This window comes from Aquarana catesbeiana, linkage group LG02 (genome assembly GCF_042186555.1).
Source record: "Aquarana catesbeiana isolate 2022-GZ linkage group LG02, ASM4218655v1, whole genome shotgun sequence".
NCBI lineage: Eukaryota > Metazoa > Chordata > Amphibia > Anura > Ranidae > Aquarana > Aquarana catesbeiana.
Window position 1 is genome coordinate 26,194,755 of NC_133325.1, and position 142,128 is coordinate 26,336,882.

Here is a 142,128-nt window from a genome sequence, read left to right on the forward strand (position 1 = left end):
CCAGAGATAAAACGATAATTCTCCCGCTCTACAAGACTCTGGTCCGCCCGCACCTGGAATATGCTGTCCAGTTCTGGGCACCAGTCCTCAGGAGGGACGTACTGGAAATGGAGCGAGTACAAAGAAGGGCAACAAAGCTAATAAAGGGTTTGGAGGATCTTAGTTATGAGGAAAGGTTGCGAGCACTGAACTTATTCTCTCTGGAGAAGAGACGCTTGAGAGGGGATATGATTTCAATTTACAAATACTGTACTGGTGACCCCACAATAGGGATAAAACTTTTTCGCAGAAGAGAGTTTAATAAGACTTGGGGCCACTCATTACAATTAGAAGAAAAGAGGTTTAACCTTAAACTACGTAGAGGGTTCTTTACTGTAAGAGCGGCAAGGATGTGGAATTCCCTTCCACAGGCGGTGGTCTCAGCGGGGAGCATTGATAGCTTCAAGAAACTATTAGATAATCACCTGAATGACCGCAATATACAGGGATATGTAATGTAATACTGACACATAATCATTCACATAGGTTGGACTTGATGGACTTGTGTCTTTTTTCAACCTCACCTACTATGTAACTATGTAACTTGCATATTAGCCTTTAAAATTAGCACTTTTGATTTTTCCCATAGACTTTAACAGTGTTCGCACAAATTTTTTGCCTGTTCGCATGTTCTGCCGCGAACCGAACCGGGGGGTGTTCGGCTCATCCCTATTCATAACAAATGATCCGAAAAACGAAAAAAAAAAATGGAAACAAAAACAAATTTTTCGACAGTGCACGTGTCTACTTGGTCACTTGAAGATACATGCAAAGGAGGTGACTGCTCTCCATTCTTGAGAAAAATTGGCTCTTTATTTCATAAAATCCACATCAGAACCCAGATGGACACGATACACGAGGACAAGAATAACATGGTTAACGCGTTTCTCAAACAAATTTGCTTCGTTATAACCATTGATGAGGCGGCACTGATATGCGAGACTTATTCCCGATAGAAAGAGGAATTCTTCAAGCTCGCCCCTCTCCCCCCCAACACACCTCATAATACGGTGTGCGGACTTCGCTTATTCCTTGACAATTAGAACTTAAAACCCGACTCCAGGCACAAGAAAAAAAAAAAGTCTCGGGGGATGCAGAAGACACAGAGGGGTTGAGTTACTAAAATAGGAGATTGCAAAATCTGGTGCAGCTGTGCATGTTAAGCAATCAGTTTCTAACTTCAGCTTCTTCCATTAACCTTCAGTCATATTTTCATCTTTCCATCTATTAAATCTTCTGCCCTCGTTTTTGTTGTTTTAACTTTGGATAGTAAAACATTTATTTTTTCTGCCAGTAAATCCCTTATACAGCCCACTTCCTGTCTCTTATCTGGTCATTAGCCTAGGCTTATGACTTCATGCACAGCTCTCTCTATCTCACTCTCGTGAGAGTTTACCAGGAGGGGAGGGGGGATGCGTCATAAGAGGGCCAATGAGAGCTGCAGGGCTGGAGGTGTTCCTCTGTGTGTCTGTGTAAATCCAGGAAGTGAACAGCCAGCAGCTTCCGCTGCCCACAGTTAAAATGGTTGTAACCAGACTCAGTGGAGGGAGATTTCTGCAGCATATTTGGCAAGTACGGAATGACAGTGTATATAAAATAATATGTAAAGTGGTTGGAGGGAAGCTTCAGAATGGCAAAGATGTTTTTTTAAATTACAAGTTATGTGAGCAGACTGCAGTTCCTCTTTAGGCTTTGACAAAAAACCTGGAAGCCGATTGGCTCCCATGCACAGCGGCAGCAGATTTTGCACTCTCCAGTTTTAGTAAATCCCCCCCCCCCCGTATTACTTACCGAACTCCCCGGCCGGCTCCGACACTCCTCTCACCCTGCACTGTATGTGGGTGAGGCTGAAGTACAGCGGAATGTAGGTTACAGAGGAACATTGGCATTGATAGTAGTTAGGCCCTCCATGCACACCGGGTGTTGGGTCCTGGTGCATGGGGGGGCTCCGGCATTTAGCTGTGGGCACAAGCTCCCCGTTGAGCCCAGCTGCTGCCTGTCCAAATCAATGCCGGTCTGACAGCTGTTGCAGCTGAATGGTGCACCTATCTGTACATTTAGGGCAGTGTATGCCCGGAGAGGTCCAAATTCCGGGCATTCCTTCCTGGGCGCATCACGCCCTAAACATTTGTACAGCTGAGTGGGAGAAGACTCTCATAGTGTTTGACAAGCTGCTGACAGCAGGACAAGACACTTGTGCCCTCCACCCGCAGCTAAACGCCATCGCCCCCATGTGCCAGGGCTAAATGCCCAGTGTGCCTGGGGCCTCACTATAACAATGGGATATCGCCAGCTCTTAATATTTCTTTACCGAAGGTGACGGTCACTGCCCTGCAAACCAACGTTCTCTTATGGCAACCTACCCATTTAGATTCCTTGGAAATGAAAGTGACCCCCAAATATAATTCTTTATACTCTACCAACTACATTCACACTTTTTGAAACTCAGAGACTTAACCAGTTCAGGTCCGTCCCATAGCCGTTTTTCTGCTACAGGGCGGCACCTGTGGTCCGGCTCTACCAGGTAGGGGGCGTGCATCCGCTGATGATCGACGATAGCCATAACGGCGGTCTGTCTATGTAAACAAGGCAGATCGCCGTTCTGTCAGTAGGGAAGGCGTGGATCCTGTGTTCCTGCAAAGCAGAGACTACGATCCATGTCTTCCCTTAGTAAAAGCACCTCCCCCACAGTTTAGAAAAACACTGGTTAGGCACACATTTAACCCTTTGATCGCCCGCTGATGTTTAACCACTTCCCAGCCAGTGTCATTAGTACAGTGACAGTGTATATTTTAAGCACTGATCACTGTACTAGTGTCCCTGGTCCCCAAAAAAGTGTCAGTGTCCAAATTTGTCTTCCGAAATATCGCAGTCCTGCTATAAGTCGCTGATCACCACCATTGCTAGTAAAAAAGAAATAAATAAATGAATATCTCATAGTTTGTAGATGCTATAACATTTGTGCAAACCAATCAATATTCACTTATTGGGTTTTTTTTTTTACCACAAAACATGTAGCAGAATACATATTGGCCTAAATTGATGAAGAAACTGACCCAAATAAAATTTGTCCAATTTTTTTCCCCACAAATGGAGCTTTCTTTTGGTTGTAATTTGATCACCTCTGCGGTATCTAGTTTTTGCGATATAAACAAAGAAAGATTGAATGAATAAGTATGTATGTATTTTTTTCTTTTACTTTCTGCTATAAAACATATCCAATGAAAAAAAAATTGAAAAAAAATTGAAAAAAAAATTTTCTTCATCAATTTAGGCCAATGTGTATTCTGCTACATATATTTGGTGGTAAAATAAAACCCCAATAAGCGTTTATATTGATTGTTTTTCTCAAACGTTACAGACTATGCAATATTTTTATTTCTTTTTTATTTTACAGAGAGACACTCACTACTTTACATTGTAGCAAAGTGTCATTTCTTCAGTGTTGCCACATGAAAAGATAGAAGAAAATATTTACAAAAATGTGAGGGGTGTACTTACTTTTGTGAGTAGCCAGCAGTTACCGTAAAACTCCCGCTGCATGCTAGCGATCGGGAGCTTTTCCGATCATGTGACCGCTGTGACAGCCAATCACAGAGGTCACATGACCCAAATGCCCACCTCCGGGCATTTAAAACCCTTAAAGGACCGGTAGGCGACTGGCAGGAAGGGGTTAACATGTATCCTGCAATCTGTATCTCTGTCAAATCTTTTAAAAACTAAAAATAAACAAAACAAAAAAATAAAAAATAAAAAAAAATGTGGAAACAACCGATTTACATTAATTGTTTTAATTACAAAGCAAGAACTAGGTAGGTGGTGAATAGAGGAGAAATGGAGGGGGATTGGGGGAGCCTGTACGTTTAGTACAGAGAGTGGGGGAGGGGAGAGTGGGCTGGGTAAGCGAATAAGGGGTGTGCGGGAACTAGGGAATCCCAAACTGTACAACCAAAACCTCCTTTGCACCCACACGGATCCTTGAAAGTGCACTGAAGGCGTAAACTGGGAGGGGTCATCTTTAAAGCCTGTATATGAAAAAAATAAAAATAATGAGAATTCAATTCATCACAAAAGAAAAACAGTAAATTTTATCCACAAGTGATATTTTTTTAGAAAAAAAAACTTTTTTTTAAGGAATATCCTGAATCCTCCATTTCAGTCAGTAGATGGCGCTCTCCTCAGTGCTTCTGTTTGAAATTTACAATTCTAGAAGTGAATGAGTCAGAGCACGAGGGGCCCCCAGCTCCGGCCTTCAGAGGGCCCCCCAGCGTGCAAGGGCCACCCTCCAGCCCCAACCTCCAGAGGGCCCCCCAGCCCCAGCGTGCAAGGGGCACCCCCCCACCTACAGAGCGCAAGGGCCCCCGTCCCAATCTACAGAGTGCAAGGCCCCCCCCAGAGCGCAAGGGCTCCCACCCCAATCTACAGAGTGCAAGAGCCCCCCCCAGAACGCAAGGGCCCCCGCCCCACCTCCAGAACAATGATTCCAGAAAAGGGGAGTTTAGGTAAAAATAAGACCTAAGACTATTACATGAAGGAAGGATGGGCCCCCCATGTCCTCACTGCTGTACACCGCTCAGTCTGGGGACTTCCACAGACTGGAGTGGTGATCAGGCGATAGTCGGGCTGTACCCCTGTGTGATGACATCATAAGATTTCCGGTCCCCAGCCCCGCCCACTCTCCCGGGCTGCTTACCTGCAGGTTTCTGCATAAGGATCGGGGTCGCTGGCAATTATTTGCTGTGGTTGGGCGGTGAGAGAGGGCAGATGGGGCACCTTCTCCCAGTGCGTTGGGTTACTGAGCTCCACTAGCTCTATGCTGCAGAGACACAAAGAGAAACGTATGACTGAGGAATGCACCGTAACCATGGAGACCGCGGTGACACCGGAATCCATCAATAGACAAATACACAGAGAACACTCACACAGCTCAACTGTTATACCTGTCAGAGGCCGACACCCCAAAGACCCCGCTGTCCCTGCTCTGCGGTGGAGACCGACTACATTTTCCTATAGATAATGTGCCACTGCCCCGCCTCCTGCCCCCTCCAGACTACAGGCAAGGCCCACACTGAGCCCACGCCTTTCTGTGCCACTGCCCCGCCTCCTGCCCTCTCCAGACTACAGGCAAGGCCCACACTGAGCCCCCACCTAACTGTGTCACTGTCCCGCCTCCTGCCCCCTCCACACTACAGGCAAAGCCCACACTGAGCCCCTCCTTCCTGTGCCACTGCCCCACCTCCTGCCCCCTCCACACTACAGGCTAAGCCCACACTGAGCCCCTCCTTCCTGTGCCACTGCCCGCCTCCTGCCACCTTCACACTACAGACAAGGCCCACACTGAGCCCACGCCTACCTGTGTCACTGCCCCGCCTCCTGCCCCCTCCACACTACAGGCAAAGCCCACACTGAGCCCCTTCTTCCTGTGCCACTGCCCCGCCTCCTGCCCCCTCCACACTACAGGCAAAGCCCACACTGAGCCCCTCCTTCCTGTGTCACTGCCCCGCCTTCTGCCCCCTCCAGACTACAGGCAAGGCCCACACTGAGCCCACGCCTACCTGTGTCACTGCCCCGCCTCCTGCCCCCTCCACACTACAGGCAAAGCCCACACTGAGCCCCTTCTTCCTGTGCCACTGCCCCGCCTCCTGCCCCCTCCAGACTACAGGCAAGTCCCACACTGAGCCCCTCCTTCCTGTGCCACTGCCCCACCACCTGCCCCCTCCAGACTACAGGCAAGTCCCACACTGAGCCCCTCCTTCCTGTGCCACTGCCCCACCTCCTGCCCCCTCCAGACTACAGGCAAGTCCCACACTGAGCCCCTCCTTCCTGTGCCACTGCCCCACCACCTGCCCCCTCCAGACTACAGGCAAGGCCCACACTGAGCCCCCGCCTACTTGTGCCACCAAAAGAAATCTCTGTGGGGAAAAAAAGACATTTTATTTTGGTACAGCGTCGCACGGCCGCGCAATTGTCAGTTAAAGTGCCGTATGGCAAAAAATGGCCTGGTCACGAAGGGGGTAAAACCTTCCGGAGCTGAAGTGGTTGAAGTGGGTGTAAACCCTTAGCTTTTTAAAGCACAGATTTTTGGACGTCCGGTAAGGAGTTTGGCGTGTCTCAGCTGAGGCGATTGACTTGGTGTAATTTTTCGATGGGTATTAATAGGAAATGCGCAGCGAACGTATTCTAAGAGATGAGTGTAAAGGAAGATTGGATTCAGAGGAAGAAGGAAGTTGATGGACAGACGATGCCTGAGCTTCGGTTATACAGAGACATTACTGAACTTGTTATACTGGAGTTTGTTCACTTTTATCATTAAAAACAATAACCTGATAGCAGTTTTAAAAAGGTAAGTTCACCTTTTCACAAAAAAAAAGATAAAATGAGAAGGTGAGTGGACTCCAAATATCCCGGCCACCCCTTTGGACCCCACTGCATATAAGAGACGTGATGCCCCGGTGTGGTGTTATGTACCCCATAATACTCAGCTCCAGACTGAGGCTCCATCATTATGCCTGCAATGGAAAGTCAATCCAATAAGTATTACAGCGCTGCCCTAATATAAACTCATAGAACATAGTTCTAGGCTCCTATACAGTTCAGAAAGTCCAAAAAATATCATCTGTGTTCAAACAAATGGTGGCAAAGTGCTCGGTGCTTATTCCATGTAAATAGGTGACTTCTGTGCTCACAGACGTGACTCCTTCCCTATGACCCCCCCCACTCACCAACATTCGGGGTACAGTGAGGGGAAAAAAAGAAGGTTTTGTATGATTTTGTACGTTTGTCCACTGACAAAGAAATGATCAGTCTATCATTTTAATGGTCGATTTATTTTATCAGAGAGAAACAGAATAACAAAAATATCCAGGAAAAACGCATTTCAAAAAAGTTATGAATTGATTTGCATTTAAATGAGTGAAATAAGTATTTTACCCCCAATCAGCAAGATTTCTGGCTCCAAGGTGTCTTCTATACAGGTAACAAGCTGAAATTAGAAGCACTCTCTTAAAGGGAGTTCTCCTAATCTCAGCTTGTTACCTGTATAGAAGACACCTGTCCACAGAAGCAATCAGTCAGATTCCAATCTCTCCACCATGGCCAAGACCAAAGATCTGTCCAAGGATGTCAGGGACAAGATTGTAGACCTACACAAGGCTGGAATAGGCTACAAGACCATCGCCAACCAGCTTGGTGAGAGGGTGACAACAGTTGGTGCGATTATTCACAAATGGAATAAAACACAAAATAACTGTCAATCTCTCTCGGTCTGGGGCTCCATACAAGATCTCACCTGGTGGAGGTTCAATGATCATGAGAACGGTGAAGAATCAGCCCAGAACTACATGGGAGAAACTTGTCAATGATCTCAGCTGGGACCATAGTCACCAAGAAAACAATCGGTAACACACTACACCGTGAAGGACTGAAATTCTGCAGTGCCCGCAATGTCCTCCTGCCTAGGAAGGCACATGTACAGGTCCGTCTGAAGTTTGCTAATGAACATCTGAATGATTCAGAGGAGAACTGGGGGAAAGTGTTGTGGTCAGATGAGACCCAAATTCAGCTCTTTGACATCAACTCAACTTGCCGTGTTTGGAGAAGGAGGAATGCTACCTATGACCCCAAGAACACCATCCCCCACCGACATACATGGAGGTGGAAACATTATGCTTTGGGGGTGTTTTTTGCTAAGGGGACAGGACAACTTCACTGCATCAAAGGGACGATGGAGGAGGCCATGTACCGTCAAATCTTGGGCGAGAACCTCCTTCCCTAAGCCAGGGCATTGAAAATGGGTAGTGGATGGGTATTTCAGCATGACAATAACCCAAAACACACAGCCAAGGCAACAAAGGAGTGGCTCAAGAAGAAGTACATTAAGGTCCCGGAGTGGCCTAGCCAGTCTCCAGACCTTCATCCTATAGAAAATATGTGGAGGGAGCTGAAGGTTTGAGTTACCAAACAGCCTGGAAACCTTAATGACTTGGAGAGGATCTGCAAAGAGGAGTGTGGGAATAGGAGAGGAGAAGAGAGTGTGAGAATAGAAGGGGAGAAGAGAGTGTGAGAACAGAAGGGGAGAAGAGAGAGTGTGAGAATAGAAGGGGAGAAGAGAGAGTGTGAGAATAGAAGGGGAGAAGAGAAAGTGTGAGAATAGAAGGGGAGAAGAGAAAGTGTGAGAATAGAAGGGGAGAAGAGAAAGTGTGAGAATAGAAGGGGAGAAGAGAGAGTGTGAGAATAGAAGGGGAGAAGAGAAAGTGTGAGAATAGAAGGGGAGAAGAGAGAGTGTGAGAATAGAAGGGGAGAAGAGAAAGTGTGAGAATAGAAGGGGAGAAGAGAAAGTGTGAGAATAGAAGGGGAGAAGAGAAAGTGTGAGAATAGAAGGGGAGAAGAGAAAGTGTGAGAATAGAAGGGGAGAAGAGAGACAGAGAGAGAGAGAGAGACCGTGAAATCGTGAAAACAATATAATCCAAATTCAAGTGATCCGATTCACCACCATAAGAGTACAGAGGTAACAACACCCGGTGTGATATATAATTGAGGCAGCCGGTATCCTCTAACCACAGGAGGAAGGATATGGCAGGTTCAATGGCAGCTCAGTAGATGGAGTGGAAGGATATATTCCCATCAAGGAGATGTAATAGAAAAAGACATCCACAGTGTAAGTCCGTATAATACCGTTTAAAAAAAAATAAATAAAAAAAAGGGTTATTACTGCACTGAAGAGGCAGATGGGGGGGGTGTATACCTTGTTGGGGGGGGAGGGGCTAGTTGGAGACTGCCCTCTGCCTCCTCATCTGTCCGTCCGGTGGAGTTGGATTGCTGCCTTTTATCCTGCCAGAGAGAAAAAACACAGGAACAAAAACGTTACTTCTCCTTCTACAACACAATCCCAGATCCCTCGCCCCCGATACAACACAACACCGGATCCCTCGCCCCCGATACAACACAACACCAGATCCCTCGCCCCCGATACAACACAACACCGGATCCCTCGCCCCCGATACAACAAAACACCGGATCCCTCGCCCCCGATACAACACAACACCAGATCCCTCGCCCCCGATACAACACAACACCGGATCCCTCGCCCCCGATACAACACAACACCGGATCCCTCGCCCCCGATACAACACAACACCAGATCCCTCGCCCCCGATACAACACAACACCGGATCCCTCGCCCCCGATACAACACAACACCAGATCCCTCACCCCCGATACAACACAACACCAGATCCCTCGCCCCCGATACAACACAACACCAGATCCCTCGCCCCCGATACAACACACCACCGGATCCCTCGCCCCCGATACAACACAACACCAGATCCCTCGCCCCCGATACAACACAACACCAGATCCCTCGCCCCCGATACAACACAACACCGGATCCCTCGCCCCCGATACAACACAACACCAGATCCCTCACCCCCGATACAACACAACACCAGATCCCTCGCCCCCGATACAACACAACACCAGATCCCTCGCCCCCGATACAACACACCACCGGATCCCTCGCCCCCGATACAACACAACACCGGATCCCTCGCCCCCGATACAACACAACACCAGATCCCTCGCCCCCGATACAACACACCACCGGATCCCTCGCCCCCGATACAACACAACACTGGATCCCTCGCCCCCGATACAACACAACACCAGATCCCTCGCCCCCGATACAACACAACACCGGATCCCTCGCCCCCGATACAACACACCACCAGATCCCTCGCCCCCGATACAACACAACACCAGATCCCTCGCCCCCGATACAACACAAAACCGGATCCCTCACATCCGATACAACACAACACCGGATCCCTCGTCCCCGATACAACACAACACCAGATCCCTCGCCCCCGATACAACACACCACCGGATCCCTCGCCCCCGATACAACACACCACCAGATCCCTCGCCCCCTCTACAACACAACAACGGATCCCTCGCCCCTGATACAATGCAACACCGGATACCTCCACCCCGATACAACACGACACCGGATCCCTCGCCCCCAATACAACACAACACCGGATCCCTCGCCCCCGATACAACACAACACCAGATCCCTCGCCCCCGATACAACACAACACCGGATCCCTCGCCCCCGATACAACACACCACCAGATCCCTCGCCCCCGATACAACACAACACCGGATCCCTAACCCCCGATACAACACAACACCGGATCCCTCGCCCCCGATACAACACAACACCGGATCCCTCGCCCCCGATACAATACACCACCAGATCCCTCGCCCCCGATACAACACACCACCAGATCCCTCACCCCCGATACAACACAACACCGGATCCCTCGCCCCCGATACAACACAACACCGGATCCCTCGCCCCCGATACAACACAACACCAGATCCCTCGCCCCCGATACAACACAACACCAGATCCCTCGCCCCCGATACAACACACCACCAGATCCCTCGCCCCCGATACAACACAACACCGGATCCCTCACCCCCGATACAACACAACACCGGATCCCTCACCCCCGATACAACACAACACCAGATCCCTCGCCCCCGATACAACACAACACCGGATCCCTCACCCCCGATACAACACAACACCGGATCCCTCGCCCCCGATACAACACAACACCGGATCCCTCCACCCCGATACAACACAACACCGGATACCTCGCCCCCGATACAACACAACACCAGATCCCTCTCCCCCGATACAACACAACACCAGATCCCTCGCCCCCGATACAACACAACACCAGATCCCTCGCCCCCGATACAACACAACACCAGATCCCTCGCCCCCGATACAACACAACACCGGATCCCTCGCCCCCGATACAACACAACACCGGATCCCTCGCCCCCGATACAACACAACACCAGATCCCTCGCCCCCGATACAACACAACACCAGATCCCTCGCCCCCGATACAACACAACACCGGATCCCTCGCCCCCGATACAACACAACACCAGATCCCTCGCCCCCGATACAACACACCACCGGATCCCTCGCCCCAGATACAACACACCACCAGATCCCTCACCCCCGATACAACACAACACCAGATCCCTCGCCCCCGATACAACACAACACCGGATCCCTCGCCCCCGATACAACACACCACCAGATCCCTCGCCCCCGATACAACACAACACCGGATCCCTCACCCCCGATACAACACAACACCGGATCCCTCACCCCCGATACAACACAACACCGGATCCCTCACCCCCGATACAACACAACACCAGATCCCTCGCCCCCGATACAACACAACACCGGATCCCTTGCCCCCGATACAACACAACACCAGATCCCTCGCCCCCGATACAACACAACACCGGATCCCTCGCCCCCGATACAACACAACACCAGATCCCTCGCCCCCGATACAACACAACACCAGATCCCTCGCCCCCGATACAACACAACACCGGATCCCTCGCCCCCGATACAACACAACACCAGATCCCTCGCCCACGATACAACACAACACCAGATCCCTCGCCCCCGATACAACACACCACCGGATCCCTCGCCCCCGATACAACACAACACCGGATCCCTCACCCCCGATACAACACAACACCGGATCCCTCACCCCCGATACAACACAACACCGGATCCCTCGCCCCCGATACAACACAACACCAGATCCCTCGCCCCCGATACAACACAACACCGGATCCCTCCACCCCGATACAACACAACACCGGATCCCTCGCCCCCGATACAACACAACACCAGATCCCTCGCCCCGATACAATGCAACACCGGATCCCTCCACCCCGATACAACACAACACCAGATCCCTCGCCCCCTCTACAACACAACACCGGATCCCTCGCCCCGATACAACACAACACCAGATCCCTCGCCCCCGATACAACACAACACCGGATCCCTCACCCCCGATACAACACAACACCGGATCCCTCGCCCCCGATACAACACAACACCGGATCCCTCCACCCCGATACAACACAACACCAGATCCCTCGCCCCCGATACAACACAACACCGGATCCCTCCACCCCGATACAACACAACACCAGATCCCTCGCCCCCGATACAACACCGGATCCCTCACCCCCGATACAACACAACACCGGATCCCTCGCCCCCGATACAACACAACACCGGATCCCTCGCCCCCTCTACAACACAACACCGGATCCCTCGCCCCCTCTACAACACAACACCTCATCCCTCGCCCCTGATACAATGCAACACCGGATCCCTCCACCCCGATACAACACGACACCGGATCCCTCACCCCCGATACAACACAACACCGGATCCCTCGCCCCCGATACAACACGACACCGGATCCCTCACCCCCGATACAACACAACACCGGATCCCTCACCCCCGATACAACACAACACCGGATCCCTCGCCCCCGATACAACACAACACCGGATCCCTCACCCCCGATACAACACAACACCGGATCCCTCGCCCCCGATACAACACAACACCAGATCCCTCGCCCCCGATACAACACACCACCGGATCCCTCGCCCCCGATACAACACAACACCAGATCCCTCGCCCCCGATACAACACACCACCAGATCCCTCGCCCCCGATACAACACAACACCAGATCCCTCGCCCCCGATACAACACAACACCAGATCCCTCACCCACGATACAACACAACACCGGATCCCTCGCCCCCGATACAACACAACACCGGATCCCTCACCCCCGATACAACACAACACCGGATCCCTCGCCCCCGATACAACACAACACCAGATCCCTCGCCCCCGATACAACACACCACCGGATCCCTCGCCCCCGATACAACACAACACCAGATCCCTCGCCCCCGATACAACACACCACCAGATCCCTCGCCCCCGATACAACACAACACCGGATCCCTCGCCCCCGATACAACACAACACCAGATCCCTCGCCCCCTCTACAACACAACAACGGATCCCTCGCCCCCGATACAACACAACACCTCATCCCTCGCCCCCGATACAATGCAATACCGGATCCCTCCACCCCGATACAACACGACACCGGATCCCTCCACCCCGATACAACACGACACCAGATCCCTCGCCCCCGATACAACACCGGATCCCTCACCCCCGATACAACACTGGATCCCTCACCCCCGATACAACGCAATATCGGATCCCTTGCCCCCCATACAACGCAACACCTCATCCCTCGCCCCCGATACAACACAACACCGGATCCCTCGCCCCTGATGTGACACAACACCGGATCCCTCGCCCCCGATACAACACGACACCGGATCCCTCGCCCCCGATACAATACACCACCAGATCCCTCGCCCCCGATACAACACACCACCAGATCCCTCACCCCCGATACAACACGACACCGGATCCCTCGCCCCCAATACAACACGACACCGGATCCCTCACCCCAATACAACACGACACTGGATCCCTCGCCCCCGATACAACACGACACCGGATCCCTCGCCCCGATACAATACGACACCGGATCCCTCACCCCCGATACAACACAACACCGGATCCCTCGCCCCCGATACAACACGACACCGGATCCCTCACCCCCTCTACAACACCGGATCCCTCGCCCCTGATACAACACGACACCGGATCCCTCGCCCCCGATACAACACCTCATCCCTCACCCCCTCTGAACACCTTTGGGATGAATTAGAGCGGAGACTGCGAGCCAGACCTTCTTGTCCAACATCAGTGCCTGACCTCACAAATGCTCTTCTGCTTGATTCCGAGCTCGCGTGGCACTTTAAGGTGTAGAAATGTCTCTATTCTCCTCCTAATAATTGAACTCTACTTTTGGTTTAACACTACTCCTATGTAGAGGTATTAAGATGTCAAAATATAAGATAGAAATAAGGATGAAGTGAAGCTGAAAAACCCGGTGTTATACCCTCTGACTTATAGGGTCAAGCCCTAGGCCAGAAAGATTTATGTAGTGGTGTTACTCTCCTTGGAAAAAGTGATAAACTCGGATTTCAAACCAGCTCAAAAATCAAAGGATTTGGTGTAAGGTGTGTTGCACCCCCTGCCTGTCACAAAGCTAGTGGATGTGTGCAAATGGTGCAATTTAATGTTCCTAGTAATATAAAATTGTGCGATAAACTAAAAAATAAACTAAAAATAAAAATGTACGCCAAAAATCACAAATAAAATGAGTGTGTTACACCCTCTGGTGGGTGTCAAAGTGATGGATTGCACCCATACAATAATCATGCAAACAATTTTATGTTCCTAGTGATATATATAATTGTGTGATGGACTAGAAAATAAAAATGTACGCCAAAAACCACAAATTGAATAGATGTGTTACCCCCTCTGGTGGGTGTCAAAGTGATGAGTCGCACCCATACAATAATAATGCAGCAAACATATAATGAAACAAAGAATAATGATAAACTAGAAGTGTTACACCCTCTGGGAATAGAGGATGTTTAAAGAAAAACACTTTTTGCAAACAAAGTAATAGGTGTGTTTGATCCTCTGTATCAGACTTCAAACCATAAACATATAACCACAAATGTAAATAGTGAATATTCCATAATAAACAGTTAGATATTGAATATAAAATATTGAATATGAAAAAAATGTGGAAAAATAGTTCAACTGTTTTAAAAGTGACTTTGTGCTTCAAACTGTGTTGAGTGACTGTTCAGGTTTAGTGCTGATTATTTTCTCTCAGGTGACAATAGTGCCAGGTGACTTTTCCGTGCTGGTAATCTATGGCACTCACCAGATAGCATTACCCTCCAGGGGTATTAGACATTCACCATTTTAGCCACTGTGTAGCTCTCTGGAGCGTGCTGGATGGTCTGCACATCAGAAAACTGGCTTTCTCCCAAGTTGTCACATGCAGGAGAGAGGAATGCCCATAGCTTGATATTGTTATAGAAAAACCTTGATTTTTAATATAGGTATATAGATATATACTCACATTGAGTCAGTAATTTACATGCAGCATTGAAATAGAATAAAATGGAGCCGGCGGTGTATACAAACGACCGCCGCTCCGACCGGAAGCGATGCAAAGACGTACGGTACCGCCCTACGCGTTTTGTCATCTGGAGCGTCCATCTTGCTACACCTACAGTCTATTTATAGGGTGTAGTGTCCCTATGACGCTCGCGCTAGAAAAAAAACCTCTCGGCGGCCATTTTGGGATAGATTTTGTAGACCGAAGCCCGCTAGAACCCAAATATTGTATCTTTACATAGAAAAGAATACAGCTGCTATTTTCGGGTAGATTTTACAGACCGAAGTCCGCTGAAAAATGATGTGTTATTGCAAATTCAAATAATTCATGTAGTACTCTGTTGCAATGTATATGATATACGCTGACACCTTATCTGGCATACGAAAAATGGCCGTGAATGGCCCTAGATTGCAAGCCAGAAATGAAATATGATGTCAGTGTCAGTAAATTGATATATAATTGCGCCATGGTATACGGGACACTACATGCTATAACCAAATATATCTGTACCAAACAATGTCAATTTATCCATAAAAAACTAAAAAAAACATATGATAGAAATAACCCTGTACATCTGTACTGACCAGATATTTGGGTAACCACAGATAAGGAAAATAATTTTTGGTAAATATATCATTTACATAAACAAACTGACATTGACAAGCTCCCAACATAAAAGAGCATATATGTGTATGTAGGTGTGTGTGGGGGGGAAAGCAACTGGAATTGCATATCAGAAAGATTAGTAAAAATAGTAATTTATTAAAAATTTGTTAAATTTTTATTTTTAATTATTATTTATTAAAATGTAATTATTGTCCCCAGTGTGCATATATAAGTGCCCACCCCATGTTCATGTACACATACCCCCCTGTCTGGTCAGTACAGATGTACAGGGTTATTTCTATCATATGTTTTTTTTATTTTTTTATGGATAAATTGACATTGTTTGGTACAGATATATTTGGTTATAGCATGTAGTGTCCCGTATACCATGGCGCAATTATATATTAATTTACTGACACTGACATCATATTTCATTTCTGGCTTGCAATCTAGGGCCATTCACAGCCATTTTTCGTATGCCAGATAAGGTGTCAGCGTATATCATATACATTGCAACAGAGTACTACATGAATTATTTGAATCTGCAATAACACATCATTTTTCAGGGGACTTCGGTCTGTAAAATCTACCCGAAAATGGCAGCTGTATTCTATTCTATGTAAAGATACAATATTTGGGTTCCAGCGGGCTTCGGTCTACAAAGTCTATCCACCGAGAGGTTATTTTCTAGCGCGAGCATCATAGGGACACTACACCCTATAAATAGACTGGAGGTGCAGCAAGATAGATGCTCCAGATGACGAAACGCGTAGGGCGGTACCGTACGTCTTTGCATCACTTCCGGTCGGAGCGGCGGTCGTTTGTATACACCGCCGGCTCCATTTTATTCTATTTCAATGCTGCATGTAAATTACTGACTCAATGTGAGTATATAGCTATATACCTATATTAAAAATCAAGGTTTTTCTATAACAATATCAAGCTATGGGCATTCCTCTCTCCTGCATGTGACAACTTGGGAGAAAGCCAGTTTTCTGATGTGCAGACCATCCAGCACGCTCCAGAGAGCTACACAGTGGCTAAAATGGTGAATGTCTAATACCCCTGGAGGGTAATGCTATCTGGTGAGTGCCATAGATTACCAGCACGGAAAAGTCACCTGGCACTATTGTCACCTGAGAGAAAATAATCAGCACTAAACCTGAACAGTCACTCAACACAGTTTGAAGCACAAAGTCACTTTTAAAACAGTTGGACTATTTTTCCACTTTTTTAATATTTTTTTCATATTCAATATTTTATATTCAATATCTAACTGTTTATTATGGAATATTCACTATTTACATTTGTGGTTATATGTTTATGGTTTGAATTCTGATACAGAGGATCAAACACTCTTATTACTTTGTTTGCAAAAAGTGTTTTTCTTTAAACATCCTCTATTCCCAGAGGGTGTAACACTTCTAGTTTATCATTATTCTTTGTTTCATTATATGTTTGCTGCATGATTATTGTATGGCTGCGACTCATCACTTTGACACCCACCAGAGGGGGTAACACATCTATTCAATTTGTGGTTTTTGGCGTACATTTTTATTTTCTAGTCCATCACACAATTATATATATCACTAGGAACATAAAATTGTTTGCTGCATGATTATTGTATGGGTGCAATCCATCACTTTGACACCCACCAGAGGGTGTAACACACTCATTTTATTTGTGATTTTTGGCATACATTTTTATTTTTAGTTTATTTTTTAGTTTATCGCACAATTTTATATTACTAGGAACATTAAATTGCACCATTTGCACACATCCACTAGCTTTGTGACAGGCAGGGGGTGCAACACACCTTACACCAAATCCTTTGATTTTTGAGCTGGTTTCTGGCCTAGGGCTTGACCCTATAAGTCAGAGGGTATAACACCGGGTTTTTCAGCTTCACTTCATCCTTATTTCTATCTTATATTTTGACATCTTAATACCTCTACATAGGAGTAGTGTTAAACCAAAAGTAGAGTTCAATTATTAGGAGGAGAATAGAGACATTTCTACACCTTACCATTCATTTTATATACTCCACCAAGGTGGTAGTATTATGTAGAGGCAGCAATTCTCCTTTCCACATCTCTTTATATATCTCTTTTCATTTTTTATAACTGGGGCATCCATTTACTGGACCTCACCACTGGGGCCACTTCCTTGTGCTTGATAGATATCGTAGCGCAGGGTCAACCACTATTTCTCATGCGTGGCACTTTGTGCGTCGGAATTGTGTACACGCGATCGGAATTTCCGACAACGGACTTTGTTGTCGGAAAGTTTTGGGTCCTGCTCTCAAACTTTGTGTGTCGGAAATGCCGATGGAAACTGTCCGATGGAGCCCACACACGATCGGAATGTCCGACAACAAGCTCCGATCGCACATTTTCCGTCGGAAAGTCCGACCGTTTGTACATGGCATAAGAATCATTCCCTAGGACACTCTTAACCCCTTGATCGCCCCCTAGTGTTTAACCCCTTCCCTGCCAGTGTCGTTTATACAGTAATCAGCGCATTTTTATAGCACTGATCGCTGTATAAATGGCAATGGTCCCAAAATAGTGTCAAAAGTGTCCGACGTGTCCGCCATAATGTCGCAGTCATGATAAAAATCGCTGACTGCCGCCATTACTAGTAAAAAAAAAAAAAAGAAAAAGAAAAATGCTATAAATCTATCCCCTATTTTGTAGACACTATAACTTTTGGGCAAACCAATCAATATACGCTTATTGCGATTTTGTTTACCAAAAATATGTAGAAGAATACATATCGGCCTAAACTGAGGAAAAAATGTGTTTTTTTTTAATATATTTTTTCAGGATACTTATATAGCACAAAGTAAAAAATATTGCCTTTTTTTCAAAATTGTCGTTATTTTTATTTTTTTTGTTTATAGCGCAAAAAATAAAAACCACAGAGGTGATCAAATACCACCAAAAGAAAGCTCTATTTGTGGGGGGAAAAAAAAAGATGTCAATTTTGTTTGGGTACAACGTCACACGACCGCGCAATTGTCAGCTAAAGCGACGCAGTGCCGAATCACAAAAAAAAACGCTCTGGGCAGGAAGGGGGGTAAAATCTTCTGGGGCTGAAGTGGTTAATTTGCACTAAATCTCAGGATTCTTCATTGTGTCCAATCAGAATCTATAAGGCCAGGGTCCATTATCAATTTCATTTACCATTCCCACATCTCCCAATAGATCCTTATGTGTTTTATGTATGTTGTTTTTAAAATCCTTACCATCCATTGCAGGCAGAGGACACACACCCAGCAGCATCCACTGCAGCTCAGGACGAGGCATCCACTGCAGCTCAGGACGACGCAGGCTATACATATGACACCCAAAACGACATGATAGAGAAAGATCACAAACGCACAATAAAGTAAAATGTTGTCACAGTCTCTTGGGGTGACTTTGTAAATTTTAAACAGCCAGATACTTCCTAGAATGAGAAGAAAAATATTGGATCTGATCACATCTTTCATAAATGGAAACGTTTGTCCTGTACAATGAGATTCTACACTAAAACACAGACAGCAAAAAACATAGAAGACCAATACTAAGATAGATTTTTTAGCTTCCACATTTCTACATTTCTAACACAATGGTAGAAAGTCTTTTCACCTTCTCATTACATGTTCAATTCTTTTCCTGGCATTGGCACTGCCCCAAACCCACCTCTGTATACCCGCTACTAAGATCTTCTCCTCCTCTGTATACCCCACATGGTACAGAGCTCCCTGCTGGGTGACACCTCTATAATAATGCAGTGATTGTGACTCTGGTGTCACCTCACTGCCACATAATCCATCCCGGAGCTTCATGTCTGCTCATGTCGGGACTCGCAATCAACACATCTTACATTTACATGGCACTTCCAATTGGGATCCATTCTAAAAGAAAGGAATATTCTAAAGATGACAAGACCCGCACACAGAAGCAGGATATGTGATATTAAAGTGGAGTTCTACCCAAAAATGGAACTTCTACTTGTTGGAATCCCCTCCCCCCCTCCGGTGTCACATTTGGCACCTTTCAGGGGGGAGGAGGGAGCAGATATCTGTATAATATACAGTTATTTGCTCCCACTTCCTGGCATAGATCACCGCGGTGATTGCAGTGACCCGAGACACTTCCAGGGCCTACTCTGTCCTCCCCCGCTGTCTTCTGGGAGACACACGGGTCCGAGAAGACAGCAGGGACCAGTGAGGACGCGCAGCGCGACTCGCGCATGCGCAGTAGGGAACCAGGAAGTGAACCTGCAAGGCTTCACTTCCTGATTCCCACACTGAAGATGGCGGCGGCAGCACCCGAGAGCCGACGGACAGATTGGTTTCAGCTGCCGACATGGCGGGCGTCCTGGACAGGTAAGTGTCCTTATATTAAAGGTCAGCAGCTGCAGAATTTGTAGCTGCTGACTTTTAATATTTTTTTTTTCCGGCAGAACTCCGCTTTAACTAATTAGGAACATTTTACAGTTTATAAAAAAAAAAAATGAAATTCTCACTACCTGTCACTTAAAAAATGTTCAAGTCCATAATAATAAAAGTCCCAACTCATAGTCTATTTTTCTAAACAAGTTTTAAGGGAGATTTTCATTTGCAAATACACTATATTGTCAAAAGTATTGGGACATCTGCCTTTACACACACATGAACTTTATTGCCATCCCAGTCTTAGGCCGGAGGGTTCAATATTGAGTTAGTCCACCCTTTACAGCTATAACAGCTTCAACTCTTCTGGGAAGGCTGTCCACAAGGTTTAGGAGTGTCTATGGGAATGTTTGACCATTCTTCCAGAAGAGCATTTCTGAGGTCAGGCACTGATGTGGACGAGAAGGCCTGGCTTGCCACTCTAATTCATCCCAAAGGTGTTCTATGGGGTTGAGGTCAGGACTCAGCCCAACCCCTGAAAAACAACCCCACACCACAATCCCCTCTCCACCAAAGGATTTGGACCAGTGCACAAATCAAGGTCCATAAAGACATGGATAACGGCACCGATAGTAAACCACGTGTTGGCACGCAGACACCATGTCAGTGATGCTGCGGGAGGCGTGGCACCGATGCGGCACAGCCGAGCCCATCCCCACCCCAATAGGAAATGGGGAAGGGCAGCCGGGCGCATCGCAGTTCCTGGAAGGGCCTGGTATGGAATTTAGGGGGACTGTCATGAAAAACGTCCTGTTAGCACAACTGTCAGAGCCGGTGGGCGTGTGCGGGGGCGCGTTAGCGCGAACGAACACATACGGAGGCACGCTAGCACGAACGAGTGTACGCAGGTACGTGGGGGTACGAGCGAGCACGTACGATCGGTACTCAGGCGCGCACGGACGTACGAGGTGACAGTGTTTGGCGCCAATGGACTTATTTAAAGGGATATTACACTTTTATTGTTTCACTTTAAGCATCATTAAAATCACTGCTCCCGAAAAAACGGCCGTTTTTAAAACTTCTTTTTGCATTGATCCATGTCCCCTGGGGCAGGACCCAGGTCCCCAAACACTTTTTATGACAATAACTTGCATATAAGCCTTTAAAATTAGCACTTTTGATTTCTCCGATAGACTTTTAAAGGGTGTTCCGCGGCTTTCGAATTTGCCGCGAACACCCCAAATTGTTCACTGTTCGGCGAACTGGCGAAAAGCCGATGTTCGGGTCGAGCCCATCCCTACTGATGAATGAATGAATGTACTGTCACTGCTGGTCATGGTCACTGATGATGAATGAATGTTTTTGTAAGTGTTTGGAAAATTAAAGTTGGCCAGTCTGGATGAAGTCCAGGGCCACATTTTTGTCCCAGTCCAGCCCTGACTGGAGCCGCAAGAAAGTGCAGGACCCACTTACTGTATGGATTTAATTACACCTAATTACATGTCTGCTATTGAAAATTGCTATGGCCCATATTCATCACTCAACTGCAGAGCAAATATATCTTGGTGGATTTTTCTTGTATTCTGTTTTTCTTTTTGGGCACAAAAAGCTGTTGTGACAGAACCAAGGAGGACATCTGACAATTTATCAGCCATTCAGAACTCTGCAGGTAGTGAAATGTGATTTGAAGGGTACATTGCAGATCCCAACCCAGTGCTGCCTCAATAATCAGGTCCTCAAGGATTTCAGCTCTGCCAAGAAAGTGGCTAGAATTTGTGTTCAACTCTCACGGAAGTGCCACAAATGTATCACCTATTACAAATCATAGGAAAGGTTGGTATAGGGGAAAAACAAGAATATGTAAAAATAGGCAACTTGGATGTCCACTGAGGCCAGAAAATCTCCGTGTTGTAGGGAGGCCACCACTCAACTGATTTACTGTCATTAGAAATGATTGTGTGTGGGCAAAAATCACTGAGATCTTTGAGGTCCAGGAGGAGGAAGACAATTCCATCTCACTTGGCTACTGTGAATAAAAACCCCGGTACCGTTACTGAGCAGGTCTAGTACCAGAACTCCCTGCCCGTCAAACCTCTGTACCATCTTCAACTGAGATAGACGCACATCAACTCTAAACCTTTCGCTGCCAGAGCCGTTTTTGCGGGTTTTTTTTGCACACATGTTTAAAAAATAATTTTAGGTCTGAAGATTACACAAAACCCCAAACATGATATATTTTCTGAAATCAGACACCCTAGAGAATAAAATAGCGGTACTTCCAATTTATTACGCCACACGATATTACCGCAAAGGTCTAGGAAACGCAACATTTCAGTAAAAAACACACTAACATGAATTTTAGGGCAAACAAACGCAATACTTTACCCACATTTTTGGTAAAATATAAAAGACGAGGTTACACCAAGTAAATAGATACCCAACATGCTAAACCTTTTTTTTTTTTTTTTGCACCCATAAAATGGCGTCAAATTTTCAGTTCTTGTATTATATGTTTACAGGGTGGAAGACACCCATTCCCTTGGTGACCTGCCAGACCCTACACATTATAACGACCATATACTCAGCTTTAGATCTCTGAGTCAATCAATACTTTGGCATTTCTTTTCAGAGTTATTATCATTCTTTGGCTCCAGATTCTTAATTTTTATTTTTAGATAACAGGCTATTAATATTTTTGTCTCTGTTTTTCCACCTTTTTGACATTTTGAGCTGTTCAGCTCTTTTTTTCTAATTCCTTTTGGCTCGCCCAGCCCATTGGATGGGAAGCCCTGTCAATATTGGTCTTTCTTCCCCAGGGGTTGCGATGCGCCCAGCTCCTCCTCCCTGCCCGTCTCCACTTGGAGATGTGGGGCGGGGCTGGACCTTGGCGTCATGCCAGCACGCCGCACGCACGACGTCCAGTGACGACGGTTTGTTGTGCTAATGCTTTTTCCATCTCGTGTGGCGTGGGGGATGGGATGAACTCCTGCTGAGGTTCTTGTACCTTAGGCGGGGGGGGTTCTTGCTCCGTCCCAACACACGGCCATCGCGATTACGCATGATGATGGTGTGGACACGCCCCAGGTCAGGGACACACCACTGGGACGAGTTGGCAGTGCACTCCACACATTCCAACATGAGGAGAGGTTCCATGGGTCCAGCCACACTTCAGGTAACCAGGTTGGTCCTATCCTTGGACCAAAACCACACACGTTCACACACATTGCGATCCCTATTTTAGGATCACACTCACTCCATACACACATTTATACACCTTAATATTTTACACCTTCACTAGTGTATTGGCAACACTTTGGTATTTATTTGTTTCTTCATTACCCAATCATTCCTTGGCAAAATATGTTTTTCCAAGTGTAATCATCGGTATAACTTTCATATATTTCCTTCACATTCACACACATTCAGTGTGGGCACTTACACCAGGAATTTCCTAACACCATTTTTTCCTAATTTTATTTTTAGTCCATTGCCAATTCCCATCACCCACTTATTCCTATTTTACTTTTTTTTTAGAACCTGAAGTGTGTCCCATATGTGCATACCTCACACTCTGACATGTGTCCCATATGTGCATACCTCACACTCTGACCTGTGTCCCATATGTGCATACCTCACACTCTGACATGTGTCCCATATGTGCATACCTCACACTCTGACATGTGTCCCATATGTGCATACCTCACACTCTGACCTGTGTCCCATATGTGCATACCTCCCACTCTGACATGTGTCCCATATGTGCATACCTCACACTCTGACGTGTGTCCCATATGTGCATACCTCACACTCTGACATGTGTCCCATATGTGCATACCTCACACTCTGACATGTGTCCCATATGTGCATACCTCACACTCTGACATGTGTCCTATATGTGCATACCTCACACTCTGACGTGTGTCCCATATGTGCATACCTCACACTCTGACATGTGTCCTATGTGTGCATACCTCACACTCTGACATGTGTCCTATGTGTGCATACCTCACACTCTGACATGTGTCCTATATGTGCATACCTCACACTCTGACATGTGTCCTATGTGTGCATACCTCACACTCTGACATGTGTCCTATATGTGCATACCTCACACTCTGACGTGTGTCCCATATGTGCATACCTCACACTCTGACATGTGTCCCATATGTGCATACCTCACACTCTGACATGTGTCCTATATGTGCATACCTCACACTCTGACATGTGTCCCATATGTGCATACCTCTCACACTGACATGTGTCCCATATGTGCATACCTCACACTCTGACATGTGTCCTATATGTGCATACCTCACACTCTGACATGTGTCCCATATGTGCATACCTCGCACTCTGACATGTGTCCCATATGTGCATACCTCACACTCTGACGTGTGTCCCATATGTGCATACCTCACACTCTGACCTGTTGCTGTGGCTGTTCGTTTCTCCTCTTGGCCACCCCCTCCCGGGTCCTCCTTATGTGTTGGAGAGTCCATGATTGTGGGAGAGGGGGGTTCGTCCCCGTCTCAACCCCGGGGGAGACAACGCATTCGGGACCACCACCACAACCCAATTTAGGGACTACTGGGCTACATACTTGGGCTTTGCCATAGGTAATGTATAAATGCTCTAATCCTGCTCTCTTCTTGAAAGCATGACATATTAGCAGAGACTTGATTGACCTATTTTATTCTCTAGCCATTACTTATGCATCCTACTCCTGATTGGTTTTAAACGCCATGAAACGCGTCAAGTCTACACTCAGGGATGCCAAGTCAAGCTTGCCTTAAATTCATAAATTTCATCAACTGTTTTTATGTCTACATTTATTAGGATAACACTCCGAGGTTTGCCGATGTCAGCCGAACTGTCCTCGGGCCTTTCCGTGCATTTCCGAACGACGACGATCGGCTCCGGCGCCCCCCCACCTCAGGCCACAAGCGGCACTGCACACCGCTTTGGCCTGAATCCTGCTAGTTTCGCAAGACAACACTCGCAAACCGAGTTAGGATTTTTAGAAATCATTCAAAGTCCCAATACCCATTCTCTATTTTTCTTCTATTTACAGGGATGGAGGCATGTTTATGTTGCGGTTGGGTCAAAACAGGTCACTTCTTGTATTGTAGTATCAGTTTAGTGTTATGGAGGAGGTCTTGTGTTAGAATTATTGCTCTTTTTTTTTATCACATAGGGGACAAACAGTCCCCTATGTGATGAATTTTTGGTGACAGGTTCTCTTTATTGAGATATGCAGGGTCTAAAAGACCCCCAATGTCTCCCCTGCATTCCACTGAATGCAAATCGCATTGCAAAACATTCTTGCTCTGCAAAACGAGCCGGGGGCACTGAGAAGGTGACCCAGAAGTGACGTCAGAGACGTCGCTTTCCGGGTCACTGCAAGAAGGGGAGGAGAGCGGACGTGTGTCCCTTCTTCTCCCTCCCCTCTACACGCCAACACCCGCCATGACTGTCCCGGGCCCGCCGATGGGCAAACGGAGCCCGGTAAGCATGGTGGGAGTGCGCGAGCGGGAGGGGGGCGCCAGTACCAGGGGTGTGTGAGAGAACTCGGGCGAAGGCGGCACCGCCTGAACGCTTTTACCTGACCGGCAGGAGTCTGACTGTTTGATTCACACACAATCCCGGTGTCTGCAGCCACTGGATTGTGTGTAATACACCCCGCCGTTACGACGTATGGACCTGGCGGCGAAAGGTTTAATGGCATCCGTAGGGTTCAATATTGAGTTGGCCCGCCCTTTGCAGCCATAACAGTTCCAACTTTTCTGGGAAGGCCGTCCACAAGCTTTAGGAGTGTGTCTATGGGAATGTTTTTTGTCTGTTCATCAGTAGCACATTTCTGAGGTCAGGCACTGATGTTGGATGAGAAGGCCTGGTTCGCAGTCTCCGCTCTAATTCATCCCAAAAGTGTTCTATCGGGTTGAGGTCAGGACTCTGTGCAGGCCAGTCAAGTTTCTCCACCCCAAACTCCCTCATCCATGTCTTTATGGACCTTGCTTTGTGCACTGGTGAGCAGTCATATTGGATCAGGAAGGGGCCGTCCCCAAACTGTTCCCACAAAGTTGGGAGAATGAAATTGTCCAAAATGTCTTGGTATGCTGATGCCTTAGGAGTTCCTTTCACTGGAACTAAGAGGCCAAACCCAACCCCTGAAAAACAACCCCCCACCATAATCCCCCCTCCACCAAATGATTTGGGCAGTGCAAATTTTAGATGCAGCTTTTCACACATTGGGGAACCTCTGCCCATCTTTACTTCTGAGATAATCTGACTCTCTAATATGCTCTTTTCATACCCAGTCATGTTACTGACCTGATGCCAATTAACCTAATTAGTTCCAGTTCTTCCTGATTAATACCAATTACTTTGTCAGATTTTTGTTGCCCAGTTCCAACTTTTTTGAGACGTGTTGCTGCCATAAATTTTAAATTTACCTTATTAAAATTCTACATTTTCTCAGTTTAAACATTTCATATGTTTTTTTTTTCCATACTATGTGAAAACAAAGTGAACATTAAAATCAATGTAATCTGCAGAGAATATTACAATGTTGTACCCATTTGAATTGCACAGCGATTAAAAATAATTCTACGTGAACCTGCATTTGTGATTGTAATGTGTTTTGAGATGACGGGCAGAATCCCAGTGATTGTGCTGCCATCCCAAAATACAAAGGTGTGAATGGAGCCTTAAGGGCCGTGTGTCTGGCAGCCGGTCCGACAGAAGCCGGGATGACTGAAAAAGGTCTGCCCATTGGCATCTGATCAGCGCTTAAAGCCAATGGCTGAGAGTGCTGACCTGTGTATTCTGGTGAGGGGGCCGTCCCCCCGTCACACCACAAAAGATCAGCGGGGGGAGATCGCTGTACTAACATGGGATTGTTAGTAAATCAATCTCCTCACCAGCAAAAAAAAAAAAAAAGATTGTGTACTTAAAGCTCAACTCAGCTAAATTTGTGAGAAATCTCTCCAAATAGACACAGGGGGAAAAAAATACATTTTAGTAGAGTGGGAAGGATTACACCGCGTCTTCCTGTTCTGGTGGAAAACTCACAGGGACAGAAAGTGATAAAAAAATCATAAAAAACAGAGAATTTTTAGTTCTTCCCGACTCTATCCAAGACTAAAAAAACAGCTTAAGTTAGGCTTTAATGGGAAGTATAAGTTATGTAAATGATTTGGGGATTTGGAAGACTGGCACCTTCTGTACGTACAGTGGGGAAAAAAAAGTATTTAGTCACCACCAATTGTGCAAGTTCTCCCACTTAAAAAGATGAGAGAGGCCTGTAATTGTCATCATAGGTATACCTCAACTATGAGAGACAAAATGTGGAAACAAATCCAGACAATCACATTCTCTGATTTTTGAAAGAATTTATTTGCAAATTATGGTGGAAAACAAGTATTTTGTCAATATCAAAAGTTCATCTCAATACTTTGTTATATATCCTTTGTTGGCAATGACAGAGGTCAAACATTTTCTGTAAGTCTTCACAAGGTTGTCACACACTGTTGCTGGTATGTTGGCCCATTCCTCCATGCAGATCTCCTCTAGAGCAGTGATGTTTTGGGGCTGTCGCTGGACTTTCAACTCCCTCCAAAGGTTCTCTGGGGTTGAGATCTGGAGACTGGCTAGGCCACTCCAGGACCTTGAAATGCTTCTTACGAAGCCACTCCTTCGTTGCCCGGGCGGTGTGTTTGGGGTCATTGTCATGCTGAAAGACCCAGACATGTTTCATCTTCAATGCCCTTGCTGATGGGAGGAGGTTTGCACTCAAAATCTCATGATACATGGCCCCATTCATTCTTTCATGTACACGGATCAGTCGTCCTGTTCCCTTTGCAGAGAAACAGCCCCAAAGCATGATGTTGCCACCCCCATGCTTCACAGTAGGTATGGTGTTCTTTGGTTGCAACTCAGCATTCTCTCTCCTCCAAACATGATGAGTTGTGTTTCTACCAAACAGTTCTACTTTGGTTTCATCTGACCATATGACATTCTCCCAATCCTCTTCTGGATCATCCAAATGCTCTCTAGCAAATCTCAGACGGGCCTGAACATGTACTGGCTTAAGCAGGGGGACACGTCTGGCACTGCAGGATCTGAGTCCCTGGCGGCGTAGTGTGTTACTGATGGTAGCCTTTGCTACGTTGGTCCCAGCTCTCTGCAGGTCATTCACTAGGTCCCCCTGTGTGGTTCTGGGATTTTCGCTCACTGTTCTTGTGATCATTTTGACCCCACAGGGTGAGATCTTGCGTGGAGCCCCAGATCGAGGGAGATTATCAGTGGTCTTGTATGTCTTCCATTTTCTAATTATTGCTCCCACAGTTGATTTCTTCACACCAAGCTGCTTGCCTATTGCAGATTCAGTCTTCCCAGCCTGGTGGAGGTCTACAATTTTGTTTCTGGTGTCCTTCGACAGCTCTTTGGTCTTCACCATAGTGGAGTTTGTAGTGTGACTGTTTGAGGTTGTGGACAGGTGTCTTTTATACTGATAACAAGTTCAAACAGGTGCCATTAATACAGGTAATGAGTGGAGGACAGAGGAGCCTCTTAAAGAAGAAGATACAGGTCTGTGAGAGCCAGCAATCTTGCTTGTTTGTAGGAGACCAAATACTTATTTTCCACAATAATTTGCAAATAAATTCTTTGAAAAATCAGACAATGTGATTGTTTGGATTTGTTTCCACATTTTGTCTCTCATAGTTGAGGTATACCTATGATGACAATTACAGGCCTCTCTCATCTTTTTAAGTGGGAGAACTTGCACAACTGGTGGCTGACTAAATACTTTTTTGCCCCACTGTATAGTTATAAATCTCCATCTCTGTGATATAGTGCAATATATTTGTCATACACATACCTGCAACAAACAAGCCAACATTAATTATGTTTATAATTTCCCTTATTATAACTTGATGTTTGAATTCAAGTGCACGAATAATAATGTCCAGGCAAAAAAGTGCCCCAGCCAATATAATCAATTTTGGGATATTCGGCTCCATGGGGCACCGGTCAAAATTTAAAGCCCCTGTTGGCAAGAAAGAATACATTAATCACACACACTGTATTAGAAAACTAGCAATATAATTACTTATTTGTAATTGGAAACAAATGAAATATTGCAATTACCTATTATTATCATGGCTGTGCCGAGTGATGAAAATATAGCGACATAGAATCTATCTAAACCTGAAATTGTATGAAATGGCTTGTTAATTGTGAACAGTTATACCACAAAGATAAAAAATGATAAGCAAAATAATAACAGCATCATAATAATCATCAGCAAAACCAGCAATAATTTGGATAACTAATAAAAGTAATTAGCTTATTTAAACCATCATTGTTATTTGTATAGTGTTTCCCAACTAGAAATGATGCACAGTCATAGTCCTTCCCGCTTTCCTGAGGGTCACTTCCATGCTTTTCTTGTTTCTCACCCCAGCGATCTGATCACTTAGGGTGAGGATCTGGAGCCCATTCAGTTGTATTCTGTTAGAATACTGATTAAATTGTCCTGTTTCTGCTTGGTCGTGGCTGCTCATCTGGTAGCCAGTGGGCTGCATGTGGCCCCCAGGACCTTGTTTTGCGGTCCATGAAGAGGACTAGGTAGTCATGCCCTTGTACTGTGCAGAATGAGCGGTCAGACTTCTAGTTCTGTCCTGCTTGTGGGGGGTGCAGTGTAGTGCGGTGGCAGTAAACGTCCGATTGCAGAGAACAGAACTTGTATTAATGCAGTCCAGTAATTCACAACAAAGCCGGCAGGAAGGCACCCCCACCAGGAACACTCATGGCAATATCAGCAATGTGTAGCAGAGCAGATCTAGATGTGCCATAAGCATCTGTCTTGAGTCGTGGAATGCGGCCTCACCGGTCCAAGCCCAAGTGGGGAGGTCTCCAGAAGGATGGTGTATCCCTATCCTCTCCCTACTCAACTGGAACCTCTCCCTGTCACTAATCACTTTCCCTGTCAGATGGGTGACCTGTCCCTACACTACCCACATGTGAAATGCATGCCAAGCCTGGGAGCCAGGGCCTTAAATAGGCTCTGCCTGACCCAAGATGGCTGCTAGAATTACATGGGCCGGCAGCATCCAATCGAATAGCTTACCCAGTGAACCAGGAAACCATAGAGGAACCATGTTCTTCTTGACTTTCTCCCCTCCTGCAATGCTGGTGTGGTTGATCACGACCTGCGGTGGAGAAAGTAGACAGCACTTGCGTACATTATTGTTGGGTAAACTGTTCGGGCCGAGCAAAAGTTTGACCCGAGCACACAGTCAATATGTTGTTAAGGAGCAGGGCCAGGAAGCCAGCCCCTGAGTCCTTAACAACGAATAAGTCATCAGCTGTCAGTGGGTTTTTCCGCTAACAGCTGAAAAAAAAAAAAAAAATTATCGGCAATACAAAATCATAAAAAAAAGGAGTGGGAACCTTGACGCCAATTTTTATTTTTTTTTAAAAAGGCGTGGGGTCCCCCCCAAAATCCATACCATACCGTTATCCTAGCATGCAGCCTGGCAGGTCAGAAAATGGGGGAGAAGCGAGCGCCCCACCTCCTGAACCATACCAGGCCCCATGCCCTCAACATGGGGGGGTGGGTGCTCTGCTTCCCCCCACCCCAAAGCACCTTGTCCCCATGTTGATGAGAACAAGGGCCCCTTTCCCACAACCCTGGCCGGTGGTTGTGGGGGTCCGAAAGGGCAGGGGGCTTATCAGAATTTGGAAACCCCCTTAAACAAGGCAGATCCCAGCCCCCCTTATGTGAATGAGTACCCCTAGAAAACTGTCAAAAATAAATCTCTTGCTTGGTATATAGTGCTTGAAGGGATTCATCCACACACACATTTTTTGGTCTTGGATGAAAACTTCTCTAAATCGCTGGGAAAAGGAATTGATTAGGGGCGTATTTTGTACAATTTGTTGTGGTTGGGATGATCTCGGGGAGGGCACTGTGAATTGTCATTGAAGTGGAAAAAACACATAATCATGACATGACAGCGGAATATATGGGCATGTGTTGGATGGGGTTGGTGGACCAATATGCATGGACTTCTTTCTTTTTTGTAAGCCCCATATTGAACGTAAGGCCCAAAAACAATTTAAATTTGTCCAGTGTTAGATGTCGCCACTGGAACATGCGGGCGTAGGAAGAATTGGGGTTGACAGAAATAAATTGGGATGCATACAGATTAGTTTGATCCACCATAGTCTGCAGCAAATCTTGTTGGAGAAATAAACAAATAATAAAATTTAAGATAAGTTTGTAGTGTTGGGCTGCACACCTGGCTGTGCGGTGAAAGGGGGGATGATAGCGGATCCTGAGTTGGCAGGCAACCATAAGGGGTTTGCCAGGGCATCGGGAAGGTAGGACTGGGGCTGGATTCTTTGGGTTGGGCGTGTATTTCCAGTACTTGTACTGGGCTCCTCTTCCTGGGTTCTGGCGCTGCTGGTGGTGGGCAGATCTCTGGCCTGTGTGGCAGTATAGATGGTGGGCCTGATGGCGGTACTGGTACCGATGGTGGTACTGGTAGCCTGTGTGGCGGTACCGATGGCGGTGGGCCTGTGACAGATGGGCTGATTGACGGATGGGCTGATTGGTTCTCTGCCTATCTATCCTGGTTACACAGCGTTCCTTCAGTGTCACCTCTAACTCTGTCTCCTCCTCTCCTTTCCCCCTTTCTGTGGGGGTCCCCCAAGGCTCTGTTCTTGGACCCCTTCTCTTCTCTATCTACACCTCCTCCCTTGGTCACTTGATAACCGCCTACGGCTTCCAATACCACTTATATGCTGATGACACCCAAATCCATCTGTCTACTCCTCACCTCACTCCTTCAGTCTCCTCTCACATTACTAACTTACTAACTGACATATCAGCATGGATGTCGCACCACTTCCTTCAACTAAATCTCTCTAAAACTGAGCTATTAATATTCCCCCCTGCCCGTGCCCCCCTCCATGACTTTCCCATCAAAATCAACAATTCAACCATCAGTCCCTCCCCTCATGCCAGGGTACTCGGTGTAATCCTAGACTCTGACTTGTCATTTCAGCCTCAAATCCAATCGTTGTCAAAAGTTTGTAGAATTCACCTCCGTAACATCTCTAAAATTCGCCCCTTTTTAACAAATGAAACCACCAAGCTCCTCATTCACTTCCTTGTTAGCTCTCACCTTGACTATTGCAACTTCCTTCTCATTGGCCTGCCTCTCCATAGGCCCCTCCCCTCTTCAGTCTATCATGAATGCTGCTGCCAGACTTATCCACCTTACCAACCGCTCAGTGTCTGCCAACCCTCTCCTCCAATCCCTACACTGACCACCACCCCTCTCCTCCAATCCCTACACTGACCACCACCCCTCTCCTCCAATCCCTACATTGACCACCACCCCTCTCCTCCAATCCCTACATTGACCACCACCCCTCTCCTCCAATCCCTACACTGACCACCACCCCTCTCCTCCAATCCCTACATTGGCTCCCAATCACCCAGCAAATTAAATTCAAAATACTAACCACAACATACAAAGCCATTCACAACTCTGCCCCGAGCTACATCACCAATCTTATCTCCAAATATCACAGAAATTGTCCTCTCCGCTCTTCTCAAGACCTCCTACTCTCAAGCTCTCCTGTCTCCTCCTCTCATGCTCGTCTCCAGGATTTCTCCAGAGCCTCCCCCATCCTCTGGAACTCGCTATGTCCACCTGTCCGGCTGTCCCCTACTCTTGCTACCTTCAGGCGATCCCTGAAAACTCATCTCTTCAGGGAAGCCTATCACGTCTCTAACTAATTTTTTACCACTTCCATCAGCTCATTCCCCACAGTTACAACCTTTCGTACCCTGTGGGGAATGAGCTGATGCCCCACCCTATTAGATTGTAAGCTCCTCTGAGCAGGGCCCTCTTAATCCTCTTGTATTTTATTGTATTATAACTGTATTGTCTCCCTTCTAGGGGTGCAACCCTCCGCGGATCGACACACCCGTGATCCGCGGAGCACTCTGCGGCCTCAGCTATAGGAAAGGCCGCGGCTTCGGCCTAGCTCCGGAGCGGTGGCCATCTTGGTACACCCGGAAGCGGCCGCTGTCTCGACAGGAAGTGACGTTCTGTCGCCGCCATCTTGCTACACCCCACACTTCTGCACAGTACAATAATGATAGAGTGAGAAGGGTGCAAGCGGACATCTTGTTACACCCACCGGAGTTTTAGATTTAAAAGCTATTTTCAACACAAAACCGAGCTTATATGCACAAATACTGTATTTATGCATATAAGCTCGGTTTTGTGTTGAAAATAGCTTTTAAATCTAAAACTCCGGTGGGTGTAACAAGATTTGTGTGTTTTTTTTTGTTTTTTTTTTTGCTGATCCGAAAATGATCCGATCCATGACTCTGATCCGAGGATCGATCCGATCCGTGAGATTTTTGATCCGTTGCACCCCTACTCCCTTCTATATTGTAAAGCGCTGCGTAAACTGTTGGCGCTATATAAATCCTGTATAATAATAATAATAATTGACGGGTGGGCTGATTGGCTGGGCTGTGTGACAGGTCCTCTTTATTGGGGGGGGCTGTGTTGTGCGCAGTAAAACCGTAAAAGACAAGACACTGATCTTACTGATCCCTGCTCTCTCCTCACACGATCGGGTCATATGTTGTCTCGAATGAATAGCCTGGTTCTGAGTGCCCAAAATATGACAACTCCCTATTTCATTCAATAATGGGAAAGAAACCTGGGCTATAATTTTACATCAGAGCAAATAAAAAGGGAGATGGGAGCGACACACCATACTTCAATAAGTTCTCATATACAGGAGATGTCTTAAAAGTTCCTGACAAGATGGTATCGTACACCGACTCGATTGGCTCAGATATATCCATCGGCGGAAAATGACACTAAGAGCCCTTTCACACTGCCAGCGCCTGAAAAATGATGGTAAAGCGGCGCTTTACCGGCGTTTTTTGAGCACTAGCGGGGTGCTTTTAACCCCTGCTAGTGGCCGAATAAAGGGTTAAAAGCGCCCACAAATCGCCGCTGCAAAGGCGCTTTGCAGGCGCTTCCTATTGATTTCAATGGGAAGGGGCACTTTAGGAGCGGTGTATTCACCGCTCCTAAAGCGCTGAAAAGAAGCTGCTTGCAGGACTTTTTTTGCCAGCTCAGTGTAAGGAGGAGGTGGGGGGGGGGTTTTTATTTATTTTTTGTTTCTTTTTTCCTTCTCTGGGAGGCACAGTGGAGAGATGATTGATGTCATTAATGGAAGAGGATAAGTTATAATAGTAAATTAGGCACGGGATGGGCAACACGTAATGGAATCACATAAAGAAGGGTCGATTGAAATGAAAGGTGGAGAGGTATAAAAATGAAATAGTAGGGTGAGATTATATTGAATTAAAACACTAAACATAATAGGACACAAAAATAGTAATTCAAAATTATACACTTTTTTTATTTTTATTTATTTACTTTTTTTGTATTGTTGGGTGTTTGACACACGTAATAGGGCGCTGCAAAGCCCCCTTCTTAATTATACTTTGAATAAAGTTTTGCACAAATTGAGTTTTGGTTATGGGTAGATAAGTGGGCGGGCTTTTTCCTTTTTTTCCTTTCTCTCTTCTGAAGAGGACATGATCAAGGACCCGGTGTGTTTTCTCGGGGTGGAGGGGTTAGTGGGGTGTATGTTAATGAAAAGATTTATATAGATATTTTTGTGCAATGCGTATTTCTATGTTGTATGTTGGAATTTGTCTTAATAAAGATTAAAAAAAAAAAAAAAATTTTGCCACGGGGGCGTTTGCAGGCGCGGAGTTTGCCACCTCCCTGAAATGAGTTTTTGCAGGTTGGGTTGTCTGTGAATGATATGGGTAAAGATGGCCTCAGCTCCTGTTCTCCACCTGTAGAGAATTCCTCAGATTTTACCCTTTTCAGGGCTGAATCGTAGAGACCTCTACAAGTAGGCCCCGAAAAGGGTGAAAATCATCTGAAGTGTTTTCTACAGGCGGAGAACAGGAACTGAGGCCATCTTTACCCATCTGATTCACATTTATGCAACAGGGAGTCGATGGGGGTTATTTATGAAAGGCAAATCCACTTTGCACTACAAGTGCAAAGTGCACTTGAAATAGCACTGAAAGTGCACTTGGAAGTGCATTCGCTGTAAATCTAAGGGGTAGATCTGAAATGAGGAGAAGCTCTGCTGATTTTATTATCCAATCATGTGCAAGCTAAAATGCTGTTTTTTATTTTCCTTGCATGTCCCCCTCGGATCTACAGCGACTGCACTTCCAAGTGCACTTTCAGTGCAATTTCAAGTGCACTTTGCACTTGTAGTGGAAAGTGGATTTGCCTTTTGTAAAAAAACTCCCAGTGTCTGTGCACAGATGGCCACCATTTTGTTGAAGTCTACATAATTTAAGTATTCACAGTTCAAACTAGGGATGTGTGTGAACCTTTTTTATAAAAAAAAGTAAAATCCTTTTACTATACAGCACAGCATATCCTATAAATGAAATAAAACAGCTGCACTAAAGCTACTTTCACATTGAGCCGCCCGGCCATTAGTGCTAAAGTGTGCTCTTCTTTGTGGCATTTTTAGCGCATTTTTAGCTTTTCGGCTGCTAGTGGGGGCAGTTCAAAGCGCTTTTCATTGCAATGGGCAGGGCATTTTGGGAGCGCTAAATACATCGCTCCCAACTGCTGCTTGCAGGACTTTTCGCACCACCTCAGTGTGAAAAGACACTGGAATGAATGGGAGGCGGTTTTCAGGCGCTTGGCAGAGGCTATTTCTGCCGCTGTCCTGGAATCCACCGTTGACGACCTCTGCGGAGTGACCCCCACTTCCGCACTGGACAGCTCCCCCTCGGAGCATGAGGAATCTTGGTGATCGTCTGGAGTCCGGAGTGTCGAGGATACGCTGCCCGTAGAAGGCCCCGGCTGTTCACTGCCTCTCCTGCACCTCTGCCCCTCAGGACTGGCATGCCCGGCCATTGCTGTATGACTCCTCTTCACCCGCCCGCTGGTGGGAGGGGCTCTGCTGCTCTTACCTGTAGTGGAATTCTTTTGATTTTACCCGGATTTGGGGATGATGGGGCCTCCAGCCGCTCTGCCAAACTGGCCGTCACCTGTATAGCAACTCCTCCCACGCTGAGCTGCCACTCCCGTTGCGACCCCCGCCTGGGAGGTGACCACACTCTCGTGATTCTTCTCGACGGGACGGTGTAGGGCTGTGTCCCTGTCCCGCAGAACTCCACCACCTCCGACATGGATTTCTCCCAGTGCCCGCACCGGAGCTAGCCTGAGGAGGCTTAGCCGGCTGGGCTGGAGGGTCCGAGTCTGGGCTCCCTGAGTGGCGCTGAGCTCTGAGGGGCTAAAGCGCTCTGGGGGCTTGCCCACCGAGCATGTCTCACCTGCGTACCGGCTGAAGCTGTGGAAGATGTCCCCAGCATGGCTGCGATCTGACTCTGCAGCCAATAGGTCCCCACTGACTCGGCCATAGAGCGGAGCTGCTTTGCCAGATGCCGGGATTCAGACACGACAGAACCGCAGAGGAATGCTTCGCCTTCTTGTGCCCTACCCCGGATGTCCGGTTCCCCTTGTCTCCCTCACTCCTAGCTTTTGAAGTTCCTCCCCCACGCTGGCTGCCCAATCCCCTGCAGCCCCAAGTTGCCTGACAACATATTTTAACCCTGACTTGCCCAGCTTCACTGCGCTCCTCTTCAGGCTAGCCCTACACTAATTTTTAACTTTATTTTTTGCTTCGGGCTATACTGTAGTGTTGATTCTTCACAAAAAACATCATAGGCAGAATCTATCAGGACTAAGGATGAACTTTGGGTTTGAGTTGAACATGAGTTTGACCTGAACCCAGCACGTTCACAATTAGATGAACTAGCTTTCGCCATGCATATGCTCATCAATGTCTTGGACCAGGCGGGGACTGCAGTCATGTGAAAATCCAATATTAAGGCAGTTCCCCGACTAAGATGGTCCATCACACTGTGTGCAGTAAAAGTGCAGCATTCGTCTGAGAAATGGATGTCCCATGTCACCACACACTGCGCCTTCATGTAAGTTGTATTAGGAGGGATACTGCTGAGCCTTTGCCCTCTCCACCAGTCCTGTTATCTCACTCCTAGTAACAGAATCGGGCCCCACCATGCACAAAGTACAAACCTCATACCTGCACTTGTTAACTCCTATAAACTGAAAACCTTCTGTAAAAAAAAATAGTTACTGTATTTATCGGCGTATAACATGCGCCGGCGTATAACACGCACCCCAAGTTTAGGAGGGAATTTTAAGGAAAAAACTTTTAGGAGGGAAGTTTAAGGAAAAAAAAACTTACATTTAAATGCCCATCAATGCAGCCTTATCGTGTCCATCTGCAGCCTTGTCAGTGTCATTGCAGCCTTTTCAGTGTCAGTGCAGCCTTGCCCCAGTGTCCATTGCAGCCTTGTCAGTGCAGCTTTGCCCCAGTGCAGCCTTGTCAGTGCAGCTTTGCCCCAGTGCAGGCTTGTCAGTGCAGCTTTGCCCCAGTGCAGCCTTGTCAGTGCAGCCTTGTCAGTGCAGCCTTGCCCCAGTGGTCAGTGCAGCCTTGCCCCAGTGTCCATTACATGCTTGAACAGATCACCGCCGACATACACAAAGCGTGTCGTTTAAATATAGCACCGCGGAGTTCGGAGGGACTTGGCAGGGCTGTACGAGCGCCGCCGAGATCACAGTGACTGGGCGGAGCCGAGATACACATAGCCGAGTGTACTCGGCTCTTCTCGTTGCCGCTCCCAGTCACACCCAGTCCCGCCCTATGATGGACATAACACAGGTCCAATGGCGGTACTGGGCGTGACTGTGAGCGGCGCCGAGAAGAGCCGAGTACACTCGGCTATATGTATCTCGGCTCCGCCCAGTCACTGTGAACTCGGCGGCACTCGTTCAGCTCCGCCGAGTCCCTCCAAACTCCGCGGCCACATATTTAAAACTACACGCTATGTGAATGTCGGCGGCGATCTTTCCGATAGATCCCAATTAGCAGGGATCGGCGTATAACACGCACCCACGATTTTCCCCTGATTTTAAGGGGAAAAAAGTGCGTGTTATACGCCGATAAATACGGTAGTTTTCTTTTGGCATTATCCAAAAACTTGTGGCAAAAACATGTAGTCTTCAAAAGACTCACCATGCCTCCTAAAAAATACCTCGGGGTGTGTAACACAAATGTGAATGAAGATGTAACATAAATGTAACAGTTAAAAAAAAAAAGAAAAAAAAAAAGTAGTAGTTATTTTGCAATGCACTCACATAAGACACAGAACAGACAATCACACGTGTTGGTGTCCTGTGTAGGCACCCCCTTTGCTTTGTCCTAGGGTTGCTATACAGTTGCTTCAAAAATGCATTCAAGAAAATCAGTTATTGTTTTAAAAACATTCTGCTGAATATAGTTACATAGTTAGAATGACACAAGTCCATCTAGTTTATCCATTTGAAAAAAAAATAAAAAATAGAAGACCTCTTTATACCCAATCCTCTACCCACAGTTATTTCAGAGCAGGGCTGGATTTAGCCTTCCTAATGTGGGGTGCAGTAAAGAATGTTTGGGAGGGGGGGGGCAGAGGATAGGAGGTCAGCAGGGCAGTGTACAGAGGCTCGGCAGGGTAGAGGATAGGGTAATCAGTTTGTAGGGCAGTGTACAGGGGGTCAGCAGGGCAGTGTACAGAGGATCAGCAGGGTAGAGGATAGGGTCAGCAGTTTGTAGGGCAGTGTACCGGGGGGTCAGCAGGGCAGTGTACAGAGGATCAGCAGGGCAGTGTACAGAGGATCAGCAGGGTAGAGGATAGGGTCAGCAGTTTGTAGGGCAGTGTACCGGGGGGTCAGCAGGGCAGTGTACAGAGGATCAGCAGGGCAGTGTACAGAGGATCAGCAGGGTAGAGGATAGGGTCAGCAGTTTGTAGGGCAGTGTACCGGGGGGTCAGCAGGGCAGTGTACAGAGGATCAGCAGGGCAGTGTACAGAGGATCAGCAGGGTAGAGGATAGGGTCAGCAGTTTGTAGGGCAGTGTACAGGAGGTCAGCAGGGCAGTGTACAGAGGGTCGGCAGGGTAGAGGATAGGGTCAGCAGTTTGTAGGGCAGTGTACCGGGGGGTCAGCAGGGCAGTGTACAGAGGGTCGGCAGGGTAGAGGATAGGGTCAGCAGTTTGTAGGGCAGTGTACCGGGGGGTCAGCAGGGCAGTGTACAGAGGATCAGCAGGGTAGAGGATAGGGTCAGCAGTTTGTAGGGCAGTGTACCGGGGGGTCAGCAGGGCAGTGTACAGAGGGTCGGCAGGGTAGAGGATAGGGTCAGCAGTTTGTAGGGCAGTGTACCGGGGGGTCAGCAGGGCAGTGTACAGAGGATCAGCAGGGTAGAGGATAGGGTCAGCAGTTTGTAGGGCAGTGTACCGGGGGGTTCAGCAGGGCAGTGTATAGGGGGTCGGCAGGGCAGTGTACAGGGGGTCAGCAGGGTAGAAGATCTTGTCAGCAGTTTGTAGGGCAGTGTACAGGGGGTCAGCAGGGTAGAAGATCTTGTCAGCAGTTTGTAGGGCAGTGTACAGGGGGTCAGTAGGGCAAAGGATGGAAAGTCAGCAGGGTCTTGTACAGGAATTGGTAGGGCAGTGTACAGGGGATCAGTAGGGCAGATAACTAGGGTTAGCAGAGCCAAGGACAGGGGTCACTACTGGCAGGGCAGACAATGGGGTCATCATTGGCAGGGAGGAGGACTTAGATTTGTTATATTACTAATTTTGTTTCATTGATTTGTTTTGTTTATTTTCTAACAAATTCCAATTTATCAGGACAATTTGAATTCAGATCAGTCGAAAAAAGATCAACTGATTCAAATTCCGTGTGAAGATTAGCCGGTTGTTAAGGAGCAGGTCGGGAAGCCGCCTAAATCTGTCACTGCCCTAGGATGTGATGTCATGTTTTCTGTTTGTCAGATTATATCAACAAATCAATTAATATATCAGAATGACTTACAGGTCTTGACTGCATCGGCAGGCATCGTTTTCTGAAAAAAAAATAGTATTTATGATAAAATAAAATAGTCATACTGTATATGTTATACTTTAAAGTAGAACACTTTTTTATTCCATTTTTTCCCATCTGTGTCTGGTTGGTGGGATTTCCCTTCATTTCCTGTCCTATAGTCAAAACAGGAAGGAAATCCCTACAATTCAAAGGAGATGTCTTGGGGCCACCAGGTCACCAGAACTAGTATTCTCCTCACTGGAGGTACCTTGGATTACGAGCAGAATTCGTTCCAGAACAATGCTTGCAATCCAAAGCACTTGTATATTAAAGCGAGTTTCCCCATAGGAAATAATGGAAACTCGGATAATCCGTTCCAGTGGCACTGCTAGTGTATGCAGTACCGCATCTAACCAGAGGTGGGGGGTGCGCCAGAGACATTCGGAAACACTCGGAGCCGCTCGGATGCATTTGGAGAGGCTCGGAGACACTCGGGAACGGAATGTTTTTAAACTGCTCTGAGTGTCACCGGCGCCCCCGCACCTCTGGCCAAAGGCAGTACTGCACACCCCAGAGGCTTGAATCCTGATAATTTTGCAAGACAACACTCGCAAACCGAGTCAGGATTTTAAAAAAAATAGCTCGTATTGCGAAACTCTCGTAAACCGCGTTACTCGCAATCCGAGGTATTACTGCATTACTTTTCTGGGGATAACTCAAAATGTGGGATTTTCTTTTAGTTTCACTTCCAATGATAATGGTAAACAGGACAAATAGAAGGGTTGAATCTCCCCAACAGAGGCAGAGGTAGCAAAAGTGTAGAAAAAGATTTGCCTTTAGCTCTACTTTAAGTCTGGGTTCACGTTGATGTGAATTCGATGCGGGTTTCTCCACATCTAATTTGCATGACAGGAGACTCTCTATGGAGCCGGTTCACACACCCCCCCGGGGGGGGGCTGTGCTCCGAATTGCAGAAGGGTCCTGTGCATCTTCTGGCTTGTTTCAGGTGATAATTCAGCCAAAGATTTGGATCCGATTCACTCCTGAAATGGCGAACAGAGACGCACCGGACCCCCTGCTGTGAGCCGCGGCGGCAGCTAGTGTGAACCCAACCTAACAGTTTCCAGAGATACTCTCTCTTCTCAGTGGAAAAAAGTATTCATACACTTAGATTTAACAAAATACAAAAAACATTTTTGAATGGAAGAAGAAATGATAGATTATCTGGAGAGAAAAGAGACTGTCGTCACCGGGGGAAACGGCATGTATCTCCCCCGTTGTCTGCTACTTGTCATCCTACCACCATGTGGTACCACGTTCCTACCTTCCTACAGCCGGCTTTGTTCCAGGTTTAGGACGTAGAAGGCTCGGGTCACACCTATGTGTGGGAATTGCAGTGAAAACACGCTGCTGGGTGAAAATGTGTGGGGGGGCTGCCATTGATTTAGAATGCAGACAACCCAACCTGCAAAAACGCATTTCAGGGAGGTGACGCGCCTGCGCCACACCCCCCCCCCCCCCATTAAAGTTTGCAGTTTTTGACATACCTAGGCATTCTCTTATTTTTCTTTTCTTTACTAGTAAATGTTTTGTGAATGAGTTCTGTCTGCTTCAGAGAGAAGGGAGAGTGCAAAACTGGAAGTGCTGGAACATGGAAACTTCAAGTTAAATTTACAATAAAATGTATCATGTCATATTATCTTCTCCTGCCATATCCCCAGCACTCAGCTCTTCACAGAGGAATCTGCTAGGACTGCCATTGTAACATCAAATATTAGAAATCTACTGAAAACTTCTATTTGAAATATACATTAGCAAACAGTGGCATAGCTTGGGGTGTAGAACATGAAGAACAGTCAGCCTCGGGTACAGCAAACTGGGGGTGCTCTAAAATCACATTCCAATTCACCTGCATATATACAAGCAGCCCCCAGTGGCAGGAAGGGAGAAGTGCATGTCTAGAGGGAAGCCAGGGACGCTGTCCATTTTATAACACTGGGAAGGGAAGCGGCAGCGTGTCACCATCTCAGGAACATTCCGCCGCTCGGGCATGCTCTGTCTTTCTGGGTGATTGGCTCAGCCGGGAGATCGTCCGGTGCTCGCGGGCAGGGCCACTGATAAGGCAGTACAGCCAGTCCTCCTGTACTGGGCCCAGACCCCATCAGTTCAAAAGGGGGGCCCGGGCACCCGCTGGGCAGGAGGTCTGACTGTATTGTCTTCTTGCAGGCACTGATCCTTTTCTGCTCTCCCTGCAGCGCTGACAGCCTTTTCTCTTCTTTCCCCCTCCGGCTGCACTGCAGGGGGATTGGTTCTAGCACATGTGCCACTTTCATCTGGTCTGCCCCCCCGTGTGCCCCTTTCCCCCCCACAGAGCTGCTGGCTTCCCTCCTCTCCTCTCCCGCCGGAAGCTGCTGCAGGCACCCAGGAGTGTTTCAGGATGGAGAGCGGAGTAAGGGGTTGGTAAATATGTCATTTACTTAAATAGAAAAAGAAAAAACTGCGCTAAGAATAGATACACACACAAAACACAATAAAATGATTGGATGGACCAGTCCCAAAAGCAGCAATTAGATGTGAGATGTACACAAATGTAATGGGAAAGAGAATAATTGCGCTAATTGCAGTCCATATAGCCAGTAGCAGGGCGTAGCAGTTCAAGTATTTGTATATACAGTGGAACCTTGGATTGCGAGCATAATCCGTTCAAGGGGGAAGCTCGTAATCCAAAGTACTCGCATAACAAAGCGAGTTTCCCCATTGAAGTCAATGGAAAATAATGAAAATAATTTGTTCTGCATTGACTTCAATGGGATGCAATACTGCATGTGGCCAGAGGCGGGGGGGGGGGCGCCGGAGAGCCTCGGAAAAGGCCGAAAAGGCCCGAGGACAGTTCGGCTGACCTCGGCAAAGCTCGGAAATACTCTGTTCACTAGCCTTTCCGAGGTTTGCCGAGGTCAGCCGAACTGTCCTCGGGCCTTTCCGTGCATTTCCGATTGGCGCTGTTCGGCTTTGGCGCCCCCTACCTCAGGCCAAAAGCGGTACTGCACACCACTTTTGGCCTGAATCCTGCTCATTTTGCGAGACAACACTTGAGTTAGGATTTTTAGAAATACAGTGCTCGTATTGTGAAACGCTCGTTAACCGCGTTACTCGCAATCCGAGGTTCCACTGTAGATAAAAACTTCAACAAAAGGCACCACACTGGTATGATGACAGATGAGTGTCCCACCATTAAATAAAAAACATGCTTACCAGATAGCAAGCAAATTTAGGCAGATGACTTTAGCCCAGGCCAGCCCTTTGCTTTCCACGGTCAGAGCTCTGCATACAGGTTGATACGAACCCTCAATTGGATATTATAGATCCGTGGCTCAGTAGATGATATGACAATCAGCCCAAAAAAGAAAGAAAGGCTATAGACCATAGCGTGATATTGTATGATACACGGAACACCCCAGTGATGATTAGACACAGACAAGTGAACCGCCACCTTACAGAGATCACGCTTACCAGACAGCCCACAGAGATAAACATATGGCTTTAACCCAGCCCAGGCCTTTAATTCCACAGCAGATCCCAAATTGCTAGGAGATGATAGATTCTCGGACAGTGATATATGATCCGTAACTCCGTAGGTGATAAATAAATAATCAGCCCCCAAAAAAAGGATAAAGCAGACCATAGTGTAATACTGTCTAAACCCGGTTTAACCACTTGCCGACTGGGCCATTGCCGAAAGACGGCAACAGCATGGTCGGCTAGTTCTGGGTGGACGGCCATGGACGTCATTCCAGAATGATGCTCCCGCGCGCCCCCTGGGGCGCGCACTCGGGAACATCCGTGACCGCCGGGTCCTGAGGACCCGGCGCATCACGGATTACGGTAAATAGCCGCTGATCGCGGCCGTTTACCACGTGATCGTTACGTCAAATGACGGAGCGATCACATGTAAACAAACCAGCATCACGTCATGACGCTGGTTCCTCCCTCCCCTCTCTGTACCGATCGGTACAGTGCGGAGGGAGAGGGGAAGAGATGGCAGCGCTGTGGGCTGGATGTTTAGTGCCCACAGCGCTGTTCAATATACATAATGGCATCACTGTACAATACTCTGTATCACTGTGCAATACTCTGCATCACTGTACAATACTCTGCATCACTGTGCAATACTCTGCAACACTGTGCAATACTCTGCATCACTGTACAATACTCTGCATCACTGTGCAATACTCTGCATCACTGTACAATACTCTGCATCACTGTGCAATACTCTGCATCACTGTACAATACTCTGCATCACTGTACAATACTCTGCATCACTGTGCAATACTCTGCATCACTGTACAATACTCTGCATCACTGTGCAATACTCTGCATCACTGTACAATACTCTGCATCACTGTGCAATACTCTGCATCACTGTGCAATACTCTGCATCACTGTACAATACTCTGCATCACTGTGCAATACTCTGCATCACTGTACAATACTCTGCATCACTGTGCAATACTCTGCATCACTGTACAATACTCTGCATCACTGTGCAATACTCTGCATCACTGTACAATACTCTGCATCACTGTACAATACTCTGCATCACTGTGCAATACTCTGCATCACTGTACAATACTCTGCATCACTGTGCAATACTCTGCATCACTGTACAATACTCTGCATCACTGTACAATACTCTGCATCACTGTGCAATACTCTGCATCACTGTGCAATACTCTGCATCACTGTACAATACTCTGCATCACTGTGCTATACTCTGCAACACTGCAAAACTCTGCCAATACTCGCCAATACTCTGCCAATACTCACCAATACTCTGCCAATACTCTGCCAATACTCTGCCAATACTCTGCCAATACTCACCAATACTAGCCAATACTCTGCATCACTGCGCTATACTCTGCAAAACTCTGCCAATACTCACCAATACTAGCCAATACTCTGCATCACTGCGCTATACTCTGCAACACTGTGCAATACTCTGCCAATACTCTGCCAATACTCGCCAATACTCTGCCAATACTCTGCCAATACTCGCCAATACTCTGCCAATACTCTGCCAATACTCGCCAATACTCTGCCAATACTCTGCCAATACTCGCCAATACTCTGCCAATACTCTGCCAATACTCTGCCAATACTCTGCCAATACTCGCCAATACTCTGCCAATACTCTGCCAATACTCTGCCAATACTCGCCAATACTCTGCCAATACTCGCCAATACTCTGCCAATACTCGCCAATACTCGCCAATACTCGCCAATACTCTGCCAATACTCTGCCAATACTCGCCAATACTCTGCCAATACTCGCCAATACTCTGCCAATACTCGCCAATACTCTGCCAATACTCGCCAATACTCTGCCAATACTCTGCCAATACTCGCCAATACTCTGCCAATACTCTGCCAATACTCGCCAATACTCTGCCAATACTCTGCCAATACTCGCCAATACTCTGCCAATACTCGCCAATACTCTGCCAATACTCTGCCAATACTCGCCAATACTCTGCCAATACTCTGCCAATACTCTGCCAATACTCTGCCAATACTCTGCCAATACTCGCCAATACTCGCCAATACTCGCCAATACTCGCCAATACTCTGCCAATACTTCGCCAATACTCGCCAATACTCGCCAATACTAGCCAATACTCGCCAATACTCTGCCAATACTCTGCGATAAATTTTAACAGAAACAAGGAATTTTTTTTTTTTTTTTAATCGAATTTTCAGTCTTTTTTGATTTATAGCGCAAAAAATAAAAAACCCAGCAGTGATTAAATACCACCAAAAGAAAGCTCTATTTGTGGGAAAAAAAGGACATAAATTTCATAGGGGTGCAGTGTTGTATGACTGAGTAATTGTCATTCAAAGTGTGAGAGCACCGAAAGCTGAAAATTGGTCTGGTTAGGAAGGGGGTTTAAGTGCCCAGTTGTCAAGTGGTTAATGAATCAATTTAAAAGTTTACACTTACATTTAAATGTGTATAAAATTGCATTAACCACTTCAGCCCCGGAAGGTGTTACCCCCTTCCTGACCAGAGCACTTTTTACAATTTGGCACTGCGTCGCTTTAACTGCTAATTGCGCGGTCATGCAATGCTGTACCCAAACAAAATTTGCGTCCTTTTCTTCCAACAAATAGAGCTTTCTTTTGATGGTATTTGATCACCTCTGCGGTTTTTATTTTTTGCGCTATAAATGGAAAAAGACCGAATATTTTGAAAAAAAATGATATTTTCTACTTTTTGTTATAAAAAAAATCCAAGTGGGGGCGTGGCCGAGCGCATGAGGAAGTAGGACGTTCCCCTCTGGCGCTCCCGCACATGCCGGACAATCCGAAGCTCTCAGCACTTCCCAGCACCAGCAATAAGGTCTGTTATGGGGAGGAGAGGCGGGGGAGACAGGCATCATACCCCCGATCCACATCTTGAAGGGGATATTGATCGTTTCTTCACCCGTTTGGGGCAAAATCACTCCGGCCCCCCCCAAGATGGCGCCGGCCCGGAACTCAGGCACACATGCGGCCTCACAGGGAGCTGTGTCTCAGCGCTCCACTCCCCACATGAAGACCAGGCAGCGTCCTCTGTCCCCCCCTGACTCAGAGACCGGCTCGGTCCGCTCTGCATGTCATTCCCCAGACTCTCGCAGATCCTATGGTGGATGGCACATGGAGACATACATTAAAGCACTCCCAACTAGACATGATTTTGAGGCCCGTGTACAGCGACTGGAGCGCTCATACAAGCAAGAGATTTCAGAACTGCGCAGGGATGTCACTAATAGGATTGCGGAAGTGGACCATAATATGGAGGAGACTACGTCCACACTGCAAACACACAAAACCATTCTACATGAGCACACTCTGCAGATCCAGCAATTGATGTACCATCAAGATGACCAAGAAAACAGGGCCAGACGTAACAACATACGCATACGCGGTCTCCCAGAATCTGTTGAAACCAAAGACCTAGCCCCTGCAGTCATTGCCACGTTTAACGAACTGCTCCAGAAAGACAAAGATGCCCCTTTGGTACTTGATCGTGTCCACAGAGCCCTCGGCCCTAAGAATCCTAACTTGGAACACCCCAGAGATGTTATTTGCAGGGTGCACTTCTATGCGATTAAAGATGCCATTATGGAAGCCGCACGTTCACAAAATGCTATACTCTTCAATGGCACCCCGATCTCTTTGCTTCCGGACATCTCTAAAATGACCCTGGACATGAGACGTGCTCTAAAACCCCTTACAGGTGCCCTCCAAGTGACACAAATTAAATACCGCTGGGGCTTTCCCTTTAACTTGTTCGCATCCCCATGAGGGGAAATCCGTGACATTCCGCACGCTAGGGGATCTCCCCAAGTTCCTCGGGACTTTTGAGCTGCCACAGATCTCCATCCCCGACTGGCCACTTCATGCAGCCACTCCTGGTTTCAAAGCTGCACCAGGATGGCAGAAGCAAACGAAGAAGAACAAACGATCCAAACCGGACTTCTCCACAGCGACGGAGGGATGACCCTTTATTTTTGATACTTGATCATAATTTTCTTTACAGGCCCTAGGCTGGTGAAGACATCCCTGTCTAGACCTTCATCTGGACACTATACTACTGATCCATTTTCTTTCTTATTTTTTTTTCATTACAGGTTTCATGTTATAGTTTTAAAATATCTCATTTAGATGTATGACTTTCTGTGGTATAGGAAACATTCCTAAGATTGACCATTGTTCCCTCCACTTGTCTCATCCCAACCCTCCCCTCCCCCCTACCCCCTTTTAGACCAGAACTGTTTATGTTTCGATACTGGGTAAGAAGCTCTGTACGCTGTTCGAGTTCTAGTGTATCTTGGGAGGATTTATTCCCCCCGAGTATTACATATAGTTATTTATCACTCGTCCAGCAATTCGGAGCCCTAAGCTATTATGTTCATAGTTATATAAAACCTTTTTTCTCTATTGTCGCCCCGCGTGTGCGGGCTCCTCTGTGCATTGACCGCGAACCCCCCACTTAGGATCTTCAGCGCCCATAGCGGTCTTAGCTGATATGTTGTTCACAACACAATTAGTGAGGCTGTTTAGGCCTCGATTTCCTATCTCTACTTTTGTGTTCCTTCTCTCATCACTTTTCTTACTATCCTTCTCTCATTCCACCACTAGATGTCCTTCTTCTCCCCTCTTCTTCTCCTCCATGCGTTCCTTTGAGACAGGGAGCCTCCCTTCTGATTATTTTTATCCACCATTTAAATTCGCTTTTGTATGGCTGCACAAACCTCCTTAAAAGTCTCCTCATTAAATTGTAGGGGCCTTAACATTCCAGAGAAGAGACGGCAAATATTATATCACTTTCACAAATTACGGACCCAAATTCTTCTCTTGCAAGAAACCCATTTTAGAACAGACAAAATCCCACAATTTCTCCATAAAAATGACCCCGTTTGGTTTCACAGTACTAACCCCTCAGCAAAATCTAAAGGGGTTTCTATAGCATTCCACGCATCATTTACCCCGACCCTTCTTGATACTTATATTGACCCTCTAGGTAGATATATTTTCGTTAAACTATCATACATGAATGTCATTTATACTATTATTAACGTATACTCTCCAAATCAGAATCAACAACAATTCCTCTCCTCGGTGGTTTCCCGTCTGAAAAGATTCTGCACAACTAACATGATCCTGGGAGGAGATCTCAATGCTGCCTTGATACCTCATCTTGATTCCTTGACTGGTAAGTCCTCAATCTCTCCATCTTCCCTGACCAAAATGAGAACACTCCTAGCTGACTTATCCCTTGTGGATGTGTGGAGGATGCTTCATCCTAGCACTAAGGACTACACCTATTTTTCCCCCGCACATACCTCTTACAGCAGACTGGACTACCTTTTCATCTCCCAATCCCTACTAGATTTCTCACCCTCCGCTTCTATTGGCCTTACCCTTTGGTCAGATCATGCCCCCATACACATGAACTTGGGGAATATCCCCGCACATAAACGATTCTCTTCTTGGAGACTAAACGATAATCTCTTACTAGACTCAGTATGCTCACAAGATATTGTGCAGACCATTAAACACTTTGTGTCGGATCACGCCCAAGACACCACTAACCCGCTTACGAAATGGGAAGCCCTTAAATGCGTGCTTAGGGGCAAACTTATTCAACATGGGTCCCGATTTAAACGTGCCCGCACTGCGGACACGACACGCCTTCTCACCACCATAGCCATAGCCGCATAAAAAAAAAAACCCAGACAGTGCGATTCTCCTAGAACTTACCAATGCTAGGAGAGACCTCTTGCTAATTTTTGCGGAGAGGTCTCTAATAGCTCTCGACAAAGGGCGATTTGTCCACTATTCACAAGCCAAAAAATGTGGCAGACATCTAGCGAACACACTTCAACCCCGACAAGCCAGGCGTTCGATCCCGTTTATAAACTCTCCCATTACAGGTAAAATAATGCATAACCCAGGGATAGCTGAAGAATTCCGCCAATATTACTCTACCCTATACAACCTCGCCCCCCGGGTTCCCGTCCCCTATACCTACCTCACAAGACTTGTCCTCATACATCCAGGAGACGGCACTTCCATCCTTCTCCACTTCAGATGTCGAGGACCTTGAGTCCTCCCTATCTGAAACGGAATTCCTAACCGTCATAAAGACTCTTAAAAATGGCAAGAGCCCTGGCCCGGATGGCTTTTCTTCACGCTTTTACAAAATGTTCGCACCTCAACTTTCACCTTTGCTAGCGAGGGCTTTTAATGCCATTAACGAGAACATTGCCCTCTCTTCCTCTATACTCCAAGCCCAAATAGTCGTCATCCCTAAATCTGGTAAAGACCCCTCTCTCTGCCCCAATTATAGACCAATATCCCTCCTGAATATTGATCTAAAGCTATACGCAAAGATCCTTGCAAACCGTTTATCTCCTTTGCTACCGAAAACCATACACAGGGACCAAGTGGGCTTTGTCCCTGGCCGAGAGGCCAGGGACAACACCACCAAGACCATACATTTAATTACATACGCTCAACGCCATAAGATTCCGACTTGCCTTCTCTCCTGTGATGCAGAGAAGGCCTTTGATAGGGTCAGCTGGTCTTTTCTCCAAGCCACTCTTTCCCAATTAGGTTTAGGCCCGAAAATGCTGGCACGCATTATGTCCCTCTACTCTACACCCTCTGCCACAGTTCTAGTGAATGGCGCTCAATCCGAAAAACTCACGATCACTAATGGCACCAGACAGGGCTGCCCCCTTTCCCCCCTCCTGTTCGCCCTGGTAATAGAACACCTGGCCCAAGCCATCAGATCGAATCCTAACATACAGGGCATACAGACTCCCTCCTCCCAATGTAAGCTCTCCTTATACGCAGATGATCTGCTTCTTTATGTAACCCAACCTCATATTAGCATACCCTCCATACTTGCAGAGATAGATAGATTTGGTCGTTTTAGTAATTATAAACTAAACATCTCTAAAACGGAAGCCCTGAACCTTTCTTTGTCGCATTCTACACTCTCCTCCCTCCAATCCAACTTCTCGTTTCAATGGCGTGCAAACTCTATATCATACTTAGGCACGGCCATACCAAAACTCTCTTCAGATATCTATCCCCTGAACTTTGGCCCTCTACTCAAAAAACTTCGACACCGCACGGAGGTTCAGAATGATCTACCATTGTCCTGGGTAGGTCGCATGAACACATTAAAAATGGACATACTCCCCAAGTTGCTTTACCTATTTCAGGCCCTCCCCATGGCATTTTTTTCGCTCCTTACGATCAATGGCTATTCGATTTGTGTGGAGAGGTAGCCACCTGAGGCTGAAACCTAAACTTCTATGCTCTCCTATCACAAAAGGCGGGTTAGGCATGCCCGATTTTGAGCTGCATCATACATCGGCAGTGATCTCCCGCATCCTCGAGTGGTTTCCCCATCCAATAATCAAAGCCTCCACATCTGTGGAACAAGATCTATCTCCACATGATCTCCGAGCGCTTCTTTCGGGCTATGAGCGGACTTACAAATCACTTTTAACGCTGTCCCCTCTTACCAGAGATGCACTCGCAATCTGGTATCGCAGGAGAGACAGCTACTCATTGTCATCTGAACCAAGCCCCCTCACCCCTCTGTTCGATAACCCAAATTTTACAGAAAGCAGCTCAACACACACTATAGATAATTACAACAGGGACTCCTGGCCCACAGCATGGCAGTTTGTCGACAACACCTTAGACACCTTTATATCCACCCCATTGGAAGATACTGCCAAAATGACACGGCTCATCCGTGGACATCTGACCTCTTACTGTAAAAAGCTCCACAAATCTAAACAGATTCACAGACTCCTGACCGGGTTCGAACAACTGTGCACATTCTCTGACACCGCTCGACATACCTTATCATTGACGTATCAATTGATCCTAGAACACACCCATGGCACCTTACCTACATACACCACAAAATGGTCAGTGGAGATTGGGAAAGGGATAACTGAGGCAGAATGGAATAAAGCTTTTCTGTTCACACATAAGACATCCATTTCGAGCTACACGCAAGAAAAATACTACAACTTGTTATCAAGGTGGTATCGGGTGCCAACTACCCTCAGGATCATGTTTCCATCTAACTCAGACACATGCTGGAGATGCAAATCAATGAAAGGTACCTACATCCATATCTGGTGGGAAGGTGACGTACTTCTCCCATTTTGGACACAAATCTTCCAGATCTACTCAGAAATTTATGATAAACCACTAATGCCCTCACCCTCCATCGCCCTTCTTTCTATACTTTCCGGCACTGTCAAGTCACAAAAAAATAACCTCCTAAAATTCTTTATCAGTGCTGGACGACATCTAATACCCAGGCACTGGAAAACCACTACGCCTCCCTCTCTAATGGAATGGGTAGGTGAGTTAAATGACATCATGCTCATGGAGGAAATGCAAGCCAAGGCTTTGGACAAACAAGCAAAGTTTTCCTTTGTCTGGAGTATTTGGAGGAATTACTCTACTTCAGATAAACTTAAACAAAGGCTCTCAAGGATGAATTCCACCTAAGAGCTTAAACCTTCTTATCGGTAGGTCTATATGCTCGGGCTATGGGCCTTGTCACGGATGGAGGCTCGCTGTCTCAATACCCCCTTCCCCCTCTTTCTACCCCCCTACTACCTTTCCTATACTCATTTTCTTTCTTTTCTATTCTGTTATTTCCTACTCCTCTTCCCCAGTCTCCACTTTTTAGGAGACCTGGAATTTTGTCATTAAAATAATTCTGAAAATTTTGGTTCTTGTTTATCTGCTCAGTTTCCCTGACTTCTGGGTGCAGCGGGTTCCCAACGGGGCGCCCAGAGTTATGGGAGAACAACATTTACATATCAATCAGACATAGATCTACGAGCCTAACGTTAAGTTTGATTTCTAATGACTTTGGCACATGTTTTCGATTGCACTGTATTTGTTATCTATATGAATCATATTTGTAGACCAGGAGACCTGATGTCAGGCAACTGGCAATGTTTTTCCCCTTTCTTTTATGTTTGACTATCTGTTTAAAACAATAAAAACTTATTGAACCATAAAAAAAATCAAATAAACTCAATTTTAGTCATACATTTAGGCCAATATGTATTCAGCCACATGTCTTTGGTAAAAAAAATGTCAATAAGCGTATATTTATTGGTTTGTGCAAAAGTTATAGCGTCTACAAACTAGGGTACATTTTCTGGAATTTACACAGCTTTTAGTTTATGACTGCCTATGTCATTTCTTGAGGTGCTAAAATGGTAGGGCGGTACAAAACCCCCCCCCAAATGACCCCATTTTGGAAAGTAGACACTCCAAGGAAATTGCTGAGAGGCATGTTGCAGCTCTCATTTGTTTTTGAAAATGAAGAAAGACAATAAAAATGTATTTTTTTTTCTTTTTTCAATTTTCAAAACTTTGTGACAAAAAGTGTGGTCTGCAAAATACTCACTATACCTCTCAGCAAATAGCTTGGGGTGTCTACTTTCCAAAATGGGGTCATTTGGGGGGGTTTTGTGCCACCTGGGCATTCCATGGCCTCCGAAACTGTGATAGGTAGTGAAGAGTGAAATCAAAAATTTACAGCTTTAGAAATCCTGAAGGCGGTGATTGGTTTTCGGGGTCCCGTACACGGCTAGGCTCCCAAAAAGTCCCACACATGTGGTATCCCCATACTCAGGAGAAGCAACAGAATGTATTTTGGGGTGTAATTTCACATATTCCCATGGCATGTTTGAGCAATATATCATTTAGTGACAACTTTGTGCAAAAAAAAAAAAAATTTCTTTTTCCCGCAACTTGTGTCACAATATAAAATATTCCATGGACTCGACATGCCTCTCAGCAAATAGCTTGGGGTGTCTACTTTCCAAAATGGGGTCATTTGGGGGGGGCTTGAACATTTAGAAACATTTAGAAGCTTATGTCACACATCACCCACTCTTCTAACCACTTGAAGACAGACAAAGGCCTTTCTGACACTTTTTGATTACATGAAAAAATTTTTTTTTTTTGCAAGAAAATTACTTTGAACCCTCAAACATTATATATTTTTTTAAAGCAAATGCCCTACAGATTAAAATGGTGGGTGTTTAATTTTTTTTTTCACACAGTATTTGCGCAGCGATTTTTCAAACGCATTTTTTGGGGAAAAAACACACTTTTTTACATTTTAATGCACTAAAACACACTATATTGCCCAAATGTTTGATGAAATAAAAAAGATGATCTTAGGCCGAGTACATGGATACCAAACATGACATGCTTTAAAATTGCGCACAAACGTGCAGTGGTGACAAACTAAATACATTTTTAAAAGCCTTTAAAAGCCTTTACAGGTTACCACTTTAGATTTACAGAGGAGGTCTACTGCTAAAATTACTGCCCTCGATCTGACCTTCGCGGTGATACCTCACATGCATGGTGCAATTGCTGTTTACATTTGACGCCAAACAGACGATTGCGTTCGCCTTTGCGCGAGAGCAGGGGGGATAGGGATGCTTTTTTTTTTTTTTTTTCTTTAATATTTTTTTGCTTTTTTATGTTTTATCTACCTCACCAGCTTGAACTGCACTTATGGGACTCGCCACGTCACCAAGTGTTACTGCAGTGCTGGTTTGACTACGACCGGGGTGTACTAGGCCACTGGTGCTAGCCAGTTCACCAAAACGCTACCAAAAAAACTGTTAGCAATCGCAGGGATCAGGTCTGACTCTGCGAACGCTGCAGTTATACGTTTAATGTTTTGTAAGTGACAGTGATCGATCGATACTGCACTTGGGTGGGCTGGGCCGGGCGGAGGGGCAAAACGCAGGTGCTAGCAGGTATCTGGGCTGATCCCGCTAACACTGCGTTTTTGGGAACCCTAAACTGCTGGGGACGCTAGTATAGATCTGATCGGATCAGATATTGATCCGTTCAGATACTATACCACTAAGGGAGGTGTACGGTGCGTGCGTGAGTGTTAGCGGTACTGGCGCTAACCTGACGCTGCCTGGGGCGACGCAGACCTTGACTGACCCTAAAACCTAATTTATATCACCGCCGGGGATCAGGGGGCTAAACCTTTATTCGGTAATAAACGGCGGGTGCCCTGACACTATAAAAAATAAACGAACTAACCAGCGTCACCCGCAACAGTTATACGGTGATCAGTGGTGAAAGGGTTAACTAGGGGGCAATCAAGGGGTTAAAACCTTTATAGTATATGGTATATACTATATATAGTATATGGTAGTAGATAGTATATGGGGGTCCCTGACGTTATAAAACGCTGACGGCGAACCTAAATATTTACCTCCCTAACTAGGGTACCCCCTAACTGGGGTACCCTAGACCTAAAGGGGGCTAACACTAACTGCCCTACCACACTAACTGTCACAAACTGACACCAATGCAGTAATCAGAAAAAAACAAAAAAGTGCTTGGTGTCAGTGTGACGGGGGGGGGGGGGTGGGGGTGATCGGGGGGTGTAAAGTGTGCCTGGTGTGTTTTACTGTGTGTGTTGTGCACTCACATCGATGTCTTCTCTCCTCGGTGCCGGAACGGAAAATACCGATCCGAGGAGAGATGACATAATTTCCTCTGCTGCTGTTTACTATACAGCAGCAGAGGAAGAATCTCATTGGCTAGGAGCGATGGGGGGGCCACGAATGGATGGCCTCCCCTCACCTCTGATCGCCTCGGGCAACGGGGGGTCCGATCGGACCCCCCGCCCGCGGGAGGCAGATCACGTACCAGGTACGTGATTTTGCCTGCCCGTGTCATTCTGCCACAGTATATCTGCGTGAGGCGGTCGGCAAGTGGTTAAAAAAACTAAGCCTCCCCCATTGAGAATGTCATATGTGACGCAACGCGTATGAGGAGGTAACGTGCTGACGTCACCACGCCATCTCGTTGAGCAGGACGGAAGTTTGTATTATAACCGGGCGGCTTCGTTTTTTTTATGTGATTTTATACACGTTTAAATGTAAGTGTAAACATTTAAATTGATTCATTAAACCGGGTTTAGACAGTATTACACTATGGTCTGCTTTATCCTTTTTTTGGGGGCTGATTATTTATTTATCACCTACGGAGTTACGGATCATATATCACTGTCCGAGAATCTATCATCTCCTAGCAATTTGGGATCTGCTGTGGAATTAAAGGCCTGGGCTGAGCTAAAGCCACATGTTTATCTCTGTGGGCTGTCTGGTAAGCGTGATCTCTGTAAGGTGGCGGTTCACTTGTCTGTGTCTAATCATCACTGGGGTGTTCCGTGTATCATACAATAGTACGCTATGGTCTATAGCAGTGGTCTCAAAGTACAGCGGACCGCAAATGGCCCGCGGGTCGGTACTTTGAGACCACTGCTATAGACCATAGCGTAATATTGTATGATACACGGACTGGTTATAAATGGCCCGCAGGCAGGGCCGATCCTGGACGGTTTTGCACCGCAGAGGGGAAAGCGCCGAAGAGCTTTGTCTCCATCTTCGTGTCCTCTCTGCTGCACACTGCTTCAGCCCAGAGAGAGAACAGAGCGGAGGAAGGATCTGCCCATCGCCCCGCCCACCTAGGCACTGGTGTTTGATCAGAGCCCCAGATCCAGGGTCCTGCTGCCACCTCAGGGCGGGACATTGTGTCCTTCTCTGGGTACCCTGTGTTGAAGCCAGGAGCTGACTTGAGGAGAGGTGAGTGAGCCATCACACTGAGGCAAGTCCTTAGTGGGGTGACTGGGGTAAAAATCTGTGTGTGGGGGGTATTTATGGAGTGTGGGGGGTATTTATGGATTGTGGGGGGTATTTGTGCAGTGTGGGGGGCAATGCTGGGTTTAATAATGCGTTTTGCTGACATCAGTGCTGGTTTAATAATTTGTTTTGCTGACATCAGTGCTGGTTTAATAATTTGTTTTGCTGACATCAGTGCTGGTTTAATAATGTGTTTTGTTGACATCAGTGCTGGTTTAATAATGTGTTTTGTTGACATCAGTGCTGGTTTAATAATGCGTCTGCTGTTTGGGTCTTAACTGCTAACTCACTTAAAGCAAACTTGGCTCATCTAACACACAGCAAACACTGCCGAGCATCTGGCAGTCAGCAGTGACTAAAACTGTTTATAGTTTATTGTTTTTGAAGTTTGAAAGTTTGCATGCGCCCCCCCATGGGATATGAAAACTTGTCATGTGGCCCTCAGGCAATTTGAGACCCCTGGTCCATATCATTTCTTTCTTTTTTGGGCTGATTGTCATATCATCTACTGAGCCACGGATCTATAATATCCAATTGAGGGTTCGTATCAACCTGTATGCAGAGCTCTGACCGTAGAAAGCAAAGGCCTGGGCTGGGCTAATGTCATCTGCCCAAATATGCTTGCTATCTGGTAAGCATGTTTTTTATTTAATGGTGGGACACTCATCTGTCATCATACCAGTGTGGTGCCTTTTGTTCTTTTCATCTATATACAAATACTTGAACTGCTACGCCCTGCTACTGGCTATATGGACTGTAATTAGCGCAATTATTCTCTTTCCCGTGTAATTTACTGACCCCTTCCATTCCTGAATGAACACAGTGAGCGATTGGTACCAATCACACCTGTGTCCATTCATCGCCGAATAATAGTAAACTGCGTTTACTTCAGTTTGTGAATGAGCAGGAAGACTCAGAGCGCTTCCTATTCATTCATCTGTGCAGTTGAGGCTATAGAGAGAGGAACTGATAAATCTAAAGGGGGCCCTGTCAGATAGCTATGAGTAAGCACTCGTCATGAGTGCGAAACGCGTCAGCGGATCTCTGTACACTTCTGCTGTAGTGTTCTGTATACTTTTGTGATCCAGCTTTTATAATAAAAGCACTTATCATCAGACCGGTGTGCGGATTCCAGATTTCCTCATTTTCCCCGGCCCTGTCAGATAGGCTGTATGGGGCCAGGAGGAGGAGGAGGAGGCCTTTATTAGTGTCCCCTCAGTTCTCAGTGCGTCTCAAGTGGAGGACAGTAATAAATGAGGGCAGTGGCGGCTGGTGCTTAAAATTTTTAGGGGGGCGCAAACAAACAGAAAAATTCTGAAAAAAAAAAAAACCATCAAATGCAGCCACTGTGCCCCAAATTGTAAAAAGAAGAATTGCGCTAGGTGCAAAAAAATGGTGAAAAATGACAAAAAATGACTATTAGAAAAAATATCCTGCAGCTGGACACTATAACCCCAACATGAGGGCACAAAGAATAAACAATAAAAAATAAGTGCAGCGCTAGATAGGTGCCACAAATAATGAAATAATGAAATGGTGTATAATAAAGTGCAGTAGTGCTGGTCAAATACAATGATAGCAATACAATGATAGCAATATATGCAATAATACCAATATATGCAATCATACTAATAAGGTGCAAGTGATAATGGAATGTCCATTAAAAGCAAAAAAGATGAAAGTTGGTGAATGAAGATATCCATATGGAAATGAAGTGATTGTGAATGAAACTTTTCCACCAGTGCTGCCCGTCACCTGAGGGAAAAAAGATGGAGGCTTACCAGAAAGCCCGCGACCGCCCTTATTCAGGGGGTTCAAAACAGACCAATCAGGAAACACAGGAACACTTTGGGATCTTCTAAACTTCCCTCCAAGGCAGCCGGTCAGTATGAGTAGAAGGCACCTAAACGGCGCGGCGTTCCCAGGAGATCATCCCTATGTTACAAGCTTTCCGATAGGTCCGGCATACAACGGGGGGAGAAAAAAAAAGAGGGGGAGACTCCAATAGTGTAGAACTTCTTTCGGGAGTTTATTTAAAATACTCAAGTGACAAAAACAATCCTCGCAAGGAATAAAAAAAACGGCTCTGCTAGTATCAAAAACAAGACGCGCGTGCGCAATGCGTGCGAGCGTGCCAATTTTTGCACCTGAGGCGGAACTGTTGCGATGTGGATGGATTACATAGAGAGGCCCTAGTCTTAAAATCTAGATTTTTGGAGTAAGGGCTATGATAGTGCAACCTTTGATTCTTTGATTACTGAGGTGGGGAGTAGGGATCGTAAAGATCTTTTGGGTGATAAACCCCCTCAGGTCGAGAATAGAGAGGATTTGGGCCTAGCCTTTCTCACTACCTATTCTAGCCGGCATTGGGCTATAAAGAGAATAACCAAGAGGCATTGGCCAGTAATTAAAAATGATCGTATCCTCGGACCTCTGTTGTCTGACAATCCTCGGGTATTATTTAGGGGGGGCTACTAATTTTAGACATTTTTAAGCACCTAATGTAACCCACTTTTACAACTCTTCAGCATCCCTCACTAAACTGTGCGCTGTAAACGAATTGGATATTTTTTTATTTTTTTTCTCAGCACCTACTGTATATCTGCTGTATTCATTTTTTCACTTCCTCCTCCCTGGCCGCAGCCCATCGCATCATTTCCTGTTTGCAATGCCTTCTGGGAAGGGGCGGCAACTTCCTCTGACACTGCCGTTGCTATGGAAACCTGACCTGAAACCTATTACACTGCTTGTGCTGCACTGAGCATGTGCGAGATCTGCAAGGATGAGATCCAGGAAGAAATACAGTCTGGCTTCAGATGCCCACACTTAAGATGGCCACGGCCTGCTGTAAGTTTATAAAATAACAAACTACTGCTATAAACTAACAAAACAGACCTTAGTTTACAGACTAACTTTACTAGAATACATTAAGCTTGTGTATTATAGGGGGATTTTTATTTAAAAAGTATAATTTTGGCCGGAACACCACCTTAACCGCCTGCCGACTGCCTCACGCACATATACTGCGGCAGAAGGGCTTGTACAGGTAAAATCACGTACCTGTACGTTCCCCTTTAAAAGGCGGTCAGTGGGCGCGTGCGTGGCAAGCTCCGTGAGTCGGGTCGCGAGTCCTGCGGACTCGATCGCCGCGATCGCTCACGGGGAGGAAGAACGGGGAGATGCTGATGTAAACAGCATCTCCCTGTTCTGCCTAGTGACAGTGTCACTGATCTCTGCTCCCTGTCATCGGAACAGAGATCAGTGACGTCACACACACAGCCCCTCCCCCTGACAGTTAGTAATCACTCCCTAGTACTGATTTAACCCCTCCCCGCCCCCTAGTGGTTAACTCCTTCACTGCCAGTGTCATTTACACAGGAATTAATGCATTTTTATAGCACTGATTGCTGTATAAATGACAATGGTCCCAAAAATGTGTCAAAAATGTCCGATGTGTCCGCCATAATGTCGCAGTCACGATAAAAATTGCTGATCGCCACCATTTAAAAAAAGAAAAAAAATTTTTAATAAAAATGCCAAAAAACTATCCCCTATTTTGTAAACGCTATAACTTTTGCGCAAACCGATCAATAATCGCTTATTGCGATTTTTTTTTTACCAGAAATATGTAGAAGAATACGTATCGGTCTAAACTGAGGAAAAAAATCGTTTTTTTATATATTTTTGGGGGATATTTATTATAGCAAAAAGTAAAAAATAATGCGTTTTTTCCAAAATTGTCGCTATATTTTTGTTTATAGCGCAAACAATATAAACCGCAGAGGCGATCAAATACCACCAAAAGAAAGCCCTATTTGTGGGAAAAAAAGGACGTCAATTTTGTTTGGGAGCAACGTCGCACGACCGAGCAATTGTCAGTTAAAGCGACGCAGTGCCGAATCTCAAAAAGTGCTCTGGTCAGGAAGAGGGGTAAATTCTTCCGGGGCTGAAGTGGTTAATGTCATTTTATTAGAGTTTATATAATATGCTGTTTATTCTCAATGGTCTCTTGGATATATATAACCCTTTCATGACTAAGCCTATTTTTGAAATTTGGTGTTTACAAGTTAAAATCTGTATTGTTTGCTAGAAAATTACTTAGAGCCCCCAAACATTATATATATATATTTTTTTAGCAGAGAATCTAGAGAATAAAATGGAGATTGTTGCAATATTTTATATCACACGGTATTTGTGTAGCGGTGTTCTAAACGCAAATTCTTGGAAAAGGGACAATTTCATGAATTTTAAAAAATCCAAACAGTAAAGTTACCCCAATTTTTTTGTATAATGTGAATGATGATGTTACGCCGAGTAAATAGATACCAAACATGTCACGCTTTATAACTGCACGCACTTGTGGAATGGCGACAAACTACGGTACCTAAGAATTTCCATAAGCGACGCTTTTTTTTTTGTTAGAGTTACAGAGGAGGTCTAGTGCTAGAATTATTGCTCTCGCTCTGACGATCGCGGCGATACCTCACATGTGTGATTTGAACACCGTTTACATATGCGGGCGCGACTTCCGTATGCGTTTTCTTTGCTGTGCGAGCTCACGGGGATGGGGGCACTTTAAAAATTTTTATTTTTTTTATTATTTATTTGATTTCTTTTTAAATGTATAAATTGTGTTTAAAAAAAAAAAAAAAATTTTGATCACTTTTATTGCTGTCACAAGGAATGTAAACATCCCTTGTGACAGTAATAGGTGGTGACAGGTCCTCTTTATGGAGGGATTGGGGGTCTAAAAGACCCCCCGATCCCTCCTTTCCACTTCAAAGTATTCAGATCGCCGAAAACGGCGATTCTGAATACTGTGTATTTTTTTAATACTGGCACCATTGGCAGCCGAGTAAACGGGAAGTGACGTTGTGACGTCGCTTCCGTGTTTACTATTAGGAGGCTGGAACCAAGCCGCTCACGGCTTGGTTCCAGTCCGCCCCCAGCCACCGGAGGCAGCCGATGGAACAGAGGCCCCGTAAGAGCGCCCCCTCCCGCTCCTCCGGTATAACAGCCGAGCAGCTTTTAGCCGCATCGGTTGTTATATCTGGATAGCCGTTAGCCCGCTCTAAACAACGGTACCGGGATGAAGCCTGCAGCTGTGGGCATCATCCCGGTATAACCCCCGAAAGCCGAGGCCGCACATCTGCGCACGCCCGGCGGGAAGGGGTTAAGATTGTCTTTTTTTGTTAAATTTAAGCTTATTGCGTATAAAGAGCTTCGCTTTTAGCAATTACGTTTTTTTTTTTTTTAGAAACCTTCCCATATTTCATGGGTCGCATTTTTATTTTATATTTTTATTTTTTGGTCTAAATAGTTGACATTTATTTTTAATGTATGCGTTTCACATATATGTTTAATATGTGATTGTTTAACATATATCATTTTGTGTTTAATTAGTTTAGTAGACATCCACAAGATGGCAGTGTTCATTACCACTTTCCACTATTACCTCTTTAGGTGTATTCTGAGCAGTGTTATATCTGGGGGGGGGGAGTTAAAGTGGTGTTCCGGCTGAAATGATACTTTTTAAATAAAAATCCCCCTATAATACACAAGCTTAATGTATTCTAGTAATGTTAGTCTGTAAACTAAGGTCTGTTTTGTTAGTTTATAGCAGTAGTTTGTTATTTTATAAACTTACAGCAGGCCGTGGCCATTTTAAGTGTGGGCATCTGAAGCCAGACTGTATTTCTTCCTGGATCTCACCCTTGCAGATCTCGCACATGCTCAGTGCAGCACAAGCAGTGTAATAGGTTTCAGGTCAGGTTTCCATAGCAACGGCAGTGTCAGAGGAAGTTGCTGCCCCTTCCCAGAAGGCATTGCAAACAGGAAATGATGCGATGGGCCACGGCCAGGGAGGAGGAAGTGAAAAATGAATACAGCAGATATATAGTAGGTGCTGAGAAAAAAATTTAAAAATATCCAATTTGTTTACAGCGCACAGTTTAGTGAGGGATGCTGAAGAGTTGTAAAAGTGGGTGGAAATCCACGTTAAAAATTCCTTTAACTGAATCAGTTTACCTTTAGCTCTGACCATTAAGGCCATCTGTGATTTGACCAATAGGCTCTGAGTGTCATTTTAGTTACCAATGGCTGCGCTTTTTGCTTCTGCCGTTTGCTTATATAAAGCGCATTGCGCGTGCGTGCTTGCGTACCCCTGATGACGTCAGTTGTGATGAAACGGTCGTAACAAGGGTCGCCACGCATTGCGCACGCACGTCTTGTTTTTGATACTAGCAGAGCCGTTTTTTTTATTCCTTGCGAGGATTGTTTTTGTCACTTGAGTATTTTAAATAAACTCCCGAAAGAAGTTCTACACTATTGGAGTCTCCCCCTCTTTTTTTTTCTCCCCCCGTTGTATGCCGGACCTATCGGAAAGCTTGTAACATAGGGATGATCTCCTGGGAACGCCGCGCCGTTTAGGTGCCTTCTACTCATACTGACCGGCTGCCTTGGAGGGAAGTTTAGAAGATCCCAAAGTGTTCCTGTGTTTCCTGATTGGTCTGTTTTGAACCCCCTGAATAAGGGCGGTCGCGGGCTTTCTGGTAAGCCTCCATCTTTTTTCCCTCAGGTGACGGGCAGCACTGGTGGAAAAGTTTCATTCACAATCACTTCATTTCCATATGGATATCTTCATTCACCAACTTTCATCTTTTTTAATGGACATTCTATTATCATTGTGCCCCAAATGTTGCCACTGTGCCGCCCGTCCGCCATTTTACCTTTTCTCCGGTGGGCAGCGGGTGACCGGCGGCAAGCGGTGTCCTCCATGCCTTCCCCCGCCCCCCCCCCACCTGATGTCTTCTCCCGCCAGCTCCTCCTCCCGATTGGATGCCTGATAGGTGGTGCAATCACAGCGCCTGTCGCTTCAGCCAATCAGATGACAGGTAACACAGACCTGGCGCACCTGATTGGCTGAGAGGTGGTTCAATGTTAGGAAAAGCGAATTCCTTCGCTTTCCTAACCTACAGCTGAGTGAGAAGTGAACGCACAGCGTTGCGTTCGCTTCTCACATTTTTTTTTTGGACACCTATTAGAGCCAATGGCTCTAATCAGGCACTTCCAAAAAAAACCAAACCCCCCCCCCCTGGCTGTAATTCAGGTGCCCGAAAAGGGGGCCGGACACCTGAATAGGGGGTGTCAGCAGCGACCATACCCCGAAAATAAGACCTAGCGTGATTGTCGGTGATGGCTGCAATATAAGCCCCACCCCCCAAATAAGCCCTACCCTGAAAATAAGACCTACAAGGACTTTAACTAGGGCTTATTTGGGGGGGCGGGGCTTATATTGCAGCCATCACCGACAATCACGCTAGGTCTTATTTTCGGGTAGATAGATTAATGCAATACATAATTAGAGCGGTGCCAGGAGGGGCGGCGCCAGGAGAGAGGGGGGGCGCCAGGAGAGGGGGAGGGGCGGTGCCAGGAGAGAGGGGGGGCGCCAGGAGAGGGGGAGGGGCGGCGCCAGGAGAGAGGGGGGGCCAGGAGAGGGGGAGGGGCGGCGCCAGGAGAGAGGGGGGGCCAGGAGAGGGGGAGGGGCGGCGCCAGGAGAGAGGGGGGCGGCGCCAGGAGAGAGGGGGCGCCAGGAGAGGGGGAGGGGCGGCGCCAGGAGAGAGGGGGGCGCCAGGAGAGGGGGAGGGGCGGCGCCAGGAGAGAGGGGGGGCGCCAGGAGAGGGGGAGGGGCGGTGCCAGGAGAGAGGGGGGGCCAGGAGAGGGGGAGGGGCGGCGCCAGGAGAGAGGGGGGGCCAGGAGAGAGGGGGGGCGCTAGGAGAGGGGAGGCGGCGCCAGGAGAGAGGGGGCGCCAGGAGAGGGGGAGGGGCGGCGCCAGGAGAGAGGGGGGGCCAGGAGAGGGGGAGGGGCGGCGCCAGGAGAGAGGGGGGCGCCAGGAGAGGGGGAGGGGCAGCGCCAGGAGAGGGGAGGCGGCGCCAGGAGAGGGGGAGGGGCAGCACTCCGGCGCCCTTTAGGGACACACCGCCACCAATCGAGGGTGAGAAGTGGGGGATGGGGAGACTTCATGGGGAGACTACCCTTTAGGGTTGGGCCCCGACTTGCTCCAATCAGGATTAATTTTCCTCACCTTCTGATGTTGGTTCTGTCGGACAATGTCCTCAGAACGTCTGACTCTGTCAGAGTCTCTCTCTCCTCTCTCTCTTCTATCCGTCTTCTCTCTCTCCTCTCTCTCTTCTCTCTCCTCTCTCCGTCTTCTCTCCTCTCTCGCTCTTCTCTCCGTCTTCTCTCCTCACTCTCTCTCTCGGTGGGCGGAACCGGAGCAAAGCGCGGGGGAAAAGCTTCGTTCTGAGAGAATGTGACGTCGCCCTAGCAACCAGTTTGCCAAACTTTATTAGGGTGTGTGTTATCATTATCATTATCATACAGGGACACTGAAAGGTGGGGGGGGCGTTTCCTGGTGGACGGGGGCGTTTCCTGGTGGACGGGGGCGTTGTCAGCGAGAGAAGCCAGCACTATAGTGAACCTGCAGAGCTGGGAGAGGAGGAGCTGGGAGAGGAGGAGCTTGGTGACTGACTGCTCTACTGTAGAAGTCGCCACTCCCCCCTCAGCTGTAGACACACACACGCGATCCCGGGGACACAAGACCGCCCCCTCTTCCAGCGTCCCGCCCCTCTCCTCCCTCCTCCAATCAATCTTCTAGCAGCATAGGGGAGAGAACGTATCACAGCATTCCTTCTCTTCCCTCTGGTACTGCAAGGCACTATGGGAGTTGTAGTCCAGAGGGGCGAGATTGGAGCTACAGAGTGAATGACCACCAGCACAAGAAGTGAGGTGAGTTTGTATGCTGGAGGCGAACATAGAAAGTCATTTATCTCCTTCACTGGGGAGCACTGAGAGTAAAGGGGAACTCCGATGTGAAGGGTAATGTATGCAGACCCCAATGTAAAGGGGAACTCCGATGTGAAGGGTAATTCTGCAGACCCCAATGTAAAGGGGAACTCCGATGTGAAGGGTAATGTATGCAGACCCCAATGTAAAGGGGAACTCCGATGTGAAGAGTAATTCTGCAGACCCCAATGTAAAGGGGAACTCCGATGTGAAGGGTAATTCTGGAGACCCCAATGTAAAGGGGAACTCCGATGTGAAGGGTAATTCTGCAGATCCCAATGTAAAGGGGAACTCCGATGTGAAGGGTAATTCTGCAGACCCCAATGTAAAGGGGAACTCCGATGTGAAGGGTAATTCTGCAGACCCCAATATAAAGGGGAACTCCGATGTGAAGGGTAATTCTGCAGACCCCAATGTAAAGGGGAACTCCGATGTGAAGGGTAATTCTGCAGACCCCAATGTAAAGCGGAACTCCGATGTGAAGGGTAATTCTGCAGACCCCAATGTAAAGGGGAACTCCGATGTGAAGGGTAATGTATGCAGACCCCAATGTAAAGGGGAACTCCGATGTGAAGGGTAATTCTGCAGACCCCAATATAAAGGGGAACTCCGATGTGAAGGGTAATGTATGCAGACCCCAATGTAAAGGGGAACTCCAATGTGAAGGGTAATTCTGCAGACCCCAATGTAAAGGGGAACTCCGATGTGAAGGGTAATGTATGCAGACCCCAATGTAAAGGGGAACTCCGATGTGAAGGGTAATTCTGGAGACCCCAATGTAAAGGGGAACTCCGATGTGAAGGGTAATTCTGCAGACCCCAATGTAAAGGGGAACTCCGATGTGAAGGGTAATTCTGCAGACCCCAATGTAAAGGGGAACTCCGATGTGAAGGGTAATTCTGCAGACCCCAATATAAAGGGGAACTCCGATGTGAAGGGTAATTCTGGAGACCCCAATGTAAAGGGGAACTCCGATGTGAAGGGTAATTCTGCAGACCCCAATGTAAAGGGGAACTCCGATGTGAAGGGTAATGTATGCAGACCCCAATGTAAAGGGGAACTCCGATGTGAAGGGTAATTCTGCAGACCCCAATATAAAGGGGAACTCCGATGTGAAGGGTAATGTATGCAGACCCCAATGTAAAGGGGAACTCCAATGTGAAGGGTAATTCTGCAGACCCCAATGTAATGGGGAACTCCGATGTGAAGGGTAATTCTGCAGACCCCAATGTAAAGGGGAACTCTGATGTGAAGGGTAATTCTGCAGACCCCAATGTAAAGGGGAACTCCGATGTGAAGGGTAATTCTGCAGACCCCAATGTAAAGGGGAACTCCGATGTGAAGGGTAATTCTGCAGACCCCAATGTAAAGGGGAACTCCGATGTGAAGGGTAATTCTGCAGACCCCAATATAAAGGGGAACTCCGATGTGAAGGGTAATGTATGCAGACCCCAATGTAAAGGGGAACTCCGATGTGAAGGGTAATGTATGCACACCCCATTGTAAAGGGGAACTCCGATGTGAAGGGTAATTCTGCAGACCCCAATGTAAAGGGGAACTCCGATGTAAAGGGTAATGTATGCAGACCCCAATATAAAGGGGAACTCCGATGTGAAGGGTAATTCTGCAGACCCCAATGTAAAGGGGAACTCCGATGTAAAGGGTAATTCTGCAGACTCCAATATAAAGGGGAACTCCGATGTGAAGGGTAATTCTGCAGACCCCAATGTAAAGGGGAACTCCGATGTGAAGGGTAATTCTGCAGACCCCAATGTAAAGGGGAACTCTGATGTAAAGGGTAATTCTGCAGATCCCAATGTAAAGGGGAACTCCGATGTGAAGGGTAATTCTGCAGACTCCAATGTAAAGGGGAACTCCGATGTGAAGGGTAATTCTGCAGACCCCAATGTAAAGGGGAACTCCGATGTGAAGGGTAATGTATGCAGACCCCAATGTAAAGGGGAACTCCGATGTGAAGGGTAATTCTGCAGACCCCAATGTAAAGGGGAACTCTGATGTAAAGGGTAATTCTGCAGACCCCAATGTAAAGGGGAACTCCGATGTGAAGGGTAATTCTGCAGACCCCAATGTAAAGGGGAACTCTGATGTAAAGGGTAATTCTGCAGACCCCAATGTAAAGGGGAACTCTGATGTAAAGGGTAATTCTGCAGACCCCAATGTAAAGGGGAACTCCGATGTGAAGGGTAATTCTGCAGACCCCAATGTAAAGGGGAACTCTGATGTAAAGGGTAATTCTGCAGACCCCAATGTAAAGGGGAACTCTGATGTGAAGGGTAATTCTGCAGATCCCAATGTAAAGGGGAACTCCGATGTGAAGGGTAATTCTGCAGACCCCAATGTAAAGGGGAACTCCGATGTGAAGGGTAATTCTGCAGATCCCAATGTAAAGGGGAACTCCAATGTGAAGGGTAATTCTGGAGACCCCAATGTAAAGGGGAACTCCGATGTGAAGGGTAATTCTGGAGACCCCAATGTAAAGGGGAACTCCGATGTGCAGGGTAATTCTGCAGACCCCAATGTAAAGGGGAACTCCGATGTGAAGGGTAATGCTGCAGACCCCAATGTAAAGGGAAACTCCAATGTAAAGGGTAATGCTGCAGACCCCAATGTAAAGGGAAACTCCGATGTAAAGGGTAATGTATGCAGAGAAAGAGAGAACAAAGAAGAAGTAAAAAGAATGAGGGGGGAGGGTAGAGGAAGGTAGGAGGGATAAGAGAGTCAATCCAGCGCTATGCACGTCTGCAGCGGCTCTTCTTCCCTCTCCCCGATCTCACAGGTTTGGTTTAGAGCATTGGAAGCCATTGGCTCCAGCTGCTGAAAAGCTGTGAGCATAGCCTGGGGGGCAGGGCCTAGTCTCACTGTCATTGTGTCATTGTCAATTAAGCTTTTCATATTAATGTAACAATTTAAAAGAGACAGCGCACCAAACCAGCTATGGTGACATTTCTTTGGGTGTTGATGTATTTAAACACATTTTAGAGTGTTGCTTTCTCTGGGAGTCACAATTCTTTTCACTGTGTCATTTAATAGTCACCAAGTGCAGAAGTTTTTTAATCGACAAAGACAGTGAGGCTCTACAGCTTTAATGAAAAATGTGTAATAGCTGCGCTTAGGACAAAGGGTAAGGTATGCAGCCCCCCTAAAGGAGCTTCCCTAAGGATTCTCCACTAAACACTTAAAATTTATTCATAATGGGGTATGGTGCTTCCTGTAGGATTCTATGGGATGGTGAAGGGGGAGCGGTGGTGCTGAGAGAGAAGGAACATGCCTGCAGGACTGAAGCTGACTCAGGAGCGATTATGAATATACTCTAACCATCAATACGGAGAGCGGAGACTACCCTGGACACCTTATACGATCGCGGCAGTGAGGGGATCGTGGTGGAGATAATCCTATGCTGTTTGCCCCTTTTGGGGTTGCTGGATCTGGTGAGTGGGGACCCTTGAGGGGGAGCACAATAATCACTAAGATCATCTGAAAGCACCCCAGTCACGGTTTTTCTTGAAGAGTTTTTGAACACTATTTTTTCTTGAAGAAATTTTGAACACTGTTTTTTGCAGAGATTCACCAACTTATGGACTATGTTCACTAATTACAATTTATTTGTATATTTGTAAATAGGCAGAGATGCACTTTTATGTTTTTGTTTAATGCCAAGCCACTATACTATATATGGTGTTTTTTCTCTGAAATTTCATCACAACTTTAGGTGTTTAATTTTCACCTTTTATATTTATTGTGTTCACATTTTATGAATTTTATGATTTTGCATAATTCTATTGCCAATATTTTTGGTGGTACCGTGGACCACCACTAGGGGTTATGGTGGGTTTATAAATTCCACTTAGACATTTGGTTTATTTCACACTAGGACACAAAGGGATAACAAACCCCCCCCACCTCCCCCTTCACCATCCCATAGAATCCTACAGGAAGCGCCATACCCCATTATGAATAAATTTTAACTGTACAGCTTTAAAGTCACTTTAAGAAGCAAGAGATTTTAAAATTGAGAATTTTACAATTATATTGGAGACTAGAGAAAGGCTTAAAGTGACACTATAGGTTCGATTTTTTTTTTTTAAATAACAAACATGTCATACTTACCTCCACTGTGCACAGTGTGGCCCCCGAATGTCGTTTTTTGGGGTCCCTCGGCTCCTCCCCGCATCAGATAACCCCCTCTGGGAAGCGCGCTCACAAGTCCAGCATTCGGAATCCATAGATGCAAAATGTAGGACTCAGCCCCGCCCCCCCGTCATTGGGATTCGATTGACAGCAGTGGGAGCCAATGGCTGCGCTGCTATCAATCTGTCCAATGAAGAGCCAAGAACCCCCGGGCAAAGATCCAGCACGTTCTCGATGCGGGACTTTCGAGGGCTCAGTTAAGTAAAACGGGGGAGCTGGGGGGGGGGGGGAGCGGTAATTGTCAGATGTTTTTTCACCTTAATGCAAGAAAAAACAGAAGGGTTTACATCCCCTTTAATACTAAAGTATAGATTGTAAAGGGGCAGAAAAACACTTCTTGTGAATAGAGCAGATCCTCCAGCCCTGGATAACAGGAAAGAATTCCCTATATATTTTGTGAGGGGAATGTGTGGGAATAAAAAAAATAATATAAAATTCCGTGAAAACTTGATATCTTTTCCTAGTTAAGGGGAATGTTTCATTACAGGATTTAATAGTATCTCCTGTTCTTGGGGTGAAGCTAGAAGACCCCTGATGTCTCCATTATGAGGACCTTGTCACTACTGTCACCTAAGGGGCTTGTCATTACATACATAATATACATGCTTAGGACACATGTTAATACATAAACCTATGTCTATTTCCCAAAGACAACCTCTGGATATGACGCTGAGCACGTGACCTCAACTTCTTTGGTGGACCATGGCGAGGCCTGTTCTGAGTGGAACCTGTCCTGTTATACCGCTGTATGGTCTTGGCCACCGTGCTGCAGCTCAGTTTCAGGGTCTTGGCAATATTCTTATAGCCTAGGCCATCTTTATGTAGATCAACAATTCTTTTTTTCAGATCCTCAGAGAGTTCTTTGCCATGAGGTGCCATGTTGAACTTCCAGTGACCAGTATGAGAGAGTGAGAGCGATAACACCAAATTTAACACACCTGCTCCCCATTCACACCTGAGACCTTGTAACACTAACGAGTCACATGACACCGGGGAGGGAAAATGGCTAATTGGGCCCAATTTGGAGATTTTCACTGAGGGGTGTACTGACTTTTGTTGCCAGCGGTTTAGACATTAATGGCTGTGTGTTGAGTTATTTTGAGGGGACAGCAAATTTACACTGTTATACAAGCTGTACACTCACTACTTTACATTGTAGACAAGTGTCATTTCTTCAGTGTTGTCACATGAAAAGATAGAAGAAAAGATTTACACAAATGTGAGGGGTGTACTTACTTTTGTGAGATACTGTATACTTCCTTACTGGACTGGAGAAACAGAGCCCATATATATACTTCCTATAGAGACCTCCATATTGGACTGGAAAACAGAGCAGGGGTCAGCAATCTAAGGCACACGGGCAATGGCGGCATGAGAAGCCATTTTGAGTGGCACTTGGAAGATTGATAGTCACCTGTCTACAAATTTTTTATTAGGATTTAATAAAAAAATGTTGTCTAGTTCACAGTATAGTGAGTTTACCAGATTACAAATGTAAGAATTAAAAACAACCATACGGCACGCTACGGTTCACTTGGCATGCCGGCTGTCTAATGTCAGTACAGTAAACTGACACTTCTCATCTTTTTATGAAAAAATTTGCTGGAGGAATGTCACAAACATTTGGCCAGTCGCAAAGGCGTAACCAGAACCGTCAGGGCCCCCGATGCAAGAAAACATGAAGGGTCTGAGCCAGGGGCCCTTCCCACTGACCCTGGGGCCCTTTACTGAGTTCCCCCTTACATCAGAGTCCACAGAGTTCTCCCTTACATCAGAGTTCCCCCTTACATCAGAGTCCACAGAGTTCTCCCTTACATCAGAGTTCCCTGAGTTCCCCCTTACATCAGAGTCCACAGAGTTCTCCCTTACATCAGAGTTCCCTGAGTTCCCCCTTACATCAGAGTCCACAGAGTTCTCCCTTACAACAGAGTTCCCCCTTACATCAGAGTCCACAGAGTTCCCCCTTACATCAGAGTTCCCTGAGTTCCCCCTTACATCAGAGTCCACAGAGTTCTCCCTTACAACAGAGTTCCCCCTTACATCAGAGTCCACAGAGTTCCCCCTTACATCAGAGTTCCCTGAGTTCCCCCTTACATCAGAGTTCACAGAGTTCCCCCTTACATCAGAGTCCACAGAGTTCTCTCTTACATCAGAGTTCACAGAGTTCCCCCTTACATCAGAGTTCCCCCTTACATCAGAGTTCCCAGCACTCTCAGAGCCTCCTGAATGAGGGCTTCCCCTTTACAGTGCAAGGGGGAATTCTGCGGACCCTGAAATAAAGGGGAATGCTGTGGACTCTGGTGTAAAGGGAAACTCTGATGTAAAAGTTCTCCAGAACCCCCCCTTACATCAGAGTTTGCAGAGTTCCTCTTTACCAAAGATTACTCCTGCACTGTAAGGGTGACTCTGCTGACTCTGATATAAGTGGGATGCTGGGAACTTTGATGTGGGGGGAGCTCAGGTTACCAGAGACCCCATTTATATCATAATTCCCCTTTACAGAGTGAATACACTACAGTAAAGGGGTTCACTGATGTAAGAGGGGACTCTTATTTCGGGGGGCCCCACTTACCTTAGGTTCTTCCCTTACCCCCCCCAGAGTGACTGACTGGCCTCCAGACTCTGTGTGACTCTGTGTATGGCGCTTGGAGACTTTCCCATAACTTTTAAGGCGAATGCAAGGGGAGGGGGGAGAGAGGAGACCTGGGGCCCGCTACAGTGGAAAAACACCAGGGCCCGGTCGCAAGTGAGACTTTTGCAACGCTGGTAGTTCCGCTACTGGCCAGTCATAATGAATTCTGACCGTATTTTGCTTAATACAGTGATTTCCTGTGATCGCCAGCCTCGTCTAACAGGCGGTATTTTTCCTGAAATGCCTCAATCATAAAAACATCTCATTGGGGCCCCTAGATGGAGCTGACGATCAGAGGAAATCACCGTAATAAGCAAAATACGATCAGAATTTGTGACGACTGAGCGAATGCTTACAACATTCATCTAGCATTTTTTACAAGTAGACCCATTCCGCCTCTTTCACATAGTCTTCGAGACCCGTATACTATGGAGGTTTTTTTTTCCAGCATCTCTTGACTCCAGGCAGCCCCATTCAATTCCATTAGGACACAGGGCTCCTTGGACACAGCCTTTCCGCTTAATGTGACACCCCTTATTGCAATAACAATTGGCTACACTTAGGTATGAAAAATACAGAAAGAGGGACTTGAGGCCTCTTGAGGTCAGGGACTTTTAGGGTGCTCAATAGGCAAATGAAAAATTGCAAGATAAAAAATATATATTTTATTAGTAAATTTTTAAAAAAGAGACACGAAGCAACACAATATTAAATATTTACAGAATATTTCTAATAAAGATATGATACAGAGCTTAATACCACTTTCTCGACATGTTTCGCTTTCTAAAGCTTCTTCAGGAGATATAATGTGGCATCTGATCAACTATAAAATGAAAAATAAACAATAAATACTCATGTCTAAGGTATACATAGCAACCATTATTTATTGTTTATTGTTTATTTTTCATTTTATAGTTGATCAGATGCCACATTATATCTCCTGAAGAAGCTTTAGAAAGCGAAACATGTTGAGAAAGTGGTATTAAGCTCTGTATCATATCGTCCCCAATGTGTTTCCCTCCACCCCCTCCAGAGCTTAGTCTTGGGGATCATCTGGGGTGCCAAGGTTTGCCATCACTGGTCTAGGGCCTTCATGGTACACGGGCCTCAGCGCCCAAGTGAATGAGGTCTTCATGTGAAAAGGGTTGCTGATTCTTGGTCTGAAGACTTCCATGCTGGACCCAGGGATGACAGTGGATTTATGCACAGGAGGAAGTGGGGGCTCAATCACATCAGAACACATGGGGAAATACGCTGACCTCTGCTACAGACATTTTTAGAGTCTCCATCCTGATTGGCAAAATGCTGTTTGGCACACCCAGAATGCAGCGTGCAGGAGCAGGAACACACTATATGGAAGAACCATGGATTTTCCCCTGTCCGTGCGTTCTTTCTCAGCTGGAAAATACAGGACAACACATCCAGAGCAATGGGGCCCCAGGCACCCTCTCATTCAGGGGCTCCGCAGGCTATGAGAAGTATGGCAGCTCCTTCCAGTAACCAGAGGGGTGCGCCACCTCTTAGGTGCACCTCCATATAGTAGAAGGGGGGAGATGTGACTGGTGGAACCTCCTACCTGCACAGCCAGTACCTTATAGATGAAAACATTCCACCTGTATAATTAGTATTTTCTCATCCGCCTGTAACTGAAAACTGTCAACATGGAATATGAAATAAATCTTTATCTGCTATTCAAGTTACAGTGGAGGACGCCTCTGCTGGGATGCAGCTGTGGGAAGCACTGATGTCTCCGGCAATGGGATTGGTTAATGCTGCAAAGCACGCACAGAAGGCTTCTCATGCGGTTTCGTATGATTAAGGGTGGAGTGGGATAAGTGCTTGCAATGCCCACACCCCCACTTAGATTGTAGAAGCGCAGGGGGAGGGACTTGGTGGCATTTTGTAGGTTTTCAGCAGCAGTTTTTGATCTAATACGGCACAACAGGCTGGTAGAGCGACTGAGGAAGCTTGTCGCACTTGCGCCTGGTGCGCAGTTGTTCGTTCAGCCTGTTGCGCACCTCGCTGTGATCGCATTTGCGCAGACTGAAGTGGCGTTCCACGATCGTCATCACGCGCTGCTTGACGTTCAGCGGGATCCCCTTCCTGCCTCGCAAGCCGTCTAGGTTGACACGGTTCACCCAGCTCTTATAGATGTCGAAGGGGACGAGGGCGCGGAAGACGAGAGCCGCAAACCTGCCCGGCTTCCCGGCGCTGCGGGCCAACAGCGTCCACTCCTTCTCCGTGCTGAGCGGGTGCATGGCGATGTTGGGTAGACGCTCTCCGGTCTGCAGGGAAGCGTACTGGGGGAATCTGTAAAAGGGAAACTCGGGGGAGGGGCTTGTCTCCGGCTCCTCCTCTCGTTTGATGGTGGTCGTGGGTAACATATCGTCTTCCAGGTCAGGAGAATTCCTGTACAACCAGGAAAGGTTATCGTGTCTCTGATCGGAGACTGTGTCTAGAGGGGATCTGTAGGCACACTGTAAACTGCTTTCCGGGGAGGCCCGGGCCGATTCTGTACACTGCCGCTCCTCGGAGGCCTGGTTCCACAACGAACAGCGATTCTGGGCCACAGTAGCAGTAGGCCGCGGAGCGCCAACACTGGGCGAAGCATTGGCAGCACAGATGGCGCCCATCATTTCCTTCAGCTCCTTCATTTCTTGTATCAGGTGGTCCATCGCGGCTCTCATACAATCCCTCTCGTGCTGAGCACGGGCCGCGCTTTTGCGGCACCGCCTCAACTCCCGCAATACCTGCTGCTGGATCCGACCCGGCCTTGTGTTCTGCCGCCATAAAGAAGAAAAACAGCAAGAATTAGACTTGCAGGGGTAACATTCAAATGACAACAAGAGAAACTGAAATATAAATATGGTTCAAAAGGAACAAAACACTTTGGGATTCATTTTTTCTTTAAATGGCCATATTTGCCAGCCATGTTTCTTCAGAACATATGTAGGATTATCTTCCTTTTAGACTTGCTGATTGGGGGTCTAACAGAAAACATGGGAACCAATAGGTTCCAAACCCGAGCAAATCAATGACCAAAAAACAAATAAACTACAATAAAGAGCTGCGTGTTGTAAAAGTGTAAAAAAAACACCTTTAAGGTGAAAAACAAAGGAACCGCGCTCTATCATAAATTACATATCATAAATCACCATAGTGAATAAATAAATACATCTTCACTTGAATTATGAAAAATACATAAAAATTGTGAAGTCCATGTATAGATCCCACACGTGAATAATGTCCTCAGTGAGTATAGAAAAGGTTCCTCACACCCGCATGCAGACACACTATGCACTCACCAGACTCAGTTGAGCCCTATTACAGGGAGTCAAATTGCGCATATGGGAAAATCCAAGATGTCACACATAAGGTCACAGGAATGAATCCAAACCGCTGCCGTCATCCATTCAATATATATCTATCTATATATATATAGATAGATATATATATCTATAGATATATAGATATATATCTATAGATATAAAGAGAGAGAGAGAGAGAGAGAGAGAATATCCACTTTTGCCATATAGAGAGGGAGAGGAAAGAACACTTTTATGGTGCAGTAATTCAAATCATTTATTTAAACAAGAAGGTTATTCTGCACTTACATCAAAGAAGACCGGGATCAGCATGTATTGTATAGGAAATGGGGGGGGTGGGGGGTGGTAAACCCTGAAGACGTCAGACATAGGCTGACAAATGGCGTTGGGTGGTGTTTGAGATACGTCATTTCTGGTCAGCTGGAAAGCAGGTAGAACGCAAACCTGGGATTCCTATAACAATACATCTACTGTATGAGTGGCAAGGATGTGGAATTCCCTTCCACAGGCGGTGGTCTCAGCGGCGAGCATCGATAATTTAAAAAAACTATTAGATAAGCGCCTGAACGACCGCAACATACAGGGATATACAATGTAATACTGACACATAATCACACACATAGGTTGGACTTGATGGACTTGTGTCTTTTTTCAACCTCATCTCCTATGTAACTATGTAACATGCTGATCCCGGTCTTCTTTGACGTAAGTGCAATACAACTTTCTTTTTTAAATAAATGATTTAAATTACTGCAACATGAGAGTGTTCTTTCCTCTCCCTCTCTATATGGCAAAACTAGAGCCTTGAATACGCAATCTATATATATATATTGAATGGATGACGGCAGCGGTTTGGATTCATTCCTGTGACCTCATGTATGACATCTTGGATTTTCCCATGTGTGTAATTTGACTCCCTGTAATAGGGGTCGATTAAGTCTGGTGAGTGCATAGTGTGTCTGCATGTGGGTGGAGAGGAACCTTTCCTATACTCACTGAGGACGTTATTCACGTTCCGCTGATTGGGGTCTGCCTGACAATAGGCCCTCTGATGATTGCTAGCAAGAAATCATGTGATCTAGGCTGCCTAGACTGGGTGCTATTTTCCAGCTTCCAATTAGTAAATGGACATCCCTTAGCATGATGCCCTGTAAAATCCCCCTTTGAGAGCTGGCAAGTGATGCTCTGCCATGGTGGCCTTCAATCCCCACAGCTTTGATCCCCTCTGAACCAATTGGTGCGGTTGTTGTTTTTCTAGGTAAATCTATTGGTAAAGGTGATATTGACATGAAATGTTCCCCACACATCGGTAACAACCCATGCAATCCATACATACAAAGACACCAAAACAAATACGTTCAGAAATGAAGTTCTGTGTAATAAAATGGAAAGACACAGGGAACAAGTATTGAACACGTGAAGAAAGGGAAGTGCAAAAAGGCATTAAAAGCCAAGACACCAGTTGAAGTCTATCAGTAATTAGAAAAACAATCCTGGTTCAGTCTCAATTGATTGCCTATAAAAAGTCTCTCGTTACCAAGGTGTCACAGAAGAAACATCTCCTGATGTGTAAAAGCAAAGACCTCTCTCAAGACCTTCACAACCTTATTGTTGCAAAACATACTGATGGCATTGGTTACAGAAGGATTTCTAAACTTCTGAATGTTCCAGTGAGCACTGTTGGGGCCATAACCTGGAACTGGAAAGAACATCATTTCACTAAAAACCGGCCATGACTAGGTTCTCCTCACAAGATTCCTAACAGAGGAGTGAAAATAATTATCAGAAGAGTTGTCCAAGAGCCAAGGACCACTTGTGGAGAACTTCATAAAGACCTGGAATTATTAGCAGGTACACAAAAAGTAATGCACTCACCCGCCATGGCCTGTATTCACGCTCACCACACAAGACTCCATTGCTGAAGACAAAGCATGTTGAAGCTCGCTTAAAAGTTTGTTGCACAACATGCTTTGTTTTCAGCAATGGAGTGTTGCGTGGGAGAATATAGTCTGGTCAGATGAGACCAAAATGGAACTCTTATGGATGCCATAATACACCCCATGTTTGGAGGTCACATCACCCCAAAAGACACCCCCATACCAACAGTGAGGTTTGGAGGTGGGAACATCATGGTGTGGGTGGGGCTGTGTGGGCGGGGCTGTGTGGGCGGAGCTGTTTTTTAGCATACGGTACTGGCAAACATCATATCTTTGAAGGAAGCATGAATGGAAAGACGGACCAAGACATTCTTTATAAAAGTCGGCTGCCCTCTACCAGGATGATGAAGATGAGACGAGGGAGGACATTTCAGAAAGACAATCATCCCAAACACAAAGCCAAGGAAACTCTCCATTGGTTATAAAGAAAGAAAATAGAGCTGCTAGAATGGACCAGCCAATCACCTGACTTGAATCCAATAGAAAATCTATGGAAAGAACTAAAGGTCAGAGTTCATAGAAGAGGACCATGGAACCTTCGAGATTTGAAGACTGTTTGTGTGGAACAATAGTCCAAAATCACACCTGAGGAATGCATGCGACTCATTTCTCCATACAGGAGGAGTCTGGAAGCCGTCATCACCAACAAAGGATTTTGTACCAAATATTAAATACATTTCAGTTTAGTGGGTTCAATACTTTTTCCCCGTGTCCTTCCATTTTATTACACAGAACTTCATTTCTGAATGTATTTGTTTTGGTGTCTTTGTATGTATGGATTGCATGGGTTGTTACCAACATGTGGGGAACATTTCATGTCAGTAGCACCTTTACCAATAGATTTACCTAGAAAAACGTGACGTGTTCAATACTTCTTTTACCCGCTGTATATCCGCTGTGACACATGCAGGCCGGAGGCTTCATTGACAAAACTTTAGCATGAAGATGAACAATGCCCACCACTGACTTCAGGATTCAGTGTTCATCAGAGGTGGCCTCAGATTCATACTCACCTTCTCCAGTAAGAAATTAAAGGCTGGGTTCACCTTTTGTAAAAAAAAAATGATGTAATAAAATAAATAATGAAATGAAATGAGTAATGAAATAAATGCACACGATTTTGTAGGTTAAAAATGTGCATTTATTACAGTGCCTTGAAAAAGTATTCATACCCCTTGACATTTTCCAAATTTTTGTCATGTTAAAACCAAAAACGTAAATGTGTTTTATTGGGATTTTATGTGATAGACCAACACAAAGTGGCACATAATTGTGAAGTGGAAGGAAAATGATAAATGGTTTTCAAATAAATATATGAAAAGCGTGGGGGGGCAATTGTATTTAGCCCCCTTTACTCTGATACCCCTAACTAAAATCTAGTGGAACCAATTGCCTTCAGAAGTCACCTAATTAGTAAATAGAGTCCACCTGTGTGTCATTTAATCTCAGTATAAATACAGCTGTTCTGTGAAGCCCTCAGAGGTTTGTTAGAGATCTTTAGTGAACAAACAGCATCATGAAAGCCAAGGAACACACCAGACAGGTCAGGGATAAAGTTGTGGAGAAGTATAAAGCAGGGTTAGGTTATAAAAAAAAAATCTCCCAAGCTTTGAGCATCTCACGGAGCTCTGTTCAATCCATCATCTGAAAATGGAAAGAGTATGGCACAACTGCAAACCTACCAAGACATGGCCGTCCACCTAAACTGACCGGCCGGGCAAGGAGAGCATTCATCAGAGAAGCAGCCAAGAGGTCCATGGTAACTCTGGAGGAGCTGCAGAGATCCACAGCTCAGGTGGGAGAATCTGTCCACAGGACAACTATTAGTCGTGTTCCCCACAAATCTGACCTTAAGACCCCTTTCACACTAGAGGTGTCTTTCAGGCGCTTTAGCGCTGAAAAATGCCTCATATGCATTCTGTGTGAAAGCCCGAGGGCTCTCACATGGGGGCGCTGCGCTGGCAGGACGTCAAAAAAAGTCCTGCAAGCAGCATCTTTGAGGTACTTTAGGAGCGATGTATACACCGCTCCTAAAGCTTCCCTGTCCATTGAAATCAATGGGCAGCGCCGCTAAAGTGCCTGCAAAGCGCCTCGGCAGCTCCTCCGCCGCTAGCAGGGGTTAAAAGTGCCCTGCTAGTGGCCAAAAAGCGCCTCTAAAACAACAGCAAAGCGCTGCTAAAACTAACTTTAACTAACTAACTTTACCACCAATGCCCTCGTGCTGTCAGTGGGAAAGGGCTCTTATGGAAGAGTGACAAGAAGAAAGACATTGGTGAAAGAAATCCATAAGAAGTCCTGTTTGTAGTTTGTGAGAAGCCATGTGGAGGACACAGCAATCATGTGGAAGAAGGTGATCTGGTCATATGAGACCAAAATTCAACTTTTTGGCCTAAAAGCAAAATGCTATGTGTGGGGGAAAACTAACACTGCAAATCACCCTGAACACACCATCCCCACCGTGAAACATGGTGGTGGCAGCATCATGTGGTGGGGATGCTTTTCTTCAGCAGGGACAGGGAAGCTGGTCAGAGTTGATGGGAAGATGGATAGAGACAAATACAGGACAATCTTAGAAGAAAACCTGTTAAGAGTCTGCAAAAGACTTGAGACTGGGGCGGAGGTTCACCTTCCAGCAAGCAGGACAACGACCCGAAACATACAGCCAGAGCTACAATGGAATGGTTTAGATCAAAGCATATTCATGTGTTAGAATGGCCCAGTCACAGTCCAGACTAGGGATGAGCCGAACACCCCCCGGTTCGGTTCGCACCAGAACCCGCGAACGGACCGAAAGTTCGCACGAACGTTAGAACCCCATTGACGTCTATGGGACTCGAACGTTCGAAATCAAAAGTGCTCATTTTAAAGGCTAATTTGCATGGTATTGTCCTAAAAAGGGTTTGGGGACCCGGGTCCTACCCCAGGGGACATGTATCAATGCAAAAAAAACTTTTAAAAACGGCCGTTTTTTCGGGAGCAGTGATTTTAATGATGCTTAAAGTAAAAAAAAAAAGTGAAATATTCCTTTAAATATCGTACCTGGGGGGTGTCTATAGTATGCCTGTAAAGTGACGCGTGTTTCCCATGTTTAGAACAGTCCCTGCACCAAATGTCATTTTAAAGGAAAAAATCTCATTTAAAACTGCTTGCGGGTTTAATGTCATGTCGGGTCATGGCAATATGGATGAAAATCAGTGAGACAAACGGCATGGGTACCCCCCAGTCCATTACCAGGCCCTTTGGGTCTTGTATGGATATTAAGGGGAACCCCGCACCCAAATTAAAATAAGGAAAGGTGTGGGGCCACCAGGCCCTATATACTCTGAACAGCAGTATACAGGCGGTGCAAACAAGACAGGGACTGTAGGTTTGTTGTTAAGTAGAATCTCTTTGTAATTTTGAACGGGTACATTTTTAACGTGTTTAGCTCCAGCCAAAAAATCTTTTTTAAGCTTTTTGGAAAACATAGGGAAGGGTTATCACCCCTGTGACATTTGTTTTGCTGTCTTTCCTCCTCTTCAGAAGATTTCACCTCACTTTTTTGTCCCAATGAAAAATGTTTTTTGAAAATTTGGGTTTTTTTGTGGAACAAGGATTGGAAAGCATCAGTGGAAAGGAGAAATTGTTTTCCCATATTAACTCTTACAGGAGAGAATTTCCCTTCCTAGGGGTAGATTTCATCTCACTTCCTGTTGTCTCCTTCCGTTTGCAAGTAGGAGTCGTTTGTAAGTTAGATGTTTGAAAGTAGGGTCCTGCCCTATATACTCAGCAGAAATTTGGGCCTTAGGTGTTGCTGTGGCCACAACACTGTAAGCCCTCACTGGGCCCTGCTGTGAAATATTAGATCAAGAATTGTAATTACATGCCCCTGTTGAACAGGAGCTGAAAAATTAGGCCTTAGGCACTGGTGCTGGTGCAACAACACTGCAACCCCTCACAGACACTCTAGTTGGAACGCAGGAACGAGCCCTGCTGCAAAGTATTGCTTCAAAAATTGTAATTACACGCCCCTGTTAGACAGGGGCAGAAAAATTGGGCCTTAGGCACTGGTGCCACAACACTGCAACCCCTCACAGGCACTCTAGTTGGAACGCAGGAACGAGCCCTGCTGCAAAGTATTGCATCAAAAATTGTAATTACACGCCCCTGTTAGACAGGGGCAGAAAAATTGGGCCTTAGGCACTGGTGCTGGTGCCACAACACTGCAACCCCTCACAGACACTCTAGTTGGAACGCGCCCTGCTGCAAAGTATTGCATCAAAAATTGTAATTACACGCCCCTGTTAGACAGGGGCAGAAAAATTGGGCCTTAGGCACTGGTGCTGGTGCCACAACACTGCAACCCCTCACAGACACTCTAGTTGGAATGCAGGAACGAGCCCTGCTGCAAAGTATTACATCAAAAATTGTAATTACACGCCCCTGTTAAACAGGGGCTGAAAAATTGGGCCTTAGGCACTGGTGGTGGCGCCCAGAACCAAAAATGTTCTTACAAGCTATCAGCGTGATCATTGAGGAGGAAGAGGATAATCACTCAGGGATAGTCACTCAGCATCAGCATAGGCAGTCTTTGAAGGGATCTGAGATTTCAAAAAAAATTATTCGGTTACATCAGCATCAGGTGCTTGGTAGCTGGTGGTGATCCAAGACTCATTCATTTTTATGAAGGTCAGCCGATCGACCGAGTCGGTGGACAGACGCACCCTGTGATCGGTTACCACGCCTCCAGCAGCACTGAATGTGCGTTCCGAAAGAACGCTGGATGCAGGACAGGCCAGTAGCTCAATTGCATACTGTGCAAGCTCTGGCCAGTGATCCATCCTCAAGACCCAGTAACCCAGAGGATTTTCGGTGGGAAAGGTGTCCAAGTCTGATCTTGCCCCTAGGTATTCCTGCACCATGTAAAACAGACGCTGGCGATGGTTGCTGGAACCGATCATACCTTGGGGCTGCGGACCAAAAAATTGTCTGAACGCATCGGTCAGACGGCCACCTTCTCCACCGCTCCTTCTTTGACTGACCGAAGCCTCAGCAACACGTTGTCCAGAAACAGGAGTTTGTAACCTCCCAGTCTCTGGGAACACGTTGCACAGACCTTTCTGCAAGGCCTCCCGAAGATGTTTCATCCTCTGCTCCCTCTGCGATGGCAAGATAAGGTCCGCAACCTTACCCTTGTAACGTGGATCAAGGAGGGTTGCCAGCCAGTATTGGTCCTTCTCCTTGATACCACGAATACGAGGATCCTTACGCAGGCTTTGCAGGATCAGGGAGGCCATGCAGCGTAGGTTTGCTGAGGCATTCGGTCCGGAGTCCTCTGGGTCACTAAGAACGACATGGTCCGCAGCCACCTCCTCCCAGCCACGTACAAGTCCATGTGTTTCTTGGGACTGATCCCTTAAAGACTGCTGCTGATGCTGAGTGCCAGGCTCCACCTCCATACTGACACAATCTTCCTCCTCCTCCTCCTCCTCTTCCTCCTCGTCCTCTTCCTGTGTGATCGGCGGGCATGCAGGAACACTGTCTGGATAAAGGGGGCCTTGAGAGCTAAGGAAGTCCTCCTCTTCCTGCCTCTGTTCTGCCTCAAGTGCCCTGTCCATTATTCCACGCAGCGTGTGCTCCAACAGGTGGACAAGGGGGACAGTGTCACTGATGCATGCACTGTCACTGCTCACCATCCTCGTGGCCTCCTCGAATGGTGACAGGACAGTGCATGCATCCCTGATCATGGCCCACTGGCGTGGGGAAAAAAAACCAAGCTCCCCTGACCCTGTCCTGGTGCCATAGTCGCACAGGTACTCATTGATGGCCCTCTGCTGCGTGTGCAGCCGCTGCAGCATGGCCAACGTTGAGTTCCACCTGGTGGGCATGTCACAGATTAGGCGGTTCTTGGGCAGGTTAAACTCCTTTTGGAGGTCCGTCAGCCGAGCACTGGCATTATATGACCGGCGGAAATGCACACAGACTTTCCTGGCCTGCCTCAGGACATCCTGTAAGCCCGGGTACCTGTCCAAGAACCGCTGCACCACCAAGTTAAGGACGTGAGCCAAACAGGGCACATGGGTCATTTGTCCCTGTCGGAGGGCAGAGAGGAGGTTGGTGCCATTGTCGCAAACCACCATTCCTGCCTTAAGTTGGCGTGGCGTCAACCACCTCTGAACCTGCCCCTGCAGAGCTGACAGAACCTCTGCCCCAGTGTGGCTCCTGTCCCCCAAGCACACCAGCTCAAGCACCGCATGGCATCTTTTGGCCTGCGTACTTGCGTAGCCCCTTGAACGCCTACGGAGCACCGCTAGTTCCGAGGAAGAGGCCATGGAGGAAGAAGAAGAGGAGGGGGTGGAGGAGAGAGGTGTGTCACAATCAGCATTTTGGAGGCGTGGTGGCGGAACAACCTCCAACACTACTGCACCTTGTCCTGCATCCTTCCCAGCTGCCAGCAGAGTCACCCAATGCGCCGTGAAACTTAGGTAACGTCCCTGTCCATGCCTGCTGGACCATGAGTCAGCGGTAATATGCACCTTACCGCTGACCGCCCTGTCCAGCGAGGCATGGACATTGCCTTCCACATGCCGGTAGAGAGCCGGAATCGCCTTCCGTGAGAAAAAGTGGCATTTGGGTACCTGCCACTGAGGAACCGCACATTCCACAAACTCACGGAAGGGGGCAGAGTCTACCAACTGAAAAGGCAGCAGTTGAAGTGCTAGCAATTTTGCCAAGCTAGCATTCAACCGCTGGGCATGTGGATGGCTGGGAGCAAACTTCTTTCGGCGGTGCAGCAGCTGGGGCAGGGAAATTTGCCTGGTACAATCTGACGTCGGTGTACCAAAAGCAGATTGCCCACAAGTACTTGGCTGTGACACACCTAATTCTACACCTTCATTCCTCTCACTGCAGGTCTCAGAGAGGACTGAAGGTCTAGTGGGGTTGGAAATCTCAGCTGATGAGGAGCAAGGAGAGATCCTCTTTGTTCTTTGGTGTGGGTCTTTTAGATACGCTTGCCAACGAACTGCATGGCAGGTCAACATATGTCTGGTCAAGCATGTGGTACCCAAGCGGGAGATGTTTTGGCCACGCGAGATACGCTTGAGACATATGTTGCAAATAGCAGCGGTGCGATCTGATGCACTCGTCTCAAAAAAGGCCCACACCAAAGAACTTTTTGAATAATGCGCAGAGACTGCAGCGCCCTGCACATGTGGAGCTTTGGGGTGTGATGCAGTCAATGTGCTGCCCTTAGGCTGGCCCCTGGAGGGCATCCTGCCTCGTTGGTGATGTGCCGCCGCCTCCTCCTCCTCCTCCTCCTCCTCCTCCTCCTCTCTCCTATCAGGCACCCACGTTGAGTCAGTGACCTCATCATCCCCTCCCTCCTCATCACTGGAGCAAACCTGGCAGTATGCTGCAGCAGGGGGAGCATGACTGCCAGATTGCTGTCCTTCTTGGGCACCCCCTCTGTCCGTGCTCATGCTACTGCCTTCATCGAGCTCAGTATCGTCATCAGAGCCTTCCAAACGCTGGGCATCCTCCTGGAGCATGTACCCAACACTGTGGTCAAACAGTTCGAGGGAATCCTCATGAGGACATGGTGGAGCTAGGGAAGGAGTCACTGATGACATTGAGCTGAGGGAAGAGGCCGCTGCTTTGCCAGACAAAGCACCCTGGGCATGGGTGAGAGAGGATGAGGAGGATGAGGACGGCTTGGTCATCCACTCGACCAAGTCTTCCGCATGTTGCGGCTCAACACGGCCAGCTGCCGAAAAAAAGGCCAAGCGTGTCCCATGGCCACGTGCTGATGAGGATGCACCGTCTCCACGACCAGCACTAGACACAGAGCCTGCTTGCCCTCTCTTATTGGCTTGTGACTGTCTGCCTCTCCTTCTTGGCCTTCCAGACATACTAATGGCCTGTAGCTGCACTAAGCTGGGATAGAACACCTGTAATTTTCTTCAGGTAGCTTTATATACTGTAACCAGACAAGCCTGCCTGTCAGTAGGAAGATAACAGGAACGGATCTAGCTGAACACTGTGAGCAGGAAGCACTGTACTAAATGTAAATAGTCTAGCTGCCTGACCGTGGTACTAATAGGATCAAATAGAACACCTGTAATTTTCTTCAGGTAGCTTTATATACTGTAACCAGACAAGCCTGCCTGTCAGTAGGAAGATAACAGGAACGGATCTAGCTGAACACTGTGAGCAGGACGCACTGTACTAAATGTAAATAGTCTAGCTGCCTGACCGTGGTACTAATAGGATCAAATAGAACACCTGTAATTTTCTTCAGGTAGCTTTATATACTGTAACCAGACAAGCCTGCCTGTCAGTAGGAAGATAACAGGAACGGATCTAGCTGAACACTGTGAGCAGGACGCACTGCACTAAATGTAAATAGTCTAGAAGATAACAGGAACGGATCTAGCTGAACACTGTGAGCAGGACGCACTGCACTAAATGTAAATAGCAGGAACGGCTCTAGCTGAACACTGTGAGCAGGACGCACTGCACTAAATGTAAATAGCAGGAACGGATCTAGCTGAACACAGTGAGCAGGACGCACTGCACTAAATGTAAATAGCAGGAACGGATCTAGCTGAACACTGTGAGCAGGACGCACTGCACTAAATGTAAATAGCAGGAACGGATCTAGCTGAACACTGTGAGCAGGACGCACTGTACTAAATGTAAATAGTCTAGCTGCCTGACCGTGGTACTAATAGGATCAAATAGAACACCTGTAATTTTCTTCAGGTAGCTTTATATACTGTAACCAGACAAGCCTGCCTGTCAGTAGGAAGATAACAGGAACGGATCTAGCTGAACACTGTGAGCAGGACGCACTGCACTAAATGTAAATAGCAGGAACGGATCTAGCTGAACACTGTGAGCAGGACGCACTGCACTAAATGTAAATTGCAGGAACGGATCTAGCTGAACACTGTGAGCAGGACGCACTGCACTACATGTAAATAGCAGGAACGGATCTAGCTGAACACTGTGAGCAGGACGCACTGCACTAAATGTAAATAGCAGGAACGGATCTAGCTGAACACTGTGAGCAGGACGCACTGCACTAAATGTAAATAGTCTAGCTGCCTGACCGTGGTACTAATAGGATCAAATAGAACACCTGTAATTTTCTTCAGGTAGCTTTATATACTGTAACCAGACAAGCCTGCCTGTCAGTAGGAAGATAACAGGAACGGATCTAGCTGAACACTGTGAGCAGGACGCACTGCACTAAATGTAAATAGTCTAGAAGATAACAGGAACGGATCTAACTGAACACTGTGAGCAGGACGCACTGCACTAAATGTAAATAGCAGGAACGGATCTAGCTGAACACTGTGAGCAGGACGCACTGCACTAAATGTAAATAGCAGGAACGGCTCTAGCTGAACACTGTGAGCAGGACGCACTGCACTAAATGTAAATAGCAGGAACGGATCTAGCTGAACACTGTGAGCAGGACGCACTGCACTAAATGTAAATAGCAGGAACGGATCTAGCTGAACACTGTGAGCAGGACGCACTGCACTAAATGTAAATAGCAGGAACGGATCTAGCTGAACACTGTGAGCAGGACGCACTGCACTAAATGTAAATTGCAGGAACGGATCTAGCTGAACACTGTGAGCAGGAAGCACTGTACTAAATGTAAATAGTCTAGCTGCCTGACCGTGGTACTAATAGGATCAAATAGAACACCTGTAATTTTCTTCAGGTAGCTTTATATACTGTAACCAGACAAGCCTGCCTGTCAGTAGGAAGATAACAGGAACGGATCTAGCTGAACACTGTGAGCAGGACGCACTGCACTAAATGTAAATAGTCTAGCTGCCTGACCGTGGTACTAATAGGATCAAATAGAACACCTGTAATTTTCTTCAGGTAGCTTTATATACTGTAACCAGACAAGCCTGCCTGTCAGTAGGAAGATAACAGGAACGGATCTAGCTGAACACTGTGAGCAGGACGCACTGCACTAAATGTAAATAGCAGGAACGGATCTAGCTGAACACTGTGAGCAGGACGCACTGCACTAAATGTAAATTGCAGGAACGGATCTAGCTGAACACTGTGAGCAGGACGCACTGCACTAAATGTAAATAGCAGGAATGGATCTAGCTGAACACTGTGAGCAGGACGCACTGCACTAAATGTAAATAGCAGGAACGGATCTAGCTGAACACTGTGAGCAGGACGCACTGCACTAAATGTAAATTGCAGGAACGGATCTAGCTGAACACTGTGAGCAGGACGCACTGCACTAAATGTAAATAGCAGGAACGGATCTAGCTGAACACTGTGAGCATGAGCAGGACGCACTGCACTAAATGTAAATAGTCTAGATAGAAGATAACAGGAACGGATCTAGCTAAACTGAATACAGTGTATATATATATATGCAACACCTGGGATGCATATATATACACAATACACTGTAAGTGCAGCTAACTGACTGACTGTTCTGCCTAATCTATCTAACTCAAATCAAATGACACTGTCTCTCTCTCTCTCTATCTCTCAGCACACCGGAACACACACTACACAGGGTCGCCGTGCAGGCGGCCTTATATAGTGTGGGGTGTGTACTAAATCCCCTGAGCCATAATTGGCCAAAGCCACCCTGGCTTTGGCCAATTACAGCTCTCTCTACTGACGGCGCTGTGATTGGCCAAGCATGCGGGTCATAGTGCATGCTTGGCCAATCATCAGCCAGCAATGCACTGCGATGCCGCAGTGAATTATGGGCCGTGACGCGCCACACGAATTTAGCGCGAACGGCCCATAAAGTTCGGAATTCGGCGAACGGGCGAACAGCCGATGTTCGAGTCGAACATGGGTTCGACTCGAACACGAAGCTCATCCCTAGTCCAGACCTAAATCCAATTGAGAATCTGTGGTAAGACTTGAAAATTGCTGATCACAGACGCTCTCCATCCAATCTGACAGAACTTGAGATATTCTGCAAAGAAGAATGGGCAGAAATGTCACTCTCTAGATGTACAAAGCTGGTAGAGACATCCCCAAAAAGACTTGCAGCTGTAATTGCAGAGAAAGGCGGTTCTACAAAGTATTGACACTTTGTGTTGGTCAATCACATAAAATCCCAATAAAATACATTTACGTTTTTGGTAGTAAGATGACAAATGTAGAAAATTTCAAGGGGTATGAATACTTTTTCAAGGCACTGCATTTTTTTTTACACTGCAGCCTGCAAAACATTGCACCAAAAAAAAACCAAAAAAAAAAAAACAGATTCCATAGATTGTTATAAAATTTAGCAAACAGGTAATTGTTCTGCTTCTTTGATGTGCGCTTATGAATCTCTGGTAGGTGGCACTGATTGGCAGAACTGATGGGCACTATTAGGTGGCATTGGTGGGCACTGGTAGGTGGCACTGGTTAGCGGCAGTGGCGGTCACTGTGTGGGTCCAGTTTACACAAGCCGGTAATCGGCTTATTTTTTTTCTCCTCATACTATTAGCGTGGGGAAGAAAAAAAAGGAAATGATCAATAGCTCCACCCCCTCCATTCATAGACACTGTAGCACGGTTTTTATGAATGGTGGAGCTGGGCAGAAAGGGGCGGGGATAGTCAGGCTTTCCTAAAGAGACACTGTGACAACACTTTATTTTGTATTAACCTTCAACGCAAAGGAAGATTAGGTCAGCGGGGGTGTGGGGAGGGAGAAGGAGAATTACAGTTGTGCTCATAAGTTTACATACCCTTGCAGAATTTATGGGTGGAGAGCACTGGGAGAGAGGCGGAGGGCACAGGGGGAGGTGGAGAGCACTGGGGGGAGGTGGAAAGCCCAGGGGGAGGTGGAGAGCACAGGAGGGAGGTGGAGAGCCCAGGGGGGAGTTGAAGAGCCCAGGGGGGAGTTGAAGAGCCCAAGGGGGAGGTGGAGAGCCCAAGGGGGAGGTGGAGAGCCCAAGGGGAGGTAGTGAGAACAAGGGGAAGGTGGAGAGCCAGAGGGGAGGTGGAGAGCCCAGGGGGAGGTGGAGAGCCCAGGTGGGTGGTGGAGAGCCCAGGGGGAGGTAGTGAGAACAAGGGGGAGGTAGTGAGAACAAGGGGGAGGTGGAGAGCACTGGGGGAGAGGCGGAAGGCACAGGGGGAGGGGGAGGTGGAGAGCACTGTGGGAGAGGCGGAGGGCACAGGGGGAGGTGGAGAGCACAGGGAGAGGTGGAGAGCACAGGGGGGGAAGTGGAGAGCACAGGGGGGAGGTGGAGAGCACAGGGGGGAGGTGGAGAGCACAGGGGGAGGTGGAGAGCGCAAAAGGGAGGTGGTGAGAACAAGGGGGAGGTGGTAAGAAAAAGGGGGAGGTGGTGAGAACAAGGGGGAGGTGGTGAGAACAAGGGGGAGTTAGTGAGAACAAGGGGGAGGTAGTGAGAACAAGGGGGAGGTGGAGAGCACTGGGGGAGAGGCGGAGGGCACAGGGGGAGGTGGAGAGCACTGGGGGAGAGGCGGAGGGCACAGGGGGTGGTGGAGAGCACTGGGGGGACGTGGAGAGCACTGGGGTGAGGTGGAGAGCACTAGGGGGATGTGGAGAGCACTAGGGGGAGGTGGAGAGCCCAGGGGGAGGTGGAAAGCCCAGGGGGAGGTGGAGAGCCCAGGGGGAGGTGAAGAGCACAGTGGGGAGGTGGAGAGCACAGGGGGGAGGTGAAGAGCACAAGGGGAGGTAGTGAGAACAAGGGGGAGGTAGTGAGAACAAGGGGGAGGTGGTGAGAACAAGGGGGAGGTGGTGAGAACAACGGGGAGGTGGAAAGCACTGGGGGAGAGGCGGAGGGAAGAGGGGGAGGTGGAGAGCACTGGGGGAGAGGAGGAGGGCACAGGGGGAGGTGGATAGCACTGGGGGAGGTGGAAAGCCCAGGGGGAGGTGGAAAGCCCAAGGGGGAGGTAGAGAGCCCAAGGGGGAGGTGGAGAGCCCAAGGGGAGGTAGTGAGAACAAGGGGAAGGTGGAGAGCCCAGGGGGGAGATGGAGAGCCCAGGGGGGAGATGGAGAGCCCATGGGGGAGATGGAGAGCCCAGGGGGAGGTAGTGAGAACAAGGGGGAGGTGGAGAGCACTGGGGGAGAGGCGGAGGGCACAGGGCGAAGGTGGAGAGCACTGGGGGAGGTGGAAAGCCCAGGGGGAGGTGGAGAGCCCAAAGGGGAGGTGGAGAGCCCAAGGGGGAGGTGGAGAGCCCAGGGGGGAGATGGAGAGCCCAGGGGGGAGATGGAGAGCCCAGGGGGGAGTTTTAGAACCCATGGGGGAGTTTGAGAGCCCAGGGGGGAGTTTGAGAGCCCAGGGGGAGTTTGAGAGCCCAGGGGGAGTTTGAGAGCCCATGGGGAGTTTGAGAGCCCATGGGGGAGTTGGAGAGCCCAGCGGGGAGATAGTGAGAACAAGGGGGAGGTGGAGAGCACTGGGGGAGAGGCGGAGGGCACAGGGGGTGGTGGAGAGCACTGGGGGAGAGGCGGAGGGCACAGGGGGAGGTGGAGAGCACTGGGGGAGGTGGAAAGCCCAGGGGGAGGTGGAAAGCCCAAGGGGGAGGTGGAGAGCCCAAGGGGGAGTTGGAGAGCCCAAGGGGAGGTAGTGAGAACAAGGGGAAGGTGGAGAGCCCATGGGGGAGATGGAGAGCCCATGGGGGAGATGGAGAGCCCATGGGGGAGATGGAGAGCCCATGAGGGAGTTCAAGAGCCCATGGGGGAGTTCAAGAACCCATGGGGGAGTTCAAGAGCGAATGGGGGAGTTCAAGACCTCATGGGGAGTTCGAGAGCCCAGGGGGGGGGGGTAGTGAGAACAAGGGGGAGGTAGTGAGAACAAGGGGGAGATGGAGAGCACTGGGGGAGAGGCAGAGGGCACAGGGGGAGGTGGAGAGCACTTGGGGTGAGGCGGAGGGTACAGGGGGAGGTTGAAAGCCCAGGGGGAGGTGGAAAGCCCAGGGGGAGGTGGAAAGCCCAAGGGGGAGATGAAGAGCCCAAGGGGGAGGTGGAGAGCCCAAGGGGGAGGTAGTGAGAACAAGGGGAAGGTGGAGAGCCCAGGGGGGACATGGAGAGCCCATGGGGGAGATGGAGAGCCCATGGGGGAGATGGAGAACCCATGGGGGAGATGGAGAGCCCATGGGGGAGATGGAGAGCCCATGGGGGAGTTTGAGAGCCCATGGGGGAGATGGAGAGCCCATGGGGGAGTTTGAGAGCCCATGGGGGAGTTGGAGAGCCCAGGGGGGAGTTGGAGAGCACTGTGGGGAGGGTGAAAAGCCCAGGGGGAGGTGTAAAGTCCAGGGATAGATGGAGAGCCCAGGGGGGAGGTGGAGAGCCCAGTGGGGAGTTGGAGAGCCCAGGGAGGAGTTGGAGAGCCCAGGGGGAGGTAGTGAGAACAAGGGGGAGGTAGTGAGAACAAGGGGGAGGTGGAGAGCACTGGGGGAGAGGCGGAGGGCACAGGGAGAGATGGAGAGCACTGGGGGGAGGTGGAAAGCCCAGGGGGAGGTGGAGAGCACAGGAGGGAGGTGGAGAGCCAAGGTGGGAGATGGAGAGCCCAAGGGGGAGTTGAAGAGCCCAGGGGGAAGGTGGAGAGCCCAAGGGGGAGGTGGAGAGCCCAGGGGGGAGGTGGAGAGCCCAGGGGGGAGGTAGTGAGAACAAGGGGGAGGTAGTAAGAACAAGGGGGAGGTAGTGAGAACAAGGGGGAGGTGGTGAGAACAAGGGGAAGGTGGAGAGCCCAGGGGGGAGTTGGAGAGCACTGTGGGGAGGGTGAAAAGCCCAGGGGGAGGTGTATAGTCCAGGGATAGATGGAGAGCCCAGGGGGAGGTGGAGAGCCCAGTGGGGAGTTGGAGAGCCCAGGGGGGAGGTGGAGAGCACAGGAGGGAGGTGGAGAGCCCAGGGGGGAGGTGGAGAGCCCAGGGGGGAGGTGGAGAGCCCAGGGGGAGGTAGTGAGAACAAGGGGGAGGTAGTGAGAACAAGGGGGAGGTGGAGAGCACTGGGGGAGAGGCGGAGGGCACAGGGAGAGATGGAGAGCACTGGGGGGAGGTGGAAAGCCCAGGGGGAGGTGGAGAGCACAGGAGGGAGGTGGAGAGCCCAGGGGGGAGGTGGAGAGCCCAGGGGGGAGTTGAAGAGCCCAGGGGGAAGGTGGAGAGCCCAAGGGGGAGGTGGAGAGCCCAAGGGGGAGGTGGAGAGCCCAAGGGCAGGTAGTGAGAACAAGGGGAAGGTGGAGAGCCCAGGGGGGAGGTGGAGAGCCCAGGGGGAGGTGGAGAGCCCAGGGGGAGGTGGAGAGCCCAGGGGGGAGGTGGAGAGCCCATGGGGAGGTAGTGAGAACAAGGGGGAGGTAGTGAGAACAAGGAGGAGGTGGAGAGCACTGGGGGAGAGGCGGAGGGCACAGGGGGAGGTGGAGAGCACTGGGGGAGAGGCGGAGGGAGCAGGGGGGGGTGGAGAGCACAGGGGGGGAGGTGGAGAGCACAGGGGGGAGGTGGAGAGCGCAAGGGGGAAGTAGTGAGAACAAGGGGGAGATGGTGAGAACAAGGGGGAGGTGGTGAGAACAAGGGGGAGGTGGAGAGAACAAGGGGAAGGTGGAGAGCACTGGGGGAGAGGCGAAGGGCACAGGGGGAGGTGGAGAGCACTGGGGGAGAGGCGGAGGGCACAGGGGGAGGTGGAGAGCACTGGGGGAGAGGCGGAGGGCACAGGGGGAGGTGGAGAGCACTGGGGGAGAGGTGGAGGGCACAGGGGGTGGTGGAGAGCACTGGGGGGAGGTGGAGAGCACTGGGGGGAGGTGGAGAGCACTGGGGGGAGGTGGAGAACCCAGGGGGAGGTGGAAAGCCCAGGAGGTGGAAAGCCCAGGGGGAGGTGGAGAGCCCAGGGGGAGGTGGAGAGCACAGGGGGGAGGTGGAGAGCACAGGGGGGAGGTGGAGAGCACAGGGGGGAGGTGGAGAGCGCAGGGGGGAGGTGGAGAGCCCAAGGGGAGGTAGTGAGAACAAGGGGAAGGTGGAGAGCCCAGGGGGGAGGTGGAGAGCCCAGGGGGAGGTGGAGAGCCCAGGGGGGAGGTGGAGAGCCCAGGGGGAGGTAGTGAGAACAAGGGGGAGGTAGTGAGAACAAGGAGGAGGTGGAGAGCACTGGGGGAGAGGCGGAGGGCACAGGGGGAAGGTGGAGAGCACTGGGGGAGTTGGAAAGCCCAAGGTGGAGGTAGAGAGCCCAAGGGGGAGGTGGAGAGCCCAAGGGGAGGTAGTGAGAACAAGGGGAAGGTGGAGAGCCCAGGGGGGAGATGGAGAGCCCAGGGGAGATGATGGAGAGCCCATGGGGGAGATGGAGAGCCCAGGGGGAAGTAGTGAGAACAAGGGGGAGGTGGAGAGCACTGGGGGAGAGGCGGAGGGCACAGGGGGAAGGTGGAGAGCACTGGGGGAGTTGGAAAGCCCAGGGGGAGGTGGAGAGCCCAAAGGGGAGGTGGAGAGCCCAAGGGGGAGGTGGAGAGCCCAGGGGGGAGATGGAGAGCCCAGGGGGGAGTTTGAGAGCCCATGGGGGAGTTTGAGAACCCATGGGGGAGTTTGAGAGCCCATGGGGGAGTTTGAGAGCCCAGGGGGGAGTTTGAGAGCCCATGGGGGAGTTGGAGAGCCCAGCGGGGAGTTGGAGAGCCCAGCGGGGAGGTAGTGAGAACAAGGGGGAGGTGGAGAGCACTGGGGGAGAGGCGGAGGGCACAGGGGGTGGTGGAGAGCAATGGGGGAGAGTCGGAGGGCACAGGGGGAGGTGGAGAGCACTGGGGGAGGTGGAAAGCCCAGGGGGAGGTGGAAAGCCCAAGGGGGAGGTGGAGAGCCCAAGGGGGAGTTGGAGAGCCCAAGGGGAGCTAGTGAGAACAAGGGGAAGGTGGAGAGCCCATGGGGGAGATGGAGAGCCCATGGGGGAGATGGAGAGCCCTGGGGGGAGTTGGAGAGCCCTGGGGGGAGTTGGAGAGCCCAGGGAGGAGTTGGAGAGCACTGTGGGGAGGGTGAAAAGCCCAGGGGGAGGTGTAAAGTCCAGGGATAGATGGAGAGTCCAGGGGGGAGGTGTAGAGCCCAGGGGGGAGTTGGAGAGCCCAGGGGGGAGTTGGAGAGCCCAGGGGGAGGTAGTGAGAACAAAGGGGAGGTGGAGAGCACTGGGGGAGAGGCTGAGGGCACAGGGAGAGATGGAGAGCACTGGGGGGAGGTGGAAAGCCCAGGGGGAGGTGGAGAGCACAGGAGGGAGGTGGAGAGCCCAGGGGGGAGGTGGAGAGCCCAGGGGGGAGGTGGAGAACCCAAGGGGGAGTTGAAGAGCCCAGGGGGAAGGTGGAGAGCCCAAGGGGGAGGTGGAGAGCCCAGGGGGGAGGTGGAGAGCCCAGGGGGGAGGTAGTGAGAACAAGGGGGAGGTAGTGAGAACAAGGGGGAGGTGGTGAGAACAAGGGGAAGGTGGAGAGCCCAGGGGGGAGTTGAAGAGCCCAGGGGGAAGGTGGAGAGCCCAAGGGGGAGGTGGAGAGCCCAAGGGGGAGGTGGAGAGCCCAAGGGGGAGGTGGAGAGCCCAAGGGGAGGTAGTGAGAACAAGGGGAAGGTGGAGAGCCCAGGGGGAGAGGCGGAGGGCACAGGGGGAGGTGGATAGCACTGGGGGAGGTGGAAAGCCCAGGGGAAGGTAAAAAGCCCAAGGGGGAGGTAGAGAGCCCAAGGGGGAGGTGGAGAGCCCAAGGGGAGGTAGTGAGAACAAGGGGAAGGTGGAGAGCCCAAGGGGGAGGTGGAGAGCCCAAGGGGGAGGTAGTGAGAACAAGGCGGAGGTGGTGAGAGCAAGGGAGAGGTGGTGAGAACAAGGGGGAGGTGGAAAGCACTGGGGGAGAGGCGGAGGGAAGAGGGGGAGGTAGAGAGCACTGGGGGAAAGGTGGAGGGCACAGGGCAGGTGGAGAGCACAGGAGGGAGGTGGAGAGCCCAGGGGGGAGTTGGAGAGCCCAGGGGGGAGGTGGAGAGCCCAAGGGGGAGTTGAAGAGCCCAGGGGGAAGGTGGAGAGCCCAAGGGGGAGGTGGAGAGCCCAGGGGGGAGGTGGAGAGCCCAGGGGGGAGGTAGTGAGAACAAGGGGGAGGTAGTGAGAACAAGGGGGAGGTGGTGAGAACAAGGGGAAGGTGGAGAGCCCAGGGGGGAGTTGGAGAGCACTGTGGGGAGGGTGAAAAGCCCAGGGGGAGGTGTAAAGTCCAGGGATAGATGGAGAGCCCAGGGGGGAGGTGGAGAGCCCAGTGGGGAGTTGGAGAGCCCAGGGGGGAGGTGGAGAGCACAGGAGGGAGGTGGAGAGCCCAGGGGGAGGTGGAGAGCCCAGGGGGAGGTAGTGAGAACAAGGGGGAGGTAGTGAGAACAAGGGGGAGGTGGAGAGCACTGGGGGAGAGGCGGAGGGCACAGGGAGAGATGGAGAGCACTGGGGGGAGGTGGAAAGCCCAGGGGGAGGTGGAGAGCACAGGAGGGAGGTGGAGAGCCCAGGGGGGAAGTGGAGAGCCCAGGGTGGAGTTGAAGAGCCCAGGGGGAAGGTGGAGAGCCCAAGGGGGAGGTGAAGAGCCCAAGGGCAGGTAGTGAGAACAAGGGGAAGGTGGAGAGCCCAGGGGGAGGTGGAGAGCCCAGGGGGGAGGTGGAGAGCCCAGGGGGGAGGTGGAGAGCACTGGGGGAGAGTCGAAGGGCACAGGGGGAGGTGGAGAGCACTGGGGGAGAGGCGGAGGGCACAGGGGGTGGTGGAGAGCACTGGGGGGAGGTGGAGAGCACTGGGGGGAGGTGGAGAGCCCAGGGGGAGGTTGAAAGCCCAGGGGGAGGTGGAAAGCCCAGGGGGAGGTGGAGAGCCCAGGGGGAGGTGGAGAGCACAGGGGGGAGGTGGAGAGCGCAGGGGGGAGGTGGAGAGCGCAGGGGGGAGGTGGAGAGCGCAAGGGGAGGTGGAGAGCGCAAGGGGAGGTGGAGAGCACAAGGGTAGGTAGTGAGAACAAGGGGGAGGTAGTGAGAACAAGGCGGAGGTGGTGAGAGCAAGGGAGAGGTGGTGAGAACAAGGGGGAGGTGGAAAGCACTGGGGGAGAGGCGGAGGGAAGAGGGGGAGGTAGAGAGCACTGGGGGAAAGGTGGAGGGCACAGGGGGAGGTGGATAGCACTGTGGGGAGGGTGAAAAGCCCAGGGGGAGGAGTAAAGTACAGGGATAGATGGAGAGCCCAGGGGGGAGGTGGAGAGCCCAGGGGGGGGAGTTGGAGAGCCCAGGGGGGAGTTGGAGAGCCCAGGGGGGAGTTGGTGAGAACAAGGGGGAGGTGGTGAGAACAAGGGGGAGGCGGAGAGCACTGGGGGAGAGGCGGAGAGCACTGGGGGAGAGGCGGAGAGCACTGGGGGAGAGGCGGAGGGCACAGGGGGAAGTGGAGAGCACTGGGAGGAGGTGGAAAGCCCAGGGGGAGGATGAAAGCCCAAGGGGGAGGTGGAGAGCCCAAGGGGGAGGTGGAGAGCCCAAGGGGGAGGTAGTGAGAACAAGGGGGAGGTAGTGAGAACAAGGGGGAGGTGGAGAGCACTGGGGGAGAGGCTGAGGGCACAGGGGGAGGTGGAGAGCACTGGGGGAGAGGCGGAGGGCACAGGGGGTGGTGGAGAGCATTGGGGGGAGGTGGAGAGCACTGGGGGGAGGTGGAAAGCCCAGGGAGAGGTGGAGAGCCCAGGGGGAGGTGAAGGGCACCGGGGGGGAGGTGGAGAGCACAGGGGGGAGGTGGAGAGCGCAAGGGGGAGGTGGAGAGCGCAAGGGGGAGGTGGAGAGCACTGGGGGAGAGGCGGAGAGCACTGGGGGAGAGGCGGAGAGCACTGGGGTAGAGGCGGAGGGCACAGGGGGAGGTGGAGAGCACTGGGGGGAGGTGGAAAGCCCAGGGGGAGGTGGAGAGCACAAGGGGGAGGTGGAGAGCCCAAGGGGGAGGTGGAGAGCCCAAGGGGGAGATGGAGAGCCCATGGGGGAGTTTGAGAGCCCAGGGGGGAGTTGGAGAGCCCAGGGGGAGGTGGAGAGCACAGGAGGGAGGTGGAGACCCCAGGGGGAGGTGGAGAGCCCAGGGGGGAGTTAAAGAGCCCAGGGAGAAGGTGGAGAGCCCAAGGGGGAGGTGGAGAGCCCAAGGGGGAGGTGGAGAGCCCAAGGGGAGGTAGTGAGCCCAAGGGGAGGTAGTGAGCCCAAGGGGAGGTAGTGAGAACAAGGGGAAGGTGGAGAGCACAGGGGGGAGGTGGAGAGCCCAGGGGGGAGGTGGAGAGCCCAGGGGGAGGTAGTGAGAACAAGGGGGAGGTAGTGAGAACAAGGGGGAGGTAGTGAGCACTGGGGGAGAGGCAGAGAGCACTGGGGGAGAGGCGGAGAGCACTGGGGGAGAGGGGTAGAGCACTGGGGGAGAGGCAGAGGGCACAGGGGGAGGTGGAGAGCACTGGGCGGAGCTGGAAAGCCCAGGGCGGAGGTGCAGAGCCCAAGGGGGAGTTGGAGAGCCCAAGGGGAGGTAGTGAGAACAAGGGGAAGGTGGAGAACCCATGGGGGAGATGGAGAGCCCATGGGGGAGATGGAGAGCCCATGGGGGAGATGGAGAGCCCATGAGGGAGTTCAAGAGCCCATGGGGGAGTTCAAGAGCCCATGGGGGAGTTCAAGAGCGAATGGGGGAGTTCAAGAGCCCATGGTGAGTTCGAGAGCCCGGGGGGGGGGAGTGAGAACAAGGGGGAGGTAGTGAGAACAAGGGGGAGGTGGAGAGCACTGGGGGAGAGGCGGAGGGCACAGGGGGAGGTGGAGAGCACTTGGGGTGAGGCGGAGGGCACAGGGGGAGGTCGAAAGCCCAGGGGGAGGTGGAAAGCCCAGGGGGAGGTGGAAAGCCCAAGAGGGAGATGGAGAGCCCAAGGGGGAGGTGGAGAGCCCAAGGGGGAGGTAGTGAGAACAAGGGGAAGGTGGAGAGCCCAGGGGGGAGATGGAGAGCCCATGGGGGAGATGGAGAGCCCATGGAGGAGATGGAGAACCCATGGGGGAGATGGAGAGCCCATGGGGGAGATGGAGAGCCCATGGTGGAGTTTGAGAGCCCATGGGGGAGATGGAGAGCCCATGGGGGAGTTTGAGAGCCCATGGGGGAGTTGGAGAGCCCAGGGGGGAGTTGGAGAGCACTGTGGGGAGGGTGAAAAGCCCAGGGGGAGGTGTAAAGTCCAGGGATAGATGGAGAGCCCAGGGGGGAGGTGGAGAGCCCAGTGGGGAGTTGGAGAGCCCAGGGAGGAGTTGGAGAGCCCAGGGGGAGGTAGTGAGAACAAGGGGGAGGTAGTGAGAACAAGGGGGAGGTGGAGAGCACTGGGGGAGAGGCGGAGGGCACAGGGAGAGATGGAGAGCACTGGGGGGAGGTGGAAAGCCCAGGGGGAGGTGGAGAGCACAGGAGGGAGGTGGATAGCCAAGGGGGGAGGTGGAGAGCCCAAGGGGGAGTTGAAGAGCCCAGGGGGAAGGTGGAGAGCCCAAGGGGGAGGTGGAGAGCCCAGGGGGGAGGTGGAGAGCCCAGGGGGGAGGTAGTGAGAACAAGGGGGAGGTAGTGAGAACAAGGGGGAGGTAGTGAGAACAAGGGGGAGGTGGTGAGAACAAGGGGAAGGTGGAGAGCCCAGGGGGGAGTTGGAGAGCACTGTGGGGAGGGTGAAAAGCCCAGGGGGAGGTGTAAAGTCCAGGGATAGATGGAGAGCCCAGGGGGGAGGTGGAGAGCCCAGTGGGGAGTTGGAGAGCCCAGGGGGGAGGTGGAGAGCACAGGAGGGAGGTGGAGAGCCCAGGGGGGAGGTGGAGAGCCCAGGGGGGAGGTGGAGAGCCCAGGGGGAGGTAGTGAGAACAAGGGGGAGGTGGAGAGCACTGGGGGAGAGGCGGAGGGCACAGGGAGAGATGGAGAGCACTGGGGGGAGGTGGAAAGCCCAGGGGGAGGTGGAGAGCACAGGAGGGAGGTGGAGAGCCCAGGGGGGAGTTGAAGAGCCCAGGGGGAAGGTGGAGAGCCCAAGGGGGAGGTGGAGAGCCCAAGGGGGAGGTGGAGAGCCCAAGGGCAGGTAGTGAGAACAAGGGGAAGGTGGAGAGCCCAGGGGGGAGGTGGAGAGCCCAGGGGGAGGTGGAGAGCCCAGGGAGGAGGTGGAGAGCCCAGGGGGGAGGTGGAGAGCCCAGGGGGAGGTAGTGAGAACAAGGGGGAGGTAGTGAGAACAAGGAGGAGGTGGAGAGCACTGGGGGAGAGGCGGAGGGCACAGGGGGAGGTGGAGAGCACTGGGGGAGAGGCGGAGGGAGCAGGGGGAGGTGGAGAGCACAGGGGGGGAGGTGGAGAGCACAGGGTGGAGGTAGAGAGCGCAAGGGGGAAGTAGTGAGAACAAGGGGGAGATGGTGAGAACAAGGGGGAAGTGGTGAGAACAAGGGGGAGGTGGAGAGAACAAGGGGAAGGTGGAGAGCACTGGGGGAGAGGCGAAGGGCACAGGGGGAGGTGGAGAGCACTGGGGGAGAGGCGGAGGGCACAGGGGGAGGTGGAGAGCACTGGGGGAGAGGCGGAGGGCACAGGGGGAGGTGGAGAGCACTGGGGGAGAGGTGGAGGGCACAGGGGGTGGTGGAGAGCACTGGGGGGAGGTGGAGAGCCCAGGGGGAGGTGGAAAGGCCATGAGGTGGAAAGCCCAGGGGGAGGTGGAGAGCCCAGGGGGAGGTGGAGAGCACAGGGGGGAGGTGGAGAGCACAGGGGGGAGGTGGAGAGCGCAGGGGGAGGTGGAGAGCACAGGGGGGAGGTGGAGAGCACAGGGGGGAGGTGGAGAGCGCAGGGGGGAGGTGGAGAGCCCAAGGGGAGGTAGTGAGAACAAGGGGAAGGTGGAGAGCCCAGGGGGGAGGTGGAGAGCCCAGGGGGAGGTGGAGAGCCCAGGGGGAGGTGGAGAGCCCAGGGGGAGGTGGAGAGCCCAGGGGGAGGTAGTGAGAACAAGGGGAAGGTAGTGAGAACAAGGAGGAGGTGGAGAGCACTGGGGGAGAGGCGGAGGGCACAGGGGGAGGTGGATAGCACTGGGGGAGGTGGAAAGCCCAGGGGGAGGTGGAAAGCCCAAGGGGGAGGTAGAGAGCCCAAGGGGGAGGTGGAGAGCCCAAGGGGAGGTAGTGAGAACAAGGGGAAGGTGGAGAGCCCAGGGGGGAGATGGAGAGCCCAGGGGGGAAATGGAGAGCCCATGGGGGAGATGGAGAGCCCAGGGGGAAGTAGTGAGAACAAGGGGGAGGTGGAGAGCACTGGGGGAGAGGCGGAGGGCACAGGGGGAAGGTGGAGAGCACTGGGGGAGTTGGAAAGCCCAGGGGGAGGTGGAGAGCCCAAAGGGGAGGTGGAGAGCCCAAGGGGGAGGTGGAGAGCCCAGGGGGGAGATGGAGAGCCCAGGGGGGAGATGGAGAGCCCAGGGGGGAGTTTGAGAGCCCATGGGGGAGTTTGAGAACTCATGGGGGAGTTTGAGAACCCATGGGGGAGTTTGAGAGACCATGGGGGAGTTTGAGAGCCCAGGGGGGAGTTTGAGAGCCCATGAGGGAGTTGGAGAGCCCAACGGGGAGTTGGAGAGCCCAGCGGGGAGGTAGTGAGAACAAGGGGGAGGTGGAGAGCACTGGGGGAGAGGCGGAGGGCACAGGGGGTGGTGGAGAGCAATGGGGGAGAGTCGGAGGGCACAGGGGGAGGTGGAGAGCACTGGGGGAGGTGGAAAGCCCAGGGGGAGGTGGAAAGCCCAAGGGGGAGGTGGAGAGCCCAAGGGGGAGGTGGAGAGCCCAAGGGGGAGTTGGAGAGCCCAAGGGGAGCTAGTGAGAACAAGGGGAAGGTGGAGAGCCCATGGGGGGGATGGAGAGCCCATGGGGGAGATGGAGAGCCCATGGGGGAGATGGAGAGCTCATGGGGGAGTTTGAGAGCCCATGGGGGAGTTGGAGAACCCAGGGGGGAGTTGGAGAGCACTGTGGGGAGGGTGAAAAGCCCAGGGGGAGATGTAAAGTCCAGGGATAGATGGAAAGCCCAGGGGGGAGGTGGAGAGCCCAGTGGGGAGTTGGGGAGCCCAGGGGGGAGTTGGAGAGCCCAGGGGGAGGTAGTGAGAACAAGGGGGAGGTAGTGAGAACAAGGGGGAGGTGGAGAGCACTGGGGGAGAGGCTGAGGGCACAGGGAGAGATGGAGAGCACTGGGGGGAGGTGGAAAGCCCAGGGGGAGGTGGAGAGCACAGGAGGGAGGTGGAGAGCCCAGGGGGGAGGTGGAGAGCCCAGGGGGGAGGTGGAGAACCCAAGGGGGAGTTGAAGAGCCCAGGGGGAAGGTGGAGAGCCCAAGGGGGAGGTGGAGAGACCAGGGGGGCGGTGGAGAGCCCAGGGGGGAGGTAGTGAGAACAAGGGGGAGGTAGTGAGAACAAGGGGGAGGTGGTGAGAGCAAGGGGAAGGTGGAGAGCCCAGGGGGGAGTTGAAGAGCCCAGGGGGAAGGTGGAGAGCCCAAGGGGGAGGTGGAGAGCCCAAGGGGGAGGTGGAGAGCCCAAGGGGAGGTAGTGAGAACAAGGGGAAGGTGGAGAGCCCAGGGGGAGAGGCGGAGGGCACAGGGGGAGGTGGATAGCACTGGGGGAGGTTGAAAGCCCAGGGGAAGGTAAAAAGCCCAAGGGGGAGGTAGAGAGCCCAAGGGGGAGGTGGAGAGCCCAAGGGGAGGTAGTGAGAACAAGGGGAAGGTGGAGAGCCCAAGGGGGAGGTGGAGAGCCCAAGGGGGAGGTAGTGAGAACAAGGCGGAGGTGGTGAGAGCAAGGGAGAGGTGGTGAGAACAAGGGGGAGGTGTAAAGCACTGGGGGAGAGGCGGAGGGAAGAGGGGGAGGTAGAGAGCACTGGGGGAAAGGTGGAGGGCACAGGGGGAGGTGGAGAGCACAGGAGGGAGGTGGAGAGCCCAGGGGGGAGGTGGAGAGCCCAGGGGGGAGGTGGAGAGCCCAAGGGGGAGTTGAAGAGCCCAGGGGGAAGGTGGAGAGCCCAAGGGGGAGGTGGAGAGCCCAGGGGGGAGGTGGAGAGCCCAGGGGGGAGGTAGTGAGAACAAGGGGGAGGTAGTGAGAACAAGGGGGAGGTGGTGAGAACAAGGGGAAGGTGGAGAGCCCAGGGGGGAGTTGGAGAGCACTGTGGGGAGGGTGAAAAGCCCAGGGGGAGGTGTAAAGTCCAGGGATAGATGGAGAGCCCAGGGGGGAGGTGGAGAGCCCAGTGGGGAGTTGGAGAGCCCAGGGGGGAGGTGGAGAGCACAGGAGGGAGGTGGAGAGCCCAGGGGGAGGTGGAGAGCCCAGGGGGAGGTAGTGAGAACAAGGGGGAGGTAGTGAGAACAAGGGGGAGGTGGAGAGCACTGGGGGAGAGGCGGAGGGCACAGGGAGAGATGGAGAGCACTGGGGGGAGGTGGAAAGCCCAGGGGGAGGTGGAGAGCACAGGGGGGAGGTGGAGAGCCCAGGGTGGAGTTGAAGAGCCCAGGGGGAAGGTGGAGAGCCCAAGGGGGAGGTGGAGAGCCCAAAGGGGAGGTGGAGAGCCCAAAGGCAGGTAGTGAGAACAAGGGGAAGGTGGAGAGCCCAGGGGGAGGTGGAGAGCCCAGGGGGGAGGTGGAGAGCCCAGGGGGGAGGTGGAGAGCACTGGGGGAGAGGCGAAGGGCACAGGGGGAGGTGGAGAGCACTGGGGGAGAGGCGGAGGGAAGAGGGGGAGGTAGAGAGCACTGGGGGAAAGGTGGAGGGCACAGGGGGAGGTGGATAGCACTGGGGGAGGTGGAAAGCCAAGGGGGAGGTGGAGAGCACAAGGGGGAGATGGAGAGCCCATGGGGGAGATGGAGAGCCCAGGGGGGAGATGGAGAGCACAGGGGGGAGGTGGAGAGCGCAGTGGGGAGGTGGAGAGCGCAAGGGGGAGGTGGAGAGCACAAGGGGAGGTAGTGAGAACAAGGGGGAGGTAGTGAGAACAAGGCGGAGGTGGTGAGAGCAAGGGAGAGGTGGTGAGAACAAGGGGGAGGTGGAAAGCACTGGGGGAGAGGCGGAGGGAAGAGGGGGAGGTAGAGAGCACTGGGGGAAAGGTGGAAAGCCAAGGGGGAGGTGGAGAGCACAAGGGGGAGATTGAGAGCCCATGGGGGAGATGGAGAGCTCAGGGGGAAGGTGGAGAGCCCAAGGGGGAGTTGGAGAGCCCAGGGGGGAGGTGGAGAGCCCAGGGGGGAGGTGGAGAGCCCAGGGGGGAGGTAGTGAGAACAAGGGGGAGGTGGTGAGAACAAGGGGAAGGTGGAGAGCCCAGGGGGGAGTTGAAGAGCCCAGGGGGAAGGTGGAGAGCCCAAGGGGGAGGTGGAGAGCCCAAGGGGGAGGTGGAGAGCCCAAGGGGAGGTAGTGAGAACAAGGGGAAGGTGGAGAGCCCAGGGGGAGAGGCGGAGGGCACAGGGGGAGGTGGATAGCACTGGGGGAGGTGGAAAGCCCAGGGGAAGGTAAAAAGCCCAAGGGTGAGGTAGAGAGCCCAAGGGGGAGGTGGAGAGCCCAAGGGGAGGTAGTGAGAACAAGGGGAAGGTGGTGAGAGCAAGGGAGAGGTAGTGAGAACAAGGGGGAGGTGGAAAGCACTGGGGGAGAGGCGGAGGGAAGAGGGGGAGGTAGAGAGCACTGGGGGAAAGGTGGAGGGCACAGGGGGAGGTGGATAGCACTGGGGGAGGTGGAAAGCCAAGGGGGAGGTGGGGAGCACAAGGGGGAGATGGAGAGCCCATGGGGGAGATGGAGAGCCCAGGGGGGAGATGGAGAGCACATGGGGGAGATGGAGAGCCCAGGGGGGAGTTGGAGAGCCCAGGGGGGAGTTGGAGAGCCCAGGTGGGAGTTGGAGAGCACTGTGGGGAGGGTGAAAAGTCCAGGGGGAGGAGTAAAGTACAGGGATAGATGGAGAGCCCAGGGGGGAGGTGGAGAGCCCAGGGGGGGGGGAGTTGGTGAGAACAAGGGGGAGGTGGTGAGAACAAGGGGGAGGCGGAGAGCACTGGGGGAGAGGCGGAGAGCACTGGGGGAGAGGCGGAGAGCACTGGGGGAGAGGCGGAGGGCACAGGGGGAAGTGGAGAGCACTGGGAGGAGGTGGAAAGCCCAGGGGGAGGTGGAGAGCCCAAGGGGGAGGTGGAGAGCCCAAGGGGGAGGGGGGAGGTGGAGAGCCCAAGGGGGAGGTGGAGAGCCCAAGGGGGAGGTAGTGAGAACAAGGGGGAGGTAGTGAGAACAAGGGGGAGGTGGAGAGCACTGGGGGAGAGGCGGAGGGCACAGGGGGAGGTGGAGAGCACTGGGGGAGAGGCGGAGGGCACAGGGGGTGGTGGAGAGCATTGGGGGGAGGTGGAGAGCACTGGGGGGAGGTGGAATGCCCAGGGAGAGGTGGAGAGCCCAGGGGGAGGTGAAGAGCACCGGGGGGAGGTGGAGAGCACAGGGGGGAGGTGGAGAGCGCAAGGGGGAGGTGGAGAGCGCAAGGGGGAGGTGGAGAGCACTGGGGGAGAGGCGGAGAGCACTGGGGGAGAGGCAGAGAGCACTGGGGGAGAGGCAGAGGGCACAGGGGGAGGTGGAGAGCACTGGGGGGAGGTGGAAAGCCCAGGGGGAGGTGGAGAGCACAAGGGGGAGGTGGAGAGTCCAAGGGGGAGGTGGAGAGCCCAAGGGGGAGATGGAGAGCCCATGGGGGAGTTTGAGAGCCCAGGGGGGAGTTGGAGAGCCCAGGGGGGAGTTGGAGAGCCCAGGGGGAGGTGGAGAGCACAGGAGGGAGGTGGAGACCCCAGGGTGAGGTGGAGAGCCCAGGGGGGAGTTAAAGAGCCCAGGGAGTAGGTGGAGAGCCCAAGGGGGAGGTGGAGAGCCCAAGGGGGAGGTGGAGAGCCCAAGGGGAGGTAGTGAGCCCAAGGGGAGGTAGTGAGCCCAAGGGGAGGTAGTGAGAACAAGGGGAAGGTGGAGAGCACAGGGGGGAGGTGGAGAGCCCAGGGGGGAGGTGGAGAGCCCAGGGGGAGGTAGTGAGAACAAGGGGGAGGTAGTGAGAACAAGGGGGAGGTAGTGAGCACTGGGGGAGAGGCAGAGAGCACTGGGGGAGAGGCGGAGAGCACTGGGGGAGAGGGGTAGAGCACTGGGGGAGAGGCAGAGGGCACAGGGGGAGGTGGAGAGCACTGGGGGGAGGTGGAAAGCCCAGGGGGGAGGTGCAGAGCCCAAGGGGGAGTTGGAGAGCCCAAGGGGAGGTAGTGAGAATAAGGGGAAGGTGGAGAGCCCAAGGGGGAGATGGAGAGCCCATGGGGGAGTTGGAGAGCCCAGCGGGGGAGTTGGAGAGCCCAGCGGGGAGGTAGTGAGAACAAGGGGGAGGTGGAGAACACTGGGGGGAGAGGCGGAGGGCACAGGGGGTGGTGGAGAGCACTGGGGGAGAGGCGGAGGGCACAGGGGGAGGTGGAGAGCACTGGGGGAGGTGGAAAGCCCAGGGGGAGGTGGAAAGCCCAAGGGGAAGGTGGAGAGCCAAAGGGGAAGATGGAGAGCCCAAGGGGGGAGATGAAGAGCCCATGGGGGAGATGGAGAGCCCATGGGGGAGTTCAAGAGCCCAGGAGGGCGTTGAAGAGCCCAGGGGGGAGTTGGAGACCCCTGGGGGAGGTAGTGAGAACAAGGGGGAGGTAGTGAGAACAAGGGGGAGGTGGAGAGCACTGGGGGAGAGGCGGAGGGCACAGGGGGAGGTGGAGAGCACTGGGGGAGAGGCATAGGGCACAGGGGGAGGTGGAGAGCCCAAGGAGGTGGTGGAGAGCCCAAGGGGGAGGTGGAGAGCCCAGGGGGGAGTTGGAAAGCCCAGGGGGGCGTTCAAGAGCCCAGGGGGGAGTTGGAGAGCCCAGGGGGAGGTAGTGAGAACAAGGGGGAGGTAGTGAGAACAAGGGGGAGGTGGAGAGCACTGGGGGAGAGGCGGAGGGCACAGGGGGAGGTGGAGAGCACTGGGGGAGAGGCGGAGGGCACAGGGGGAGGTGGAAAGCCCAAGGGAGAGGTGGAGAGCCCAAGGGGGAGGAAGAGAGCCCAAGGGGGAGGTGGAAAGCCCAGGGGGGAGATGGAGAGCCTATGGGGGAGATGGAGAGCTCAGGGGGGAGTTGGTGAGAACAAGGGGGAGGCGGAGAGCACTGGGGGAGAGGCGGAGAGCACTGGGGAAGAGGCGGAGGGCACAGGGGGAAGTGGAGAGCACTGGGAGGAGGTGGAAAGCCCAGGGGGAGGTGGAAAGCCCAAGGGGGAGGTGGAGAGCCCAAGGGGGAGGTGGAGAGCCCAAGGGGAAGGTGGTGAGAACAAGGGGGAGGTAGTGAGAACAAAGGGGAGGTAGTGAGAACAAGGGGGAGGTGGAGAGCACTTGGGGAGAGGCGGAGGGCACAGGGGGTGGTGGGGAGCACTGGGGGGAGGTGGAGAGCACTGGGGGGAGGTGGAGAGCACTAGGGGGAGGTGGAGAGCACTAGGGGAAGGTGGAAAGCCCAGGGAGAGGTGGAGAGTCCAGGGGGAGGCGAAGAGCACAGGGAGGAGGTGGAGAGCACAGGGGGGAGGTGGAGAGCGCAAGGGGGAGGTGGAGAGCGCAAGGGGGAGGTGGAGAGCACAAGGGGAGGTAGTGAGCACAAGGGGAGGTAGTGAGAACAAGGGGGAGGTGGTGAGAACAAGGGGGAGGTGGTGAGAACAAGGGGGAGGTGGTGAGAACAAGGGGGAGGTGGTGAGAACAAGGGGGAGGTTTAAAGCACTGGGGGAGAGGCGGAGGGAAGAGGGGGAGGTGGAGAGCACTGGGGGAGACGAGGAGGGCACAGGGGGAGGTGGATAGCACTGGGGGAGGTGGAAAGCCCAGGGGGAGGTGGAAAGCTCAAGGGGGAGGTGGAGAGCCCAAGGGTGAGGTGGAGAGCCCAAGTGGAGGTAGTGAGAACAAGGGGAAGGTGGAGAGCCCAGGGGGGAGATGGAGAGACCATGGGAGAGATGGAGAGCCCATGGGGGAGTTGAAGAGCCCAGGGGGGAGTTGAAGAGCCCATGGGGGAGTTGAAGAGCCCAAGGGGAGGTAGTGAGAACAAGGGGGAGGTGGAGAGCACTGGGGGAGAGGCAGAGGGCACAGGGGGAAGGTGGAGAGCACTGGGGGAGATGGAAAGCCCAGGGGGAGGTGTAGAGCACAAGGGGGAGGTGGAAAGCCCAGGGGGGAGTTGGAAAGCCCAGGGGGAGTTGGAGAGCCTAGCGGGGAGTTGGAGAGCCCAGAGTGGAGGTAGTGAGAACAAGGGGGAGGTGGAGAGCACTGGGGGAGAGGCGGAGGGCACAGGGGGAGGTGGAGAGCACTGGGGGAGAGGCGGAGGGCGCAAGGGGAGGTGGAAAGCCCAGGGGGAGGTGGAAAGCCCAAGGGGGAGGTGCAGAGCCCAAGGGGGAGTTGGAGAGCCCAAGGGGAGGTAGTGAGAACAAGGGGAAGGTGGAGAGCCCAAGGGGGAGATGGAGAGCCCAAGGGGGAGATGGAGAGCCCATGGGGGAGATGGAGAGCCCATGGGGGAGATGGAGAGCCCATGGGGGAGTTTGAGAGCCCATGGGGGATTTCGAGAGCCCATGGGGGAGTTGGAGAGCCCAGGAGGAGGTAGTGAGAACAAGGGGGAGGTAGTGAGAACAAGGGGGAGGTGGAGAGCACTGGGGGAGAGGCGGAGGGCACAGGGGGAGGTGGAGAGCACTGGGGGAGAGGCGGAGGGCACAGGGGGAGGCGGAGAGCACTGGGGGAGAGGCGGAGAGCACTGGGGGAGAGGCGGAGGGCACAGGGGGAAGTGGAGAGCACTGGGAGGAGGTGGAAAGCCCAGGGGGAGGTGGAAAGCCCAAGGGGGAGGTGGAAAGCCCAAGGGGGAGGTGGAGAGCCCAAGGGGGAGGTGGAGAGCCCAAGGGGAAGGTGGAGAGAACAAGGGGGAGGTAGTGAGAACAAAGGGGAGGTAGTGAGAACAAGGGGGAGGTGGAGAGCACTTGGGGAGAGGCGGAGGGCACAGGGGGTGGTGGGGAGCACTGGGGGGAGGTGGAGAGCACTGGGGGGAGGTGGAGAGCACTAGGGGGAGGTGGAGAGCACTAGGGGGAGGTGGAGAGCACTAGGGGAAGGTGGAAAGCCCAGGGAGAGGTGGAGAGTCCAGGGGGAGGCGAAGAGCACAGGGAGGAGGTGGAGAGCACAGAGGGGAGGTGGAGAGCGCAAGGGGGAGGTGGAGAGCGCAAGGGGGAGGTGGAGAGCGCAAGGGGGAGGTGGAGAGCACAAGGGGAGGTAGTGAGCACAAGGGGAGGTAGTGAGAACAAGGGGGAGGTGGTGAGAACAAGGGGGAGGTGGTGAGAACAAGGGGGAGGTGGTGAGAACAAGGGGGAGGTTTAAAGCACTGGGGGAGAGGCGGAGGGAAGAGGGGGAGGTGGAGAGCACTGGGGGAGACGAGGAGGGCACAGGGGGAGGTGGATAGCACTGGGGGAGGTGGAAAGCCCAGGGGGAGGTGGAAAGCTCAAGGGGGAGGTGGAGAGCCCAAGGGTGAGGTGGAGAGCCCAAGGGGAGGTAGTGAGAACAAGGGGAAGGTGGAGAGCCCAGGGGGGAGATGGAGAGACCATGGGAGAGATGGAGAGCCCATGGGGGAGTTGAAGAGCCCAGGGGGGAGTTGAAGAGCCCATGGGGGAGTTGAAGAGCCCAGGGGGAGGTAGTGAGAACAAGGGGGAGGTGGAGAGCACTGGGGGAGAGGCAGAGGGCACAGGGGGAAGATGGAGAGCACTGGGGGAGATGGAAAGCCCAGGGGGAGGTGTAGAGCACAAGGGGGAGGTGGAAAGCCCAGGGGGGAGTTGGAAAGCCCAGGGGGAGTTGGAGAGCCTAGCGGGGAGTTGGAGAGCCCAGAGGGGAGGTAGTGAAAACAAGGGGGAGGTGGAGAGCACTGGGGGAGAGGCGGAGGGCACAGGGGGAGGTGGAGAGCACTGGGGGAGAGGCGGAGGGCACAAGGGGAGGTGGAAAGCCCAGGGGGAGGTGGAAAGCCCAAGGGGGAGGTGCAGAGCCCAAGGGGGAGTTGGAGAGCCCAAGGGGAGGTAGTGAGAACAAGGGGAAGGTGGAGAGCCCAAGGGGGAGATGGAGAGCCCAAGGGGGAGATGGAGAGCCCATGGGGGAGATGGAGAGCCCATGGGGGAGATGGAGAGCCCATGGGGGAGATGGAGAGCCCAGGAGGAGGTAGTGAGAACAAGGGGGAGGTAGTGAGAACAAGGGGGAGGTGGAGAGCACTGGGGGAGAGGCGGAGGGCACAGGGGGAGGTGGAGAGCACTGGGGGAGAGGCGGAGGGCACAGGGGGAGGTGGAGAGCACTGGGGGGAGTTGGAAAGCCCAGGGGAAGGTGGAGAGCCCAGGGGGGAGTTGGAGAGCCCAGGGGGAGGTAGTGAGAACAAGGGGGAGGTAGTGAGAACAAGGGGGAGGTGGAGAGCACTGGGGGTGAGGCGGAGGTCACAGGGAGAGATGGAGAGCACTGGGGGGAGGTGGAGAGCTCAGGGGGGAGGTGGAGAGCCAAGGGGGGAGGTAAAGAGCCCAGGGGGAAGGTGGAGAGCCCAAGGGGGAGGTGGGAGCCCAAGGGGAGGTAGTGAGAAAAACGGGAAGGTGGAGAGCCCAAGGGGGAGGTGGAGAGCCTAAGGGGGAGGTGGAGAGCACAGGGGGGAAGTGGAGAGCACAGGGGAGAGGTGGAGAGCACAGGGGGGAGGTGGAGAGCACAGGGGGAGGTGGAGAGCGCAAGGGGGAGGTGGTGAGAACAAGGGGGAGGTGGTGAGAACAAGGGGGAGGTAGTGAGAACAAGGGGGAGGTGGAGAGCACTGGGGGAGAGGCGGAGAGCACAGGGGGAGGTGGAGAGCACTGGGGGAGAGGCGGAGGGCACAGGGGGAGGTGGAGAGCACTGGGGGAGAGGCGGAGGGCACAGGGGGAGGTGGAGAGCACTGGGGGAGAGGCGGAGGGCACAGGGGGTGGTGGAGAGCACTGGGGGGAGGTGGAAAGCCCAGGGGGAGGTGGAAAGCCAAGGGGGAGGTGAAGAGCCCAGAGGGAGGTGAAGAGCACAGGGGGGAGGTGGAGAGCACAGGGGGGAGGTGGAGAGCACAGAGGGGGAGGTGGAGAGTGCAAGGGGGAGGTGGAGAGCACAAGGGGAGGTAGTGAGAACAAGGGGGAGGTAGTGAGAACAAGGGGGAGGTGGTCAGAACAAGGGGGAGGTGGTGATAACAAGGGGGAGGTGGAAAGGACTGGGGGAGAGGCGGAGGGAAGAGGGGGGAGATGAAGAGCACTGGGGAAGAGACGGAGGGCACAGGGGGAGGTGGAGAGCACTGGGGGAGGTGGAAAGCCCAGGGGGAGGTGGAAAGCCCAAGGGGGAGGTGGAGAGCCCAAGGGGGATGTGGAGATCCCAAGGGGGAGGTGGAGAGCCCAAGGGGGAGGTGGAGAGCCCAAGGGGAGGTAGTGAGAACAAGGGGAAGGTGGAGAGCCCAGGGGGAGATGGAGAGCCCATGGGGGAGTTTGAGAGCCCAGGGGGGAGTTGGAAAGCCCAGTGGGCAGTTGGAGAGCCCAGCGGGGAGTTGGAGAGCCCAGCGGGGAGTTGGAGAGCCCAGGGGGAGGTAGTGAGAACAAGGGGTAGGTGGAGAGCACTGGGGGAGAGGCGGAGGGCACAGGGGGTGGTGGAGAGCACTGGGGAAGAGGCGGAGGGCACAGGAGGAGGTGGAGAGCACTGGGGGAGGTGGAGAGCCCATGGGAGAGCTTGAGAGCCCATGGGGGAGTTTGAGAACCCATGGGGGAGTTGGAGAGCCCAGGGGGGAGTTGGAGAGCCCAGGGGGAGGAAGTGAGAACAAGGGGGAGGTGGAGAGCACTGGGGTAGAGGCGGAGGGCACAGGGGGTGGTGGAGAGCACTGGGCGAGAGGCGGAGGGCACAGGGGGAGGTGGAGAGCACTGGGGGAGGTGGAAAGCCCAAGGGGAGGTGGAAAGCCCAAGGGGGAGGTGGAGAGCCCAAGGGGGAGATGAAGAGCCCAAGGGGGAGTTGGAGAGCCCAAGGGGAGGTAGTGAGAACAAGGGGAAGGTGGAGAGCCCAAGGGGGAGATGGAGAGCCCATGGGGGAGATGGAGAGCCCATGGGGGAGTTCAAGAGCCCATGGGGGAGTTCAAGAGCCCATGGGGGAGTGCAAGAGCCCATGGGGGAGTTCAAGAGCCCAGGGGGAGGTAGTGAGAACAAGGGGGAGGTAGTGAGAACAAGGGGAAGGTGGAGAGCCCATGGGGGAGATGGAGAGCCCATGGGGGAGTTGGAGAGCCCAGGGGGAGGTAGTGAGAACAAGTGGGAGGTGGAGAGCACTGGGGGAGAGGCGGAGGGCACAGGGGGAAGGTGGAGAGCACTGGGGGAGGTGGAAAGCCAAGGGGGAGGTGGAAAGCCCAGGGGGAGGTGGAGAGCCCAGGGGGGAGATGGAGAGCCCAGGGGGGAGATGGAGAGCCCACAGGGGAGATGGAGAGCCCATGGGGGAGTTCAAAAGCCCATGGGGGAGTTCAAGAGCCCGGGGGGGAGTTGGAGAGCCCAGGGGGAGGTAGTGAGAACAAGGGGGAGGTAGTGATTACAAGGGGGAGGTGGAGAGCACTGGGGGAGAGGCGGAGGGCACAGGGGGAGGTGGAGAGCACTGGGGGAGAGGCGGAGGGCACAGGGGGAGGTGGAAAGCCCAGGGGGAGATGGAAAGCCCAGGGGGAGGTGGAAAGCCCAAGGGGGAGGTGGAGAGCCCAAGGGGGAGGTGGAGAGCCCAGGGGGGAGGTGGAGAGCCCAGGGGGGAGATGGAGAGCCCAGGGGGGAGTTGGAGAGCCCAGGGGGGAGTTGGAGAGCACTGTGGGGAGGGTGAAAAGCCCAGGGGGAGGTGTAAAGTCCAGGGATAGATGGAGAGCCCAGGGGGGAGGTGGAGAGCCCAGGGGGGAGTTGGAGCGCCCAGGGGGAGGTAGTGAGAACAAGGGAGATGTAGTGAGAACAAGGGGGAGGTGGAGAGCACTGGGGTAGAGGCGGAGGTCACAGGCAGAGATGGAGAGCACTGGGGGGAGGTGGAAAGCCCAGGGGGAGGTGGAGAGCACAGGAGGGATGTGGAGAGCCCAGGGGGGAGGTGGACAGCCAAGGGGGGAGTTGAAGAGCCCAGGGGGAAGGTGGTGAGCCCAAGGGGGAGGTGGAGAGCCCAAGGGGGAGGTGGAGAGCACAAGGGAGGTTGTGAGAACAAGGGGGAGGTGGTGAGAACAAGGGGGAGGTGGTGAGAACAAGGGGGAGGTGGAGAGCACTGGGGGAGAGGCGGAGAGCACTGGGGGAGAGGCGGAGGGCACAGGGGGAGGTGGAGAGCACTGGTGGGAGGTGGAAAGCCCAGGGGGAGGTGGAGAGCCCAAGGGGGAGGTGGAGAGCCCAAGGGGGAGGTGGAGAGCCCAAGGGGGAGGTAGTGAGAACAAGGCGGAGGTAGTGAGAACAAGGGGGAGGTAGTGAGAAAAAGGGGAAGGTGGAGAGCCCATGGGGGAGTTGAAGAGCCCAGGGGGGAGTTGAAGAGCCCATGGGGGAGTTGAAGAGCCCATGGGGGAATTGGAGAGCTCAGGGGGAGGTAGTGAGAACAAGGGGGAGGTGGAGAGCACTGGGGGAAATGCGGAGGGCACAGGGGGAAGGTGGAAAGCCCAGGGGGAGGTGGAAAGCCCAGGGGGAGGTGGAGAGCCCAAGGGGGAGGTAGAGAGCCCAAGGGGGAGGTGGAGAGCCCAGGGGGGAGTTCAAGAGCCCAGGGGGAGTTCAAGAGCCCAGAGGGGAGTTGGAGAGCCCAGGGGGAGGTAGTGAGAATAAGGGGGAGGTAGTGAGAACAAGGGGGAGGTGGAGAGCACTGGGGGGGAGGTGGAGAGCATTGGGGGAGAGGCGGAGGGCACAGGGGGATGTGAAGAGCACTGGGGGAGAGGCGGAGGGCACAGGGGGAGGTGGAGAGCACTGGGGGAGAGGCGGAGGGCACAGGGGGTGGTGGAGAGCACTGGGGGGAGGTGGAGAGCACTGGGGGGAGGTGGAGAGCACTAGGGGGAGGTGGAGAGCCCAGGGGGTGGTGGAAAGCCCAGGGGGAGGTGGAAAGCCCAGGGGGAGGTGAAGAGCACAGGGGGGAGGTGGAGAGCGCAAGGGGGAGGTGGAGAGCACTGGGGGAGAGGCGGAGGGAAGAGGGGGAGGTGGAGAGCACTGGGGGAGAGGCGGAGGGCACAGGGGGAGGTGGATAGCACTGGGGGAGGTGGAAAGCCCAAGGGGGAGGTGGAGAGCCCAAGGGGGAGGTGGAGAGCCCAAGGGGAGGTAGTGAGAACAAGGGTAAGGTGGAGAGCGCAGGGGGGAGGTGGAGAGCACAGGGGGAGGTGGAGAGCACAGGGGGAGGTAGTGAGAACAAGGGGGAGGTGGTGAGAACAAGGGGGAGGTGGTGAGAACAAGGGGAAGGTGGAGAGCACTGGGGGAGAGGCGGAGGGCACAGGGGGAGGTGGAGAGCACTGGGGGAGAGGCGGAGGGCACAGGGGGAGGTGGAGAGCACTGGGGGAGGTGGAAAGCCCAGGGGAAGGTGGAGAGCCCAGGGGGGAGTTGGAGAGCCCAGGAGGAGGTAGTGAGAACAAGGGGGAGGTAGTGAGAACAAGGGGGAGGTGGGGAGCACAGGGGGGAGGTGGAGAGCACAGGGGGGAGGTGGAGAGCGCAAGGGGGAGGTGGTGAGAACAAGGGGGAGGTAGTGAGAACAAGGAGGAGGTGGAGAGCACTGGGGGAGAGGCGGAGGGCACAGGGGGAGGTGGAGAGCACTGGGGGAGAGGCGGAGGGCACAGGGAGAGGTGGAGAGCACTGGGGGAGAGGCGGAGGGCACAGGGGGAGGTGGAGAGCACTGGGGGAGAGGCGGAGGGCACAGGGGGGAGGTGGAGAGCCCAGGGGGAGGTGGAAAGCCCAGGGGAAGGTGGAAAGCCAAGGGGGAGGTTAAGAGCACAGGGGGAGGTTAAGAGCACAGGGGGGAGGTGGAGAGCACAGGGGGGAGGTGGAGAGCACAGGGGGGAGGTGGAGAGCACGGGGGGGAGGTGGAGAGCGCAAGGGGGAGGTGGAGAGCACAAGGGGAGGTAGTGAGAACAAGGGGGAGGTAGTGAGAACAAGGGGGAGGTAATGAGAACAAGGGGGAGGTGGTGAGAACAAGGGGGAGGTGGAAAGCACTGGGGGAGAGGCGGAGGGAAGAGGGGGAGGTGAAGAGCACTGGGGGAGAGGCGGAGGGCACAGGGGGAGGTGGATAGCACTGGGGGAGGTGGAAAGCCCAGGGGGAGGTGGAAAGCCCAAGGGGGAGGTGGAGAGCCCAAGGGGGATGTGGAGAGCCCAAGGGGGAGGTGGAGAGCCTAAGGGGGAGGTGGAGAGCCCAAGGGGGAGGTGGAGAGCCCAAGGGGAGGTAGTGAGAACAAGGGGAAGGTGGAGAGCCCAGGGGGGAGATGGAGAGCCCATGGGGGAGTTTGAGAGCCCAGGGGGAGTTGGAAAGCCCAGTGGGCAGTTGGAGAGCCCAGCGGGGAGTTGGAGAGCCCAGCGGGGAGTTGGAGAGCCCAGGGGGAGGTAGTGAGAACAAGGGGAAGGTGGAGAGCACTGGGGGAGAAGCGGAGGGCACATGGGGTGGTGGAGAGCACTGGGGGAGAGGCGGAGGGCACAGGGGGAGGTGGAGAGCACTGGGGGAGGTGGAGAGCCCATGGGGGAGTTTGAGAGCCCATGGGGGAGTTGGAGAGCCCAGGGGGGAGTTGTAGAGCCCAGGGGGAGGTAGTGAGAACAAGGGGGAGGTAGTGAGAATAAGGGGGAGGTGGAGAGCACTGGGAGAGAGGCGGAGGGCACAGGGGGAGGTGGAGAGCACTGGGGGAGGTGGAAAGCCCAGGGGAAGGTGGAGAGCCCAGGGGAAGGTGGAGAGCCCAAGGGGGAGTTGGAGAGCCCAGGGGGGAGATGAAGAGCCCATGGGGGAGTTGGAGAGCCCAGGGGGGAGTTGGAGAGCCCAGGGGGGAGTTGGAGAGCACTGTGGGGAGGGTGAAAAGCCCAGGGGGAGGTGTAAAGTCCAGGGATAGATGGAGAGCCCAGGGGGGGAGGTGGAGAGCCCTGGGGGGAGTTGGAGAGCACTGGGGGGAGGTGGAAAGCCCAGGGGGAGGTAGAGAGCACAGGAGGGAGGTGGAGAGCCCAGGGGGGAGGTGGAGAGCCCAGGGGGAGTTGAAGAGCCCAGGGGGGAGTTGAAGAGCCCAGGGGGAAGGTGGAGAGCCCACGGGGAAGGTGGAGAGCCCAAGGGGAGGTAGTGAGAACAAGGGGAAGGTGGAGAGCCCAGGGGGGAGGTGGAGAGCCCAGGGGGGAGGTGGAGAGCCCAGGGGGAAGTAGTGAGAACAAGGGGGTGGTAGTGAGAACAAGGGGGAGGTGGTGATAACAAGGGGTAGGTGGTGATAACAAGGGGGAGCTAGTGAGAACAAGGGGGAGATAGTGAGAACCAAGGGGAGGTGGAGAGCACTGGGGGAGAGGCGGAGGGCACAGGGGGAGGTGGAGAGAACAGGGGGGAAGTGGAGAGCACAGGGGAGAGGTGGAGAGCACAAGGGGGAGGTGGAGAGCACACGGGGAGGTGGAGAGCGCAAGGGGGAGGTGAAGAGCGCAAGGGGGAGGTGGAGAGCGCAAGGGGGAGGTGGTGAGATCAAGGGGGAGGTGGTGAGAACAAGGGGGAGGTAGTGAGAACAAGGGGGAGGTGGAGAGCACTGGGGGAGAGGCGGAGGGCACAGGGGGAGGTGGAGAGCACTGGGGGAGAGGCGGAGGGCACAGAGGGAGGTGGAGAGCACTGGGGGAGAGGCGGAGGGCACAGGGGGAGGTGGAGAGCACTGGGGGAGTTGGAGAGCACTGGGGGGAGGTGGAAAGCCCAGGGGGAGGTGGAAAGCCCAGGGGGAGGTGGAAAGCCAAGGGGGAGGTGAAGAGCCCAGGGGGAGGTGAAGAGCACAGGGGGGAGGTGGAGAGCACAGGGGGGAGGTGGAGAGCACAGAGGGGGAGGTGGAGAGCGCAAGGGGGAGGTGGAGAGCACAAGGGGAGGTAGTGAGAACAAGGGGGAGGTAGTGAGAACAAGGGGGAGGTGGTCAGAACAAGGGGGAGGTGGTCAGAACAAGGGGGAGGTGGTGATAACAAGGGGAGAGGCGGAGGGAAGAGGGGGAGATGAAGAGCACTGGGGGAGAGGCGGAGGGCACAGGGGGAGGTGGATAGCACTGGGGGAGGTGGAAAGCCCAGGGGGAGGTGGAAAGCCCAAGGGGGGGGTGGAGAGCCCAAGGGGGATGTGGAGATCCCAAGGGGGAGGTGGAGAGCCCAAGGGGGAGGTGGAGAGCCCAAGGGGAGGTAGAGAGAACAAGGGGAAGGTGGAGAGCCCAGGGGGGAGATAGAGAGCCCATGGGGGAGTTTGAGAGCCCAGGGGGGAGTTGGAAAGCCCAGTGGGTAGTTGGAGAGCCCAGCGGGGAGTTGGAGAGCCCAGCGGGGAGTTGGAGAGCCCAGGGGGAGGTAGTGAGAACAAGGGGGAGGTGGAGAGCACTGGGGGAGAGGCGGAGGGCACAGGGGGTGGTGGAGAGCACTGGGGGAGAGGCGGAGGGCACAGGGGGAGAGGCGGAGGGCACAGGGGGAGGTGGAGAGCCCATGGGAGAGCTTGAGAGCCCATGGGGGAGTTTGAGAGCCCATGGGGGAGTTGAAGAGCCCAGGGGGAGGTAGTGAGAACAAGGGGGAGGTGGAGAGCACTGGGGGAGAGGCGGAGGGCACAGGGGGTGGTGGAGAGCACTGGGCGAGAGGCGGAGGGCACAGGGGGAGGTGGAGAGCACTGGGGGAGGTGGAAAGCCCAAGGGGAGGTGAAAAGCCCAAGGGGGAGGTGGAGAGCCCAAGGGGGAGATGAAGAGCCCAAGGGGGAGTTGGAGAGCCCAAGGGGAGGTAGTGAGAACAAGGGGAAGGTGGAGAGCCCAGGGGGGAGATGGAGAGCCCATGGGGGAGATGGAGAGCCCATGGGGGAGTTCAAGAGCCCATGGGGGAGTTCAAGAGCCCAGGGGGAGGTAGTGAGAACAAGGGGGAGGTAGTGAGAACAAGGGGAAGGTGGAGAGCCCATGGGGGAGATGGAGAGCCCATGGGGGAGATGGAGAACCCATGGGGGAGTTAAAGAGCCCAGGGGGGAGTTGAAGAGCCCATGGGGGAGTTGAAGAGCCCATGGGGGAGTTGGAGAGCCCAGGGGGAGGTAGTGAGAACAAGTGGGAGGTGGAGAGCACTGGGGGAGAGGCGGAGGGCACAGGGGGAAGATGGAGAGCACTGGGGGAGGTGGAAAGCCAAGGGGGAGGTGGAAAGCCCAGGGGGAGGTGGAGAGCCCAGGGGGGAGATGGAGAGCCCAGGGGGGAGATGGAGAGCCCAGGGGGGAGATGGAGAGCCCAGGGGGGAGATGGAGAGCCCACAGGGGAGATGGAGAGCCCATGGGGGAGTTCAAAAGCCCATGGGGGAGTTCAAGAGCCCGGGGGGAGTTGGAGAGCCCAGGGGAGGTAGTGAGAACAAGGGGGAGGTAGTGATTACAAGGGGGAGGTGGAGAGCACTGGGGGAGAGGCGGAGGGCACATGGGGAGGTGGAGAGCACTGGGGAAGAGGCGGAGGGCACAGGGGGAGGTAGAAAGCCCAGGGGGAGATGGAAAGCCCAGGGGGAGGTGGAAAGCCCAAGGGGGAGGTGGAAAGCCCAAGGGGGAGGTGGAGAGCCCAAAGGGGAGGTGGAGAGCCCAGGGGGGAGATGGAGAGCCCATGGGGGAGATGGAGAGCCCAGGGGGGAGTTGGAGAGCACTGTGGGGAGGGTGAAAAGCCCAGGGGGAGGTGTAAAGTCCAGGGATAGATGGAGAACCCAGGGGGGAGGTGGAGAGCCCAGGGGGGAGTTGGAGAGCCCAGGGGGAGGTAGTGAGAACAAGGGAGATGTAGTGAGAACAAGGGGGAGGTGGAGAGCACTGGGGGAGAGGCGGAGGTCACAGGCAGAGATGGAGAGCACTGGGGGGAGGTGGAAAGCCCAGGGGGAGGTGGAGAGCACAGGAGGGATGTGGAGAGCCCAGGGGGGAGGTGGACAGCCAAGGGGGGAGTTGAAGAGCCCAGGGGTAAGGTGGAGAGCCCAAGGGGGAGGTGGAGAGCCCAAGGGGGAGGTGGAGAGCTCAAGGGGAGGTAGTGAGAACAAGGGGGAGGTGGTGAGAACAAGGGGGAGGTGGAGAGCACTGGGGGAGAGGCGGAGAGCACTGGGGGAGAGGCGGAGGGCACAGGGGGAGGTGGAGAGCACTGGTGGGAGGTGGAAAGCCCAGGGTGAGGTGGAAAGCCCAAGGGGGAGGTGGAGAGCCCAAGGGGGAGGTGGAGAGCCCAAGGGGGAGGTAGTGAGAACAAGGCGGAGGTAGTGAGAACAAGGAGGAGGTAGTGAGAACAAGGAGGAGGTAGTGAGAAAAAGGGGAAGGTGGAGAGCCCATGGGGGAGATGGAGAGCCCATGGGGGAGTTGAAGAGCCCATGGGTGTGTTGAAGAGCCCATGGGGGAGTTGGAGAGCTCAGGGGGAGGTAGTGAGAACAAGGGGGAGGTGGAGAGCACTGGGGGAAATGCGGAGGGCACAGGGGGAAGGTGGAAAGCCCAGGGGGAGGTGGAAAGCCCAGGGGGAGGTGGAGAGCCCAAGGGGGAGGTAGAGAGCCCAAGGGGGAGGTGGAGAGCCCAGGGGGGAGTTCAAGAGCCCAGGGGGAGTTCAAGAGCCCAGGGGGGAGTTGGAGAGCCCAGGGGGAGGTAGTGAGAACAAGGGGGAGGTAGTGAGAACAAGGGGGAGGTAGTGATTACAAGGGGGAGGTGGAGAGCACTGGGGGAGAGGCGGAGGGCACATGGGGAGGTGGAGAGCACTGGGGGAGAGGCGGAGGGCACAGGGGGAGGTGGAAAGCCCAGGGGGAGATGGAAAGCCCAGGGGGAGGTGGAAAGCCCAAGGGGGAGGTGGAAAGCCCAAGGGGGAGGTGGAGAGCCCATGGGGGAGATGGAGAGCCCATGGGGGAGATAGAGAGCCCATGGGGGAGTTTGAGAGCCCATGGGGGAGTTTGAGAGCCCATGGGGGAGTTGGAGAGCCCAGGGGGGAGTTGGAGAGCCTAGGGGGAGGTAGTGAGAACAAGGGGGAGGTAGTGAGAACAAGGGGGAGGTGGAGAGCACTGGGGGAGAGGCGGAGGGCACAGGGAGAGATGGAGAGCACTGGGGGGAGGTGGAAAGCCCAGGGGGAGGTGGAGAATACTGGAGGGAGGTGGAGAGCCCAGGGGTGGGGTGGAGAGCCCAGGGGAGAGGTGGAGAGCACTAGGGGGAGGTGGAGAGCACTGGAGGGAGGTGGAGAGCCCCGGGGGGAGGTGGAGAGCCCAGGGGGAGTTGAAGAGCCCAGGGGGAAGGTGGAGAGCCCAAGGGGGAGGTGGAGAGCCCAAGGGGGAAGTGGAGAGCCCAAGGGGAGGTAGTGAGAACAAGGGGAAGGTGGAGAGCCCAGGGGGGAGGTGGAGAGCCCAGGGGGGAGGTGGAGAGCCCAGGGGGAGGTAGTGAGAACAAGGGGGAGGTAGTGAGAACAAGGGGGAAGTAGTGAGAACAAGGGGGAGGTGGTGAGAACAAGGGGGAGGTGGTGAGAACAAGGGGGAGGTGGTGAGAACAAGGGGGAGGTGGAGAGCACTGGGGGAGAGGCGGAGTGCACTGGGGGAGAGGCGGAGGGCACAGGGGGAGGTGGAAAGCCCAAGGGGGAGGTGGAGAGCCCAAGGGGGAGGTGGAGAGCCTAAGGGGGAGGTGGAGAGAACAAGGGGGAGGTGGAGAGAACAAGGGGGAGGTAGTGAGAACAAGGGGAAGGTAGTGAGAACAAGGGGGAGGTAGTGAGAACAAGGGGGAGGTGGAGAGCACTGGGGGAGAGGCGGAGGGCACAGGGTGAGATGGAGAGCACTGAGGGGGAGGTGGAAAGCCCAGGGGGAGGTGGAAAGCCCAGGGGGAGGTGTTGAGCCCAGGGGAAGGTGGAGAGCCCAGGGGGGAGGTGGAGAGCCCAGGGGGGAGTTGAAGAGCCCAGGGGGAAGGTGGAGAGCCCAAGGGGGAGGTGGAGAGCACAGGAGGGAGGTGGAGAGCCCAGGGGGGAGGTGGAGAGTCCAGGGGGGAGTTGAAGAGCCCATGGGGGAGGTGGAGAGCCCAAGAGGGAGGTGGAGAGCCCAAGGGGAGTTATTGAGAACAAGGGGAATGTGGAGAGCCCAGGGGGGAGGTGGAGAGCCCAGGGGGAGGTAGTGAGAACAAGGGGGAGGTGGAGAGCACTGGGGGAGAGGCGGAGGGCACAGGGGGAGGTGGAGAGCACTGGGGGAGAGGCGGAGGGCACAGGGGGAGGTGGAGAGCACTGGGGGGAGGTGAAAAGCCCAAGGGGGAGGTGATGAGCCCAAGGGGGAGGTGGAGAGAACAAGGGGGTGGTAATGAGAACAAGGGGGTGGTAGTGAGAACAAGGGGGAGGTAGTGAGAACAAGGGGGAGGTGGAGAGCACTGGGGAAGAGGCGGAGGGCACAGGGGGAGGTGGAGAGCACTGGGGGGAGATGGAGAGCACTCGGGGGAGATGGAGAGCACAGGGGGAGGTGGAGAGTACTGAGGGAGAGGCAGAGGGCACGGGGGGAGGTGGAAAGCCCAGGGGGAGGTGGAGAGCCCAGGGGGGAGTTGGAGAGCCCAGGGGGAGGTAGTGAGAACAAGGGGGAGGTGGAGAGCACTGGGGGAGAGGCGGAAGGCACAGGGGGAGGTGAAGAGCACTGGGGGAAGATGGAGAGCCCATGGGGGAGTTTGAGAGATCAGGGGGGAGTTTGAGAGCCAAAGGGGGAGTTGGAAAGCCCAGCGGGGAGTTGGAGAGCCCAGCGGGGAGTTGGAGAGCCCAGCGGGCAGGTAGTGAGAACAAGAGGGAGGTGGAGAGCACTGGGGGAGAGGCGGAGGGCACAGGGGGTGGTGGAGAGCACTGGGGGAGAGGTGGAGGGCACAGGGGGAGGTGGAGAGCACTGGGGGAGAGGCAGAGGGCACAGGGGGAGGTGGAGAGCACTGGGGGAGGTGGAAAGCCCAGGGGGAGGTGGAAAGCCCAAGGGGGAGGTGGAGAGCCCAAGGGGAGGTAGTGAGAACAAGGGGAAGGTGGAGAGCCCAAGGGGGAGGTGGAGAGCCCAAGGGGGAGATGGAGAGCCCATGGGAGAGATGGAGAGCCCATGGGGAGTTCTAGAGCCCATGGGGGAGTTCTAGAGCCCATGGGGGAGTTTGAGAGCCCATGGGGGAGTTCAAGAGCCCAGGGGGAGGTAGTGAGAACAAGGGGGAGGTAGTGAGAACAAGGGGGAGGTGGAGAGCACTGGGGGAGAGGCGGAGGGCACAGGGGGAGATGGAGAGCACTGGGGGAGAGGCGGAGGGCACAGGGGGAGGTGGAGAGCACTGGGGGAGGTGGAAAGCCCAGGGGGAGGTGAAGAGCCCAGGGGGGAGTTGGAGAGCCCAGGGGGCGGTAGTGAGAACAAGGGGGAGGTAGTGAGAACAAGGGGGAGGTGGAGAGCACTGGGGGAGAGGCGGAGGTCACAGGGAGAGATGGAGAGCACTGGGGGGAGGTGGAAAGCCCAGGGGGAGGTGGAGAGCACAGGAGGGAGGTGGAGACCCCATAGGGAGGTGGAGAGCCCAGGGGGGAGTTAAAGAGCCCAGGGAGAAGGTGGAGAGCCCAAGGGGGAGGTGGAGAGCCCAAGGGGAGGTAGTGAGAACAAGGGGAAGGTGGAGAGCCCAGGGGGGAGGTGGAGAGCCCAGGGGGAGGTGGAGAGCCCAGGGGGATGTAGTGAGAACAAGGGGGAGGTGGTGAGAACTGGGGGAGAGGTGGAGAGCACTGGGGGAGAGGCGGAGGGCACAGGTGGAGGTGGAGAGCACTGGGGGAGGTGGAAAGCCCAGGGGGAGGTGGAAAGCCCAAGGGGGAGGTGGAGAGCCCAAGGGGATGTAGTGAGAACAAGGGGAAGGTGGAGAGCCCAAGGGGGAGGTGGAGAGCCCAAGGGGGAGATGGAGAGCCCATGGGGGAGATGGAGAGCCCATGGGGAGTTCGAGAGCCCATGGGGGAGTTCTAGAGCCCATGGGGGAGTTTGAGAGCCCATGGGGGAGTTCAAGAGCCCAGGGGGAGGTAGTGAGAACAAGGGGGAGGTAGTGAGAACAAGGGGGAGGTGGAGAGCACTGGGGGAGAGGCGGAGGGCACAGGGGGAGATGGAGAGCACTGGGGGAGAGGCGGAGGGCACAGGGGGAGGTGGAGAGCACTGGGGGAGGTGGAAAGCCCGGGGGGAGGTGAAGAGCCCAGGGGGGAGTTGGAGAGCCCAGGGGGTGGTAGTGAGAACAAGGGGGAGGTAGTGAGAACAAGGGGGAGGTGGAGAGCACTGGGGGAGAGGCGGAGGTCACAGGGAGAGATGGAGAGCACTGGGGGGAGGTGGAAAGCCCAGGGGGAGGTGGAGAGCACAGGAGGGAGGTGGAGACCCCATAGGGAGGTGGAGAGCCCAGGGGGGAGTTAAAGAGCCCAGGGGGAAGGTGGAGAGCCCAAGGGGGAGGTGGAGAGCCCAAGGGGAGGTAGTGAGAACAAGGGGAAGGTGGAGAGCCCAGGGGGGAGGTGGAGAGCCCAGGGGGAGGTGGAGAGCCCAGGGGGATGTAGTGAGAACAAGGGGGAGGTGGTGAGAACTGGGGGAGAGGTGGAGAGCACTGGGGGAGAGGCGGAGGGCACAGGTGGAGGTGGAGAGCACTGGGGGGAGGAAGAAAGCCCAGCGGGAGGTGGAAAGCCCAAGGGGGGTGTTGAAAGCCCAAGGGCAGCTGGAGAGAACAAGGGGGAGGTAGTGAGAACAAGGGGGAGGTGGAGAGCACTGGGGGAGAGGCGGAGGGCACAGGGAGAGATGGAGAGCACTGGGAGGAGGTGGAAAGCCCAGGGGGAAGTGGAGAGCCCAGGGGGGAGATGGAGAGCCCAGAGGGGAGTTGAAGAGCCCAGGGGGAAGGTGGAAAGCCCAAGGGGGAAGTGGAGAGCCCAAAGGGGGAGGTGGAGAGCCCAAGGGGAGGTAGTGAGAACAAGGGGAATGTGGAGAGCCCGGGGGGGAGATGGAGAGCCCAGGGGGGAGATGGAGAGCCCATGGGGGAGATGGAGAGCCCATGGGGGAGATGGAGAGCCCATGGGGGAGTTGAAGAGCCCATGGGGGAGTTGAAGAGCCCAGGGGGAGGTAGTGAGAACAAGGGGGAGGTGGAGAGCACTGGGGGAGAGGCGGAGGGCACAGGGGGAAGGTGAAGAGCACTGGAGGGAGGTGGAGAGCCCCGGGGGGAGGTGGAGAGCCCAGGGGGAGTTGAAGAGCCCAGGGGGAAGGTGGAGAGCCCAAGGGGGAGGTGGAGAGCCCAAGGGGGAAGTGGAGAGCCCAAGGGGAGGTAGTGAGAACAAGGGGAAGGTGGAGAGCCCAGGGGGGATGTGGAGAGCCCAGGGGGGAGGTGGAGAGCCCAGGGGGAGGTAGTGAGAACAAGGGGGAGGTAGTGAGAACAAGGGGGAAGTAGTAAGAACAAGGGGGAGGTGGTGAGAACAAGGGGGAGGTGGTGAGAACAAGGGGGAGGTGGTGAGAACAAGGGGGAGGTGGAGAGCACTGGGGGAGAGGCGGAGTGCACTGGGGGAGAGGCGGAGGGCACAGGGGGAGGTGGAAAGCCCAAGGGGGAGGTGGAGAGCCCAAGGGGGAGGTGGAGAGCCTAAGGGGGAGGTGGAGAGAACAAGGGGGAGGTGGAGAGAACAAGGGGGATGTAGTGAGAACAAGGGGAAGGTAGTGAGAACAAGGGGGAGGTAGTGAGAACAAGGGGGAGGTGGAGAGCACTGGGGGAGAGGCGGAGGGCACAGGGTGAGATGGAGAGCACTGAGGGGGAGGTGGAAAGCCCAGGGGGAGGTGGAAAGCCCAGGGGGAGGTGTTGAGCCCAGGGGAAGGTGGAGAGCCCAGGGGGGAGGTGGAGAGCCCAGGGGGGAGTTGAAGAGCCCAGGGGGAAGGTGGAGAGCCCAAGGGGGAGGTGGAGAGCACAGGAGGGAGGTGGAGAGCCCAGGGGGGAGGTGGAGAGTCCAGGGGGGAGTTGAAGAGCCCATGGGGGAGGTGGAGAGCCCAAGAGGGAGGTGGAGAGCCCAAGGGGAGTTATTGAGAACAAGGGGAATGTGGAGAGCCCAGGGGGGAGGTGGAGAGCCCAGGGGGAGGTAGTGAGAACAAGGGGGAGGTGGAGAGCACTGGGGGAGAGGCGGAGGGCACAGGGGGAGGTGGAGAGCACTGGGGGAGAGGCGGAAGGCACAGGGGGAGGTGGAGAGCACTGGGGGGAGGTGAAAAGCCCAAGGGGGAGGTGATGAGCCCAAGGGGGAGGTGGAGAGAACAAGGGGGTGGTAATGAGAACAAGGGGGTGGTAGTGAGAACAAGGGGGAGGTAGTGAGAACAAGGGGGAGGTGGAGAGCACTGGGGAAGAGGCGGAGGGCACAGGGGGAGGTGGAGAGCACTGGGGGGAGATGGAGAGCACTCGGGGGAGATGGAGAGCACAGGGGGAGGTGGAGAGTACTGAGGGAGAGGCAGAGGGCACGGGGGGAGGTGGAAAGCCCAGGGGGAGGTGGAGAGCCCAGGGGGGAGTTGGAGAGCCCAGGGGGAGGTAGTGAGAACAAGGGGGAGGTGGAGAGCACTGGGGGAGAGGCGGAGGGCACAGGGGGAGGTGAAGAGCACTGGGGGGAGATGGAGAGCCCATGGGGGAGTTTGAGAGATCAGGGGGGAGTTTGAGAGCCAAAGGGGGAGTTGGAAAGCCCAGCGGGGAGTTGGAGAGCCCAGCGGGGAGTTGGAGAGCCCAGCGGGCAGGTAGTGAGAACAAGGGGGAGGTGGAGAGCACTGGGGGAGAGGCGGAGGGCACAGGGGGTGGTGAAGAGCACTGGGGGAGAGGTGGAGGGCACAGGGGGAGGTGGAGAGCACTGGGGGAGAGGCAGAGGGCACAGGGGGAGGTGGAGAGCACTGGGGGAGGTGGAAAGCCCAGGGGGAGGTGGAAAGCCCAAGGGGGAGGTGGAGAGCCCAAGGGGAGGTAGTGAGAACAAGGGGAAGGTGGAGAGCCCAAGGGGGAGGTGGAGAGCCCAAGGGGGAGATGGAGAGCCCATGGGGGAGATGGAGAGCCCATGGGGAGTTCTAGAGCCCATGGGGGAGTTCTAGAGCCCATGGGGGAGTTCTAGAGCCCATGGGGGAGTTTGAGAGCCCATGGGGGAGTTCAAGAGCCCAGGGGGAGGTAGTGAGAACAAGGGGGAGGTAGTGAGAACAAGGGGGAGGTGGAGAGCACTGGGGGAGAGGCGGAGGGCACAGGGGGAGATGGAGAGCACTGGGGGAGAGGCGGAGGGCACAGGGGGAGGTGGAGAGCACTGGGGGAGGTGGAAAGCCCAGGGGGAGGTGAAGAGCCCAGGGGGGAGTTGGAGAGCCCAGGGGGCGGTAGTGAGAACAAGGGGGAGGTAGTGAGAACAAGGGGGAGGTGGAGAGCACTGGGGGAGAGGCGGAGGTCACAGGGAGAGATGGAGAGCACTGGGGGGAGGTGGAAAGCCCAGGGGGAGGTGGAGAGCACAGGAGGGAGGTGGAGACCCCATAGGGAGGTGGAGAGCCCAGGGGGGAGTTAAAGAGCCCAGGGAGAAGGTGGAGAGCCCAAGGGGGAGGTGGAGAGCCCTGGGGGAGAGGCGGAGGGCACAGGGGGAGGTGGAGAGCACTGGGGGAGGTGGAAAGCCCAGGGGGAGGTGAAGAGCCCAGGGGGGAGTTGGAGAGCCCAGGGGGCGGTAGTGAGAACAAGGGGGAGGTAGTGAGAACAAGGGGGAGGTGGAGAGCACTGGGGGAGAGGCGGAGGTCACAGGGAGAGATGGAGAGCACTGGGGGGAGGTGGAAAGCCCAGGGGGAGGTGGAGAGCACAGGAGGGAGGTGGAGACCCCATAGGGAGGTGGAGAGCCCAGGGGGGAGTTAAAGAGCCCAGGGAGAAGGTGGAGAGCCCAAGGGGGAGGTGGAGAGCCCAAGGGGAGGTAGTGAGAACAAGGGGAAGGTGGAGAGCCCAGGGGGGAGGTGGAGAGCCCAGGGGGAGGTGGAGAGCCCAGGGGGATGTAGTGAGAACAAGGGGGAGGTGGTGAGAACTGGGGGAGAGGTGGAGAGCACTGGGGGAGAGGCGGAGGGCACAGGTGGAGGTGGAGAGCACTGGGGGAGGTGGAAAGCCCAGGGGGAGGTGGAAAGCCCAAGGGGGAGGTGGAGAGCCCAAGGGGATGTAGTGAGAACAAGGGGAAGGTGGAGAGCCCAAGGGGGAGGTGGAGAGCCCAAGGGGGAGATGGAGAGCCCATGGGGGAGATGGAGAGCCCATGGGGAGTTCGAGAGCCCATGGGGGAGTTCTAGAGCCCATGGGGGAGTTTGAGAGCCCATGGGGGAGTTCAAGAGCCCAGGGGGAGGTAGTGAGAACAAGGGGGAGGTAGTGAGAACAAGGGGGAGGTGGAGAGCACTGGGGGAGAGGCGGAGGGCACAGGGGGAGATGGAGAGCACTGGGGGAGAGGCGGAGGGCACAGGGGGAGGTGGAGAGCACTGGGGGAGGTGGAAAGCCCGGGGGGAGGTGAAGAGCCCAGGGGGGAGTTGGAGAGCCCAGGGGGCGGTAGTGAGAACAAGGGGGAGGTAGTGAGAACAAGGGGGAGGTGGAGAGCACTGGGGGAGAGGCGGAGGTCACAGGGAGAGATGGAGAGCACTGGGGGAGGTGGAAAGCCCAGGGGGAGGTGGAGAGCACAGGAGGGAGGTGGAGACCCCATAGGGAGGTGGAGAGCCCAGGGGGGAGTTAAAGAGCCCAGGGGGAAGGTGGAGAGCCCAAGGGGGAGGTGGAGAGCCCAAGGGGAGGTAGTGAGAACAAGGGGAAGGTGGAGAGCCCAGGGGGGAGGTGGAGAGCCCAGGGGGAGGTGGAGAGCCCAGGGGGATGTAGTGAGAACAAGGGGGAGGTGGTGAGAACTGGGGGAGAGGTGGAGAGCACTGGGGGAGAGGCGGAGGGCACAGGTGGAGGTGGAGAGCACTGGGGGGAGGAAGAAAGCCCAGCGGGAGGTGGAAAGCCCAAGGGGGGGGTTGAAAGCCCAAGGGCAGCTGGAGAGAACAAGGGGGAGGTAGTGAGAACAAGGGGGAGGTGGAGAGCACTGGGGGAGAGGCGGAGGGCACAGGGAGAGATGGAGAGCACTGGGAGGAGGTGGAAAGCCCAGGGGGAAGTGGAGAGCCCAGGGGGGAGATGGAGAGCCCAGAGGGGAGTTGAAGAGCCCAGGGGGAAGGTGGAAAGCCCAAGGGGGAAGTGGAGAGCCCAAAGGGGGAGGTGGAGAGCCCAAGGGGAGGTAGTGAGAACAAGTGGAATGTGGAGAGCCCGGGGGGGAGATGGAGAGCCCAGGGGGGAGATGGAGAGCCCATGGGGGAGATGGAGAGCCCATGGGGGAGTTGAAGAGCCCATGGGGGAGTTGAAGAGCCCAGGGGGAGGTAGTGAGAACAAGGGGGAGGTGGAGAGCACTGGGGGAGAGGCGGAGGGCACAGGGGGAAGGTGAAGAGCACTGGGGGAGGTGGAAAGCCCAGGGGGAGGTGGAGAGCACAAGGGGGAGGTGGAGAGCCCAGGGGGGAGTTGGAAAGCCCAGGGGGGAGTGGGAAAGCCCAGGGGGGAGTTGGAGAGTCCAGCGGGGAGTTGGAGAGCCCAGAGGGGAGGTTGTGAGAACAAGGGGGAGGTGGAGAGCCCAGGGGGGAGGTGGAGAGCATAGGGGGAGGTGGAGAGCCCAGGGGGAGGTAGAGAGAACAAGGGGGAGGTAGTGAGAACAAGGGGAGGTGGAGAGCACTAGAGAGGCGGAGGTCACAAGGAGAGATGGAGAGCACTAGGGGGAGGTGGAAAGCACAGGGGGAGGTGGAGAGCACAGGAGGGAGGTGGAGAGCCCAGGGGGGAGGTGGAGAGCCCAGGGGGGAGTTAAAGAGCCCAGGGGGAAGGTGGAGAGCCCAAGGGGGAGGTGGAGAGCCCAAGGGGAGATAGTGATAACAAGGGGAAGGTGGAGAGCCCAGGGGGGAGGTGGAGAGCCCAGGGGGAGGTGGAGAGCCCAGGGGGAGGTAGTGAGAACAAGGGGGAGGTAGTGAGAACAAGGGGGAGGTAGTGAGAACAAGGGGAAGGTGGTGAGAACAAGGGGGAGGTGGAGAGCACTGGGGGAGAGGCGGAGAGCACTGGGGGAGAGGTGGAGGGCACAGGGGGAGGTGGAGAGCACTGGGGGGAGGTGGAAAGCCCAGGGGGAGGTGGAGAGCACAAAGGGGAGGTGGAGAGCCCAAGGGGGAGGTGGAGAGCACAAGGGTGAGATGGAGAGCCCATGGGGGAGTTTGACTGCCCAGGGGGGAGTTGGAGAGCCCAGGGGGGAGTTGGAGAGCCCATGGGGAGGTGGAGAGCCCATGGGGAGGTGGAGAGCACAGGAGGGAGGTGGAGAGCCCAGGGGGAGGTGGAGAGCCCAGGGGGGAGTTAAAGAGCCCAGGGGGAAGGTGGAGAGCCCAAGGGGGAGGTGGAGAGCCCAAGGGGGAGTAGTGAGAACAAGGGGAAGGTGGAGAGCCCAGGGGGGATGTGGAGAGCCCAGGGGGAGGTAGTGAGAACAAAGGGGAGGTAGTGAGAACAAGGGGGAGGTAGTGAGCACTGGGGGAGAGGCGGAGAGCACTGGGGGAGAGGCGGAGAGCACTGGGGGAGAGGAGGAGAGCACTGGGGGAGAGGCGGAGGGCACAGGGGGAGGTGGAGAGCACTGGAGGGAGGTGGAAAGCCCAGGGGGAGGTGGAGAGCACAAGGGGGAGGTGGAGAGCCCAAGGGGGAGGTGGAGAGCCCAGGGGGGAGTTGGAGAGCCCAGGGGAGAGTTGGAGAGCCCAGGGGGGAGATGGAGAGCCCAGGGGGGAGATGGAGAGCCCACGGGGGAGATGGAGAGCCCATGGGGGAGATGGAGAGCCTATGGGCCAGTTGAAGTGCCCATGGGGGAGTTGAAGAGCCCATGGGGGAGTTGAAGAGCCCATGGGGGAGTTGAAGAGCCCATGGGGGAGTTGGAGAGCCCAGGGGGAGGTAGAGAGAACAAGGGGGAGGTGGAGAGCACTAGTGGAGAGGCGGAGGGCACAGGGGGTGGTGAAGAGCACTTGGAGAGAGGCGGAGGGCAAAGGGAGAGATGGAGAGCACTGGGGATGGTGGAAAGACCAGGGGGAGGTGGAGAGCCCAGGGGGGAGGTGGAGAGCCCAGGGGGGAGTTGAAGAGCCCAGAGGGAAGGTGGAGAGCCCAAGGGGGAGGTGGAGAGCTCAAGGGGGAGGTGGAGAGCCAAAGGGGAGGTGGAAAGCCCAGGGGGAGGTGGAGAGCACAGGGGGAGGTGGAGAGCACAAGGGGAGGTAGTGAGAACAAGGGGGAGGTAGTGAGAACAAGTGGGAGGTGGTGAGAACAAGGGGGAGGTGGTGAGAACAAGGGGGAGGCTAAAAGCACTGGGGGAGAGGAGGAGGGAAGAGGGGGAGTTGGAGAGCACTGGGGGAGAGGCAGAGGGCACAGGGGGAGGTGGATAGCACTGGGGGAGGTGGAAAGCCAAGGGGGAGGTGGAAAGCCCAAGGGGGAGGTGGAGAGCCCAGGGGGGAGATGGAGAGCCCAGGGGGGAGATGGAGAGCCCAGGGGGGAGATGGAGAGCCCATGGGGGAGATGGAGATCCCAGGGGGAGGTAGTGAGAACAAGGGGGAGGTGGAGAGCACTGGGGAAGAGGCGGAGGGCACAGGGGGAAGGTGGAGAGCACTGGGGGAGGTGGAAAGCCCAGGGGGAGGTGGAGAGCACAAAGGGGAGGTGGAAAGCCAAGGGGGAGGTGGAAAGCCCAGGGGAAGGTGGAAAGCCCAGGGGAAGGTGGAGAGCCCAGGGGGAGTTGGAAAGCCCAGGGGGAGGTGGAGAGCACAGGGGGGAGGTGGAGAGCACAGGGGGGAGGTGGAGAGCACAGGGGGGAGGTGGAGAGCACAAGGGGAGGTAGTGAGAACAAGGGGGAGGTAGTGAAAACAAGGGGGAGGTGGTGAGAACAAGGGGGAGGTGGTGAGAACAAGGGGGAGGTGGAAAGCACTGGGGGAGAGGCAGAGGGCACAGGGGGAGGTGGATAGCACTGGGGGAGGTGGAAAGCCCAGGGGGAGGTGGAAAGCCCAAGGGGGAGGTGGAGAGCCCAGGGGGGAGATGGAGAGCCCATGGGGGAGATGGAGAGCCCACGGGGGAGATGGAGAGCCCACGGGGGAGATGGAGAGCCCATGGGGGAGTTGAAGTGCCCATGGGGGAGTTGAAGAGCCCATGGGGGAGTTGAAGAGCCCATGGGGGAGTTGGAGAGCCCAGGGGGAGGTAGTGAGAACAAGGGGGAGGTGGAGAGCACTGGGGGAGAGGCGGAGGGCACAGGGGGAAGGTGGAAAGCACTGGGGGAGGTGGAAAGCTCAGGGGGGAGTTGGAGAGCCCAGCGGGGAGGTAGTGAGAACAAGGGGGAGGTGGAGAGCACTGGGGGAGAGACGGAGGGCACAGGGGGAAGGTGGAGAGCACTGGGGGAGGTGGAAAGCCCAGGGGGGAGTTGGAGAGCCCAGCGGGGAGGTAATGAGAACAAGGGGAAGGTGGAGAGCCCAGGGGGGAGGTGGAGAGCTCAGGGGGAGGTGGAGAGCCCAGGGGGGAGGTGGAGAGCCTAGGGGGAGGTAGTGAGAACAAGGGGGAGGTAGTGAGAACAAGGGGGAGGTGGAGAGCCCTGGGGGGAGGTGGAGAGCACTGGGGGAGAGGCGGAGGGCACAAGGGGAGGTGGAGAGCCCAGTAGGGAGTTGGAGAGCCCAGGGGGGAGTTGGAGAGCCCACAGGGAGGTAGTGAGAACAAGGGGGAGGTAGTGAGAACAAGGGGGAGGTGGAGAGCACTGGGGGAGAGGCGGAGGGCACAGGGAGAGATGGAGAGCACTGGGGGTAGGTGGAAAGCCCAGGGGGAGGTGGAGAGTTCAGGAGGGAGGTGGAGAGCCCAAGGGGGAGGTGGAGAGCCCAAGGGGGAGGTGGAGAGCCCAGGGGGGAAGTGGAGAGCCCAGGGGGAGGTAGTGAGAACAAGGGGGAGGTAGTGAGAACAAGGGGGAAGTAGTGAGAACAAGGGGGAGGTGGTGAAAACAAGGGGGAGGTGGAGAGCACTGGGGGAGAGGCAGAGAGCACTGGGGGAGAGGCGGAGGGCACAGGGGGAGGTGGAAAGCCCAAGGGGAGGTGGAAAGCCAAGGGGGAGGTGGAGAGCCCATGGGGGGAGGTGGAGAGCCCAGGGGGGAGTTGAAGAGCCCAGGGGGAAGGTGGAGAGCCCAGCGGGGAGTTGGAGAGCCCAGCGGGGAGGTAGTGAGAACAAGGGGGAGGTGGAGAGCACTGGGGGAGAGGCGGAGGGCACAGGGGGTGGTGGAGAGCACTGGGGGAGAGGCGGAGGGCACAGGGGGAGGTGGAGAGCACTGGGGGAGAGGCAGAGGGCACAGGGGGAGGTGGAGAGCACTGGGGGAGGTATAAAGCCCAGGGGGAGGTGGAAAGCCCAAGGGGGAGGTGGAGAGCCCAAGGGGGAGTTGGAGAGCCCAAGGGGAGGTAGTGAGAACAAGGGGAAGGTGGAGAGCCCAAGGGGGAGGTGGAGAGCCCAAGGGGGAGGTGGAGAGCCCAAGGGGGAGGTGGAGAGCCCAAGGGGGAGATGGAGAGCCCATGGGGGAGTTCGAGAGCCCATGGGGGAGTTCGAGAGCCCATGGGGGAGTTCAAGAGCCAAGGGGGAGGTAGTGAGAACATGGGGGAGGTAGTGAGAACAAGGGGGAGGTGGAGAGCACTGGGGGAGAGGCAGAGGGCACAGGGGGAGGTGGAGAGCACTGGGGGAGAGGCGGAGGGCACAGGGGGAGGTGGAGAGCACTGGGGGAGAGGTGGAGGGCACAGGGGGTGGTGGAGAGCACTGGGGGGAGGTGGAGAGCACTGGGGGGAGGTGGAGAACCCAGGGGGAGGTGGAAAGCCCAGGAGGTGGAAAGCCCAGGGGGAGGTGGAGAGCCCAGGGGGAGGTGGAGAGCACAGGGGGGAGGTGGAGAGCACAGGGGGGAGGTGGAGAGCGCAGGGGGGAGGTGGAGAGCCCAAGGGGAGGTAGTGAGAACAAGGGGAAGGTGGAGAGCCCAGGGGGGAGGTGGAGAGCCCAGGGGGAGGTGGAGAGCCCAGGGGGGAGGTGGAGAGCCCAGGGGGAGGTAGTGAGAACAAGGGGGAGGTAGTGAGAACAAGGAGGAGGTGGAGAGCACTGGGGGAGAGGCGGAGGGCACAGGGGGAGGTGGATAGCACTGGGGGAGGTGGAAAGCCCAGGGGGAGGTGGAAAGCCCAAGGTGGAGGTAGAGAGCCCAAGGGGGAGGTGGAGAGCCCAAGGGGAGGTAGTGAGAACAAGGGGAAGGTGGAGAGCCCAGGGGGGAGATGGAGAGCCCAGGGGGGAGATGGAGAGCCCATGGGGGAGATGGAGAGCCCAGGGGGAAGTAGTGAGAACAAGGGGGAGGTGGAGAGCACTGGGGGAGAGGCGGAGGGCACAGGGGGAAGGTGGAGAGCACTGGGGGAGTTGGAAAGCCCAGGGGGAGGTGGAGAGCCCAAAGGGGAGGTGGAGAGCCCAAGGGGGAGGTGGAGAGCCCAGGGGGGAGATGGAGAGCCCAGGGGGGAGTTTGAGAGCCCATGGGGGAGTTTGAGAACCCATGGGGGAGTTTGAGAGCCCATGGGGGAGTTTGAGAGCCCAGGGGGGAGTTTGAGAGCCCATGGGGGAGTTGGAGAGCCCAGCGGGGAGTTGGAGAGCCCAGCGGGGAGGTAGTGAGAACAAGGGGGAGGTGGAGAGCACTGGGGGAGAGGCGGAGGGCACAGGGGGTGGTGGAGAGCAATGGGGGAGAGTCGGAGGGCACAGGGGGAGGTGGAGAGCACTGGGGGAGGTGGAAAGCCCAGGGGGAGGTGGAAAGCCCAAGGGGGAGGTGGAGAGCCCAAGGGGGAGTTGGAGAGCCCAAGGGGAGCTAGTGAGAACAAGGGGAAGGTGGAGAGCCCATGGGGGAGATGGAGAGCCCATGGGGGAGATGGAGAGCCCATGGGGGAGATGGAGAGCTCATGGGGGAGTTTGAGAGCCCATGGGGGAGTTGGAGAGCCCATGGGGGAGTTGGAGAGCCCTGGGGGGAGTTGGAGAGCCCAGGGGGGAGTTGGAGAGCACTGTGGGGAGGGTGAAAAGCCCAGGGGGAGGTGTAAAGTCCAGGGATAGATGGAAAGCCCAGGGGGGAGGTGGAGAGCCCAGTGGGGAGTTGGAGAGCCCAGGGGGGAGTTGGAGAGCCCAGGGGGAGGTAGTGAGAACAAGGGGGAGGTAGTGAGAACAAAGGGGAGGTGGAGAGCACTGGGGGAACAGGGAGAGATGGAGAGCACTGGGGGGAGGTGGAAAGCCCAGGGGGAGGTGGAGAGCACAGGAGGGAGGTGGAGAGCCCAGGAGGGAGGTGGAGAGCCCAGGGGGGAGGTGGAGAGCCCAGGGGGGAGGTGAAGAACCCAAGGGGGAGTTGAAGAGCCCAGGGGGAAGGTGGAGAGCCCAAGGGGGAGGTGGAGAGCCCAGGGGGGAGGTGGAGAGCCCAGGGGGGAGGTAGTGAGAACAAGGGGGAGGTAGTGAGAACAAGGGGGAGGTAGTGAGAACAAGGGGAAGGTGGAGAGCCCAGGGGGGAGTTGAAGAGCCCAGGGGGAAGGTGGAGAGCCCAAGGGGGAGGTGGAGAGCCCAAGGGGGAGGTGGAGAGCCCAAGGGGAGGTAGTGAGAACAAGGGGAAGGTGGAGAGCCCAGGGGGAGAGGCGGAGGGCACAGGGGGAGGTGGATAGCACTGGGGGAGGTGGAAAGCCCAGGGGAAGGTAAAAAGCCCAAGGGGGAGGTAGAGAGCCCAAGGGGGAGGTGGAGAGCCCAAGGGGAGGTAGTGAGAACAAGGGGAAGGTGGAGAGCCCAAGGGGGAGGTGGAGAGCCCAAGGGGGAGGTAGTGAGAACAAGGCGGAGGTGGTGAGAGCAAGGGAGAGGTGGTGAGAACAAGGGGGAGGTGGAAAGCACTGGGGGAGAGGCGGAGGGAAGAGGGGGAGGTAGAGAGCACTGGGGGAAAGGTGGAGGGCACAGGGGGAGGTGGAGAGCACAGGAGGGAGGTGGAGAGCCCAGGGGGGAGGTGGAGAGCCCAAGGGGGAGTTGAAGAGCCCAGGGGGAAGGTGGAGAGCCCAAGGGGGAGGTGGAGAGCCCAGGGGGGAGGTGGAGAGCCCAGGGGGGAGGTAGTGAGAACAAGGGGGAGGTAGTGAGAACAAGGGGGAGGTGGTGAGAACAAGGGGAAGGTGGAGAGCCCAGGGGGGAGTTGGAGAGCACTGTGGGGAGGGTGAAAAGCCCAGGGGGAGGTGTAAAGTCCAGGGATAGATGGAGAGCCCAGGGTGGAGGTGGAGAGCCCAGTGGGGAGTTGGAGAGCCCAGGGGGGAGGTGGAGAGCACAGGAGGGAGGTGGAGAGCCCAGGGGGAGGTGGAGAGCCCAGGGGGAGGTAGTGAGAACAAGGGGGAGGTAGTGAGAACAAGGGGGAGGTGGAGAGCACTGGGGGAGAGGCGGAGGGCACAGGGAGAGATGGAGAGCACTGGGGGGAGGTGGAAAGCCCAGGGGGAGGTGGAGAGCACAGGAGGGAGGTGGAGAGCCCAGGGGGGAGGTGGAGAGCCCAGGGTGGAGTTGAAGAGCCCAGGGGGAAGGTGGAGAGCCCAAGGGGGAGGTGGAGAGCCCAAGGGGGAGGTGGAGAACAAGGGGGAGGTAGTGAGAACAAGGGGGAGGTGGAGAGCACTGGGGGAGAGGCGGAGGGCACAGGGAGAGATGGAGAGCACTGGGGGGAGGTGGAAAGCCCAGGGGGAGGTGGAGAGCACAGGAGGGAGGTGGAGAGCCCAGGGGGGAGGTGGAGAGCCCAGGGGGGAGGTGGAGAGCCCAGGGGGGAGGTGGAGAGCCCAAGGGGGAGGTGGAGAGCCCAAGGGGGAGGTGGAGAGCCCAAGGGCAGGTAGTGAGAACAAGGGGAAGGTGGAGAGCCCAGGGGGAGGTGGAGAGCCCAGGGGGGAGGTGGAGAGCCCACGGGGGAGGTGGAGAGCACTGGGGGAGAGGCGAAGGGCACAGGGGGAGGTGGAGAGCACTGGGGGAGAGGCGGAGGGCACAGGGGGTGGTGGAGAGCACTGGGGGGAGGTGGAGAGCACTGGGGGGAGGTGGAGAGCCCAGGGGGAGGTTGAAAGCCCAGGGGGAGGTGGAAAGCCCAGGGGGAGGTGGAGAGCCCAGGGGGAGGTGGAGAGCACAGGGGGAGGTCGAGAGCGCAGGGGGGAGGTGGAGAGCGCAGGGGGGAGGTGGAGAGCGCAAGGGGAGGTGGAGAGCACAAGGGTAGGTAGTGAGAACAAGGGGGAGGTAGTGAGAACAAGGCGGAGGTGGTGAGAGCAAGGGAGAGGTGGTGAGAACAAGGGGGAGGTGGAAAGCACTGGGGGAGAGGCGGAGGGAAGAGGGGGAGGTAGAGAGCACTGGGGGAAAGGTGGAGGGCACAGGGGGAGGTGGATAGCACTGGGGGAGGTGGAAAGCCAAGGGGGAGGTGGAGAGCACAAGGGGGAGATGGAGAGCCCATGGGGGAGATGGAGAGCCCAGGGGGGAGATGGAGAGCACAGGGGGGAGGTGGAGAGCGCAGGGGGGAGGTGGAGAGCGCAAGGGGGAGGTGGAGAGCACAAGGGGAGGTAGTGAGAACAAGGGGGAGGTAGTGAGAACAAGGCGGAGGTGGTGAGAGCAAGGGAGAGGTGGTGAGAACAAGGGGGAGGTGGAAAGCACTGGGGGAGAGGCGAAGGGAAGAGGGGGAGGTAGAGAGCACTGGGGGAAAGGTGGAGGGCACAGGGGGAGGTGGATAGCACTGGGGGAGGTGGAAAGCCAAGGGGGAGGTGGAGAGCACAAGGGGGAGATGGAGAGCCCATGGGGGAGATGGAGAGCCCAGGGGGAAGGTGGAGAGCCCAAGGGGGAGGTTGAGAGCCCAGGGGGGAGGTAGTGAGAACAAGGGGGAGGTAGTGAGAACAAGGGGGAGGTGGTGAGAACAAGGGGAAGGTGGAGAGCCCAGGGGGGAGTTGAAGAGCCCAGGGGGAAGGTGGAGAGCCCAAGGGGGAGGTGGAGAGCCCAAGGGGGAGGTGGAGAGCCCAAGGGGAGGTAGTGAGAACAAGGGGAAGGTGGAGAGCCCAGGGGGAGAGGCGGAGGGCACAGGGGGAGGTGGATAGCACTGGGGGAGGTGGAAAGCCCAGGGGAAGGTAAAAAGCCCAAGGGGGAGGTAGAGAGCCCAAGGGGGAGGTGGAGAGCCCAAGGGGAGGTAGTGAGAACAAGGGGAAGGTGGAGAGCCCAAGGGGGAGGTGGAGAGCCCAAGGGGGAGGTAGTGAGAACAAGGCGGAGGTGGTGAGAGCAAGGGAGAGGTGGTGAGAACAAGGGGGAGGTGGAAAGCACTGGGGGAGAGGCGGAGGGAAGAGGGGGAGGTAGAGAGCACTGGGGGAAAGGTGGAGGGCACAGGGGGAGGTGGAGAGCACAGGAGGGAGGTGGAGAGCCCAGGGGGGAGGTGGAGAGCCCAAGGGGGAGTTGAAGAGCCCAGGGGGAAGGTGGAGAGCCCAGGGGGGAGGTGGAGAGCCCAGGGGGGAGGTGGAGAGCCCAGGTGGGAGGTAGTGAGAACAAGGGGGAGGTAGTGAGAACAAGGGGGAGGTGGTGAGAACAAGGGGAAGGTGGAGAGCCCAGGGGGGAGTTGGAGAGCACTGTGGGGAGGGTGAAAAGCCCAGGGGGAGGTGTAAAGTCCAGGGATAGATGGAGAGCCCAGGGTGGAGGTGGAGAGCCCAGTGGGGAGTTGGAGAGCCCAGGGGGGAGGTGGAGAGCACAGGAGGGAGGTGGAGAGCCCAGGGGGAGGTGGAGAGCCCAGGGGGAGGTAGTGAGAACAAGGGGGAGGTAGTGAGAACAAGGGGGAGGTGGAGAGCACTGGGGGAGAGGCGGAGGGCACAGGGAGAGATGGAGAGCACTGGGGGGAGGTGGAAAGCCCAGGGGGAGGTGGAGAGCACAGGAGGGAGGTGGAGAGCCCAGGGGGGAGGTGGAGAGCCCAGGGTGGAGTTGAAGAGCCCAGGGGGAAGGTGGAGAGCCCAAGGGGGAGGTGGAGAGCCCAAGGGGGAGGTGGAGAACAAGGGGGAGGTAGTGAGAACAAGGGGGAGGTGGAGAGCACTGGGGGAGAGGCGGAGGGCACAGGGAGAGATGGAGAGCACTGGGGGGAGGTGGAAAGCCCAGGGGGAGGTGGAGAGCACAGGAGGGAGGTGGAGAGCCCAGGGGGGAGGTGGAGAGCCCAGGGTGGAGTTGAAGAGCCCAGGGGGAAGGTGGAGAGCCCAAGGGGGAGGTGGAGAGCCCAAGGGGGAGGTGGAGAGCCCAAGGGCAGGTAGTGAGAACAAGGGGAAGGTGGAGAGCCCAGGGGGAGGTGGAGAGCCCAGGGGGGAGGTGGAGAGCCCACGGGGGAGGTGGAGAGCACTGGGGGAGAGGCGAAGGGCACAGGGGGAGGTGGAGAGCACTGGGGGAGAGGCGGAGGGCACAGGGGGTGGTGGAGAGCACTGGGGGGAGGTGGAGAGCACTGGGGGGAGGTGGAGAGCCCAGGGGGAGGTTGAAAGCCCAGGGGGAGGTGGAAAGCCCAGGGGGAGGTGGAGAGCCCAGGGGGAGGTGGAGAGCACAGGGGGAGGTCGAGAGCGCAGGGGGGAGGTGGAGAGCGCAGGGGGGAGGTGGAGAGCGCAAGGGGAGGTGGAGAGCACAAGGGTAGGTAGTGAGAACAAGGGGGAGGTAGTGAGAACAAGGCGGAGGTGGTGAGAGCAAGGGAGAGGTGGTGAGAACAAGGGGGAGGTGGAAAGCACTGGGGGAGAGGCGGAGGGAAGAGGGGGAGGTAGAGAGCACTGGGGGAAAGGTGGAGGGCACAGGGGGAGGTGGATAGCACTGGGGGAGGTGGAAAGCCAAGGGGGAGGTGGAGAGCACAAGGGGGAGATGGAGAGCCCATGGGGGAGATGGAGAGCCCAGGGGGGAGATGGAGAGCACAGGGGGGAGGTGGAGAGCGCAGGGGGGAGGTGGAGAGCGCAAGGGGGAGGTGGAGAGCACAAGGGGAGGTAGTGAGAACAAGGGGGAGGTAGTGAGAACAAGGCGGAGGTGGTGAGAGCAAGGGAGAGGTGGTGAGAACAAGGGGGAGGTGGAAAGCACTGGGGGAGAGGCGAAGGGAAGAGGGGGAGGTAGAGAGCACTGGGGGAAAGGTGGAGGGCACAGGGGGAGGTGGATAGCACTGGGGGAGGTGGAAAGCCAAGGGGGAGGTGGAGAGCACAAGGGGGAGATGGAGAGCCCATGGGGGAGATGGAGAGCCCAGGGGGAAGGTGGAGAGCCCAAGGGGGAGGTTGAGAGCCCAGGGGGGAGGTAGTGAGAACAAGGGGGAGGTAGTGAGAACAAGGGGGAGGTGGTGAGAACAAGGGGAAGGTGGAGAGCCCAGGGGGGAGTTGAAGAGCCCAGGGGGAAGGTGGAGAGCCCAAGGGGGAGGTGGAGAGCCCAAGGGGGAGGTGGAGAGCCCAAGGCGAGGTAGTGAGAACAAGGGGAAGGTGGAGAGCCCAGGGGGAGAGGCGGAGGGCACAGGGGGAGGTGGATAGCACTGGGGGAGGTGGAAAGCCCAGGGGAAGGTAAAAAGCCCAAGGGGGAGGTAGAGAGCCCAAGGGGAGGTGGAGAGCCCAAGGGGAGGTGGAGAGCCCAAGGGGAGGTAGTGAGAACAAGGGGAAGGTGGTGAGAGCAAGGGAGAGGTGGTGAGAACAAGGGGGAGGTGGAAAGCACTGGGGGAGAGGCGGAGGGAAGAGGGGGAGGTAGAGAGCACTGGGGGAAAGGTGGAGGGCACAGGGGGAGGTGGATAGCACTGGGGGAGGTGGAAAGCCAAGGGGGAGGTGGGGAGCACAAGGGGGAGATGGAGAGCCCATGGGGGAGATGGAGAGCCCAGGGGGGAGATGGAGAGCACATGGGGGAGATGGAGAGCCCAGGGGGGAGTTGGAGAGCCCAGGGGGGAGTTGGAGAGCCCAGGTGGGAGTTGGAGAGCACTGTGGGGAGGGTGAAAAGCCCAGGGGGAGGAGTAAAGTACAGGGATAGATGGAGAGCCCAGGGGGGAGGTGGAGAGCCCAGGGGGGGGAGTTGGAGAGCCCAGGGGGGAGTTGGAGAGCCCAGGGGGGAGTTGGTGAGAACAAGGGGGAGGTGGTGAGAACAAGGGGGAGGCGGAGAGCACTGGGGGAGAGGCGGAGAGCACTGGGGGAGAGGCGGAGGGCACAGGGGGAAGTGGAGAGCACTGGGAGGAGGTGGAAAGCCCAGGGGGAGGATGAAAGCCCAAGGGGGAGGTGGAGAGCCCAAGGGGGAGGTGGAGAGCCCAAGGGGGAGGTAGTGAGAACAAGGGGGAGGTAGTGAGAACAAGGGGGAGGTGGAGAGCACTGGGGGAGAGGCTGAGGGCACAGGGGGAGGTGGAGAGCACTGGGGGAGAGGCGGAGGGCACAGGGGGTGGTGGAGAGCATTGGGGGGAGGTGGAGAGCACTGGGGGGAGGTGGAAAGCCCAGGGAGAGGTGGAGAGCCCAGGGGGAGGTGAAGGGCACCGGGGGGGAGGTGGAGAGCACAGGGGGGAGGTGGAGAGCGCAAGGGGGAGGTGGAGAGCACTGGGGGAGAGGCGGAGAGCACTGGGGGAGAGGCGGAGAGCACTGGGGTAGAGGCGGAGGGCACAGGGGGAGGTGGAGAGCACTGGGGGGAGGTGGAAAGCCCAGGGGGAGGTGGAGAGCACAAGGGGGAGGTGGAGAGCCCAAGGGGGAGGTGGAGAGCCCAAGGGGGAGATGGAGAGCCCATGGGGGAGTTTGAGAGCCCAGGGGGGAGTTGGAGAGCCCAGGGGGAGGTGGAGAGCACAGGAGGGAGGTGGAGACCCCAGGGGGAGGTGGAGAGCCCAGGGGGGAGTTAAAGAGCCCAGGGAGAAGGTGGAGAGCCCAAGGGGGAGGTGGAGAGCCCAAGGGGGAGGTGGAGAGCCCAAGGGGAGGTAGTGAGCCCAAGGGGAGGTAGTGAGCCCAAGGGGAGGTAGTGAGAACAAGGGGAAGGTGGAGAGCACAGGGGGGAGGTGGAGAGCCCAGGGGGGAGGTGGAGAGCCCAGGGGGAGGTAGTGAGAACAAGGAGGAGGTAGTGAGAACAAGGGGGAGGTAGTGAGCACTGGGGGAGAGGCAGAGAGCACTGGGGGAGAGGCGGAGAGCACTGGGGGAGAGGGGTAGAGCACTGGGGGAGAGGCAGAGGGCACAGGGGGAGGTGGAGAGCACTGGGGGGAGCTGGAAAGCCCAGGGGGGAGGTGCAGAGCCCAAGGGGGAGTTGGAGAGCCCAAGGGGAGGTAGTGAGAACAAGGGGAAGGTGGAGAACCCATGGGGGAGATGGAGAGCCCATGGGGGAGATGGAGAGCCCATGGGGGAGATGGAGAGCCCATGAGGGAGTTCAAGAGCCCATGGGGGAGTTCAAGAGCCCATGGGGGAGTTCAAGAGCCCATGGGGGAGTTCAAGAGCCCATGGGGAGTTCGAGAGCCCGGGGGGGGGGGTGAGAACAAGGGGGAGGTAGTGAGAACAAGGGGGAGGTGGAGAGCACTGGGGGAGAGGCGGAGGGCACAGGGGGAGGTGGAGAGCACTGGGGGAGAGGCGGAGGGCACAGGGGGAGGTGGAGAGCACTGGGGGAGAGGCGGAGGGCACAGGGGGAGGTGGAGAGCACTGGGGGAGGTGGAAAGCCCAGGGGCAGGTGGAAAGCCCAAGGGGGAGGTGGAGAGCCCAAGGGGAGGTAGTGAGAAGAAGGGGAAGGTGGAGAGCCCAGGGGGGAGATGGAGAGCCCATGGGGGAGATGGAGAGCACAGGAGGGAGGTGGAGAGCCCAGGGGGGAGGTGGAGAGCCCAGGGGGAGGTAGTGAGAACAAGAGGGAGGTGGAGAGCACTGGGGGAGAGGCGGAGGGCACAGGGGGAGGTGGAGAGCACTGGGGAGATGCGGATAGCACAGAGGGGCAGCGGTGAGCACAGGGGGACGTGGAGAGCCCAGGGGGGGAGGTGGAGAGCCCAGGGATTGATGGAGAGCACAGGAGGGAGGTGGAGAGCCCAGGGGGGGAGTTGGAGAGCCCAGGGGGGAGTTGGAGAGCCCAGGGGGAGGTAGTGAGAACAAGGGGGAGGTAGTGAGAAAAGGGGGAGGTGGAGAGCACTGGGGGAGAGGCGGAGGGCACAGGGGGAGGTGGAGAGCACTGGGGGAGAGGCGGAGGGCACAGGGGGAGGTGGAGAGCACAGGGCTGAGTGGAAAGCCCAGGGGGAGGTGGAAAGGCCAAGGGGGAGGTGGAGAGCCCAAGGGGGAGGTGGAGAGCCCAGCGGGGAGTTGGAGAGCCCAGCGGGGAGTTGGAGAGCCCAGCGGGGAGGTAGTGAGAACAAGGGGGAGGTATTGAGAACAAGGGGGAGGTGGAGAGCACTGGGGGAGAGGCGGAGGGCACAGGGGGAGGTGGAGAGCACTGGGGGAGAGGCAGAGGGCACAGGGGGAGGTGGAAAGCACTGGGGGAGGTGGAAAGCCCAGGGGGAGGTGGAAAGCCCAAGGGGGAGGTGGAGAGCCCAAGGGGGAGTTGGAGAGCCCAAGGGGAGGTAGTGAGAACAAGGGGAAGGTGGAGAGCCCAAGGGGGAGGTTGAGAGCCCAAGGGGGAGATGGAGAGCCCATGGGGGAGATGGAGAGCCCATGGGGAGTTCGAGAGCCCATGGGGGAGTTCGAGAGCCCATGGGGGAGTTCGAGAGCACATGGGGGAGTTCGAGAGCACATGGGGGAGTTTGAGAGCCCATGGGGGAGTTCAAGAGCCCAGGGGGAGGTAGTGAGAACATGGGGGAGGTAGTGAGAACAAGGGGGAGGTGGAGAGCACTGGGGGAGAGGCAGAGGGCACAGGGGGAGGTGGAGAGCACTAGGGGGGGAGGTGGAGAGCACTAGGGGGAGGTGGAGAG

At 53.6% G+C, this 142,128-nt stretch overlaps 1 protein-coding gene across 2 annotated transcripts; it reads right to left on the reverse strand.

Moving 5' to 3' along the window:
- Positions 1 to 3,860: 3,860 nt before the first annotated feature.
- LOC141126716 (uncharacterized) lies at positions 3,861 to 64,722 on the reverse strand. 2 transcript variants are annotated; one of them, XM_073612679.1, is made up of 9 exons: positions 64,400 to 64,722; positions 40,043 to 40,073; positions 30,147 to 30,228; positions 29,165 to 29,224; positions 28,896 to 29,063; positions 18,881 to 19,083; positions 8,783 to 8,868; positions 4,733 to 4,855; positions 3,861 to 4,064 (listed from the first exon to the last, which is right to left on the reverse strand). In XM_073612679.1, exons 2-9 carry the CDS (start codon positions 40,055 to 40,057, stop codon positions 4,058 to 4,060), a joined length of 744 nt encoding a protein of 247 aa, XP_073468780.1. In that variant the 5' UTR covers positions 40,058 to 40,073; positions 64,400 to 64,722; the 3' UTR covers positions 3,861 to 4,057. The 2 variants fall into 2 exon arrangements, with proteins under 2 accessions (XP_073468780.1, XP_073468781.1); XM_073612680.1 differs by lacking the exon at positions 30,147 to 30,228.
- Between the last annotated feature and the right edge of the window lie 77,406 nt (positions 64,723 to 142,128).

Coding starts and splice junctions, on each gene's coding strand:
- LOC141126716 (XM_073612679.1), bottom strand. Junction 29,064..29,164: donor CACAGCCATGATAATAATAG/GTAATTGCAATA, acceptor TCTTGCCAACAG/GGGCTTTAAATTTTGACCGG. Junction 8,869..18,880: donor TCCTCTGCCTGCAATGGATG/GTAAGGATTTTA, acceptor TCTCTCTGGCAG/GATAAAAGGCAGCAATCCAA.